Source organism: Myotis yumanensis, unplaced genomic scaffold, assembly GCF_028538775.1.
Source record: "Myotis yumanensis isolate MYYU_CA2020_CCGP unplaced genomic scaffold, mMyoYum1.0.hap1 SCAF_14, whole genome shotgun sequence".
NCBI lineage: Eukaryota > Metazoa > Chordata > Mammalia > Chiroptera > Vespertilionidae > Myotis > Myotis yumanensis.
This window is the reverse complement of record NW_027223765.1, coordinates 20,863,844-21,008,022: the sequence shown is the minus strand read 5'-3', so window position 1 is coordinate 21,008,022 and position 144,179 is coordinate 20,863,844. Positions and strand designations below refer to the sequence as shown.

The window sequence follows — 144,179 nt, the reverse complement described above, 5'->3', positions numbered from 1 at the left end:
ACCGGTCGTTCCACCGTTCAATTTGCATGTTAGCTTTATATTATATAGGATCTGTCTCCCTACCTGCATAGAATATTAACTCTAGGAGGGCAGAAATGAAGTTTGTTGTTGTTTTCCCATTTTACTTGTATCACCTACTAGAGCACCCTTCTCATAACTAATAATTAATTGGAGGATAAGAATGAATGATTGATGAATAATTGTGAACTGAAGAAAGAGTCCTTTTGGAGGACTTTCACTTTATTGCTAGCAACTGTAGAGATACTGATGAAGCTAAGTTGGAACCCTTGAAACTTGGTTTTTAACTCTTGATCACTTTTATCAAGTGTACTAATGAAAAATTACGTCCATTTAAATCTCACATGCTATTTGTGCTTATAACAAAATTTCATCAGGATAGCGTGAAAGACTGGATGATACATTAAACCATTTTATGAGTTACGATTATTTGTTGGCAAGTGACTAAAACCCAGTGGCTAGCTTAAGCAAAGTAAAGTGGGCTACCAAAATGAAAATGAAACAAAACAAAAATCAAACAAACAAAAATTCCTATTGGGATTTTGATTGGAGTGCATTGAATTCATAGACCAGTTTGAGGAAAGCCAACATACTGACTATATTGAAACTCTTATCTACAAAAATGTGTTATCTCTATTTAGAGATCTTTATATTTCAATAATTTTTTTATATTTATTTTTCTTTGTAATGGTATTGCACATCTTTTGTTAGATTTACTTCTACTTTTGTTTTTACACATATATGCACACATACACACAAGTACGCATTAGCATTTAAGTAATATTATTTAAAAATTATATATCCTAGCCCAGCTGTTGTGGCTCAATGACTGAGCATCGGCTCATGAACCAGGTCATGGTTTGATTCCCAGTTAGGGCACATGCCCCGATTACGGTCTCCAATAGGGGGCGTGCAGGGGGCAGCCGATAGATGTTTCTATCCCTCTCCCTTCCTCTCTCTAAAATAAAAATATTTTTTTTAAATTATATATCCTAGTGATCATTTGCTGTTTACATGAAAATTAAATGAAACAATGTAGATGGATTCCGACTACACACTCATAACATACACAGCCAAGGTTCCAGCCAACAGCCAGCACCAACATCCAGACATGTGAGTGAAGAAGCGATCTATAGAAATGGATTCTCCCGCTCTCAGCCATTTTTTTCCCAGCAGAAGGCCCAGACATCACAAAGCAAAAAAATCCATCCCTACTATGCCCTTACTGAATTGCCAACCCAAAGAATTTGGGAGCATAATAAAGTGGTTATTATATTTCAAACCACTGTATTTGGAATGGTTGACTACACAGCAATAGTAAGTGAAACGGAGGTTTAACCAAATCTTTCTGTGAGCTCCACTAATTGGGGTGTAGAGCCTTACTTCTAAATCCCACTGCAAAGTGAATCAGGTCATAGCAAGATTACGGAGAACGCTGGGATTGAAATCCCAGCCAAGGTTCAGAGGACTCGTTTGTTCTCAGATTGATGCATAATTCAGAATCAGGGCTTCCCACTGGGGTTAGGTCTTCTTTGAGGGTCTATATGTTTCTAATCAAGGTCATAACACCGTTCCATCTACTCTGAAGTACAAGATCAAGGGAGCCCACAGAAAAGACAGCCATGCCCACTGCACCTCTGAAGAACTGACACAAACTTCGGACTGACTGAGCCTGCTTGTACTTTAGCTTTATTTTGTGTTTTCTGAAAATGTGCTTTTCTCAGCTGTTTTTGTAAATGTTTTTAGCCAGGACAACTTGAAAAAGAAATGCACAGGGGGCGGAGGGGAGAGGCTGTTCAAAACACCCGTTGTGCTGAATAATTAATTGCTCCCCCAAATACAATGTAGCTGATACAAGCTAAACTGAACTCAAACCCTCTATGGTCTTCCATGGTCTCATGTTGACTGCTCCTTTCTGGCCCCGAAAGCAGCATTTCTCCAACTTTCTTCTCTGACGGCAACAGGGAGAAAAGCATCCACAAGCCTCCCCGTTACATTTTCCTCTGTCAAATGAGACTACCCACCCACTCACCCCCCCCCTGACCCCCCCCCCCCCCCCATCCGCCAGGAAATTCAGAAGATTTTCTTTAGAGTGTTGTTTCTTACTTCCAACATGAGTCAGTCACTCAACTATAAAAGCCCAGATCCTCATAAAAAATGATTGTGCGCTAAAAAAGGCATGATTTGATTGTAAAAACCTGAAGTTGCTGAGAGGAGTATGGAAGGGAGCCAAACATATCCTTTGAGGGCAAATGTCTTTTTCATCATTTCTTGAAATTGCTTGTTTTCGCTTTGGAAGGAAGATGCAAGTGTTTCAGCTTCACAGTTTGAGGAACTTTACCCTGGAGGCAAAGATTCTAGCTGTCAGAATCCCAGGATAGTAGCACTAATCAAAAGACCTCTCCTTGGGCATCCCCGTGCCAGGGAAGAGCACCAGTGCCTTATGCAGCCTGCTAACAACCACATCTGCCTCCTTCTGGAATAAGAGGCCATCCTAGGTTTTCCAGAGGTCTGCTTATTTCTGAAAATCAAACCCGGGTCACTTCTTTTAATGGGAATGTTCCAGCAGCTTACAGCTTTGCTTTCAATGGCTTTCAACCTCACGGATGGATATTCTCCGGTGAGGTAATTATGACAGAAGGGACCATCGCACTGGGAAACTCAGACCCTATAAAGATGATTCCATGGGATAGCTAGTCTCTGGCGATCTCTGACCCTGTTGGCACACACTGCTCCTGCATTCTTATACCATCGTCCAGGGAATCTGTGCTGGATTCCAAGTGTGTTACCAAGTAGCATTTTGGTACATCTCAGCCCTCTTCATCCCTCAAGGAGTCTTGAACCACCATGTAAAAAATCTGCTTACCATTGTGGAGAGAAGGATGAGATGCTGAGGGGAGAGAAAAGTCACATATAGGAGCACTGAGGTGTAAATATTTACTGTTAATCAGCACCGTGGCTCATCAAATTATTGAACTTTCCTGAATCTCAATTTCTGAATTTGTACAAAATGAAGATAATATGTATTTCACACTGTTGTGAAAAATCAAATAAAATCATTATCTCTTGTTTTAGATGTATTGAGGACTTACTATGTGTCAGCCACTGAGGATACAATAAATAAATTATGAATGTTGCCTTATACAAGATCCCACATTCTAAAAGGGACATGTAAAATTCTTGCACTTAATTCTGGAGTATGCTTTGAAAAATAATAATAATAAGGCCTAGAGTTTTAAGGGGCGCTCAGGGGCTATAAAGACTATAAGTCATAACTCTTATCTTTATGAAGGTTTTTATCTAGTTTAAAATAAAGGACTAACACAAAAATAAATTAAGAATACTGACTATAGCCAAAACCAGTTTGGCTCAGTGGATAGAGCGTCAGCCTGCGGACTGAAGGGTCCCAGGTTCGATTCTGGTCAAGGGCACATGCCAGGGTTGTGGGCTCAGTTCAAGCAGGGGGCAGGCAGGAGGCAGCCGATCAATGATTCTCTCTCATCATTGATGTTTCAATCTCTCTCTCCCTCTCCCTTCCTCTCTGAAATCAATAAAAATATATTTTTTGAAAAAGAGAATACTGACTACATATTATGCTCTAAACTCTACAAATGCTGTCCAATAAATACGAAAACGAGAAAATGCAGTGTGGTGTTGTCTTCCAATACATTATGATGAGTCAAGCTTCAATAAGACTAGTAGGTTTTGCAGAGGCGGTAATAAGAGAAGTTGATATTCCTGGAAAGAAAACAACTTAAGCAAAGTAATGACGAGAGCAGTGTTGTTGATTGAACTTCCTGCCGTGGTGCAAATACTGTGTATCTGTGCTATCCAATGCCCCTGGCCACATGTGGCTATGATACATTGGACATGGGGCCAGTGTGACTGAGGAACTGACTCTTTAGATGTATTTAATTTTAACCAATTTAACTAGCCGCTTGTGGCTATCATATTATACTAGAGGCCTGATGCATGAGAATTGTGCATGGGTAGGGTCCCTAGGCCTGGCCAGTGATCAGGGCCGACTGGAGCCTTCCAGCTGCTGGCTGGGGCCTTCCTTCATTCCGAGCCACACCCTGGTGGTCAGCACATGACATAGCCAGTAATCAAACTCCCAGTCTCCCGGTCAAACTCCCGAGGGGATAATTTGCATGTTAGGCCTTTATATATATAGATGGCATATGCCCAAAGGACTTGGGAAAGACCAACCATGATTTTTTTTAATTACTTTGTGATGTCATCCAGCCTCACTGACATATTAAGATTAATTGCTTGTCACTACTTCACCCCAACTGTCCACTCCAAAGTGTAAAACAGACTGTCTGCCCTGGCTGGTGTGGCTCAGCTGGTTGAGCATCATCCCATGCAGAAAAGGTCACGGGTTCAATTCCTGGTCAGGACACATACCCAGGTTGCGGGTCCAATCACTGGTCAAGATGTGTGCAGGAGGCAACTGATAGATGTGTCTCTCTCACATCATTGTTTCTCTCTCTCCCTCTCCCTTCCTCTCTCTCTAAAATAAATAAAAACATATAAGAAAAAAAAAAAAAGACTGTCAATACAGAGTATGTCCCTACAACATAATTCCAGGACAACCTCATGAGCTGCCAAAGTTTTACTCTATTTGCACACCTGCACCTTGTGTTGATCTGAACCAATGGATTCTCCCTTCAAAGGATTGTTGTCTCCCATAAAACACAGAGAATAATTTTTTAATTCAGCAATTAAGAAAATGGCAGAGGTGCATGTACCAGAAAACTTTTCGTATGTATCAGTTTCCTTGTTTACAGGTAATAAAGAAAAGGGATAGGGGCAAAAACACTTGAAGCACAACTGGCTGGAACTAGAGACTAAACAAAAGATTTAAAGCTCAGAGTAACATTTAGACCACTAGCAAAGCAAAGTGGAAAAATGAGGCAATTATCCTGGTGGTCAAGACAGAATGAAACCTTTCACCTGGAAACAGCCAGATAATTCCAAACGAGAGGGTTTGTTTTTTTTTTGTTTGTTTGTTTTTTTGGATGGTGGTTTTCTGATGAGTTGAGCTGATAACTGCCAGGGTTTTATTTTCTCAATGTACCCTTCAGCATAGCTACAGATAAGACAAGTGCAGAAGGGCCAAGTAGGAGCTGGAGTCTGTCTGCCTGTGATGAATAGGATGGAACCCACCTCCCCTGAGGAACTAAATCAAGGCCAAATAGGAAAGCCAGAAAAGAATTGAGTACACATGAATCCAGAAGCCCTGAGGAACATAAGATGAGATTGTTGTTTGGTTGATGCTTCACACGCAGCTGTCAGCACAGGGTTTAAGAAGGCAGGGGCTGGGAGGTGGGAAGATGTAATTCCAGGAGCTAGAGCCACAGCTCCAATCCACATTACTGCTTATGCTTATGTGAGTAGGCACTTGCAGGCTGTTCTGTCATGACATGTTCTATTTCTCTCACAGTAGGCCTAAGAGAAAGTCTCATTAGAGTAAGGAAAACATGCAAATGGATGCCCTGAAATATCCCCCAAAGTGTACTCATTAGACTAGCTGGTGAGGGAGGGAGAAATAATCCAAAGAAAAAGAAATAAACTTCAGAATCAGTTTGGATGTGTTGGCTTGGATTCTAAATGCCTCTCTGCCCAGACCACGCAGATCCAGAAAATCGGAGTAAGTGCTCTCGTATATCATACGAGGGACAGCTCTCGAGTGATGAATTAGCCCCAGCACGGGACAGGCAGCTGAGAGACGGGCTTTGTCCTGCAGCAGGTTAAAAGGCTGATCTCGTAGAACAAGGCTCTGTAAGTGCACATTAGCCACAAAAGAAGCCCCCTTGCTGTTCAGCACATTGTGCCAGCCCAGTCATTTCCAGAAATAGACGTCTCAATCCCCTTTATATTTTCCAGAGCCAAACCTGAACTTTCAAGTGGCTCGACTCTGCTTTTATTTTTTACTCTTCTTTTCATAGATGATTGAATTTCCTGGTGTTGCTTTCAGATCAGATGTTATTTTGGGCACAACTCAAAGAAAGCCATCCAAATACATTGAGAAGCAGTGGGTGGCAGAAAAGTTCAGCTACGTTCCTGATTAAGCAAAGAGACACATCAGGGGGTGCAGGAGGCGGGGGTGTGGGGGGGGTTGCATTAAAGGCTCCAAGGTCATTGAAAAGTACAAGTATTTGACTACATAGGATGATACTGGCTGATGCTCAAAGTCTACTAGGTTTTAAGAGGGATCTGCAGAGTTCAAAATACCAGAGCTATTGTTCACATTTGCTAGCATGACAATGTATTTAATCATGTCATCTTAAAATTAAAAATTTTAACAATCAAAACTGTACAAAGTCACAGTGGGGAAATATCACTTGATACAATAAAAGAATTGTTGTGGTTAAAATCTGAGTTAATTCTCCCAATAATATGGTAGCTCTCTAGTCCTAGTTCAGAATCCTCCTTCAATACCTCCTCTCCCTCCCTCTTCCTGACCTCCTCCTTCCCATCCTCTCACCTGCCAAGAGATGTTGGTTGAGCCTGAGACCTTGAGCGAAAACCATTTGCCTAATTGTCTCATTTCCTTTTCATAATCACACTGTGAGGGAAAATTGGGGTTCAGGCTGATAAATAACTTGCCCAAGAATAAACTGATCATAATTGGATCTGATTACAAAATGTACACTCAAAAGCTTTCTGTTTAACCACAAGGAGAGCAGAGACTTTATTTCAAATTCACTTTTTGAAAATTTTGACATAATGGTCTGAGGAGGAAAGTGCTGGAACTTTCAGTGACTTACCCACTCAAAGATACCCAAGTCATTATTTTTCTCCTTATTGGTCCCAAGGTGTATTGGAGAAACAATATAATTTTAATTTACTTCTCAGGGACTAAATAACAAAACATATTGGCATCTTAAACCCGATAAAATAGGGTTAAAAACATTTTTTTGTCATTCTTTCCTTCTTTGGAAGTCTAATTCCTCAGTAACCACCCGGGACAGCACCCACACCTGCTTCAGCATCAATTCTCAGTTGGGCTCCTCCCCTTCAAGCTCCTAAGTTAAATCTTAGGCAAAGAAAATGTGTTCGTGCTTGGAAAAAAATAACAGTAGCAACAAGAGGGGAAAAAAACACACCAGTCCACCTACAAAATCAAATGAGATGAATGAGAACAAGCTTCATATACTGAGAGACCTCAGAGTTAAAAAAAAAAAAAAGATTATCACCTACTTTATACATCCCATTAAAAACATCCCAAGGTCTCCATGAAGATGTTTTAAAAAACAAATGGAAAAGTACTTAGGCCTAAAATATGTATCTCCTTTGTTCTCATGCCCTGTCTTAGGTTCCAGAAAATCTTGTAGAGATAAGAAACTTAAGCCCCACTCTTCTCTTTGACATTTCCTGGGGGGCAGGGGGCGGGGGGAGGGGGGTAGACTCGATATTAAAGAAGACAATTCTCTTGTTCTAAGCCATCCTTAAAAAGATGAAATAAGACATCAAATGCTATTACCAGAAAAATGGAGAGAACTTTTGGGATGATCTTTATCATTTTCCCTGATCTCTTATTTTTAAATGATTGCCTTACTTACATTTTTAAAGGTTATCTTTTTAAGAAAGGGAAGTTAAAGGCTTTGTGTAAAATATAAAAAGAAGTCTGATATGTTCCTATAATTTCAGAGATAGCTGGGAAAGAAGTTTTTAAGACTTTTTGGGGTCTACTAGTATATAGTTTTCAGGTTCCTTTGCCTTTAGAAATTCATAGCTCAGGCACTAATAGAATGTAGTAGAAATCCCCCTGGAGCAGAAGGCAGACTATCTCGATCCCAAACCCCAGTAAGTCCATCCAGCAGGGAGATGACCTTGGACAGATCATTTAACTTCTCCAGTTCTTGATTTGCTTATTAGAAAAAGGGAAAGATACACTCTAAAGACCTTACAGTCCTAATTGTGCTCAAAATCCAACGCAATATGCCATATTGAAACTGTAATGAATGCTGCTGCTGGAGGTAATTAGGTATCTTTTGTGATTGCAAGATGGTAAATGGATGCCTGTTTCTCTCAAAGGATATTATTCCCCCATCTGCCAATTCCCTTGAGCCAAGATAATAATCATTAGTCCTTTCCTGAATTTGTTCTTGTCTCTTTTATTGCACATATAGTTTGAAAATGATGTACACTCTCCTATCCCTTGCTGATAACAAAGCACATATTCTTCTCTGTCTTCTCGCCATGTCTATAGTCAAATAGTCTTCACCCTTATCCTGCTGGAAAACATTGCAAGAACCTCAAAAAAACCCTCAAAACTCAGAGTGGTCATGTGGAATTTCATAAATGCTAGGATAGCAAATAACTGGGGAAGGTCGTTTCTATATGAGCTGGCCAAAGAAGGCCTCTCTGAGGAACAGAGATTTGAGCTGAGATGTGTTAGATAAAAAAAATCAGGCATGAGAAAAGCAAGGAAACAGCTACCCAAAAGGAAGGAACAGTATATACAAAGGTCATGAGGTGGGAAAGAGATTGCCATATTCCAGGAACTCAGAGAAGGCCTGTGTAGTCAACTGGAGAGAAAAGTACAGGAAACGAACTTGGAGAGTCAGAAAGGCCTGTTCGCACACTACATAACAGGCTGTGCTAAGGTATACTGCTATGTGCAGCAGGAGCCACTGCACAGCGGTATGACATTCTCTGATCTAAGTCTTTGGGGAAAAAAGTACTCCAGCTGCTGTATAGGAAATAGATGTTGGGAGTGTGGGGCAGCAGGAACAAAAGTGGGAAGAACGCCCTGGCTGGTTTGGCTCAGATGATAGAGCATCGGCCTGAGGACTGCAAGGTCCCAGGTTCAATTCTGGTCAAGGGCACATACCTCAGTTGCAGGCTCCCTGCTCCAGAGCCACGTGTGGGAGGCAACCAATCGATGTGTCTCTCTCACATCGATGTTCCTCTCTCTCTCTCTCTCTCTCTCTCTCTTTCTCTCTCTCTCTCTCTCTCTCTCTCTCTCTCTCCCCCTCCCACACTCTCTAAAAACCAATGGAAAAATACCCTCAGTTGAGGATTAAGTAATAATAATAATAATAATAATAATAATAATTTAAAAAAGAAAAAAATAGTTTTTTTTTAAAAAAGTGGGAAGAACTATGGGAAGAGTCCTACCATAGTTCAGGAAGAGTTGCCTGGGCCATTGTGGTGGCACTAGAGATGGGAAAAGTGGATGATGTTTTGAGATATATTGTGATATATCTTGAGTTATATTTGAGAAGTCGAAACAACAGAACTTGTTCATGAATGTGATGGCAGGGGTGTGGCTGAGAGGACTGATGTCTCCAGTTCTGGTCCAAGTGACAAAAGATGAAGAAATGTAATGAGAAAGGAAATACCATGAAAAAATTGCTTATTTATTTATTATATTTGATTCTTTCCATTAGATTGTAAGCACCATGGGGGCAGGGATTTTTTTCCATTTTTTGCACTGTAATTTTTAATATATCTAGGATGGTGCATGATATATGGTAGGAACTCAGTAAATGTTGAATAAATGTATGATTAGAATATGAAAGAGAATAATGGAATACTACTATCAATGATGGCTGTCTTTGGGAGTGGGTTTATGGGGGTGTTACATAAAGCCTTTGAATCACCACTTTTAAATGTATGCCTTCTTGTAATGTATTGTATAATAAATATGCATTACTTTTGTATATATATGTATGTGTGTGTGTGTGTGTGTGTGTGTGTGTGTGTATATATATATATATATATAGAGAGAGAGAGAGAGAGAGAGAGAGAGAGAGAGAGAGAGACTGTATGGAAGTATACCAAAAAGTAGCTTTCTTTAAATGATAGACTTTTTAGTATTTTTTAAATTTGTAGGTTTTACACACAAAAGAGAATAAAAGGGGAAGAAAATATATTTCATTTTGGTGGTGGTGGTGGTGGTTTGAATCAGAATATAGAGGAGAATACACAAAAAATAAACAATCCCCTTCATACTTATACATCAAAAAAATAGAAAATTAAACAGTAAGGGACTTAATGCATATTTTGTCTGTTAGAGATAATGTGAGCGTTTACACTGAAGAGGCTTAAGTAATTTAGACAGAAAGGAAAACATAAGATATTAGATTTCTTTGGGATTCAAAATTTTGTGCTCTATTCTTACTTTGACACTTTGGTACATAAAGCCTTTGAATCACCAAATGTCTTCAAAAGGTTTGAAATAAGTCCTTGGAAATTCAAGGTTTGATCCCAAATGCCCTACCTAGCAAATGGTGATCAAAAAGAATTCCCCTGACAAAAAAAAAACAAAACAGGAAACCATATGAGGAGGAGTATCACAACTTGAAGCAAGAAACCTTTTAATCAAGTAATCAAGGTGTCTAATAAATAGAGCTTCTGGTTAAAATTTCATGAAGAACGTAGTTTTCTATTAGGATCATTTCAAATCTGATGAATCTATCTGTGTGTTTTGCATATCAATTTAGGTTAAAGAAATAATGTTTGGATGTTGGTTGTAGCCAATAATTTGGCAGTTGTTCTAACAAGTGAATGCACTGCAAAGTGGGGAAACTTTAAGCTCTTTCAGTTAGATGTATTTCTTGCTGCCTCAAGAATAATCGTGTTAGACCTCTTAGGTATACCAGAAATATTTTTGTTCAGGTTGCTAAGAAAAACTTTAGGAGGCATATGGAAGTTACCCTCTGGGTGATATAGTTATTATTGTCCATCTGAAGAATAAAACAAAACACGTCCTGTGGGTACTGGGATGTAGTTTGGTAGGGGTGGATGTTCAAGAAAGAGGATTTCATTTGCAGATAACCAGTGAGCACTTACAACATGAACTCTTTTCTTTTTTCTTTCATTTTATTTATTTATTTATTTAATATTTTTATTGATTTCAGAGAGGAAGGAAGAGGGGGAGAGAGACAGACACATGATGAGAATCATTGACTGGAACTAGAACAGAAAAAATTACCAAAAAATGTGCCATGAAGCAGAGAAAATTTGTGCCTAAATAGTTTTAATGGATTATGAAAAACATAATAAAGTCAAGAATTCTATATATTAAGATTACTGCCAAAACCGGTTTGGCTCAGTGGATAGAGCGTCGGCCTGTGGACTGAAAGGTCCCGGGTTCGATTCCGGTCAAGGGCATGTACCTGGGTTGCAGGCACATCCCCAGTAGGAGATGTGCAGGAGGCAGCTGATCGATGTTTCTCTCTCATCGGTGTTTCTAGCTCTCTATCTCTCTCCCTTCCTCTCTGTAAAAAATCAATAAAATCTACACTAATAAAAGAGAAACATGGTAATTAGCGTACGACCGCTACCCTTTTCATTGGCTAATCAGTTAGTATATGCAAATTAACTGTCAGCCAAGATGGCGGCCGGCAGCCAGGCACTGAAGCGAGCATGAGGCTTGCTTGCTGCAGACTCCAACGTTCCCCTGCCTCACTTGCCAGCCTCTCAGCTGCAACTCTAAGAAACTATGTACTATGTTGCAAATAAGTAGCTAAACAAAACCCCAGAAAACAGCCGGACTGAAAGCCAGGCGGACCGAAACATTGTATCCATGTTTTCAGCAAGAGGCCTCAAAGCTAAAGCTGGCCCAGAATAAAAAAAAAAAAGAAAAGAAAAAAAGGAGCGGTTGGAAGCTTTAGTCACTCGCCAGCAGGAAAACAGCCCTCAGCCCCTCACCCAGACTGGCCAGGCACCCCAGTGGGGACACCCACCCTGATCCAGGACACCCTTCAGGGCAAACCAGCCGGTCCCCACCCATGCACCAGGCCTCTATCCTATATAGTAAAAGGGTAATATGCCTCCCAGCACCGGGATCAGCGGAGCAGCAAGGCTCCCGGCACCGGGATCAGCGTGACAGGGGGCAGCGCCCAAACCCCCTGATTGCCCTGCAGCTCTGTGTGTGACAGGGGGCAGGGCCACAACCTCCCTATCTGCCCTGCTTTGTTCGTGACAGGGGAAGGGACCCCAACCCCCTGATCGCCCTGCTCTGTGCCTGATGGGGGGAGCTCCCCAATCCCCTGATTGCCCTGAGGCTCTGTGTTTGACAGGGGGGACCTCCCCAACCCCCTGATCGGCCCTGCTCTGTGTGTGAAAGGGTGCGGCACCCCAATACCCCCCCCCCCCACGGGCCCTGCTCTGTGTGTGACAGGGTAGAGCCATAAACTCTCCATCGGCCCTGCCCCGAGTGTGACAGTGGTGGCGCCCCAACCCCCTGATCAGCCCTGCTCTGTGGGTGATAGAGGGTGGTGCCCCAACCCCCCTCCACAGGCCTTGCTCTGTATGTGACAGGGTAGAGCCATAACCTGCCCATTGGCCCTGCCCTGAGTGTGACAGGGTGCAGCGCCCCAACTCCCCTATCGGCCCTACTCTGTGAGTGACAGGGGGGAGCTCCTCAACCCCCTGATCGGCCCTGCTCTGTGCATGACAGGGGGTTGCTCCCCAACCCCAATTGACCCTGCTCTGTGTGTGACAGGGTACGGAGCCCCAACCCCCCTGATGGGCCCTGCTCTGTGAGTGACAGGGGGCAGCGCCCCAACCCCCTGATTAGCCCTGCTCTGTGAGTGACAGGGGGCAGCGCCCCAACCCCCTGATCGGCCCTGCTCTGTGTGTGACAGGGGGTGGCACCGCAACCTCCCCATCGACTCTGCCTTGAGTGTGACAGGGGGCGGTGCCCCAACCCTTCAATTGGCCCTACCCTGAGCGTGACTGAGGGTGGCATCGCAACCTCCCGATCCGTCCTGCTCTGTGCATGACGGGGTGGTGCCCCAACTCCCCAATCGGCCCTGCTCTGAGCCTGACCAGGGGCTGCACTTAGGGACTGACCCGGGAGCAGGCCTAAGCCAGCAGGTCGTTATCTCCCAAGGGGTCCCAGACTGCGACAGGGCACAGGCCGGGCTGGGGGACCCCCTCCCCCCGCCCCCCGAGTGCACAAATTTTTGTGCACCGGGCCTCTAGTATATTATAAAAAAAAGATCACAAAGTAGAGAAGAAAGAATTTAGGGTAAAGAGGATGAGGAGAGGGAATACAAGCTAGCCCATGAAGAAAAAGAATATAAGATTCTGAAGAGGCCGAAACCGATTTGGCTCAGTGGATAGAGCGTCGGCTTGCGGACTGAAGGGTCCCAGGTTCGATTCTAGTCAAGGGCATGTACCTGGGTTGCAGGCACATCCCCAGTGGGAGATGTGCAGGAGGCAGCTAATCGATGTTTCTAGCTCTCTATCTCTCTCCCTTCCTCTCTGCAAACAATCAATAAAATATATTTTAAAAAAAAGATTCTGAAGAGAAACCAACAAATAGTTATCATGACTAATACAGTCAGCGAATGACCCTTGGTGTCTGATGCACAAACCTTGGCTTCGTTCTTATCTGCATACAGGTCCCATGTATTATTTTCCTGGAGGTGTATCTCCTGCAAGCAGTCCTCATAAAAGAGTTGGTATCTTAGACAGTTAAGCAAATGAATTACTTACACCAAAACAGCATTTGTTTTTGTTTTTTTAAGATTTGGATTCTTGACCCAGATATTTTCCATTTTCGAGCTCAGAGTTCAAGCTCATGCCCTTCCGCAATGAACAGCTGTTGACTATTTGCACTTGACACTTTGTCTTATGAATCCTATTTTGATTTACTCTTTTCATCATTTGTTCATCTTGGTTGTCAGAGAGTCGTAAATGTTCTCTATTTTCTCTGAATACCTTTTCTTCTACTGTTTTTCAAATTTTCGGCCATTTTTATATTTCTTTAGATGCTTGAATATTGATTATGTAATTAAATTCCAGAAACAAAAATTATTTAAGAAAACTAATGCTCAGCCCAACCGGCATGCTAAGTGGCTGGGTGTCGACCTATGAACCAGGAGGTCATGGTCCAATTCCCAGTCAGGGCACATGTCCAGGTTGCGGGCTCAATCTCCAGTGTGGGGCATGCAGGAGGCAACCGATCAATGATTCTCTCTCATCATTGATGTTTCTATCTCTCTCTCCCACTCTCTTCCTAAAATCAATTTTTAAAAATACATATTTTTTAAAAAACTAATGCTTAGAACAAATTACATTTAATAATTATATGTGGTATTTTAATTTTAGAATTGCTGACACATGTTTGACGTTATTTATTGTAGGACTTCAGAAGTTAATCCAAAGTATTCTAAACTCCTTTCCTGTCATACAACATTATTGGAAATGTTCTAATAATTTTTTTAAAATTAAAGTATAGCCCGGCTGGCATAGCTCAGTGGTTGAGCATTGGTCTATGAACCAGTAGATCACGGTTCAATTCCAGGTTGGGGCACATGCCCGGGTTGCGAGCTTGGTTCCTTTGTGTGGGGCGTGCAGGAGGCAGCCAATCAGTGATTCTCTCTCATCACTGATGTTTCTATCTCTCCCTCTCCTTTCCTCTCTGAAATCAATAAAAATATATTTTTAAAAAATTAAAGTATAGTTGACATACAATATTATATCATTTGTAAGTTATGTTTGCCATAACAGGTTGGTTTTAAGCATCAACTTGGTGATAACTCATTGATTTTATTTAATAAATTTGAGTGAGTTCAACTACTTAAAACCCTAATAACTTATGTTAACACTATATACAGCTAGTTTTTTCTTTAATGTTCCCTTTCCTTCCATGAGTTTCATAAGAGCAATGACCATGACTTCTTCATTATTATGTCCCCAAAATGCACAGCCCAATGTCTGGCACAAGAAGATGCTTATTAAATATTTGCTGACTCACCAGAAATAAGTTCATAGATTTAAGATGTGTCTCCCAAGAGTTAATCTACTTAATTTTAATAGCCCCCAAACTTTTCAACTTTCAAAAGAGCTTTCATTATTCCAAGTCCACATCAATCCAATATTTTGAGAGGCTTATTCCATCAGATTACAATAAATAATGTATCTTATTTTTAAACAAATGTCTATAAACCCCAATCAGTACTTCCACTGGCTTCAAATAACCAATGTTTTCTCATTAAATGTTACAATGCTACCCAAAATTAAGGAACCATTATGTTATAATAAGCCTTGATTGCCTAATCACCAAAGAATTTCCTTTAGACTTTTTAAAAATATTGGAAATACTTCAGGACTGCCCAGCAAACTCCTTTTCTTGGCTCAATGTGAATTAATCCTTATGCTTACATGTCTGCTACATTCTTCAAGATTATTGTCAATCCTATTCATATGAAAAAATTATCTCCACATTTTACAAAATGTGGACAATGAGATAACTTCTACACTACCTTCTTCCTCACCCCAAGGCCTCATAGTGATAATGCTACCCAAAAGACAAAAAAATATTACTGTACCATGGTGCTAGTTATAAGGAGAAGGTGACTGTTTTTAAAATTAGGCCTTTCTCAATGTGAAAACAATTCCATAACTTCAATTTCTTATGAAACATTAAACTTCATTAACTGTGTTATGTACCTACTGTCACTGAATGATATTTTTCCTTGTGACATATTTGGCAGAAGGACTCCAGGGGATTCAACTTTTCATAAATCTGAACTCTTCTCAGCCTGGAAGTTAGTTTATTCACAGACTGATCAAATAAATTGTTTTTACTAAGAAACCAGCTTGAAAGATAGACAGGGAAAGAAATAAAGCTCTTTCTCTGCTTGAGAAAAAAACTTTTAAAAATGTGTTAAGGCTATTATTTACCAAGATGATTCTACACTTGAATAGGCAAGAGGCATTTATTTCTGATGCTTTCTGTATTGTGTCTAACATTTAAGAGCTTACTTGTTAAGTGCAATGTCTCCCTCAATAGATTCTCTTTTTTTTAATGAACTTTTTAAAATATATTTTAATGATTTTTTTTTTTTTTTTTTACAGAGAGGAAGGGAGAGGGATAGAGAGTTAGAAACATCGCTGAGAGAGAAACATCAATCAGCTGCCTCCTGCACACCCCCTACTGGGGATGTGCCTGCAACCAAGGTACATGCCCTTGACCAGAATCGAACCTGGGACCCTTCAGTCCAAAAGCCAAAGCTCTATCCACCAAGCCAAACCAGTTAGGGCAGATTCTTCACTTCCATCATTTGTGCGCTTCCTGGAGCCTCCCCATCACCAGAGTTTCAACTAACTATTCTGTGAGAACTGATTTCTCACCCAGAATTCCCGAAGTGATAGGAGTTTCCCTAGACTGACAGTACAGTGGGGACCTAACTCTTAAAGTAATCACATGAGCACCAACTCTGATGTAGGTTTTTCTTTCAAGTGTCGATGAGTTTTGTGTGGTATTCAGTTGAGTATGATTATAATTTAGGCTATAATCTTTTAGAAAGCTATGGGGATATTGGCGCAATAAATATACATTCCATCTCTGACATTCTAACCCTTCTGCTGCCCAAATAGTAGTGCAGGAACCAGCAGCGTGGACATCACTTAGGAGCTTGTTAGAAATGCAGAATTTCAGACCCCATCCCAGTCCTATTGAATCAGCAGCTGCGTTTCAACAAGATTCCAAGTGATTCCTGTTCACATTAAATTTTGAGGAGCATTGTTTTAACTGATATATTCCATCAGTGCCAACACTCAGAGTCATTTAATAAATCTGCCAACCACCACCACCAGCAACCTTTTATACAAACATGTGTCCTGTTAGTAAATAATTATGCACATTCTGAAAACCTCTTTTTTGCATACTGATCTATCTACACTAATAAAAGAGAAACATGGTAATTAGCGTACGACGGCTACCCTTCCCATTGGCTAATCAGCATATCCTTATGCAAATTAACTGTCAGCCAAGATGGCAGCCGGCAGCCAAGCACTGAAGCCAACAAGGAGGCTTGCTTGCTCCAGTGACTGCGGACTCCAACGTTCCCCGCACTTGCCGGCCTCTCAGCTGCAACTCTAAGCAACTGTGTTACAAATATAGAAGCTAAACAAAATCCCAGAAACCAGCTTTCAGTCAGCCGGCCTTCAGCCAGCCTGACCGCAACATTGTATCAATGTTTTCAGCAGCAAGGACTCAGAGCTAAAGCTGGCCCAGAATAAAAAAGAAAAAGAAAAAAGAAAAAAAGGAGCGGTTGGGAGCTTTTAGTCACCCGCCAGCCAGAAAACAGCTCTCAGCCCCTCACCCAGACTGGCCAGGCACCCCAGTGGGGACCCCCACCCTGATCCAGGACACCCTTTCAGGGTAACCCAGCTGGCCCCCACCCATGCACCAGGCCTCTATTCTATATAGTAAAAGGGTAATATGCCTCCCGGCACCGGGATCAGCATGACAGGGGGCAGCGCCCAAACCCCCTGATCGCCCTGCGGCTCTGTGTGTGACAGGAGGCGGGGTCACAACCTCCCTATCCGCCTTACTCTGTTCGTGACAGGGGAAGGCTCCCCAACCCCCTGATCAGTCTTGCTCTGTGCCTGATAGGGGGGAGCTCCCCAATCCCCTGATCGCCCTGCGGCTCTGTGTGTGACAGAGGGCGGGGCCACAACCCCTTGATCAGCCCTGCTCTGTTCGTGATGGGGAAGGTGCCCCAACCCCCTGATCAGCCCTGCTCTGTGCCTGATAGGGGGGAGCTCCCCCATTCCCTGATCTCCCTGCGGCTCTGTGTGTGACAGGGTGTGGCGCCCCAAACCCCCCTGCCCCCCACACACCCTGCTGTGTGTGTGACAGGGTGCAGCACCCCAACCCCCTGATCGGCCCTGCTCTGTGGGTGATAGAGGGCGGCACCCCGCCCCCCACGGGCCCTGCTCTGTGTGTGATGGGGGAGAGCCATAACCTCCCCATTGGCCCTGCCCCGAGTGTGACAGGGTGTAGCGCCCCAACCTCCTGATCTGCCCTGCTCTGTGTGTGACAGGGGGCGGTGCCCCAACTCACCTATCGGCCCTGCTCTGTGCGTGACGGGGGGAGCTCACCAACCCCCTGATCGACCCTGCTCTGTGTGTGACAGGGTACGGAGCCCCAACCCCCCTGATGGGCCCTGCTCTGTGAGAGTCAGGGTGCAGTGCCCCAACCCCCTGATCCGCCCTGCTCTGTGCGTGACAGGGAGTGGTGCCGCAACCTCCCCTTGACCCTGCCTTGAGTGTGACAGGGGGCGGTGCCCCAATCCCCCAATCGGCCCTATCCTGAGCGTGACTGAGGGTGGCATCGCAACCTCCCGATACGCCCTGCTCTGTGCATGACACGGGGCGGCACCACAACTCCCCAATAGGCCCTGCTCTGAGCCTGACCAGGGCTGCACCTAGGGATTGGGCATGCCCTCTGCCACCAGGGAGCAGGCCTAAGCCAGCAGGTCGTTATCTCCCGAGGGGTCCCAGACTGTGAGAGGGCACAGGCCGGGCTGGGGGACCCCCCCCCCAGTGCACAAATCTTTGTGCACCGGGCCTCTAGTAATATTTATAAGAAACTTATCCTTGAGTAGAGAGAATTCATATTGTAAGATACCTCTGAAATTGATTTTTTTATAAGCAAACTAGAGGCCTGGTGCACAAAAATTTGTGCACTCGGGGGGCGGGGGGAGGGAGGTCCCCCAGCCCGGCCTGTGCCCTCTCGCAGTCTGGGACCCCTCAGAAGATAACGACCTGCTGGCTTAGGCCTCCTCCCGGGTGGCAGAGGGCAGGCCCAATCCCTAAGTGCAGCCCCTGGTCAGGCTCAGAGCAGGGCCGATTGGGGAGTTGGGGCGCCGCCCCCTGTCATGCACAGAGCAGGGCGGATCAGGAGGTTGCGATGCCACCCTCAGTCACGCTCAGGGTAGGGCCAATTGGGGGGTTGGGGCACCGCCCCCTGTCACACTCAAGGCAGGGTCGATGGGGAGGTTGTGGCACCACCCCCTGTCACTCACAGAGGAGGGCCAATCAGGGGGTTGGGGCGCTGCCCACTGTCACTCACAGAGCAAGGCCCATCAGGGGGGTTGGGGCTCCGTACCCTGTCACGCACAGAGCAGGGTCGATCAGGGGGTTGGGGAGCTCCCCCCTGTCATGCACAGAGCAGGGCCGATAGGGGAGTTGGGGCACCGCCCCCTGTCACACACACAGCAGGGCGGATCAGGGGGTTGGGGCACTGCACCCTGTCACACTCAGGGCAGGGCCAAGGGGGAGGTTATGGCTCTACCCTGTCACACACAGAGCAGGGCCGATCAGGGGGTTGGTGTGCTGCACCCTATAAAACACAGAGCCGCAGGGCAATCAGGGGGTTTGGGCGCTGCCCCCTGTCACACTGATCCCGGTGCCGGGAGCCTCGCTGCTCTGCTGATCCTGGTGCCGGGAGGCATATTACCCTTTTACTATATAGAATAGAGGCCTGGTGCATGGGTAGGGGCCAGCTGGTTTGCCCTGAAGGGTGTCCTGGATCAGGGTGGGGGTCCCCACTGGGGTGCCTGGCCAGTCTGGGTGAGGGGCTGAGGGCTGTTTTCTGGGTGGCGAGTGACTGAAGCTTCCAACCGCTCCTTGTTTTGTTTTGTTTTTTTCTTTTTTATTCTGGGCCAGCTTTAGCTCTGAAGCCTTGCTGCTGAAAACATCAATACAATGTTTCGGTCCGGCTGGGTTTCAGTCCGGCTGGTTTCTGGGGTTTTGTTTAGCTTCTTATTTGCAACATAGTATATAGTTGCTTAGACTTGCAGCTGAGAGGCCGGCAAGTGAGGCGGGTAACATTGGAGTCTGCAGCAAGCAAGCCTCATGCTTGCTTCAGTGCCTGGCTGCCGGCCGCCATCTTGGCTGACAGTTAATTTGCATATACTAACTGATTAGCCAATGAAAAGGGTAGCGGTCGTACACTAATTACCATGTTTCTCTTTTATTAGTGTAGATGTTTCTGTGTAAGCATATTAATTTATCTGGAGTTCATTTTTCTTATCAGCAAAATGGGGATAGAAACAGATAATCTAATGGGTTATTGAAGGATTAAGTGAGATCATATAAATGAAGCAACCTGGGTCTCAAGGCTTCTCTTTTCTTGATAAATTGGTCACTTTCTCTGCCACTGAAGATGACTCTGTATGCAGCCAGGAAAGATGGCAGCAGATTCACAACTCCAGCTGTTGATAGTTCCTGATATACTCAGCCAAAAATTATCAAAAAGGACACTGATTGGTCTTGAACTGGACGCTGAGTGAGCATTCTCAAATCCTGGATGACATTCCTAACCACAAAGTGAGACTAGGGAAGGGGTAGAAGAATGGAGTCCTACAATCCAAATTGTGATGGAAAGATGGGATGGGGTTGCTTTGCAGAAGAATAACCAACAACTTATAACCAATAACCTAGCCACTTCCAAGATTCATTGCATTTGAATGGTGTACGACGAAAGGAAGAAAGATGAATTCAGAAGCAAGACGGAGTAAAGCAGATGAAGAGATGGGGATGCATTATTAGTCAGAAGGATCAGAAGATGCAATGGTACCTAGAGTAAAATCAGCATAAAAAAAAGAGATGTCACTGAGTGTCAGTTTGATGGAGCAATGAGAGGTTTCTAAGCAGACTAACCTAAGTATTAAGGGTTTGGCTTTCTGTGCTGCATGTAGAATGGAGCAGCGATTCTCAGTTGCACATTATAATCACTTGGGGAAATCATTTAAGTCCCCTAATACCCAGACCACACCCCAAACCAATTAAATCAGAATTTCTGGGGATGAGACTCAAGTACCAATAGTTTGTGTGTGTTTTCAGGTGAACCAACATACAACCAGGTTAAGAAACACTGACCCCTGGATGGGAGAGAGTGGGGCAGGGAATCCAGTTAGGAGATTGCTGCATTAGTCCACATGAGAGAACATCAAAGCTCTGTTGATAGCAGTGGAAATGAACAGCTTTCTGCAATATTATAGAGAGAAATCTACAGGAATTGCTAACGACTAGTGTAGAATAGAGATTGCGTGGGGGAGAAAGAAGAGTCAAGGGTAGTTCCTACATAGTATCTGTGTGTATGGCAGATATTCCCTGATAAAGATATGGAGAAAAACGGGTTGAGTGGGATGAAAAATTAAGAGTTCAGGACTCGCCCAGCTGGTGTGGCTTAGTGGTTGAGTGTCAACAATTCCCGGTCAGGGTATATGCCTGGGTTGCAGGCTCAATCCCCAGTGGGGGGCATGCAGGAGTCAGCCGATCAATGATTCTCTCTCATCATTAATGTTTCTATCTCTCTCTTCTTCTCCCTTCCTCTATGAAATCAATAAAAATATTTTTAAAGGAGTTCAGGACTTGTTATATTTGAGATACAAGTGAATCATCCAAGTGGAAATGCCAAGCACATAGTTGAATCTGGGTAAAAGAATTGGACAGGAGACATAAAGCTGGAGATCATCAGAATGTAGATGATATTTTGAGCCATGTGAATAGATGAAATACCTCCGTGAAATGTAGGAGAGAAAAGAAGGAAAGTATTACATGCCAACCTAAGAAAAGACACCAATAGCTGACATTGATGTTAATGGTCGCAGATGATATAAATCTGTATGTTTTTAGTCTTCTAGGTGATTCTGGTCATGAACTAAGCTGGAAACCACAGTTTTACTAGTGTAGCATTTTTTTCTAATAAATTCTCTGGCAAAGGCACTTCTCCTATGCTTCAAATAATCCCAAAAAGGCTAGGCAAAGGCATATGCTCCTCAAAATATTCAGTGAAAATAATTACTGGGAGAATTCATGAAAAAAATCAGTAAGACAATAGAGAGACACAATAATGGGGGGTGGAGGGAGAGAATATGGTATGTACCATAACTAGGCTTCTTAAAGAAGGAGAGATGACTAATTGGATAGACAGCAACATCCTGAAAATCGTGGTTTCTTGTAACAGTCATTTGAGACCAGATCATTAAACAAACACTCTCAAGAAGTATATGTATTTTTTACCCCCAGAAGCTTGTAGCAAACGTCTAAGATCCTGTTAGTGTCAGAAGGAATCACTGAGGGGCAGAGGGAAGCTCTAAAATGGATTGGTAATTATAGTAAACAAGCATAACTATTATTTATAAATAGAGGCCCGGTGCACAAAAATTTGTGCACTCAGGGGGGTCCCTCAGCCCAGCCTCTCGCAGCCTGGGATCCCTCGGGGGATGTCTACCTGCTGGTTTAGGCCCGCTCCTTGGGGGATTGGGCCTAAGTGGGCAGTCAGACATACCTCTGGCAGCCCGGAGCCCTCAGGGGATGTCCACTTGCCAGTGGGGAGCAGGCCTAAGCTGGAGTCAGACATCCTTAGCACTGCTGAGGAGGCAGGAGAGGCTCCCGCCACCGCTGCTGTGCTGGCAGCTGGCAGCCTGGCTTGTGGCTGAGCAGAGCTCCCCCTGTGGGAGCACACTGACCACCAGGGGGCAGCTCCTGCATTGAGAGTCTGCCCCATGGTGGTCAGTGTGTGTCATAGTGACCAGTCATTCCCAGTCAATCTGCTGTTAGGGTCAATTTGCATATTAACCTATTATTATATAGGATTATGTGCCACTCAAGAGTTCTTTTTTCCTTCAAGTTCTAGAGGTCTGGCCCATTCTGAGGTAGAGAAATTGTAAATACTAGGGAAGTAAGACAGATTTAAAGGTTATCTGTCAGAGGCGGGGTTGGGGGCACATATACATAAATTTTCATAGCTACATGAAAGGACACTAAAAAGCACAGTGAATGTCAACTTAAGAAATACTAGTAGGTGCTTAAAGTCAGAATGAATATAAATTTATTTAAATGTTAAATTTCAGGGCAATATCTGTAACTTCTAATGGATAATAAAGTAGCCTAAAAAGTAGTTTCATTTCAAATAATCTGCTCAAGTTAAGGGATATTCATAGAAAAATTTGGCAGCCAGAAAGAAAATAAGAACGTCCGGATAGTATATCAGTTCCACAGGCAGCATATTTCTATTTAACCAAATGAGGAGGCAACTCCAGCCAAAGATTTCGGGTCTCTCTGTGTCCTCTCCCTTGATAATCTCATCCTGCACAGCACTTGTGTTGATGTAGATGACGTACATATTCAGACTTCTTTCCCAATCTCTAATTTCACATTTTCAGTGACTCGCTGGGTATTTTTACCTCAACAATCTCAAACTCACTCTGTTCAAAACTGATCGCATCCTCTTCCTTTGAAAACCTGCACTTCCTCTTGGGGTACCTTTTTTCTGTTTATGTCACCACATCCTTCTTGTCACTTTAAAACTGCAAACCTCAGATCCATCTTTGTCTCCTCTTCTTTGCCTCTAGCAAATATGTCAATCTGAGTATTTTTAGTTTCTCAGTTGCCAAGCCTACACTTACCTCTACAGAGTCTGATGTTTGTCCCTTCTTCCCAATTCCCTCTATTTCCACATCAAGTTCTTGTTATGTCTTGCCAAGACTACTGATGTTAGCCCTGATCAGGTAGCTGAGTTTGTTGGTGCGTCACGCCTTATACCAAAAGATGGTGGGCTAATTCTCTGTCGGGGTACACACCTAAGTTGCTAGTTGAATCCCCAGTCAGGGCACATACAGGAAACAACAGACTGATTTTCTCTCTCTTCTATTCTCTCTCTCTTTCTCTTTTTCTCTCTTTCTTCCTCACTCTCTAGAAATCAATAAAAACAGAAGAGAAACCAAGATGGCGGCATAGGTAAACACCTGAAATTGCTGCCTCACACAACCACTTCAAAAATACAACTAAAAGACAAACGGACATCATCCAGAACCACAGGAAGGCTGGCTAAGTGGGAATTCTACAACTAGAAGGAAAGAGAAAAGCACACTGAGACTCAGAGGAGGTGTGGAAGTAAAGTGCAGAGGTACGGAGACGCGCACGGAAAGAGCTGGAAACTGAGGACACGGTTGTCTTTTTCAATCGGGAGGGAGTCACAAGCTCACGACTGCTCTGAACTCCAGTTCAGGGCGAGTCTCTGGGGACCCAGACTCATATGGGGAGAAACTGGACTGTCTGGCATCGGGCGGAACTCAAGGGCGGCTTTCTCTCAGAGGTGCTTGCAGCGATTACGAGGACACTGAGACCTGGGACCTCTTAGGGCAAGGCTGAGGATCAGCCATAGCTGTTTACTCTGCCCTGTTGATTCCCTGAGACCCCGCCCCAGCCAATCAGTGCGCAGATGCTTTTGCATATGAATGGCCTGGCCCTTTGCAATCTAAAATTACCTAACAAACTGCAGCTGAGTCAGAGAGACCCAGAACATCCAAAAGATGGCCCAAGGCCCCACAGAAGCTTGCATTGCTTCACAGCTGGGCCTCATCTGGGCACCTCCAAACCCCAAACAAAGAAGAGGAAGCTACAGATCTCTCCATAGCTCCTGCTGGGTAGCCTGCAGCAGAGGCTAAATTAGCACCTCCTTAGAGATCCAAGAGCCAGTGTACCCAGTAGTCAGAGTGGGACCATCCAGATTACAACTCCTCAGATCCATAAGGGACACACTCAGGGGGCAGACTCAGAGAGCACCAAAGCCCCACTGAAGCAAGTCTTGCCCCATAAGGCTGTCTCCAGCACAGAAGTTCTGCCACCATAGACACAGTTGAATCTCACAGCCAGTTGGCCTGGAGGTCAATTCCCCCCAGTGATACCAACAACAATCAAGGCTTAACTACAACAAGACTGTACACAAAGCCCACAAAGGGGTGCACCAAGAGTGTCCACATCAGGTAATTGGGGAGGCTGAGCCACTGGGCCCTATAGGACACCTAGCACAGAAAGCCACTCTATCAACACAGGGAAGCAGCCAAAATACAGAGACAAAGAAACAGGTCACAAATGACAGAAATGGAGGAAAGCAAAGTACTGGATATAGAGTTCAAAACCACGGTTATAAGGTTTTTCAAGAATTTTCTAGAAACCGTGAATAAATTTAGTGAGACCCTCGATAAATCTAGTGAGACCCTCGAGGATATGAAAAAGGACCAACTAGAAATTAAGCATACACTGACTGAAATAAAGAATATTATACAGAGATCCAACAGCAGATTAGAGGATCACAAGAATCAAGTCAAAGATTTGAAATACGAAGAAGCAAAAAACACCCAACCGGAAAAACAAAAAGAAAAAAGAATCCAAAAATGTCAAGATAGTGTAAGGAGCCTCTGGGACAACTTCAAGCATACCAACATCCGAATTATGGGGGTGCCAGAAGAAGAGAGAGAGCAAGATATTAAAAACCTATTTGAAGAAATAATGACAGAAAACTTCCCCTACCTGGTGAAAGAAATAGATTTCCATGTCCAGGAAGCGCAGAGAACCCCAAACAAAAGGAATCCAAAGAGGACCACACCAAGACACATCATAATTAAAATGCCAAGGGCAAAAGACAAAGAGAGAATCTTAAAAGCAGCAAGAGAAAAACAGTTAGTTACCTACAAGGGAGTACCCATACGATTGTCAGCTGATTTCTCAACAGAAACTATGCAGGCCAGAAAGGAGTGGCAAGAAATATTCAAAGTGATGAACAGCAAGAACCTACAATCAAGATTACTTTACCCAGCAAAGCTATCATTCAGAATTGAAGGTCAGATAAAGAGCTTCATAGATAAGAAAAAGCTAAAGGAGTTCATCACCACCAAACCAGTATTAATATGAAATGCTGAAAGGTATTCTTTAAGAAGAGGACGAAGAAGAAAAAGGTAAAGATAAAAATTATGAACAACAAATACATATCTATCAACAAGTGAATCTAAAAATCAAGTGAATAAAAAATCTGATGAACAGAATAAACTGGTGAATATAATAGAATTAGGGGCATAGAAAGGGAGTGGACTGACAATTCTCGGGTGGAAAGGGGTGTGGGAGGTACGGGAAGAGACTGGACAAAAATCGTACACCTGTGGATGAGGACGGGGGGCAGGGGTAAGGACAGAGGGTGGGGTGGGAACCGGGTGGAGGGGAGCTATGGGGGGGGGGAAGAAGAGGAACAACTGTAATAATCTGAACAATAAAGATTTAATTTTTAAAAAATTTTACAATAAAAACATATGTTTAAAAATAAAAATAAAGTTTGGCTCAGTGGATAGAGCATTGGCTTGTGGATCAAAAGGTCCCAGGTTTGATTCTGGTCAAGGGCATGTACATTGGTTGTAGACTCCTCCCCAGGCCAGGGCCCTAGTCGGGGCTCATGCAGGAGGCAACCAATCGATGTGTTTCTCTCCCATCGATGTTTCACTCTGCTTTTCCCTCTCTCTTCTATTCTTCCCAAAAATCAATGGAAAAATATCCTCAGGTGAGGATTAACAACAACAAAAATTAATAATAATAATAAAGTAAAAATAAAACCATGGCTAAGAGAACAAAGAGCAGCTTTCAGAAGACTTTGATAAATATTCTCAAATCACTCTTAATCAGGATTCCAGCCAGATTTCTGACACCGCTGTAGATTTCAATAACCCCAGCTACTCACTAGGCCATCTTTCCATGTAACAAAAGATCACTGACATACCATTTTAACTGAAGTTCTGAGTGTGATGTTTTGATTAAAAACTAAATTGCTAAGCATTGTACAATACAAATCAGGCTGCTGAAAGCATCTGAAAGAACAGCCTCTTATCTCTTCTTTCACTGATATAGGCAAGAGGATTAAAGTTGAAAGACCATCCAGAGATCTGATGTCTGAAAGAATGCATGGATCAAGTACTTCGTGAAGTGACTATAATCCACCTGAGATCCAGTTTAAGAGTATTAGAAAGCAAAGTCATTAGTACCTAGAGAAGGCTCTTAGTCTCAGCTAAATCTCCAGAGAACTATTGTTCTCCCATAGTAATGAAGTGGAAAAAATTGCATTACCAGAATTCCTTTTTCATAGACAATACTAGCTTTGTTTGCAAACAATGCCTCAACAAGCCTGCCTAGGGAAGACACTAAGGCCTGCAGGGAAATTGCTAGTGTATGTGGCCATGACCTGGAGCGAATTCTTGGTCATTCCAGATGGTGGGGGGAAGGGAGAATGAAGAAGGAAGAGGAGAAAAGGGCTATGGCAAACAAGATGGCATATGTACAATATAGTATATTATGTGATCCCTTCTTATGTGCCTCCCCCAAAAAAACTAAGTAAAGGTCTTCAAATATACATAAAGATTTGATCAGAACACTCCCCCCCCCCCCCCCCCCCCCCCCCCCCGCAGTGGGCACAATGAAAGAATGGGCCTATGCCTACAGTGTATCCTGGAACAATCTAAAAACAGCCCATATGAGCAAAGGAGCAGAGAGAAACTCGAGTCCCAGAGTCAGCAAATAGTTTCTGTAAAAAGTCATACAGTAAATATCTTAGGCCTTATGATGCAAACAGTCCCAACTATTCAACTCTGCCATGATAGCATAAAAGCAACAACGGACAATGTTAAAAACTGTTCCAATAAAATTTAACTTATAGACACTGAAATTAACATTTCACCTAATTTTTCATGTGTCAAAATATTATTTTTCTCTTCATTTTTTGGACCACTGTTTAAAAATGTAAAACCCATTCTTAATATGTGGACCATATAGAAACGTACAAGTTGTCCCCCAAGCTGTAGGTTTGCCATGTCCTGGCCTTGGATATCCTACATAATAAAAGCCTCATATGCAAGTCGACTGAACGGCAGAACGACTGGTGGAACGACTGGTTGCTATGATGCGCACTGACCACCAGGAGGCAGACGCTCAATGCAGGAGCTGCCCCCAGCCCGCAGGCCCCAGGCCAGCCAAGGCAGGTGCTAGCAGGAGCCCTTTGGTCACCCCGCTGGTCCCCCCACTGAGGGAGGTGACTGGTGGCAGGGGCAGGACCGGCAAGCGGGCAGTATCAAGCCAAGGTGGGTGCCATTGGGGGGATCCCCAATCACCCTGCCAGTTGCCCCGCAGAGGGAGGTGACCGGTGGAGGGGGGTGGGGCTGATGAGCAGGCAGCGCCACTCTGGCCAAGGCAAGTGCCAGCAGAGGGGGTCCCTGATCGCCCTGCTGGTCACCCCACAGATTAGCCCTGATCACCAGCCAGGACTAAGGACCCTACCTGTGCACAAATTTCGTGCACCAGGCCTCTAGTAAGTATAAGAAGGCAATTAAATTATAGGAAGACTTTCAGACCAGCCCAGGGAGAGGAAATCATGCTAGTCTCTAAAGGTAGAGCTGTACCTGCTGCCATGCAGGTAACTTCTGGCAAAGCTCCAGGTAGCTCTGTAATACAGACATAGTGAACTCTAAGTGTCTTCTTAGTTACCTTAGTTGACCCTCCCTTCTGGTCTCCTCACTCCTCTTTCTACTCAGTCCAGATGTGTAGGACACTCTTGTGTACTGTTTAAGCAAAATCAGTGGAAGACTTTTTTAGGAGTAGGGGACAAGGAGAAAAGTTTCACAGGGAATAGAATGAATCATGCAATCAGGTAACACAAGTTTAGTTTTGAGTAACTCAGGATTCAGTTCAATCTCAGGCATAGACTTTCAAAGACGTGAATCCTATCTAATAAAGAGGGAATGTGCATATTGACTGTCATGCCCTCACAAGATGGCAGTGCCCACACAGGGGCAGGGCCAGCTGCTCAGCACACCTGCGCGGGGAGAGGCCGGGCCCACCCCCAGGCGGGGCCAGCCACTCTGCGTGCTTGCCTCTGGAGTCCCCTCAGCTCCGCTGGGGGCCTCTAATGCTTGTAACTACCACAATGATCAAAAGAAAGTATTTCCATCTCCCCAAAAAGTTTTCTTGTGCCCATTTGAGGTCAAGCCTCCTGAACCCCCAAATCCAGATAACCATTTATCTGTTTTCCGCCACAGTAGATGAGATTTCCCTTTTTAGAATTTCATATAAATGGAATCACACAGTATGTACTTGTTAGAAATAAAATGTTTTCTAATAAGCTGTTACAACTCATCCATGCGGCTGCATGTATCAGTAGGTCATTTCTTTTCATAGAATAGTAGTCCATAAATAGAAATATCATGGTTTCTTTTTTAAAATATATTTTATTGACTTCAAGAGGAAGAGAGAGGGAGAGAGAAACATCAATGATGAGAGAGAATCATTGATCAGCTGCATCCTGCACGCCCCCTACTGGAGATTGAACCTGAAACCTAGGCATGTGCCCTGACTGGGAATCAAACTGTGACCTCCTGGTTCATGCATCGATACTCACCAGCCAAGCTACCACAGTTTCTGTATGCATCCATCTGTTGATCAACTTTTGTTTTCCAGTTGGGACTAATATATATTAAACCAGTATGAACATTTGTGTACAAATTTTTGTTTAGACACATATTTTCTTTTCTCGTCAGTAAATACCTAGAAGTGGAATTGCTAGGTCATAGGTTAAACATTATAAGAAACTACTTAAATGTTTTCAAAGGAAGGTTATACCATTTTACACTCCCAATAGCAATGTAGGTGCTCCACATCTTCTCCAACACTTCATATTGATAGTCTTAATTTTAGCCATTCTAGCAGGCATGCAAACCCAATCTTATTGTGACTTTATTTGTATTTATGTGCTAATTAATGATGTTTAGAATCTTTCATATGTGTATTAACATATTAATATCTTCTTTGTATGGTGTCTATTCAAATATTTTATCCATTTTTAATGGACTGTTTAGCTTCTTATTATCAAGTTGTAGAATTTATTACATATTCTGGATGGATGCCCTCTGTGAGGTATCTGTATTCTTTTCTCCCAGCCTGTGGTTTGCATTTCCATTGTTGTCAGCTCAGAACATTAGATCACGTTAAACTAAAATGAACTAATGCAATTATCTGGTGGCCCATGGGGCTCTACAAAGTTTCTAGAATCTTCAGTTAACTAGTGTCAACTGAGGTATTCTATCTATGAAGCAGTAAAACTGAGATAATCTTAATTAAAGTCCTAAATGCATTCCCAACACCCCAAACCACATCATGTCACAATAGTGAGATTAATTAGGAAACAAAGTTGCCTCAGTAGTTGGTGTGGAAGGGCCGGTAGGGAGTGGGGAATGAAATGAGGAGGGGCCAAAAATAATAAAATGTCCTATTCAGTTTGAATTGCCAGGTTAGCTTAGTAGTTAACCTTCCTATTTTTCTATCCACAAGCTAATATTTTCAATAAAGATAAGTTAGCCAACATAAATACCACTTTAGATACATCAGAGTCCAAAAGGACTCTATTACATCAACCCATTTTAAAAGATTTAACACAACACTTGAAGAACTTAAAATGACCATTCATGAATGTTTGATAGCAGCCGATATCAAAAGGTTAACCCTCAATGAGCAACACTTGATAAATTCCAATTAATTACACACACCCCAGACTGAATGGCTCAGAACGTCATTATGTCTGCCATTATATTAACAATTAGCAAAGCAAAACTCCTGTGTTTGTGTTCTGGAATCCACTACCAACTGACCAGACACATGGGCAACAAGCAAGTAATGTATCTCTGATTCATTTGTTTAAAAAGGGATGGGAATTATGTTGTGTCAGTGACCCTAAATTAGAAAAATTCTAGGGCTAACTGAACAAATTATTTTCACAATTAAAATGCATAAAAGTTCAAATAAATAAATAAATAAATGCATAAAAGTTCAGTTTTCTGAAAGCATCTTAGCCACATTAAGTCATTTATTAATAACCAATACCAAAGATTTTCTGGAACCCACCCCAAACATTTATTGTCCTGTCAATTCCAGTCTTATCATTAGTAGTGGAAATTCGTAATCACCTAGCAAAATCCGTTCTCCTGTTCTACAGTAAGAGTTTAAGCAACAATTAACACTCTATTTCCTGACCACCCTTGAAGCTAAGTAGAACGACGTACCTGTGATCACCAACTTAACATGAGGAGAAGTAAAGTGTGCAATTCACATGTCGCCTACTTATGAGAAAAGATGACTAGCCCTAGACATCCACTTCCCACTCTGGTATGCCTGAGATTCAGCTTGACCATGCAGATGAAGACAATGCCGCAGAGTGTAGAAGAACCCACGAGATGAAAAAAACCTGGGTCCCTGAATGACTGTGTGGAGCTGAGCTGTTGTCACCTGGATGGCTTAATTTGAAACTCCTGTGTGAGACTTAACTAAACCACATTCTTCTTTACCACCATAGTTTTGATTTGCTGTGTTATAGCAGCTTTGCCTGTGTTATCCACTGCTTGTAGCCTTCTGAAAAAGCTGTCAAACCCTGAGTCTTCCTGATAAAGCAATTTTTAACCTTCCTAAGGAAATTATATCAACCATCCATCAGAAATTACTGTGCTATTCCGGAGATATAATTACTGGCAAATCTATCTAAAGAAGATTGGAGAAGTTAGCCTTTTATATCACTGTGCTTTAAATAATAAGAAAACCATATTTAAAGGCAAAACAACTTAAAAGAAGTTAGAGAAGACAGCCATTTATGTCACTATTAGTCATTTTTATTTCCTGTTATGCGGCAAAAAATGGTATGTTGTATAAAGGGAAAATTAATTTTATAAATTATCAAAGCCCATTCTCTACTCAAAATCAAAGTGAAAACTGATTCATTCTATTCCTGCTGCTATATAGTCCGTGCATTAAAAAAAGAATATACCATTGGCATTATTTCATTGGGCAGGTTCCCCAAGCACATTCTCCTCTTTCCATGGCCCCATGAACTAAGGCTTTAATTATAAGACTAGAGGCCCAGTGCACGAAATTCGTGCACGGGTAAGGTCCCTAGGCCTGGCTGGTGATCAGGGCTAATCTAGGCCTTCAGGCTGCCTGCCACCGGCTGGGGCCTTCCTTCATTCTGTGCCGCCCCCTGGTGGTCAGCGCATGTCATAGCAAGCGATCAAACTCCCGGTCTCCTGATCGAACTCCCAAGGGGACAGTTGCATATTAGCCTTTTATATATGTAGATGGCTCTCCAGTTGAATATTGGCCTTAGCAATTACTGTCTCTTCATTCATTTTACCTCTAGGGATACAAAGATGGATATGGTTCTGTCACTACCCTCAAGGAACTCACAGCCCAGAGTGAGAGAGATCTAAAAAGATGATGACACAATAAATGAGCTATGCAGTGGGAAGGGGAAGCAAGCTCGTCAAGAGAGGCCAAAAGGGTATTTCATCTATTGATGAAGGTCAGGGTCCTGTTCTGTCTTTGGGTCCTGGTCTATTTTTTTCCAGCCCTGTCCCACAGTGTCCACTCCATACATACTGATCAAAAGAAAATGAGTTTAATTTAGACCTGTGCTGCATCTAAAGAAATGCTGTGACCTTAAATGAGTTGCTCCTTTAAATCACAGTTTCCTCATCAGTAAAATGGGGAAACTAATATGTATTACATAGGATTGTTTTGAGAATTAAAGAAAACATATACAACACCTGCACACAGTAATGACTTAATGTATTAAGATTCCTTTCCCTCCCTTTCCCCTTCCCACAGTGCACCAGTTCTTGAAGCTAGGAATGTTCCCACTTTCACTAATTTCTAGATACCCTGTCATGTATTTCTATTTTCGGCCTATAACTTCTTGTGGATAATATGTTCTGATAGCTTATTACCTTCTATAAGGAACAGCATTTCTACATACAATCACACATCATTTAACAATGAGGACACATTCTGAGAATTGAGTGTTTAGGTGATTCCATTGTGCAAACATGAGAGTACACTTACATAAACCTACATGATGGAGCCTACTATACACGCAGGCTGTAAGGTCTAGCCTATTGGTCCTAGGCTACAAACCCGTGCAGCATGTTACTGTACTGAAAATAACTAGGCAACTATAACACAGTGGTAAGTATTTGTGTATCTAAACATATCTATACATAGAAAAGGTACGGTAAAAAAAAAAAAAAACAGCATAAAAGATAATGTTGTGCATGCACATGCACACGCATGCATAGACGTTGGGGGAGCAGGAGAAGAGCTGTGGATGGAGGTACCCTCAGGGGAAGAATAGACCTCAGGGAGAGAACGGGAGAAAGGGAAGGAGAAGGGAGGAGAGAGGGCGGGCAGAGATCAAAAGAGACCCTGAGAGATAAAGCTTGACAAAGAGAAATAGTAAAAGGGGGTGGAGGGCTGGTAAAAATAGAGATAAACAGAAGGTAGAGAGGTGAGTTTGTGCACACATTTGCGTGCGTGCTTGTGCACACCTGCTCAAGGGCGGGAGTGGGTGGGCTCCTGGGTCCCCTCCTTCCCACTCCTCCCCCTCGCTCCCTCTCTTGCCTGCGGGCTGGCGCTGAAAGAGCCGGTAAACAGCTGAGCTTCCTTGTCTGTTTTAAACCACACAGAGTTAACAGTAAATTCAACATCTCGGTTCGGTCCAGCCTTTTCTTTCAACATTGCAAACAAACGTTTTGCTTATGACCCATGATGATCTTATGACACTGAGCCACGCATCACTTAACAACAGGAACACGTTCTGAGAAATGGGTGGGCCGGTGATTTCACACTGTGCGAGCATCACCGCGTGCACTTACACAACCCTAGGGGGCAGGGCCTACCACACACCTGGGCGGCACGGTGTAGCCATCGCTCCTGGGCTACAAACCTGCACACAGCATGCCACCGAGCTGAAAATACGGTGGGCAGCTGCAACACAATGGGAAGTATGTGTGTACCTAAACATATCCAGACATAGTAAAGGTACAGTAAAAAATACAGTAAAAAACTGAAAATGGTACATCCATATAAGGCACTTACCATGAAATGGAGCTCACGGGACTGGAAGCTGCTCTGGGTGAGCCAGGGAGTGAGCGGGAGGGTACGTGAAGGCCTAAATAGGGCCTGGCCTCGCCGTAAAGCATTGCGTTAGGACTTTACGACAGTTATGAGCTATGACGTCACTCGGCAATAGGAACCTTTCTGCGCCATTACCACCTTAGGGAACCACTGTGCTACCCGCCCAGCTGGCGGTCATTGCCAGAAATGTCTTTATGTGACGCGTGATGTACTCGGCTTCAGCTTGTCCTGTTCTTCTGCCACGACTACATCTGAGATGGACTCGCGAGCTCCTGCCTCTCCTTCAGATTTCTCAAAGCCAGACAGGTCTCAGCACCACGGGTCTGATTTTTTTTTTTTTTTTTTTTTATCAACCACATTTTGGATGCAGTGGGAATTTTTGGCATTGCTGCTTCATTCCTGTTCGAGATGTGCAAGAACAATTAATTGTCTCTGTGCCAGCTTCTGGTTACATGAGTGCCCCCTGCTCTTATTCCCAATTATTTTCTCCTAGAGTTACACACCTAGTAATGCTGAGATTGAAAGGGGATCTTGCCCGGCAGGTGTGGCTCAGTGGTTGAGTGTCAACCCAAGAGGTCTCGGTTCGGTCAGGGCACATGCCCAATTGAGGGCTCTGTCCCCAGTGTGGGGCATGCAAATTTGGGTGTCAAACTGTGGGAGATTATCTGCAAAGATGACCAAGTCAATTTCTGTGGTCCCATGCCACACCGCCTGCCCAGCAGGGGAGTTTAATGCCCCTCCCTTAAATCTGGGTGGTCCTGTGACTGGCTTTGACTAACAGACTACAGCAAAAGTGACCCCATGCCAGTTCCAGGACTGGACCTTAAGAAGCCTGGCAGCTTCTCTTGTGCTTTCTTGCTACTCTGAGTCACCACGTAAAGAACTTCAAGCTCTCCTGATGGAAAACAGGACCACATGGAAACAAAGGCCTGATGGGGATGACTGGAAGCAATCCTGCTGACAGGCAGCACCAAGGCTCCCAACACGTGAGAGAGGCCATCTTGGCCTCCCTGGCTCTCCCAGGTGAATGTAGTTGCCAGGGTGAGCTCAGCCAACAGGTGGAGCAGATAAGCCATTTCTGCTGAGTCCTAGAGCAGTAGTTCTCAACCTTGGCTGCACATTAGAATCACCTGGGAATCTTTTTAAAATCCTGATTTCTGGGCCTCATCCTCCGGAAATTCTATTTCTTTGTTACTAATGTTGTGGCCCCACCCCATAACAAAGAAACAGAATTTCTGGAGGATGAGGCCCAGAAATCAGGATTTTAAAAAGATTCCCAGGTGATTCTAATGTGCAGCCAAGGTTGAGAACCACTGTCCTAGAGGGATTTCCTGACCCACAGAATTGTAAGCAATAAATGGGCATTGTTTTAAGGCACTGAAAGGTTTGAGATGCAACAATAGATAACTGGTAAACCATATCTTTCCCCACCTGGTTAACCCATCTCGTTATCTCCATTACTCAGCCACCCTTCAGATCTCATCTCTCTGATGTCCCAGTAGGAAAGGTTATCTGGAGCCAAAATGGTCCAGCAGGCTCGTCTCCTCCTCCTGCCAACATTTTCCAAGCCAGACTTGTCCAACTCAGCTTTGCTTGGCCTCAGATAAAACTCTAGGATGTTCCCCATTTGTGCTTTTTTTGTCACACCTCTGCCTTGTAATTCCAGGGCCACTATCATATCCAGTTGGGATCTTCCTTCAGAAACCCTGAAATTACAATATGCTTATGGCTATGTTTGAGCATAAGAGAAATCTGTAAATGTGTTTCTATGTATCTGTATCCAAGTACTTGTTTTCATTTATATTCCCTAGGTCTCAACAGAGTCAACATTACATTTAGTGCTATCTATGGTTGTATCGTACAACATACATAGATGTCTAATCTCTTTATGTAACTTTCCCAGTGCCAGCTAATCATGTACCAATTTCTGACAAGAAGTTCCTTTTTAATTTTCTACAAAAGATTCTTTAATCCAGTTTGATTCATTTAGTAATCACAATATGAATATGCTACATTGGCCTGAAGAGCCCATTCGGTGTTTTCAAGAGATCTGAACTGTTTCCAATGGCAACCAGGGAATCAGCTTGACATCTCAGACTGTAAGAACCTGAGAGCCCATCCATATGATGAGCCCAGCAGAGGACTGGGAGGCTTATGACATTTTAATCATTGATAATTTGGGTTGTGCTGATGAGAAGATTTTTTAATACAAGGAATTTGGAGAGGGTGCCCAGGAGAGTTGCCAAGGTAATTAAAACAGCCTTGTAAATTGGCTTGAAGAACACCCCAGGCCATCAAAATCACCATCCGCCTATCTGACCCCCCTCCCCAGGCCACCTCCACCTATTCATCAGATGTTCTCAACCTTAATTGAAATTGACAACACAATGAGGACAAATATGCGCCACGTCTCATGCAGCACATACTACTTCATAAACCCCTAAAGAATGTGACACCAAATAACGAGGTAGATCATTTGTACCCTGCCGACTTTCTAAAAGTGTTTGAGGTGGCTCACATTAAAAATGCAGTGAGAATAATGCACAACATGAACACAAGGTAATAGCCAAGCTTAGTCATTTAAAAGTGTATAGAGGAGGTGGTGAAGGACTAGAAATTAAACCCCCAAAATGCTAAATGAGGAAACCTAGGCTATCTGGATAGAAATCTAGCTTTGAGTACCCAGCATTGGGGAAAGGTGTGAAGAGGAGAAAAAAAGCATACTCAGTGAGCTGTAGTGAGGAGATGGGAGGAAAAGAAGGTGGAGGCAGAGTACCAACATAGCCTGGGTTCCAGTCTCCATAAAGTGCACTGCTCCAGGAGTGGTAAGGAGGAAATTAAGTCACCAGCGCCATAATATGTGTGTGTGTGTCTGTCTGTCTTCACCAATTATCTACAGCTTAAAATAAAGAGACCCTTCAGAGAACCCAGTATGAGGTCCAAGTTCAAAGCTCCCAAGTCTCCCACAGATATCTGACCTGTGCCAAGTTTTCAATATTCCAGCAAATGAAGAAGAATGGTCTTAAAGAGTTTCCTAAATATTTTTCCAGCTCATACCACTTTATGCAGTTCTGTGATTAGAATTATCATTGTCATTTCAAGCGCAAGAATATAATTCAAGTGCACAGAGTATCACAGTTTTCTGAACAATACCTGCCAAGTCCTCCTCAGGTGCTCAAACATGAGGATATGAACTGAGCAGATCAGAAGATGAAAGCAGAAGGGAGCTGTGGGGATATCAAAACCCAAACTGGGGCCATGATGTCCATGTTCTTGGTACTTGAAGACTTTCTATTTTCTGCAGAATAGAACCTCCCAGAGCTTCCCTCAAACCTGAGTCCCTTGAGAGCAGAGCCCTCTCCTTGGTCAAACACCACACTTCCCACATTCTTCCAAAAAGGAAAGGAAGCGCCCAGTTCTTTCTCCCAGCTTCCCCCATTCCATTATAAAACTAAACGTATTCAGATATTTTACGGACTCCTTCAGATGCCATATAAAAAGGCAATGCCTGTGGGTATAAAATCATTTTTTAATACATTAACACATTCTCTCAAGGTTAACATTTTACTGAAATTTTTAATTTCCCAAAGCATAGGATGGACAGGATGAAGTTAGTTAATACTAAGAAGGATTTATTCACTGGTTTTTGCCTCTTGGGATCAAGATGACCACTATTTTATGTCAAATAAAGAAAAGTAAATGGATTTCTTAAGACAGAGTTGGTGACTCAGAAATCATCTAGGATAATAATAATTACTTGTTTAGGACTTACTACATAAGGTATATGCTATTATTATGCTTTTTAATAAATGAGGAAATCAGAGCTTGCAATAGTTAATGTTTGCTCCCAAGGTCATAAATCTACAAAGTGATGGATGTAAAATTTAAATCCAGGTAGTCAGATGCTGCCAAAGAAGAAATAGACTTCTAAGCAGAAAATAATGACTGGTTTCTTGCTGCAATGAAAATATATTTCCTTTAAACCTTGAAATAATTCATCTGTCCATAAATACAAATGATTGTGATACATCTTGGGAGGATATAGCCTTAAAACATAGCTCCTAGCTCCACTTATATGCTAGAAAATGTTCTGTCGTGCAAGCCCTTGCACAACACTCCCTTAAGCATCAAGCCCTGAGGACAATGAGGTTCTGGCCCACCTCAAATAATCTTAGGAACAAAGCCTCAGGTCTGTTGACCAAACACACCCCTGAGCTATACCTCTTGAAATTGTATCTGATCTGTTAGGTGATGGTTCATATAAGTGCTGACTGACACTTGCAGAAGTGACCACAAGATCCTGTAACTGCACCATTAGCCATCTCTATTAATTATGAAATAAAGACATACAAAGCGTTCACATACAGCCCTGGTTAGTTTGGTCACTGGATAGAGCGTCATCCTGGGGACTGAAGGCTCCTGGGTTCGATTCTGGTCAAGGGCACATGCCCAGGTTTCGGGCTCGATCCCTAGTAGGAGGCATGCAGGAGGCAGCCGATCCGTGATTCTCTCTCATCATTGATGTCTCTCTCTGTCCTTCTCCCTTCCTCTCTGAAATCAATAAAAAAAAAATGTTTTTAAAAAGAGTTAACATACAGACTAAACTCTCAAACTCATGTTAGTCATTAGCTTCATCCTTGTTTACTACAATTCCTAAATTATAAAATATATTGCTTTTGGTTTCCCCTGTCTTTCTCTCCACCAAGATGGAGTGGTACAAGCAAATAGTGACTACAACACTTTTGGTTTCTCTCCAACATGTAGAGAGCTTGGAAGTGAAGCCACCCATCTTTACAACATAAAAAAGCTGAGCAATCTGAAAAGCAGCTGCTTTTCCTGGGCCCATCAGAGAACTGTGGTTGCAGGGAAAACTGCTGCTCCAAAACCTGGGGAGGCAGGCAAAGCTAGCAAGTCATAGACAAGATCTGCTTCCCTGGAGCAGAAGCTGCTGGCATTATAAATGAGTAGGAACACCTAGCCATCTGTATATAGAAAAGGCTAGGTGACTGGCCATACATACGTCCGACCATCCGACCAACCAACTGGTACATATGACGCACACTGGGAATTTAAAAATAAACGTTGCCCTAACTGGTTTGGCTCAGTGGATAGAGCATCGGCCTGCGGACTGAAGGGTCCCGGGTTCGATTCCGGTCAAGGGCATATACCTTGGTTGTGGGTTCATCCCCAGTAGGGGGTGTGCAGGAGGCAGCTGATTGAGGTTTCTCTCTCTTTGATGTTTCCAATTCTCTATCCCTCTTCCTTCCACTCTGTAAAAAAAAAATCAATTAAATATATTTAAAAATAAATAAAATGAAATAAAATAAAAATAAACGTTGACTTCTACATGCGCGATAAAGCTCTCGCTGGCACCAATCGCACGTGTGTTTTAATTTTATAATATATCATATATACTATTTTGACATGTAATTTTTTGCAGTAACATAATTACCGCAGGAATCTTTTTTCTAATTAATTTCCTTTCAATGTGCACAAATCCATGCACGGGGCCACTAGTATTCACAGAAATCTTCACAAAAGCCCATTTACTTCATTTCCTCTATTATGCAGCACAACATGACCAGCTTTCAACAAAAACTTGCAGTGCGTGCCAAGGTAGGAGAAAACACACTCCAAAAACACAAAGGAAGCATCAGAACTAGATTCAGATACAACGTAGCTGTTGGGAAATCAGACAGGTAATTTAAAATATCTATGATTGATATGTTAGAGACACTAAAGGGAAAAGTAGACAACATGCAAGAACAGGTAATATATGCAGAGAGATAAAAACTCAACAGCAACAAATAAAAGGAAATGAGAGAAATCCAAAGCACCGTAAAAAGCACCGTAACAAAGAGGAGGCCCGCCTTTGATAGGCTCATCAATAGACTTGACATGGCAGAGGGGACAACATCAGTGCGCTTCAAGACAGGCCAACAGAAACTTCCCAAACTAAAAGGAAAAGGAAAAGGAAAAGGACAAAACACCCAAGAGCTGAGGGGCAATTTCCACCTCAAAAAGCCAAACATGCACCCAGCTGGCATGGCTCAGAGGTTGGGCATAGACCTATGAACCAGGAGATCACTGTTTTATTCCTGGTCAGGGCACATTCCCGAGTTGTGGGCTCAATCCCCAGGGTGGGGTGTACAGGAGGCAGCTGATCAATGGTTCTCTCTCATCATTGATGTTTCTATCCCTCTCTCCCTCTCCCTTCCTCTCTGAAATCAATTTAAAAAGAAAAAACAAAACAGCCAAACATGCATAATATGAATCCCAGGAAGAAAAGGAAAGGAGGGAGAAAGAGGGAGGGAGGGAGGAAAGTCATCAATATAAACTCATGTTTAGTTTAATGTAGATACAGATGCTTACACATGGAAATATTTGTAAATATGTGTAGATACACGTTAATATACACATGTATATTTGCTTGCTCCATCAGCTGAGAGGACAGAGAAGCAAAGACACCCCAGTAGCAACTAGCACACTAACCACTGTGCTGTACATCTGAAACTAATATAATATTGAATGTCAATTGTAATTAAAAAATAAAATTTTAACTGACAAATCTCAATTGATGGACATTCTACCAAAGACCTGACCAGCACTCCTCGAAACTGTCAAAATCATCAGAGTCGAGTCAAGTCTGAGAAGCGGTAGCAGCCAAGAGTAGCCTGAGGAAACATGACAATTAAATGGAATGTGATATCTTGGATAGGCTCCTGGGACAGAAAACGGATATTAGGTTAAAACTAAGGAAATTCTAATAAAGTATGGACTTCAGTTCATAATAGTGTATGTGTATTGGTTCATTAATTGTAACCAATGCACCTTACTAATGCAAGAAGGTAATAACAGAGGAGACAAGGTGTGTGGGGACTATGCTCCTAATTTTTCTGTAAACCTAAAACTGTTCTAAAAAGTTTACTTTTATAAATAAAGTGAATGTTACCAAAAGAGAACATGTGCAGTGAGCAGAAGTACAAATAGTAAAAGCCCTGGCTGGTTTGGCTCAGTGGATAGAGCGTGGGCCTGCGGACTGAAGGGTCCTGAGTTCAATTCCAGTTGAGAGCACATGCCCCGGTTGAGGGCTCGATCCTCAGTAGGGGGCATGCAGGAGGCAGCCAATCAATGATTCAATGATTCTCTTTCATCATTGATGTTTCTTATCTTCCTCTCCTTCTCCCTTCCTCTCTGAAATCAATAAAGATATATTTAAAGAAAAAGAGAAGAATTAGAGTTGGTCTTCAACATCAACTTTACATTTCTTTTTTTTAAAAGTCGTATAGGCAACAGGAGGATGGAGATCTGTGGAAAGTATAGTTGCACAATTGCCAGAAACCTTAAAACTTTGTTGCTCCAAGTGTGAACCACAATCAGCAGTATCCTCTTGAAGCTTTAAAAATGCAGAATTCCAGGCCCCACCCTGACTTGCTGAATACAAATCTGCATTTTAACAAGAGGTACTGGTGCTTGATATGCACATTAAAATTTAAAAGGCACTAGCTTAATGGCTATCAAATATAAATTGCTTAGTCATCCTATCTCCCCAAAGCACCCCACAGCAGAATTCTTCTACCTATAAATCTCAAGAATTCAACTTTTCTAATAGGTATATTTATTACAAAAGTTGATGAACTTACCAAGGATTTTAATTGTGGAAATATCTCTAACAGGACAAAGTACAGGCTGGAGCCCTGCCCAAAGATATTCTTAGTTTTTAATCTAAATTCTGTGCTAGTTAACCACCCCTCTAAAAGCTTAGAGAGTTGGGATGGGGAGTGCCTTTTTATTTTTTTAAATATAGTTTTATTGATTTCAGAGAGGAAAGTATGTAGAGGGGGAGAGAGATAGAAACACCAATGATGAGAGAGAATCATTGATTCGAGCCCACAACCTAGGCATGTGCCCTGACTGGGAATCAAACTGTGACCTCGGAGTTCACAGGTCAGCGCTCAACCATGCCAGCCAGGCTGGGGAGTGCCTTTTAAAAACACATGTGTGTATCAGTTCAAGGTACTGATATAAATGAGTTCACTCCAACAGAGAGAGAAAAAGGCTCTTCCTCTGCCCAGGTAACGGTGTGTTCACCTCTATCTACAGAGGAAAATCAGGCAGAGTAATTACAGGTGGAATAAGGACTATAAGCTCCAGATTCCTCTCAGGAAACATTTCTGAGTCTAAATGCACTTTTTAATTAGCTTTTCCAATAGCGTCATGCTAATTGGCTAATTTGGAAATGATATGAGACTCCATGTGCTCTAAAGAAAATCTGTTTGTTGATACATTTATTTGCACCTGAGACTGTCTTATTGCTGGCAGGACAGATATTATTAAAATAGAATCACCTGCTTGTTTTAACCAGATTTTTTAAAAAAATGAACACATATGAATTGGCTTATCCCTAGGGTTTCAGGAGGAAGTATTAACATTTTGAGTGATGAGAAATTGCCACTTGGATGGGAAATAAATGAGCTTTAAATAGGTCCCATTATTTTTTTACAAGGTTATTATTATAAATGTTTCATAATAGAAGAAATGCCCTTCATGTCTATCCTCATTGTTGGTTTATAATTGGGGTGCTAACCTCTAACTAGCCCAGCTCTTCACACCAAGCCTCAGTGAGTTTTCATAAGTGATTTTTCCATAAAATAAAATTAACTTTTATTGGACTACAAATTTCCAATAAGTTTCTCGGTTTGTTAGCTATACTGTGAAGAAAATGTATGAAGTTTATTAGCTTGGGTTAGGAAATAGTGGCTTTTTAAAGTTTTTATGTGATTAATATATTTCACTATTAATAAGACTGTCCTGAACATTATAGAAACATGATTTAGGTGAGAGCATGGTGACGTATTGGGATATTTATATCTCACCTAAATATTTCATATTTGCTTTTCTTGTTCCATGGAGATGATACTTTGTAATCCAAGCAAAACTCCCCTCTAGGTTACTACTTAAAGTGTTCCTTTCCAGCCTATTTAGTGCCACTAAATAATAAAAGAAATACTGCATGGATCACCCTGGATTTCAGAAAGTGCAGTGATAAATTGTCTCCTCCCAGTAACTTAACTTGAGCAGGCTGCAGCTATTCTGCATTGTGGGCTAAGCCTCACTGCTAGGTTTGGAAATGCTGGGGTGCCCCCTACCGTTGTAAATTAGGAGGCTGTTCCACTCAGAAAACAGGATTCTTCCCCAAATGTCACTCACTTAAGCAAAGTTCAGGTAAGCAATGGTTAGTCACAAGGATGGATGGATGGATGGATGGATGGATGGAAGGAATCATGGATGTGTTTGCTATAAAGGACATTAGTATGATAGAGGATTATTGGAGAAATTTGAAAAAATGTCTGTAGATTGAATAATAATGCCTTAGCAATAGTAATTTTCTGATTTTGAAAACTGCACTATGGTTGGTAACAGAATATCCTTGTTTACAGGAAATACACAGCGGAGTGTTTACAAGTAAAGTATGCATGTGTGGATTGGTGGGTTGGTGGGTGGGTAGATGGATGGATGAATGGATGGAGTTAAAGAAAACAGAGCTGGCCCTAGCCAGCCTGGCTCAGTGGATAGAGCTTCGGCCTGCAAACTGAAGAGTCCTGGGTTCGATTCCGGTCAGAGGCACATGCCTGGGTTTTGGGCAACATCCCCAGTAGGAGGCGTGCAAGAGGTAGCCAATCAATGATTCTCTCTAGTTATTGATGTTTCGCTCTCTCTCTCCCTTCCCCTTCTTCTCTGAAATCAATAAATAGTTTTTAAAACTTAAAAAAAAAGACACCTAAAGAAAAGATTAACAAAATGTGGAAGGCAACATTTTGTGAACCTGACATCACAAACCAGAGTTTGAATTTCAGGTAACCAACTAAAAAGAATAGACTTCTTAGGCATAGTAAACATTACAAACTTCTAATATCATTCTGAACTACACTTTTGGTGACTTTCCAAGCTCTTGCTTGTCAAGTTCTTTGGCGCTTTATAAAAACAATAAATTTTTAAAACCCAAATCTAATTTATTAGCAATGCATACAGGCATATGAGTCCTAACACAGTGATTACTGAATTATCATATAATAGCTAAAACCAGAACATTCTGAACATTTCAGGTGAACATAGATTTAACAATTTCCTTTATTTAAATGGATGAACTCCCAAAATATCACATGGTTGTTTTACATTTAGCCCGTTCTGCATGTTGTAGCTCATCTAGAACATTTCTAATGGTCTCAATACAGACTTCTCCTCTGTGATGTTTTTTTGATGCAAGATTCCATACATTTTCAAATTCTTCATCAGAAAGCTTGACACCAATCTTACATAATATATCTGCAATCTAGAAGAAAACATTACAAGTCAAACCAAGATTTATATAAATTTGTATTTTTATAATATGTTTGTAACATATAAGACTATGAATATTTATCCAAAAAAAGGTATGTGGGGAGACAGAGGGTAATTTGTGAGTTGAGTGTGTGTGTGTGTGTGTGTGTGTGTGTGTATCTATATATATAAAAGTCTAAGCGACCAAATGACTGCTCAACCGGTCGCTATGACACACACTGACCACCAGGGTGCAGACACTCAATGCAGGAGCTGCCCCTTGGTAGTCAGTGCACTCCCACAGCAGGAGCACCACTCAGCTGACCGACGGGTGCCAGATGTCAGGCTCACAGCTGGCGAGCACAGCTACGGCAGCATGAGCCTCTCCCGCCTCCATGGCAGTGCTACCAAGCAGCAGCAGCAGGCGCAGCAGGGACCGGGATGAGGGGTCCCCGATTGCAAGAGGACACAGGCCAGGCTGAGGGACCCCCCACCGGTGCACAAATCCATGCACGGGCCTCTAGTTACATATAATAAGCACACTTTGCTTATTAATCATCTCTCTGAAGTGGTAATTATTAAAAGAGATGAAGGGAGAGGAAAAATATGCTGTTCATGTCCCAGAGAAAGTATAAGAAAGGAAAGATAAGAACTGGTAGTGAAAAGAAATGTTAGAATGAGGAGAGGTAATAAAAGACTTGAGGGGGAAAAAACATTTACTCTAAAGCATACAGAAAAAAAAAAAAAAAAGCAAAGAGGGAAATGAAAGAAAGGTTAGACAGGGAATAGGAAAGCCAAAGAAACAGAATAGCTGCAGAATACATCTATTAAACAGAATCTGAACAAGAATTAAAAGATCCCCTGGAAATGATGTGCCCTTGTGGGAAATTAACAGTATAATCAAATACACTTGAAACTCAGAACCACAGCTCTGTGGGCAGCTGCAGCCATACAGCAAAAACACCTTAAGGTCCCAAAGCACAGCTGCTGTTCTTCCGCACCCAGTGGCAAGTAAAGAATGTCCCTGCAGAGTGACTCATGACGTGGGCATCTCAGATCTCCTCTCCGGCCCCTTTGCCAGTCCTCCGGAGGCATTCCCCCTCGTTCAGCATCCCATCATGGTGTACTGATCAATCAATAGAATACTTTTACAGAAACCTACATCTAGTCCCAAGTTAAGCCCAACCAGGCCTTTGGTTCTTACTTTTTATCTAGTATTGTGAGATAAAGGATGACTTCCTAGCTAAAAGAATTTTAGGCTACATAAAACAAGCAGGAGATTTTTGTGAGCTTTTTTTTGGGAGGGGGGGAGGCGGGGGGCCTGTGGGGGGAGGTTGTGGAACCCTGACCTTCTATTTCACAGGCCCTTTGGAGTGACTGAAGGAAGTGAAAACATAGCCCAGGAATGTCTCTTCTCTAACTCACTGAGGAGGATCCTGGCCTCCTGCTCTGGAACCAGCCAGCAGGCATGGTCCTCTGAGCTTCTCCCTTCCTGTCTCCCCCACCTCAGCAGAACGAATGGTTGCGATGCATCTGGTCTTTAGTATTTAGTGAGTGCTCAAGCCACCAGCCCTTCCTGTGAAGTCCCAGAAGGTATCGTCTGTCTATTCTATCACTTATGCCTCCAGATATGCAGGGCCTGAGGAAGCAGTTACTCACTAGTTCACAAGTACGGCTCTAACCAAGCTGGTCGGACCAAGCTCTGCTATTAATCCTTGGTCCTCTGAAGCCCGAGGCTACCTGGCTGCTCCTGCTTTATAACCCATCCAGGAAGAAAATCACCTGGGAAACGAGGACCATGTTTTCTGAGAGAGAGGAACACACACACACACACACACACACACACACACACACAAGATACATGGGCTGACACACAGTACAAGACAGAGTACTTTAAATCAGTGCTATTGCAGATAATTTGACACAACAGCAGTACCTAGAAGGGTGGCAGAGTGGCCTTCACATGCCTACTATTTGGTTCTGGAGACCCAAGAACTTACACAGGGGAGAGATTGACCCTTTGGCTTTTTTTCAACTAAGAATGCTGTGAAATGTTTTAGAAAACATTTTTCTTTTATAGTAGGTCGTAGTGAATATACGATGTGAAAGTAATGCTTACTATCATAGGGTAAATTCTGCTTCAAGAATCGTACCAAAATGTCACAACCAAATTGAACATTACCTTCAAGGACCCTTTATTTGGGGATCCTAATGAATTCTGGTGACTATTATATAAGGTCAGGTTGTATAAAGTCTGATATTAAGTAGTTGTTGTTAAATACACATTCCTATGTTAGTGTATTTATGTAAAGTTGACATTTCTTTCCACCCTTTTGAACTAGTAAGCTGTACCTCTTTTTTGGATCTGGTTTGGAAGAAGTCTCTTTCAAACACTCCTTTCTGGCTAAAGATGGAAGGATATAGCAATGAATAGGCATTTCCCTCTTCACCATAATTCGTTCTATCGCTGATGCGGCGAATTCGGGGGACAGGGATATCAGATCGAATGGTTGGAACACCATAGATGGGATAACCTAGGACATCATTGAGGGAAGAAAACACATATTTTGAAACGGAGCTGCGTACTACACTAGCCACCAGCCACATGTGGCTATTTTGAGCACTTGAAATGTGGCTAGTCTGACTTGAGATGTGGAAGAAATATAAAATACACACTGAATATCAAAGATCTTGTACCAAAAATGTGAGATATTTAATCACTTTATATTGATTACTTGTTGAAATGATATTTTAGAAATATTATATACATTTATATATGTATACTATTAAAATTAATATTACTTGTTTTCTTAATGTTGCTATAAAAAATTTATAAGTACATATGACTCCAGTTATATTTCTATTAGACAGCACTATTCTGAAGAGTAGCAAGACCTCATTATACCAGAATGTATAGCAAGTCTATAAAATTCAGTTACCAAAAAAAAACATGTATATCATTAATCATGTCCTTACTATCCTGAAGTAATCTTGATCAACATAAATTAATCTTTCTAAATAGCCAATAAACATCATATACTATATGGAGATATAGGGTGTTATGGGTTAAACTGTATCTTCCTCAGATTTATATGTTAAAGTTCTAGCCCCTAGTACTTAGAATGCGGCCTTATTTGGAAATAGGGTCATTGTAGATATAATTAATTAAGTTAAGATGAGATTGTACTGGAATAGGCTCCTTATCTATTGTGACTGGGGTCCTTAGAGAAAAGGGGACATTTGGCAACTCGCACAGGAGAATGCCATGGGAAGGTGACGGCCGAGATCGGGGTGATGCAGCAGAAACCAAGTAGCGCCAGAGATTGCCAACAAGCCACCCAAAGCTGGGGGAGAGGCCTGGAACAGATTCTTCCTCAGAGCTCTCAGAAGGAACCACCCCTGCCGACACCGTGAACTCGGACTTCCAATCTCCAGAACTGTGAGATGGTAAATTTATGTTGCTTACGACACCCAGTAGGTGGTCCTTGTTACGGCAGGACTAGCAAACTTACAGATGGAAAATGAAGATAGTGAGAAACCTTTTGTAAGAGCTCTTCAAATAGTTGAAGGCAAACCTGTGTGTAGCTAAGAGTCACCTAAAGCTCAGTGACATCTGATTACTACACTGTGTACCATTCAGTGTTCTGATCTGTGACGGTTTCAATTTCATTAACATCCAGAGAATCCTTTTACTTGGATCACCACTAACAATAGATCAGCCTAAACTTACCAAGACCCCCTGGGTGCTTGGATATAGAATGAAACAAAAGATCCTAGGCTTTGAGAAACTTACAGCCTCATGGAAATCAAGGCTGGGGATGATGCAAGGGCAGATGAAGAACACATCACTTCCATGTTTGCTGATCATTTTAGATCTCAACAAACGCCTTGACATACTCACACATGGTAGGGACAGCTCCTACAACCGCACTGATATCAGAAGAAGTGGTCTTATAGTGACTGGAAACCTTATCCCTTGGCCTCAGAAGTGTCCGGAGAGTCTTTTCTGAGTTCTCATTTAAGACAATGTCTTCAGGCTGTATCAGGAGGGTTGGTTCTGATTCTTCAGTATTAGCCTCAGCAGGGTTTGCACAATCTGGTTTTTTACCTATAAGCAAAGAGGGAAAGGGGGAAAATGTACAGGAAGAAGTTACTACTTGGTTCTTACAACTCCACAACAAAAGCATTTTTCCCAGTTAGTTTCTTCTTGCTGGTGGAAAACTGAGACCGGGCTGGTGTAAACCCTCCCCAGATACCAGCACCCCACTGTGGAAGAGCAAGTTCAGGCCAAAGTCATATCCCAGGAAACGGAAACCTGGTCTAATGTTTCTTTTCACCATTCCACTCCCTTGACTCTAGAACAGTGGTTCTCAACCTGTGGGTCACGACCCTTTGGGGGTCGAACGACCCTTTCACAGGGGTCGCCTAAGACCATCGGAAAACACATACATAATTACATATTGTTTTTGTGATTAATCACTATGCTTTAATTATGTTCAATTTGTAACAATGAAATTGGGGGTCACCACAACATAAGGAACTGTATTAAAGGGTCGAGGCATTAGGAAGGTTGAGAACCACTGCTCTAGAATAAAGCTCTTAAGTATGAAAGAATAAAAAAACATAGAACCTATTATTTTTATTTCTTCTCTTTAAAAATTAGAGCTTGCTTTCATATTTAACTTGAACTACAGGATTACCACAGTTGTTCCTAGCAAAAGACACACTTAGAGCCCTGGCCGGTTTGGCTCAATGAATAGAACATTGGCCTTTGGACTGAAGGGTACCAGGTTCGATTCCGGTCAAGGGCACATGCCAGGGTTGCGGGCTTGCTCCCCAGTTGGGGGGCACACAGGAGGCAGCCAATCCATGATTCTCTGTCATCGTTGATGTTTCTATCTTTCTCTCCCTCTCCCTTCCTTTCTGAAATCAATTGTTTTTAAAGAAAGACACGTTTAGAGTTGTAAATTCCATACATACCTGATCATGGAAGGGAAGGCCTGTGTATTGAAACATTTGGAGAAATTATAACTCACTGTGAGCTCAGGAGCTGATTAGTAGTATATAAATAACTCCCTTCAAATCCGTGTATAAAAGAAAACCCTGAGGTAGAACTGAAATTATAAGATTCTGACCTATTTTGCAGATTTGCTTTGCTGAGTCAATTCTGAAACTTAGGAGTACATTCCTGACATTCTTTCCAACAGAGCTGGTAACTGACACTCGCACTAGAGGGCGCTGTGGCCTTTCACTCTCTACAAGAACTCTTAGTTCTGAAAAAGCTCAAGCCAGGTTTGCAAAGGCAAATGGTGCCCCAGCATGAGAGCGGGGTGGGAACTGTGGCGAACCAGAAAATACATGTCTCTGTAAAGTCTGCACCCCCCATTTAGCACCTGCCAGTTGTTGCAATGAAAGCATTCAGGCCCATTGCAGATCCTCTAAACCCCTCCCCAGCCCCCCACTCCTCCCCAAACACACCAAAAAGCAGAAATTTGTTCCAAGTGTGAAAACCTATTCCTCAGAAAACTGTTTGAAGGCCACTATCTTAAAGTACTTACCCCATCACCACCACCTTTCCTGCAGAAGTCAACAGTAGGGTAGATTTGATATAAGACAATTTCTGAGGCCTTTCTGACCCATTGGACACTATCTTAAAAGATAAAAATCTCAAGAATTCCATAGAAAATGGCTGACAAAGTCTGGCCCCAAATCCTGACATGAAAACTGTCTGGTTTGAAAATAGGCTTCTGCTTCTCCCCACCCCCACCCCCAACTCATGAGTTGTGCCAAGAAGAACAATTTGACTCCTCTTATGTGAAAAATAAGGCAAATTCATTGAACTGATGTGGTAGAACTCTTTCTTTTTCTTCAACGAAATAATAGGTGTTGCATACCCTACTTTTGAAGACAATGCTCATACTTCTGAGAGCTTCATTAGGTAGGGAAGATGCGCCTGCTTCCCTAGGGGGTAGACTAGAAAGTCCATCCCAGAAACTGGTAAGGCCTCATGTCATCAGTACAGCCCAAAATTTGGTTTTGGTCTTGCAGAAAGGCATGACCAAGGAATAAAAATAAAAGCAGTAGGCCTTAGCTGGTTTGTTCAGTGGTTAGAGTTGGCTCTTGGACTGAAGGGTCTGGGGTTCGATTTTGGTCAAGGGCATGTACCTCGGTTGCAGGCTCGATCCCTGGACCCAGTCAGGGTGCATACAGGAGGCAACCAATCGATGTGTATCTCTCTCTCTGTCTCTCCTCCTCTCTCCCTCCCTTCCACTCTCTAAAACAGTGGTTCTCAACCTTCTGGCCCTTTAAATACAGTTCCTCATGTTGTGATCCAACCATAAAATTATTTTCGTTGCTACTTCATAACTGTAATGTTGCTACTGTTATGAATCATAATGTAAATATCTGATATGCAGGATGGTCTTAGGCGACTCCTGTGAAAGGGTCGTTTGACCGCCAAAGGGTCGCGACCCACAGGTTGAGAACCGCTGCTCTAAAAATTAATGCAAAAATATCCTCAGGTGAGGATTAACAAAAAAATAGAAGCAGAAGTATCTCACTTTTTAGAAGAGAGAAAATAAAAATGTAAACAACCATTTAAAATAGTTATCTTTCTCTAATAATCAAGATTTGAAAATTAAAGCAAATGATGCATCATTATATACCAACTAAATTACAAGAATGTTTGAAATAACACTCAGTGGTAACACAGTTGGAGTAAAATTGTCTCACAGCGTTGGCTGGTAAAGTTGCAAATTGGTAAAATCATTTAGAAAAGTGAAACGAAAATACGTAAAGAGAGTTACTTCTGGGGTAATAATAGCATTCATGAGAAATGAGATATAATTAGAAACAGAAAGCTCTTTGAGAGATAATCGTTGTAGTGTGACCCACATTACTTTAACACTGTCTGGAAACAACCAAAATGTCGGAGTAAGGAAATGGTTTAGTAATTCATAACACAACAGCATGAAGGAACTGAAAATGAAGTTTACAGAAACCATAAAAGTATCTCTTCATTCCACAGTAATTTGAAAGTTAAATTTTAAAAAATAACAAAATAAAAATGGTACATTCGCTGTGATTTCAGCTATATTTAAATATATGCATACACACATACAAATATGTATATATGTATATCTATATATAATTAGTGATGCAGGTATATAATACGTAAGCATGAAAATATTTGCATGAAAGTGAAGATTATGGTTTTATTTTTTGTTGTTACTGTTTATGAAAACTAACCGGTTAAATTTTCCTTTGTCAAATTCTACTTTACTATTCATTTTCCCTGGGGGAGGAGAGCTAATCCTATATCATAAAAGCCTGATAGGCAACTTGTCCCCTTGACAGGGAGTTCGACCAAGGGACCAGCCAGCCAACCACAGGAAGGCAGCAGCTGGGGGAAGAGAGGCCCCAGTTGGCAGCCGGCAGTTGTTCCGGACCCCACCTGTGCACAAATTTCATGCACTAGGCCTCTAGTTACTCTATAAAAATGATTTGTGAACAGCTTTCTGAGGAACTGTATATCATGTTTTGGGCTTCTGAATAAATTCTTTTGCTTTTAATTTTTTTTATCTTAAATGAGTAATAAAATTCAAAAGATACAAAAACATAAGATTAAAAGCTGAGTCTCACTGCTATCCTATCCCTCAGCTACCCAGTTCCCCCTCCCTGGAAATAGCAAATGTTATCAAATTCTTTCCTACCCTTCTATGGATAGTCTATGCATAAACAAGCAAATAAATATGTATATATGTGCATATTTTTAAATACATAATATTAAAGTTGAGATGAGCTCCTAGAAAAATGAAAATATAAAAGTCCATTTAAGAGTTTGGCAAAGCTTCAAAAATTACCTTTAATGACAACCCTCTCTTCATACTCTTTCAGAGGCATTTTATCTTTCCAGTTAAGGTAATTTGCAAATTCCAGGTAGTTAATCAGCCCATCATTATCCACATCACAGTAGTCAAATAGCTGGTCCAGGAGCTTCTCATCCAAGTGCAAGTTGGCTTGCTCACAAGCTTCCAGAAGCTCATCTTTATCTATCACCCCATCTCCCTTCTGTTAGACATAAAGCAAAAAAAGGTGCAGTGAGCGTTGTCTTCAAAAGTAGGGTATGCAACACCTATTATTTTGTTTAAGAAAAAAGAAAGAGTTCTACCACATCAATTCAATGAATATGTCTTATTTGTCACATAAGAGGAGTCCAACATTAAGCAAGATTGATCTTCGTGGTGCCAACCTGCTATGTGCACAGTAATTTCAACCCTGGTTAGAGCAAGGTGTGGCTCAGAATCTTTGTTAATGCTATTTAATAATTTTTTCATTTAAATCATGCTGTTTACACTGAGAAGATGTGACCATGACTCATGCCTGACATTTCATCTGAAGCATGCTGTGACAGCTCTCTACAAGGTTCCTTGCTTTCAAAGTGTTCTGGTGTCCCAACTGGGCAGTGAGTGATCCTCCACTTCACGACCTGGTAATGAGAAAGAATTGGGGAAGCAGCTGCCAGCCAAGTACAGGGAGGTGGATTCTAAGACAGTTAGTTGCCTGCTTGTTGTTAACACTCCTATGGACAAGAGGGGCCTGCTACCAATTTGGTGATGAGCCCTCATTGTGACAATTAGCACTAGAATTCATCCTGGTCTGGTGGGAGGGGAAGTCTGCACCCCCTTTCAGAGAACAGTTCAATACAGGAGCACCTACACTGAGTGTTACAGGAGGGAAATATATGACGACCCTGGGCAGAAACTGGCTGATTCACTCAGGAGGTGTGGGGGCAGAGCCCATAATGCTCATGAAGGAAGAATGACAAGAGTTGGGATGTCTTCCTCCTCAGCCCCTCCTGAAGTCTCTTAAGCCAACCTTGAATCCATTCAAAGATGACAGTAAAAGATCTGAGTATGTTCCCCGTGGGTCCTGGCTGCTATAAGGGAGCTTTGGCCCTCTCAGAGAGATTTCACTGAGATAAAAGAAGGAGGAGACGGAGGAGGAGGAGCAAGAGGAGGAGCAAGAGGAGGAGGAGGGAGAGAAGGGCAAGGAGAAGAAAAGAAAGGAGGAAATATAAACACACACACACAAAACAGAGAGAGTTCTCTGAGACAGACAAGGGAAACCATAACTGACTCATTGACTAGTATTCAGCACTTATGTCCAGGATTGGATTTACAATGATGAAGATGATCCCTGGAGACCAAGACACTGACCCTATAGTTCTAGATAAATTCCTGTCTTCACATCCGTAGGCCTGGAAAATGTCCCTAACCCTTATATTGAAACAGAAGGAGAATTTAAAACATACCATTGTGTGTGTGTGTGTGTGTGTATGTGTGTGTGTGTTTCTATTGAAACACATTATCATGACAAGGGAGCTACAAATGCCCTGGATTAAAGTAGACTCCTTTATGAAATCATCTGCTACAAACCCAAGTCAACCAAAAAAGCAAACCCCATAGCCCTGGCTAAAAAGCAACGTGGGCTGTGGCTGCTGAATCAAGAGGATCTTCAAAACGGAAATAGATGGTGTCAATAATGACAACTTTGCTGCCCAGTATAGGGCTTTGTGTGGACTGAAAACATTGGTGGTTTTTTTCATCTGTGTGGCCTGACAACGTTGGCGGTGTGTTTCTTTGAGCTGCCGGCCACCACCACACCACTCAAAACTGAAAGTATATGTTTCTTACTCCCTGGTGCAGACACCCTCTCTCCCTCCACGCCCTTAATCTCTCGCTCCCCAGACCCCACCTCAGCAGTTCTAAGAAGAAAGATGACTAGACATGGGGCTAAGGTCACCCTGTCCGCACGGGGGATCAAAGGCCACATGCAGCTGTCCGAGTACGCTGTGGAAATTCAGGGGGGCAGAGACTCCAACTTTCGTGGCTTCTTTGAATATAGGTGCCAAAGTCATCATCCTACTCAGTCTGTGGGGGAGGAGCCATCTGGATGCAGCTAGAGGGCCTGGGCAGAGTTTGTTTGATGTGGAGAGGGAAAGCTAGCAATAGCGTATTTCTGTGGCTTCCACTGCTACACGTGTAAGTGATATTGATACTTTAAGTGCCTGTACTGGGAATGTTCTTAAGACCCAGAGGCACTCATGATCAAGAAGAGCCACATGGCCATAAGCGGTTTGGCTCAGTGGATAGAGGGTCGGCCTGCGGACTGAAAGGTCCCAGGTTCGATCCTGGTCAAGGGCATGTACCTTGGTTGCGGGCACATCTCCAGTGGGGGGTGTGCAGGAGGCAGCTGATCGATGTTTCTCTCTCATTGATGTTTCCAACTCTCTATCTCTCCCCCTTCCTCTCTGTAAAAAATCAATAAAATATATTTTTTAAAAAAAGAAGAGCCACATGTAGAGAACTGCTAATACCTTTGGGGCCCCACAACCCTAATGGCCCCTTTGAGCTACAAGTCTCCATGACTAATGAGTTTGTCACTTAGAGCCTCTGGAAAAAGAGAAGCAACCTCCACTTGGAGGTGCCCCTTGAGATTTCAGACTCGTTGCCCCCCTAACCAGGCAGACAGCTTTTGAAAAGCAGCTAATAGCCAGTTCCTGAGCTCTTGTTGAAACTAAACACTTGACCCACGGAGGCCTTGTAACTTTCCAGACCGATAAGCATTTTGAAGTGAGCCAACTTGGACTCAATGATTAACAAGATAGAAAGGACTTAACAAGCCTCATTTGTGAAATGGTAATGGTATGTTCAAGAAGGCAGCCGGCTTGACCCCAGTTACATCTCAGTTTTACATGAAAAGGGCAGCAATCCTTAGGGGGAAAACTTGATGTCTCTTTGCTACCTGAAGCAAAAGCCACTGGCTCAACAGGACCATTCAGTTCACAGAGGCTCCCCATGTGCCTGGGCCTCATTCACTAATCTGAAAGCCAGTGGTCTTCACTGGGCTGCTGTGGCTTTGAACCTCAATGACAGCTCCGAAGGACCCGAAAGTAGGCATATAGTCACTCTACCCAGTGAACAGAAATCAAGGCCATTCTTACGGCTCTGGCCAGTCCTCCCCTTGACGAGGCTGCTTTAGTTTTACTGACTCTTGGATTGTTGCCAATGGCCTGCCTGCTTGGTTTGCCATTAGGAAAGCTATAGACTAGAAGATTAAAGACACTTCTTTTTGAGTCTGAAAACTATGGAAATGGATCATGGCTACTGAATGAGCCCTCTGGGTAATTCATATAGATGACCATGATAAGGGTCCCGTCTCTAATGAGACTAACTGGAATCAAGCTTCTGATTGAGCCTGATCCATTCAGATTGCCACCATGGCTGTCCGGACCCATCGTTGCACCAGACATGGCAACACACCCACAGACAAGGCACAAAGTAAAGCACTCTATGTTTCTGATGCAGAGGCTACCACCCTGTGACAAACTGTGACTCCTGCCACAAGCTGACCCATCAGTCTCATGATGCGGGGGGGACACATTGCACACAAGACATTGCTCCATGCTCCTGGCAGGCTGACTTTCGTCCCCTCTCAGAGTTATGAATGGTGCCTCACCACTGTTGACACATTTTCAAGTTATGGAACGGCTATGCCTAATCAACCAGCTCCCGTTGCAACAGAATGGCCCATGAAATTTATCTGAGTCATGTGTTTTGCTTTCTGGACCATTTTCAGTCTGACAGTGCTGTGCCTTATAGCCCAAAAGCAACTCAACAATCAGCTGTTCAGCAAGGTATTCAATGAACCATTCCTGCTCTCAACCATCCACAGCCATCTGAGCTCTGGAATAGCCTCAAAAATAGACTACCTTCCTTATCAGCTCCTGCTCATACATCTTACAGTAAAGCAGTTTGTCTCTGAATGCAGCTGCCCCCCAAAAGGAATCCATCCCATCTCAGCTACTTCCTGGATAATAATTAGAATAAAAGGAGTGAGAATTATATTGGCCTAATTTTGAAAATGTGGGACTCTGTTGTGACCATTCTTGGACATGATGGATCTTCCACCCTCTAGATTTTAAGTTCCCTAAATGGAAAGTCTACACATTATCCAGAATAATGTTTGATGTATTGTGTGCTCAATAAATAACAGAATTAACCCTCTAAGCCAAGAAGATTCATTTAAGAAAGAATATCTTGTGAGTTTTGTTTTGGCATTAAATTAAAAATGGGCATTCAAAGCCCTAGCCAATTTTGCTCAATGGATAGAGCATCAGCCCACAGACTGAAGGATCATGGGTTTGATTCCAGCCAAGGGCATGTACTGGGGTTGCAGGCTCCATCCCCAGCCCAGTTGGGGGGTGGGGAGGAGGAGGCAACCAATCAATGTGTCTCTCTCACATTGATGTTTCCCTCTATCTCTTCCCCTTCCACTTCCTTAAAAAAAATTCAATGGAAAAATGTCCTTGGTGAGGATTAACAGAAAAAACACACACACACACACTATAATTAATTAATTAATCAATTAATTAATTAATTTTAAAAATGGGTGTTCAACGATAGAAAATTCAAATAATCAAAAATTATCCTACAGCTGTAGTAGGAAGACCCACATCTTATTACTCTCTCAGAAAAAAAGCTCCTCAAGGACACTGAGCACTACATTACACATATTAAAAATTTACCATTTAAAAGGTGTATCAGCATTAAATAATTCTCAGTAATTTCCTCTTTGCTTAATTTAATTGTATCATAAGGAGTATGCCTGGTGGTTCACTAAGATAATCAACATCTATTAAGATGATCGTCTTGCCTATAATTACATTTAAAATGAAGAAGTTTTTAAAAGCAGAGCACTACCTATGGGTAGGTTTTCTTATTCATATCACTGCTACATAAATTTCCCCAGATACCATCTTTGTAAAATAACCTGGATTTGAGTTAAGCTTAAAATGTATTTATTTTAGCTTATATATTTTAATTCTGAAGAATCATTTTTAAATTACCTGTAAATAGCAATTGGTCTCTACTGAAAAACCAGAGAAACCGTTGAATACTTCTCTTTTCTTTAAACACAACTATGTGAGAAGTGTAATTGGTGACTGGTTGGTGTGTGTCCCTACATAATTAGTACACACCTAAATGAGAATATTAACCCACTTTTTATGCATTAGGACAACACAGGCCCTAATCTAAAAACAAATAAAATGAATGGACTTAAAATTAATTAGCCTATGAGTGATTAAGATTCTTTTAAGATAAAAAATTATGAAGTGTAACTTTCTCAAAGCTATACTCAACAGAGGAAGAGAAATAGGAATATTATATTTTTCCTTTTGAGAGAAACTAAAATTATTCTGTTCTCTTTTCTTCTCATATCAAGATGATACATCACATTATCACAGACTTATTTATAAACTTTTATTTGTTTATATTAGAATCATTCTAAAATGGTTGCTAGGCTGCCTAGAAAAATAAATACAATTAATAAAAATAAGTACAAAATAAAAATAGAACCAAAATAAAAGTGAGGAAATCAAAGCAAAGAGAATATAAGGATGGAAAAAATTAAGATGAAACTTGAATAAAAAGATCATACAACATGTACGCTATAAGATCATATTCACAAACTAGATGAGTTTCATTGAATTGGCTCTGAGCTTCCCGGTGGCCTAGTCAAAAAGGTCTGGACAATTAATGCAAAATTCGTGTTGTTCATAAGGTAAAGACAAACCAAATACTTAGATGAAGCACAGTTATTACCTGTGGAAAGACAGGGTTTCCTTATAAAGAGAGTGCACATGAAAAAAATAAAGAGTCTCGTGGACATAATAACAAAAATGTGCCATGGCCTCATAAGCAGTTTATATAATAGTGTTCCTTAGTATAACCTAAAGGCAAGCAGCTTGGTAAAGCAATCCTCTGATGACCTATAATGATGTCAGGTAATCCCAAAGCTCTAGATTGATCTACTTTATCAAAGGATAAAATTTAGAGTAACTTGAAAATTGAACGGCCTTGCCATCTCAAAAGTGAAACCACACCCTGCTCCCCCAGGGGAGAGACATTCTAAGTGTGACATGGACCTAGACCAGTGGTTCTCAACCTTGGCTGCACACTAGAATCACCTGGGAATCTTTTTAAAATCCTGATTTCTGGGCCTATGAAATCAGGATTTTAAAAAGATTCCCAGGTGATTCTAATGTGCAGCCAAGGTTGAGAACCACTGACCTAGACTGACAGTACTGTGTGTACATATTCAGATTTAGATGTAGATTGTCTCTACCTCAGGAGTCTTCCCCAGGGTTCCACGGTGCTTCCCTCCCACTGCTCCCAGCACTCTCTAGTTAAATAATCTACATCAATGGCTCTCAAACGTGAATGTGCATCAGAATCACTTGGAGGGCTTGTTAAAGCACCGTTGCTAGGCCCCACCACTGAGTTCCTAATTCAGTAGGTCTGGGATGGGTGTTGCAATGTGCATTTTAAACACATTCCCAAGTGACAGCGATGGTGGTCAAGAACCACACTTTGACAACCACTGCAAAGGTCAGAACATTTTTTTCTGTCAAGGACCAAAAAGTATATATTGTATGTTTTGTAGGCCATGCAGTCTCTGATGCACTACTGTGCATTTGTAGTGCAAAAGCAGCCACAGACAATACTCAAAACACATGGGCATGGAAGCCTATTTACTAAAACAGGAGGTGGACTGGATTTGACCCACAGGCCATAGTTCCCTGGCCCCTGGTCTGCACCCATCTGCAGGGATCTGGAAGCCTATGCACAAACCAAAAAGCTCTGCTCTGCTACTGGCCTTGTCATAGTGCCTGAAGGCTGTCAGCAAAGAGTCAAACCTTTCGCAGTTAACGTTCTTCAAGTGATGACGAACTGCTGCAACCATGGCTCGCTCCCTATCCTTGCCTCGAAGATATTCACTCGGGAGTCTATTATAGATGAGATCATCAGAGCCTATTGAGGAGGGGGAGAAAAGTCTTTTTATCTGATTATAAAGTTTGTCAATGGTATTCTCATGCTAAAGAGAGTGATCAAACAACTTCTATGAATGAAAAATCTACCTAACCCCAACACTATGATACAGCATGACAAAATCTTGTATATAAAAAAGTACATGAAGTAATGGACAAAAACTAATATTTCTGTTTTATGTGACTTCTCTGTGCAATGAAAACAAAATTGAAGAAATAAATTTTGTGGGGGCATCATTAGCCCTGATCAGCTGTCAAGTCATTTCCTATGACAGTGGAGGCCTGACTGCCTCTTAGCAGATATTCGGCTGCAATGCTGAGGACTGAAAAGCTGGGGCTGATTTCATGTGGGGGGCCACTCTATATGCCTCAGAGATGGCCGAACCTCTGGGAGTCCCTGTAAAAACTGTTCTCAAGCCTGGCCGGCGTGGCTCAGTGGTTGAGCATCAACCCATGAACCGGGAGGTCACAGTTCAATTACCGGCCAGGGCACATGCCTGGGTTTTGGGCTCGATCCCCAGTAGGGGGCATGCAGGAGGCAGCTGATCGATAATTCTCTCATCATTGATGTTTCTATCTCTCTCTCTCTCTCTCTCTCTCTCCCTTCCTCTCTCTGAAATCAATAAAAACATTTTATTTTGCCCCGACTGGTTTGGCTCAGTGGATAAAGCATCAGCCTGCGAACTCAAGGGTCCCAGGTTCGATTCCGGTCAAGGGCATGTACCTTGGTTGCGGGCACATCCCCAGTGTGGGGTGTGCAGGAGGCAGCTGATCGATGTTTCTCTCTCATTGATGTTTCTAGCTCTCTATCCCTCTCCCTCCCTCTCTGTAAAAGATCAATAAAAATATTTTTTTAAAAAAACATTTTCTTTTTAAAAACTGGACTCAAATTCCCTACTCCCCCCTAATATGGGTTTCTAGTCCACCTTCAGTCTGCAGATCAAGTTCCCATTTCCCAGTCCTGCTTCTCCCTATACCACTACCAACACCGCTACCCCATCCACAGTTTCATTAACTGAGAGTAGCAAGGGCCAATACAATATTTGATTCAGTAAAAGGCTGCCTCACTTCACTTTGGCTTGTTTAATACAGGCCATATTTATTTTCTAAATAAAATTGTGAGCCCTAATTGACTGAAGATATTAGTTACAACGGCTTTAATTTGTGCCTATTTCAAACATGACACAAAAAAACTTTTTTTCTTTCTTGTGTTACAAACTTTCCTTATTAATATTCATATGATATTTTAAGTCTCTAAAATTAGAAGCTTTGAGAGGAGCTGGTGAACTTAACTGCATAACGTTGTGTGTGTGTTGGGGGGGGCGAGTTGGGGGGGTGTAGTTTGTTTTGTAAAGAGAAAGTCTGTATATTTACCATAGTTGTCAGGACGGAGACAAGCTCCAAATGTGTAGTCCGGATGAACATTCATTGTTTCTGCAATGCTATCCAAGAAAACAAACCCTTTAGTTAAAATACCCACCACATGGCATCCCTGGAATTTAAAATATGTTTGCCATATGTTTTTAATAGCCTATATTTTCTCCTATAACCAAACTATGACGTTATCAAACAGACGGTCTCCAGAGACAGAGAAGAGAGAGGAAAATGTAACACAATAAGTTAAGAAATAAAGCTTCACACCAAGTTCTCCCGCTCTCTTCTCCAAATGCCTCTCCATCGCGGAGAACTCAGCACTTTCCTGCAACCACAGGCCCTGAGGAAGCTGACTGATAAACACACAAGGGTGGCTTTCTTATTTAATAGATAGAAACAAATAGAACACAAGCCAACATTTGCCACAAGAGTACTTTTAAAATTCAATCTACAGACACTCGCGATTTGAAGTTAATCATTAACTTACGGATCAAAGACTCTTCCAAGTTTATGTTGAAACTTTTCTTTGAAATCATCAATTCTCTTGGATACAACCTTAGCTCCTCTTTTCCTACAAAATTAGAAAATTGTCAGTTATCTCCATCACCTAAAGTATTCTTGGCTGCCAAATATAAAAATGGTAAGGAAAATCATAGTATACTTCAGGCCATCAGGAAAATAAATCCAATTTCAAAATAAATCATATGCTAAAAAGAAAGCTCTATGCTCATTCTTCTATCATTCTACTAGTGGCCTGGTGCACAAATTTGTGCACATTGAAAGGAAATTAATTAGAAGAAATATTTTAATATTGCTATTCACCCTTTTTCTATAATAGAAGTGTCAACCAAATTCGATCGACAATGACAGATCAAAACACATGCGTGCAGTTGGCTCCAGCAAGAGCTTTATATGGATTGCACATGTGCGAGTCAACTTAGCCTTTTATAGTATAGAATAAACTTGCTTAATTAGACCTGCTTTCTGATTTAGCTAAACTTTTTCCAGCCCAGTGAAGCACCCCAACTTCTCTTTCAGGTAATTGTCAGCAACACAGCAGTAAATATCAACACGAATCAGATTATTATTGTAGATCACGCAGGAAGAACAAAGGGTAAAATATTTAACTGCAGCAGTGTTTGACTATATTCTGCACAGTGAGAAAACCTGAAGTCATTTTCAAGGTCCACCACTTCTTACTTCTTTTCAAGTTTCTAAGCTTTCTAAATCTCCATTTTCCAGCTAATGAAAAGAAAACAGGATTCCACTGAGTCTCCTATCTACCTACTCCAGGACTTCTGTGAGGATCAAATGAGATGAGCATGAGAAAATGCTTCAAAGACATTTGGTTAAAGTGTGAAATGTTTCCACTTGGGCTGAAGAAATTTCAAAGAGGCTAGTCACTAGAAAGAAGAAGCCAGGTGTTGCTACGTGACATCATTACCTGGACAGTCGGACACTTAGCATGTTAGCCTTTTATATATATAGATTATAAAGGTAAGTTAATAATACAACCTGAAATTTTTTTAAAAATATATTTCTTTATTGATTTCAGAGAGGAAGGGAGAAGGGTAGAGAGATAGAAACATCAGTGATGAGAGAGAATCATCAATCGGCTGCCTCCCGAACACCCCCCACTGGGGATCGAGCCTGCAACCCAGGCATGCGCCCCTGGCCGGAATCGAACCTGGGACCCTTCAGGCTGACACTCTATCCACTAAGCCAAGCCGGCTAGGGCACAATCTGAAATTTTAATGAAAGAATAAGAAAGCAGACTTCAATTTGTTTTCAATGAACAAAACCAAGGTATCTAACTTTTAAAATTGCTAAAAGAAAATTAAGCATTAAATAAATAAATAATATAAACAGTTAACTCACACCTAGTAAGTAAAATATAGAGAAATTATAATACTATCTAGTAATGAAAGAACGTAAAAACAACAAAATGCTACTTTTAATATAGTACACTAGCATATATATATTTATATATAGCCTATCTAATAAAAGAGAAACATGGTAATTAACCATAACTTCACTACCCTTCCCATTGGCTAATCAGGGCGATATGCAAATTAACTGCCAACCAAGATGGCGGTCGGCAGCCAGGCAGCTGAAGTGAACAGGAGATTTGCTTACTCCAGTGACGGAGGAAGCCAAGATTCCCCGCCTGCCTTGCCGGCCTCTGAGCTTGCTCTCTAAGAAACGTTGCAAATATAGAAGCTAAACAAAACTCCAGAAACCTGCTTTCAGCTGTCAGAGCTGGAGCGAGTAGAACCGAAACAGTGTTACAATTATAGAACCCAAACAAACCCAGATCCCTGCTTTCAGCAGCCGAGGCCTCAAGCTGGAGCTGGCCTCAGAGCTAAAGCCGGCTCTCAGCTCCAGTGACAACTATAGAAGGTAAATAAATCCCAGAATAAAAAAAAAAAGAAAAAAGGAGAGGTTGGGAGCTTCAGTCGCCCACCAGCCTGAAAACGGCCCTCAGCCCCTCACCCAGACTGGCCAGGCACCCCAGTAGGGACCCCCACCCTGAAGGGGGTGTGACCAGTTGCAAACAGCCATCATCCCCTCATCCAGGCTGGCCAGGCACCCAAGTGGGTCCCCCATCCTGATCCGGGACACCCTTCAGGGCAAACCAGCCGGCCCCCACCCATACACCAGGCCTCTATCCTATATAGTAAAAGGGTAATATGCCTCCCAGCACCGGGATCAGCAGAGCCTCGAGGCCTCACTGCCCCGGTGTCAAGCGGAGCCGCGAGACCTCCCAGCCTGGGATCAGCGGAGCCGCGAGGCCTCCTAGCCCCTGGAGCAGCGTGACAGGGGGCAGTGCCCAAACCCCCTGATCGCCCTGCGGCTCTGTGTGTGACAGGGGGCGGGGCCACAACCTCCCTATCTGCCCTGCTCTGTTAGTGACAGGGGAAGGTGCCCCAACCCCCTGATCGGCACTGCTCTGTGCCTGATAGGGGGGAGCTCCCCAACCCCCTGATTGGCCCTGCTCTGTGTGTGACAGGGTAAGGCACCCCAAACCCCCCATGGGCCCTGCTCTGTGTGTGACGGGGTAGAGCTGCAACCTCCCCATCGGCCCTGCCCTGAGTGTGACAGCAGCGGCGCCCCAACCCCCTGATCCGCCCTGCTGTGTGTGACAGGGGGAGCTCCCCAACCCCCTGATTGGCCCTGCTCAGTGCGTGACACGGGGGAGCTCCCCAACCCCCTGATGGGCCCTGCTCTGTGCATGACAGGGTACGGAGCCCCAACCCCCCTAATGGGCCCTGCTCTGTGCGTGACAGGGTACGGAGCCCCACCTCCCTTGATGGGCCCTGCTCTGTGCATGACAGAAGGTGGCGCCGCAACCTCCCCATCGACCCTGCCTTGAGTGTGACAGGGGGCGGTGCCCCAACCCCCCAATCGGCCCTACAATGAGTGTGACTGGGGGTGGCATCACAACCTCCCGATCCGCCCTGCTCTGTGCATGACAGTGGGGCGGCGCCCCAACTCCCCAATCGGCCCTGCTCTGAGCCTGACCAGGGGCTGCACCTAGGGATTGGGCCTGTCCTCTGCCACCTGGGAGCGGGCCTAAGCCAGCAGGTTGTTATCTCCCGAGGGGTCCCAGACTCTGAGAGGGCACAAGTCGGGCTGAGGGACACCCCCCCGCCAAGCCAGTGCACAAATTTTTGTGCACCAGGCCTCTAGTATATATATATATATATAAGAGAGAGAGAGAGAGAGAGAGAGAGAGAGAGACACATAAAGAGAGACAGAGTGAGACAGAGATAGAGAAAGAAAATATTCAACATTGGCAAAATGAATGGTAAAACTCTTGCAGATTCCTATTGCAAATTGCTATAATCCTTTTGGAAATAATTTGGCAATATGATTCAAAAAGCATAAAAACGTTCATTCTCTTTTTTTAATCTACCTCTGGGAACCAATCATAAGAAGATAATCCACATAACAATTAAAAATGTAGAGAAGTTATATTTATAAAAATGTTTGTAGCCTCATTGACTATAATGCATAAAGAATCTAAATATTCAATCATCAAGGGTGATTATATTATGTCATATTAAAAAGAATATTGCATGCAATTTAAATGTTGGTTATTAAGAATACACAGCAATATAAAATTATTTGATGTTAAGTGAAAAAGAATAAAGAATGAGGTAGCACTCTGATCAAACTTATGCAAAAACTACACAGGAAGCCACACTAGAAAAAAAATACATTAAAAATAATAATGGCTGAATTAAAGTGACAAAAATATGGGTGATTTTATTTTGCCAATTTTCTGTAATATAATTTTGTTACTTCATCGTGATTAAATGAATAAGATTTCTTTTGAGAACTGTAAAATTATAACACTACTATTCATTAACATTAGAATTAATAAATCCTCTATTGTTTTGCTCAAGACTGAAAACAATGAATATAAAATTCTTAAATTTCATTTTCTTTTAAAACTATTTCCTGTGCTATAGAAATATCAAGCTGAATAAATTTCTGGAGAAGAGTGACACTCTGTGGAGAAACAAAAGATGAAATATAAAGTAATTCACTTCTTATTTCTTCATTTACTTTCCATTAGTTCAAAAAGAAGGGAAAACATATATAGGTAACAGTCAGAATAAATCAATGGAAGTTTAAAGGCCATAATTTGAAATAAATAAAGTTGCCAATCTAAAAACCAGCTCCAAAAGACATAATTAGGAACATGGAAGAATGATAAGGGTTAGTATATAAATCACAGAGTCTACTCTCTCCAGTCTAATAGTGCCTGGATTATGTTTCTGGGAGAATCAGAAAGTATCTGTGAGAAGCCATTTAAGTCAGAATATCAATAATTGTAACATTATTACACAACCTCACAGCATTCACTGATCAACTCAGAATAAAGTCCTTTGCATGCCAGTAAGATTTTTTCATACACACACACATATACATACACTTAATATTTGAAGATTCTAACTGATTCTTCAAACCAAAAGTCATAAACAAAAACAGATAGAGGTAGTTTTACAGAGGAAATATATCCCTTAAAAGTTAAAAGTAAACCAAATTTATGTTAAAATAGTACATATAGCCCAGCGGGCATGGCTCAGTGGTTGAGCGCCAACCTATGAACCAGAGGTCACGGTTTGATGCCTGGGTTGTGGGTTCAATTCCCCAGTAGGGTGTGCAGGAGGCAGCTGATCAATGATTCTCTCTCATCGTTGATGTTCTCTCTCTCTCTCTCTCTCTCTCTCTCTCTCTCTCTCTTTCTCTTCCTTCCACTCTGAAATCAATAAAAATATATATTTTTTAAAAATAGTACATATAAAATTCAGATGTCTTAAAATGTAAACAAACATGCTTAATTCCAAGTTTATATTAGAAATCACATTGAAAAGTAGTGAGTTCTTTTTAAAAATCCAATTAATTGAAGGAATAAATGCTCTATTATTTTAGCAATACTTTTCCAATTACGTTTCAAAATACAAAAATTATGATCAAATAAAACATTGTTCTATAAACAATGTTTCCTCTTGGATAGAGACAAGTTGGAGATAAATGTACCCTGCTTATTGCCTGCTTTTATAAATTCAGTTATTTTGTATTGAGATGTAATTAACATATAACATTGCCCTAGGTTTTTTAAAAATATATTTTTATTGATTTCAAAGAGGACAGGAGAGGGAGAGAGAGAGAGAGAAACATCAATGATGAGAGAGAATCATTGATTGGCTGCCTCCTGCATGCCCCACACTGGGGACCAAGACCGCAATCTGAGCATGTGCCCTTGACCAGAATCGAACCCGGAACCCTTCAGTCCGCAGGCCGACACTCTATCCACTGAGCCAAACCAGCTAGGGCTTGCCCTAGTTTTTGGAGTACTCAGTGTATTTACCTATGACTACCCCAAATCATTAATAAGTATGTCATTAATGACCCAAAGGCTCTGTTCTTAGGACACTCTTAAGAACTACACTGTTGTTAATGTGTTTATTTAATGTATTTTAAAAATTGATAGGTTTCTACTTCTAAGCTTTCATAACTGAATAAATCATATTTGTCATCTCCCTTTAATTATCAATTTTTGTTATACTTCCTTATAAGTATCTAAAGTCCTTAAATATTCCAATAATTTCTTCATGTTTTCCTTTATGTATGGTTTAACCACTTAAATGATGATAAATTAATGAATATTTGTCATATAAACTTTTCTCCTATACCCAAAAGAAAACTATTCCATAAGAATTTACTATAATATTGTAAGAATTTATTTAGTGTTTGTATTTTACCATTATTGTTTTGAATAATTCAGGTATCAGAAACTCATATAACTAAGAAGTGGAAAAGAAATGGAAATCATTATTTCAGATCTGTTATCATAGAATCAAGGGCAAATAAATCTGGTATAGACACACTGCCTGGGTTTCATTCCTAACCCTAGTACTTCTTAGCTACATGATCTTAGGCAAATGATATAATTTTTTGTACCTGTTTCTTCATCTGTAAAATGGGGAAAAATTATAATTATAGTACACCTACCCCATGGAGTTGTTGGTAGGATTAATTTAACAATATATGAAATACTTAGCACTTTGCCTCTGTAACTGGGAGGGGGTGTTACCACCGTGAACAGAGGGGCAACTGAGTGAGGCAGGTTGGGTCACAAGTTGTGGGAATGCAACTTTGTGTCCACACTGGAGCCTGGAAACTTGTAGGTTCAGTCTGTCCTTTAAAGAGGGCAGAAGGCAAAATGACTCCACTCCCACTGCTGATATATAGAAGTGCCAGCCCAGTATATTAGTTTCCTGTGGTTGCTATAAAAAAGTTAATACCACAATTTGTGGCTTAAAACAACAAATGTATCCTCTCAAGAGTTCAAAAGGCTTCAAAAATCTAAAATCAAGGTGTCAGTAAGACCACATTCCTTCCAAAGGTTCTAGGGGAGAATCTATTCATTGCTTCTTCTAACACCGGAGGCTGCTGGCATTCCTTGGCCTCCGCTGGCTTCAGGCCACATCACTCCAATCTCCTCCTCCATGTTCACTTCACCTTCTCCTCTGTGTGCCTCCTCTTCAGTCTCAAATCTCCCTCTGCCTTTCCTTATATAAGGACACTTGTCATTGGATTCAGGGCCCATCCACATAATCCAAAATGATCTCTTCATCTCAAGGGTCTTAATCTAATTACCTTTACAAAGACCCTTTTCCCACATAAGGTAACATTCAGAGGTTCTGGGAATTGTCTGGACATACCTTTTCAACCTACTAGACCAGTATTTCCTATCTTCTGATAATTTTTTTATTGTCTCTGCTTTTTATTTTATTTTTTAATTAAAAATTTATTATTGAAAATATTGCATATGTCCCCTTTCAATCTTCTGATATTTTAAGCATAGTAGAAAATATGGATTTTTATGAGTAATCTCCCACTATTTAAGTGTTAGCTTAGATATAAAGCTTAACACGGGTTATGAAAAACTAAAAATGCTTATTTTCATTTTCTAGGGAAGTAGTCATATAGAATGAAGGCATAAAAAGATCACAGTTTACAAGAATAAGTCAGATGCTCAGGTGCTCAAATAACTATTTTTTAAGATATATTTTTATTGATTTCAGAGAGGAAGGGTGAGGGAGGGAGATAGAAACATCAATGATGAGAGAGAATCATTGATCAGCTGCCTCCTGCTTGCTCCCCACTGGTGACCAAACCTGAAACCTGGGCATGTGCCCTAACCAGGAATCTAACTAACCATGACCTCCTGGTTCTTAGGTCAATATTCAACCACTGAACCACACCAGTTGAGCCCAAATAACTATTAAACAAAGATGAATGATAAAGGACTGGTCAATTATATGTGATATGGTTATCTTTGTAGAGATTTGGAAACCTATTATCTTTAAGAAACATCAATAGAGTTGATCCCATAGATGAAAAACATTCATACATGTCTTTATATTTGCTTGTAAAATCACCAACTAATTTTAGAGTGATATATACTTACACACACACACACACACACACACGCACACACACAAATTATCATGATTATCTATGGGGGATCTGGTCAATTTGGAAGATACATCACTATATCTTTTCTATTAATTTTATGTCTGAAACATATCATTGTATTATGTCTTCAAAAAATAAATCAGCCCTAGCTCAGTTGATTAGAGAGTTGTCCTGATACGACAAGGTTTCAGGTTCTATCCCCAGTCAGGGCATATACAAGAAGCAACCAATGAATGCATAAATAAGTGGAACAACAAATCAATGTCTCTCTCTCTCTCTCTCTCTCTCTCTCTCAAATCAATAAATAAGAAAAGTTAAATAAATAAAAATAAACTTTTCTTTAAGTCCATAGGTAATATATCTAACACTTGTCCCAGGATACAATATAATTAAACTTACATTTGTAATTCATGGAGCCAATATAAACTTTTTGCCATGGATCGTCCATCATTAAAATGTGGTGTTGGGACCCCGTACAGGTTAAACCTATGGAAAGTTGATGGGTTATACTTTCGGTTCTTTGCTTCTCCTGTGAAAAGAAAGGGGAGACTTCTGACTTCTGCAATACAAATAACCTTATCTTGAAGGAAGCACATTATGTTCTCATTGACATTGAAAATGAGAGTGGAACAAAGAATGAAACTGTAACAGTGCAGAGACCTGCACATACAGTATTTGGCAACAGATGACAGAAGCGTTCTCCCATGTGAAGTAGGAGACTGGTGGACAAGAGTTCCTTGTGTTAATATTTGGAAAGCAGGCAGGCACATGATGAAAAATGCAGACCCAATTAACATTACAGGAATCCTGAAGATTGGGGAGGTTGGGCAATGCTCTGGGGTCCCAGGAGTCCTTCCCATTATGCTAAGATCAGAGAGGTTGGTGTTCTGTACTCGCTTTCACTGAGATTTAGTGACATGAGAACACTGAAACCCTCACAGTTCACTAAAATCATTTATCTCATATTAGAAACATTCAAAGGGTGATTGAGAGCAGAGAACACAACAGGGAGGTCTTTATATTGAAGATCTAATACTGTGGTTTTTTCTTTTCAAGTCAAAATGTAGCATTAGTTTCTATTTCTAGATTAGAAAGTAAGACTGAAACTAGAGATCAGCTCAAAGGTTAAGATATAATGGAGAGAAGATATTCAGACTCACTAGTAACCCAAATAATGTAAAGAAAAACAATCATGTGAAATTATAATTGGTCTCTCAGTTAAGTAACAATAAAGAAGATTGGCCCTAACCAGATTGGCTCAGTGGACGGAGCATTGGCCCAGTTTGATTCCGGTCAAGGACATGTACCTTGGTTGCAGGCTCCTCTCTGGTGGTCCTGGTCGGGGCTCCTGCAGGAGGCAGCCAATCAATGTGTTTCTCTCACATCGATATTTCTCTCTGTTTCCCCCTCTCTCTTGATCTCTCTCTAAAAATCAATGGGCAAATATCCTTGGGTGAGTATTTAAAAAAAAGAAGAAAAAGATTGGCAAACTCACTATATAGGAAGATGTGGGGAAGTGAAAATTCTCATATTCTGTAGGTGTGAGGGCAAATTGGGGAAGCTATCAGGAGAACAGTTAGGCTTTAAGAGTGAAAATTTCAGATGCTCAGAAATATAGGAATGTATCCTAAGGAAAGAGATCATAGTCACAAAGATATATAAGCAATATTTTTAATATTGAAAAATATAATATTGAAATGCACATGAAAAGATAACCAAGATTTCATACAATGGGAGAGAAAGCAAATAGGAAAAAACATATATACAGCAGAGCAAAATACACACATATACTCATATATGAATGAGCAAATACAGCTATGAGAGTATCATCTGTGCAAGATTGGGAACTGTGGGAGATTTTCATTGTACTTTCTGTATTTCTCTATAGCTTGCAATTTATAAAAGAAATACCTATTACTTCAGTAATGATTTAAATTAAGTGTATTTAAAAGAAGTTGTAGATGTGTACCTATTGAATAGTGTCCTTGACATATTAAGTTAAAAAATATGTTTAAAGTATATAGCAGGTTCCCCAAAAGCATTAAGAATAAGATCACATTTAACTAAAGATAGCTCAATGAATAGTGTATTAGAAAGATGTTTAATATAAAAACTGTAGTCATCTCTGGTTGAATGGGATTTCAAGGTTACATTTACTTTTTCATCATTTTTTATATTTAAATTATGCACTATATTAATGTATTTTTATAATAAAAATATAAATAATTTCATTATGAAAAAATAAGAACAATATTGAAAAGATTGGATTTCATGACTTTTCAAGAGGCTAATGAAACATCTGTAAAAATCAGCAAATGAAGTTAAGTTCTTCAAAATATATTTTTTTAATCTTCACTCATTTACCTCCAATTGCTAAATGCATCTAGTAAGATATCTCATTGTAGGCTGTCTATATACATTCATTCAAACAGTTCTTTTTAAAACAACTATAAGGCATTAGATTAGATTGTGTGAGAGATGCTAGACTTTTTCCAAAAAGTAAATAAAATATCTTTGCAAGAAAGGAAGGGAGGGAAGGAGTAAAAAAGGAAGAGAGGACTAGAGGGAGGTAAGGAAGAAAGGGAGGGAGTCAGAAAGTAGAGGGGGTGGAGCTAGAGAGAGAAGTCGAGGTTGTGAGAAGGAACATGGTGACCAAACGGGTGGCAGGAGTGGCTGTCTGAACGGCAAGGTAGAGGCAATCTCAAGACTGGGATCCTGTTAGAGTGTAGGAACCAGCAGAGATTGGTCATGAAAGAAGAGAATGGCAGATTCCAGACAGTGGAAAATGAGCATAGGATACAAGTCCCAGCTATGAAGGAAGTTTAGAAGGAAGACCATAGACTGGGAGTAAGATGGAGGAGAAAAAGTAAGGAAATAAAGAAGGAGCAAGGGAGAGAGGTGACTTGAGCTGCAATCAAGGGAGAGTCTTGCTTCTAGCTAATGGAAGTTGAGTTCATGAATCATTCACAATTCAGCAGCTTTCTCAGAACATATAACCGAGTCTAATTCTCAACCCTCTATCATATCACGATTCTACTTAACATCAACACATTAACAATCAAGTTGTGTTTTATAGCACTATAAACACCGAATGCCTTTCAGCTGTGCTGTAGAATAATTCCAGTAATAGGGTTACTATTAATCAAAATGACTTAACACTAATACCTATTGAGCTTTTACCATTTTCCAGGCACTATGCTAAGTCTTTTGCAAGCACTCACTTAATCCTTACAATATTATTATCCCCATTTAAGAGACTAGAATAGATGTTAATAGGACAACTAAAATGCCCAAGGTCTAAAAGATGAGGTAGAATTTGAACCGGATATATCTTATTCAGAAGTTGTTCACTTAACCAATACCCAATCAATATTCCTCATATAAAGCTAAGCACTTAGAATAATCCTGACATTTAAAAAAGAACAGTATTTTAAAGCCTAAAACCACTAAAACAAAATAACACTATCTAGCATTTAATCTCTCTTACCTGTCTTTTCATTTTAATGATACATACATTACTACATTTTATATACAAAATGTTTAAGGGTATGTGGTCCCAGCTATGGGGGTTTATGACATTATTTTTTAAAATGTTATTATTTATTGATCACCCATGAGATGCCAGGCACTTAACTTTATGCACATTATCTCTTTTATTCCTCTTCACAAATCTGAGAGTCCCATATTGTCAAGCCTATTTTATACTGGAGGACACTTACCCACATAATAATCATTGTGAGAAACAACATATAGGTCATGCCCTTCCTCTCCTTCTTTAAATACTTGATGATAGGGTTTCGGTGGATTCACCACATCTCGAGCAGATATATCTAAAGAAAGAATTAATCACATCACTTTTAAGGTATTTTAAAAATCTATTTATACCCCTAGCTGGTTTTTTCTCAGTGGATAGAGTGTCGGCCTGGGAACTGAAGGGTCCCGGGTTTGATTTCGGTCAAGGGCACATGCTCAGGGTATGGGCTCAATCCCCAGTAGGGGATGTGCAAGAGGCAGCCAATCAATGATTCTCTCTCATCATTGATGTTTCTATCTCTCCCTCTCCCTTCCTCTCTGAAATCAATATATATATATAATCTATTTACATTTAAATTAAGTAGAACAAATGACAAACAAGGTAAGCTGAATGCATAAGCCACATGGCTACCCTAGCAGAACACAAAGCCAATAGAAATGAAGATTTATCAAGATAGATGGGACATAGTCCAGATGTTACTGTTCTAGGAACCCTCATTTGACCTGGCTCGCTCCCTAGAAGTCTGAAGAATATCAAAACTCTGTACCAGTTAACCATTTAGATTGTTCTGAGCCATATCCCAAGCCCAGTTAAATTCTCAATTCTGAGACTCTAGACAATTTTGATTTTAGTTTGCTCCAGACTTCTCATGATGATCTAAGCAAATTTGAATCACAAATCAGTTTCAAAAACCCTGATGCCCTGAGGGGGAGCTTTGGTACAAATTTTGGCAGCTGTAGACTGGAACATACACCCTAAGTCTGTTTAGATTTGAATATCCATCTTCAAAGTAGCCAAAAGTACCAGGGAAATCACTGGAATAAGAAAGAAATTCTTCTTACTGATCCCAAACCTAGAGCTATAACTTGTTTGTTTAGTAGCTGTTTTCTCAGGAGTGCTGGCCCACAATAGTGAATTATTTTGTTTTCATTATTTTACATAATGATTTTAAAATAATAATTCCACTTACAATTTTACTCTTTCAACTTAACATAGATTACTAATAATAATATATACTAATATATTATAATACCTAGAGGCCCGGTGCATGAAATTTGTGCACTGGGGGCGGGAACGCCTCCCTCTGCCTGACCTATGCCCTCTTGCAGTCTGGGACTCCTCGCTCCTTCCCACCCGCCTGCAGCGGAGGCGAGAGAGGCTCCTGCCACCACCGCTGCGCTTGTTAGCCATGAGCCCAGCTTCTGGCTGAGCGGCACTCCCCCTGTGGGAGCGCACTGACCACCAGGGGGCAGCTCCTGTGTTGAGTGTCTGCCCCCCTGGCGGTCAGTGCACGTCATAGTGACTGGTCGGTCCAGCAGTCATTCAGCCGTTTGGTCAATTTGCATATTAGGGTTTTATTATATAGGATTAATATATAGTTATAATAAATACATCTGTTATGTATTAACTAAATATATAATCACTAATATATTTGTCATACAATTAATATTAATATATAATTAATGATATAATAATTATAAAATATAAATCTATTTATAATTTCACTCTTCCCTTTCAACCTAACCACATGTTTTCTTTCTTTTGGGCTTTCTGCCAGAACTGAGGTCTGTAAACAAACAGTTAAGAATACCTAGCCAGGTTTGGCTCAGTGGATACAGCATCAGCCTGCAGACCAAAGGGTCCGGGGTTTGATTCTGGTCAAGGGCACGTACCTTGATTGCAGGCTCCTCCCCGGCCAGGGCCTGGGTCAGGGCGCATGCAGGAGACAACCAATAGATGTGCTTCTCTCACATTGATGTTTCTCTCTGTCTTTCCCTCTCTCTTCCACTCTCCCTAAAAATCACTGGGAAAATATGCTCGGATAAGGATTAACAACAACAACAAAAAAAGAACACCAGAAGGTGGTCATACTCAGAATAATACTGTAAAGCAGTACTTCTTTCTACTAGAAGAACCACTGTAGTTATTAACACACACATACACATTTTGGAACATGATATGTTTAAGTGAGGTACACCTAGACAGTACTTTCCTTATTAAATGAGCTAGTCCTAGACAGCACTTACGATATCATTACTGTAATGCTGTAATGCCATGCCTACATAAACACAATTTTTAATTCTATTAAAAAGAAAAAAAGATATTTTATCTGTTCTAAAATACATTTTCCATATTTCAAATTTTAACTTAAGATCCGATGCAATAAAATACAACTGCATATTTTGCATTCTAAGAAAGAGGCATAATTTATATCCAGGGTGGATGTTACTATGTTAAGGAAAATAATCTGATGGACTTTTTGGTGGAAAAAAGTCCTGGAGCAGAACCTTAATGGGTGCAGAAAGACAAAGAGAACGGAATTTCTCTGCAGGACAAAGATGGAATTTGAGGTCTCCTGTAAAAACTCTGGAGACAGGGTAGAAACCTGAAAAAGACAGAAGATAAATGTGAGAAGCGTGTAAAGAAAGATGCCTGACAACATGGCAGGAAGCTGGGGCTTCAGAATAATGGCCTGTGATCAATTCAATTATACATTGTCGTTGGTTGAAAGATGTGCTCCACTCCCTCTCAAAATGAGAAGACAAGTCTGCTCTATACACTGCCTATGCTTGTTAATATGTGGTAGACACTGGGGATCTGCATGTGCAGAAGGAGGTGTCAGCATTTACCAAATTTATTTGTTGCTTGACCTACTTTATGGAAGAGTTTCATAAAGAGTTAAGACGTATGAACACATCAGGGGTATTAGTGAAGAAGAAAAAAAACAGCCACAAATGGATGTCCAGGGAGAAGGAATTGCAACCTACACTGCTGGTCCCAATGCCAACTTTCCTGTCTTTTCTTTTTATAATTATTTATTGGGGAGAGAGAGAGAGAGAGAGAGAGAGAGAGAGAGAGAGAGAGAGAGAAATTGACTTGTTGTTCCACTAATTTATGCATTCATTGGTTGCTTCTTGCTTCTTGTATGTGCCCTGACTGGGGATCAAACCTGCAACCTTGGTCCTTGGCATATGGGGATGACACTCTAACCAACTGAGATACTCAGCCAGGGCTCTCTTTCCTGTCTTTATATCATATCTGCTATGCTCACCAAATCTCCATTTCAAAACCTGAATTTTTACTGCCTGGCACACATAAACTCTAAGGATTCTGGGTCTAAGAGTAGCTTTGTTGCTATGATCCCATCTCTCATTCTTTAGTCATCAGTGGCACCACCACCACCAACAAACGCCATACCAATGGGATATTTAATTCAATTTTCTGAGAATTTTTTTTGCCACCCCTCCTATCCCTTATTTTATTTACTACCTCTGATGACTGTTGTTCCAAATGTCGTATTGAGTACATCCAGGCCTTTAGGTAATCCTGGTGATTGATCGTGAGATTTTCCTAATGGTGCTCGTTGATTACTAAAATATATTGATTCCTTTTTATCTTTAATTTTCTGTTGAAATGTTGTAATAGGCTGTGGGTTTATCAATACATTTGCCTAAAGAAATCATACAAAGCACAGATGTAAGAACAAAAGAAGCAAAAATCTAAAAGCTGACACTCTAATCCATAGCTAGAGAGAAGAAAATATGATTGTAGAAAAATAACTCCTCATCACTGCTTTGCTCACCTTCAAAGGAACTGTAACCATTAGGACTATGAAGCCTAAACATGTCTAAACATGAACTTTCAAAGGGGTTAAAAGGTTTCAATGGGGTCAAAAGACTTATGAGAGGAGCTCCCAGGTTACTTGACTCCAATATTCCAGAAAAATGGAAATGCCAAACAAAAGAAACACATGAATTCAACAAATGTTTTTTTCTGAATCTAGGTAGTCCATTCAATGAATGGACATCTCCACTCACTCAATATATCTATTGGTAAGCACTTTGTAGTACCTCTAGGCAAGAATCATCCAGCCTTTGTCGTTCCCTACAAAGCCTGACAGCATTTCTTATTACTGTCAGAATATGGAGTGCAACTTGGCTTTTAATATCTGAGGGGAGGATATCAAGTTTGTAGCTTTAATCATTAATTTTTCCACCTTCTTTTGGCTGCTATTTCTTGGATTCCCCCCACCCCACCCCACCCCCCAAAAAACTATTAGAGAAAGTTCATTTAGAAAGTCACAGAGGTAGAAGTGAGCCATAGAAGAAATGGGCTCAGAAAATAAGAGGCAAAAGAAGGACCCTTGGAGCTTAGGAGAGAGAAAGGTAAAGGTAATGCACCTGGGGGGAAGAAGGAAAGGGGAAAGACACGAGAGTCACCAGTTTTGGGGGTTTATTTTTCCAGTGCTCAAGATGTAGGGTGGAAAGGAGAGTGGAATTGATGATTTCATTAATACCTCATTTGTGAATTTTCATCTTGGAAAGTCAGTAGTAATATACAGGGAAAAAAGAAAAAGAAGTTACCGATAGTGAAACTTTAGTTCTTATTCCATGTGTCAAATACTGTGCAATTTGAGGATCATTTGCTCTGCCATAAAATACGCTTTCAGCTCCAGCAGGTGGATATCTGAAGTTGAAAAATTTTTTTGCCTCAGGTGGAGTAATTGGCTACAAACAGTGAGACAAGAAAATAGAATTATTAAGTACAGTTTCTAAAATATTAGGACTGATCTGTATCAGAGATTTTCAACCAGTGTGCTACAAGTACTTTTAAAACATGCAATACCTGACTATTTAGTCAGGAGCACTGACCTCTTCTCCCTTAGATTGTCAAATAAAAGAATGACAACAGCCAACACAACAATAGCCATCTGGTATGACTGAATCAAACTTATACCTATTTTTTTTTCAGGTCGGCAAAAAATATATTTTTTTGGTGTGCCATAGAATTTTAGTTATTAGTTTATGTGTGCCATTGTTATCGAACCCAGAAAAGCTGTTATCGGACAGCCCCTTGAGTCAGAGGAAGACGGCTGTCTCCTCCTCAGTTTTTATCAATCTCGTAGGAAAGATTTCAAACAACTGACAGTGGACAGCAGTATTGTAGCATTGAATGTATTGAGGAAGCAAAGCAAGCAAATTTATTAAGAAAGCAAGGCAAGCAAATTTATAAAAAATATACTTGGCATAAAGCACAAGTGAGCACCCAGCTAATATGAGTGTCCTGCCTGGTGGAGGTTTAGAGTTTTATACTTCTCTGTCTACAGGTTTCAATGTTCCACTGCCGGATATCTTGGGCGCAGACTAGATTACTTTGCTGTGGCTTTCCCAGAATTTATGAGAACATCTGGCAATTTTATCTTGGAAAATCCCAAGACTGCTGACTTCCTTGTTCAGCGAGTGAGATAAAATTCTCTCTTCTCTCCTTCCCCGTTTTCCCCTCCTGCCTTAGCAGTTCCAAGGTGATTTAAGCTATGTATTCTCTTATTAGGAAGGAGAGGTATGAATCATTTGTTCTCAAGTGTCCTTGGTTGGGGAAGATAAGCTCTTGTTGCAAGCTGCCCCTGCAAGCTGCCCAAACTGCTTGGCCTTGTTTAATTTTCTTGTCTCAGTTTCTCTATTCCACTTGTCCTGGCTTACTGGCTGTCTCACCATGAGATGAAAAAGGCTGAAAACTGCTGATCTATACCAATCAATGAACGCCCTTCATTGCATGCGTATAGTAAGCACATGGGAACCTACAGCTCCAAATAATAAAATGTCCTGAGATTTGTTTTTTAATGGAAATAAACAATTTATTTTAAAAGTTACATTTAGAGAACAATCAGGAAGTATCCAGGTTAGAAAGCGTACCATAAATATTTCCTTTTAAAATAAATGGAATCCCCTCTGTAGCTTTTTATAAAGCTGGAAATCATAGAACTGGAATTTTCACGTCCTTGGATAAAATCTATAGAAGCCCTCAAAATACAATAGAGAGTCTAAATCTAAATCCAATACATTAAGTTTAAACAACTTGCACAAGGAATGTTGAAAGTTGTCTATCTTCTAAAGTTCACATTCAAGGTAAAAATATAAACACAAATGCATATTAAAAATGCTCACCCTTGGAAGTTTTTCAGTCAAGCAGGTTGCAACTCTGTATCCAATTGGAATAACTTTTCCTGCCTAAAAACAAACAAAAAAAAGCCTCATAGTTGATCATTGTGGAGGAAATGGAGGGTGAGAGATGGGAGGGTGGAAGGGCTTGGGGGTAACATTTCAAAGAATGAAATTTATTTCAAAATTACCTATGCTTCTAATGCTACAAAAGTTACTTTCAGCTACTTAACACAATTGAGGAAAAAAGTAAGAACAAATTGCAAATCTAAAGTAATCTTGATATATAACATAAACATTAAATTCTAAGTATCCTATCTAATAAAAGAGAGAAACATGGTAATTAGCCGTACCTCCGCTACCCTTCCCATTGGCTAATCAGGGCAATATGCAAATTAACTGCCAGCCAAGATGGCGGCCGGTAGCCAGGCAGCTTGAAGCTAACAGGAGGCTTGCTTGCTTCAGTGACGGAGGAAGCCAACGTTCCCCGCCTGCCACTGCAGGCCTCTGAGCTTGCAGTTTGAAATATTGTTACAAATATAGAAACTAAACAAAACCCCAGAAACCTGCTTTCAGCCAGCCAGGATCTCAGAGCTGTAGTTGAAACAGTGTTTCGATTATAGAACCCAAACAAACCAGATACCTGCTTTCAGCAGCCAAGGCCTCAGAGCTGGGGCCAAGCCTCAGAGCTAAAGTTGGCCCACAATAAAAAAAAAAAAGAAAAAAAGGACAGGTTGGGAGATTCAGTCACCCGCCAGCCTGAAAACGGCCCTCAGCCCCTCACCCAGACTGGCCAGGCACCCCAGTGGGGACCTCCACTCTGAAGGGGGTGTGACCAGATGCAAACAACCATCATCCCCTCATCCAGGCTGGCCAGGCACCCCAGCGGGGACCCCCACCCTGATCCAGGACATCCTTCAGGGCAAACCAGCCGGCCCCCAACTGTGCACCAGGCCTCCATCCTATATAGTAAAAGGGTAATATGCCTCCCGGCACCGGGATCAGCGTGACAGGGGCCAGCAACCAAACCCCCTGATCGCCCTGCGGCTCTGTGTGTGACAGGGGTCGGGGCCACAACCTCCCTATCCGCTCTGCTTTGTTTGTGACAGGGGAAGGCGCCCCAACCCCCTGATCGCCCTGCGGCTCTGTGTGTGACAGGGTGCAGCGCCCTAACCCCCTGATCGGCCCTGCTCTGTGTGTGACAGGGTGTGGCGCCCCAACCCTCCCCCCTCCCCACGGGCCCTGCTCTGTGTGTGACGGGGTAGAGCGATAACCTCCCCTATCGCCCCTACTCTGTGAGTGACGGGGGGAGCTCCTCAACCCCCTGATCGGCCCTGCTCTGTGGGTGATAGAGGGGAGCTCCCCAACCCCCTGATCCGCCCTGCTCTGTGCGTGACAGGGTATGGAGCCCCAACCCCCCTGATGGGCCCTGCTCTGTGAGTGACAGGGGGTGGCACCGCAACCTCCCCATCGACCCTGCCTTGAGTGTGACAGAGGGCGGTGCTCCAACCCCCCAATCGGCTCTACCCTGAGCATGACTAGGGGTGGCACCGCAACCTCCCAATCCGCCCTGCTCTGTGCATGACAGGGGTGGCGCCCCAACTCCCCAATCGGCCCTGCTCTGAGCCTGACCAGGGGCTGCACCTAGGGATTGGGCCTGCCCTCTGCCACCCGGGAGCAGGCCTAAGCCAGCAGGTCGTTATCTCCCGAGGATTCCCAGACTGCGAGAGGGCACAGGCCGGGCTGAGGGACCCCCTCTCCCCCCCGAGTGCACAAATTTTTGTGCACCGGGCCTCTAGTATATATATATATAAGCATACGTTTTTACAGTGCTAGCATTGTAATCTAATCACAGGAGCTCTGTGAAAAGCTAAGGGAATCAACTTTCAGAAATAATCTTGTCAGAGTTCATATCAGTACAATGGGGACATGGCTATATTCAAGCTAAACTCAGAATAAAATGTTAGGTAATTCCAAGTGTGTGGGTATGTTTGTGTGGGGGTATATTTCCACCAACACCCTAACTTTTGGTATATGCAAACACATCACCCACAGGCCCAGATCCTTCAGTGAATGTCCACTGTTCACTTGATTCAAATTTGAATTTTATCTTTCTTTCTTTGTCCAAGAAGATTACAACTGTTCATTCCCAGCAATTCACCTCTTATCTATTTCCCTTTTATCATTTCAAGGCAGCTGACAGTTATGTCTTCAATCTCAGTTGGGTGCTCTTTAGGTCTGGTGCAGAGGTCTTATCCTGGGAATTTTTCCTTTGCCTTTCTTCAGAGCTAGATTGCCCATTCCTCCCATCTACTCCTCCTTTTGGGTTTACTCCCCCTTTCCCTGAAGAAAATTCTTTAGTCATTATAATGCATAAAAAGCCAATTTATGATTCCTTACACCCTTGAAAATGTCTTTATTCTACTCTTACATTGGTTAATAGTATGACTTGGTATGGACTACAAGGTAGGAAATATGTAATTTTCTTTCTGAATTTTGAAGGCATCATGCCAATGTCCTTTAAAAGATGGTCTTGCCTGTCTGGTGTGGTTCAGTTAGTTAAGTGTTGTTCTATGCACCAGGCGCTTGCATAGAAGGACTTTCAATCCTTTGATTTTCAGACCCAAGCTTTACTATACCTTCTCTCAAAGGCTGAGCTTCTCAGAGACTGTTCCAGGCAAATTGGACCATTTCTGGTGGAAATTACCACCTGATTCCCCTCAAACTTCATTGTTTTCCTGCTCTTAAAAAATCAGTTGCCATACCTCCATCTTCCTATTTTCTAATATTTATTGAAATTTCTTAACTGTTGTCTCCTCTTCTGTTTTCTTTTTCCTTGTGGCTTATTACCTTTATTTTTTAAAATATGTTTGTATTGATTTCAGAGAGGAAGGAAGAGGGAGGAGAGATAAAAACATCAATGATGAGAGAGAATCATTGATCAGCTGCCTCCTGCAGTGATCCCCCTATTGGGGATTGAGCCTGCAACCCAGGCATGTGCCCTAACCAGGAATAAAACCATGACCTCCTGGTTGATGTTTAACCACTGAGCAACACCAGCCGGGCTGGTTATTATCTTTAAAAAAAACTACTAAAGGCCTCAGAAATCAGGAAATTCTGTAATGACCCCATTCAAATATCACCAGTTGCCCTAATACTGTCCTTTATAGCAAAAAGAGCAAATCCAAGATCATAATGGATTCTCTGAGAAGCAGACACCAAGATTAGACATGTAAGAGATTTTTTACGGAAAAGAACTGTGAAAGATAAAGGGGGAGGAGATGGCAGGAAGAGCTTTTAGACCATGACATCTGTGAAAGTATTAGGGGCAAAAATAGAATACTGGGGACTAGCTACAGTTATAATAAATATTAATCATACCCTGTTAGCTGAGATTGCCTTGTTCTGATTAAAGAGTGGACATTCTAACCTGGCTGCGAGTTGTATGCCCCCAGGACCTGGGAGTCAACCTTGGACCTGGCAGTCAACCTTGGAATGTTGTCCATTCTTGTTCAAGAACTGTCTATTAACACAACAAGATTAACAACCTTGTTGCCCAAACAATGGAGTCTCTCCCCAGCCCCCATAGCCTACTTCCCCATGTAATCTTCCTCCTACCCAATGTAAGCCAGTTGGCTTATGGGGGACTGCAGAGCAGATTTTTGTGGGTGGCCGGCTGCTTTCCCATACTGCTGGCATCATTGGAATAAACGCTCATATATGATTCAACCCTGTCACTGCTTAATTGGAGCAAGTAGTGACAGGCAGCCTGGACCCCTTGGTTGTCCGGTTACAAAAGTGTTGTAATGTACCCTGCGAATCACACAAGGACACTTCAAGAAGTCAAATTAAAGAGTCACATTTATTGCAAATCTGGGACTATGAGGGGGCATTTCGCTCTCCTAGATCTCATAGTGCCCGCCCCAGCCCCAACACCAGATTTATATAGGCAAAGATCACAAAGGTATTGATTACATCCCAAGGTTTGGAATGAGGAACCTGGTTTGCAAAAAAGCAGTTTACAGAAGCAGAAGCAGTTTACTTAAGCATGTTATCTAAATTATAGTTTTGGGTCTCCGGATCACTGAATTGACAGAAACACATTATCTAGAGCCCTTGGGTCTTGGGTCCACTGAGTCAACAGGGACACGTTATCTGGAGCCCTCTGACCTTGGGATAACTGTGCTGTCCTTCCCAGGTAAAGGAAAATGTGCTTTCTAAGACCAGTATGACCACAACCAATGGGATATTCACATTACAATCAATAGGGTATTCAATCGAATGGGATAATTTATATAATTCAGAAAATTTAAAAAAACTTCTATTATTTTAGCAAGAAAATAAGTACAGAAACCAAACAGCAGGGTTAGAATTCAACTACAGTTTCTACCTGAGATGATTGCTACCATACTTCAAAAGGAGTGAAGGAAGGAAGTATTAAGAAGAAAGAATGTTGGCACAAAGAATTTGGCACAACCAAATGCCCTGGGCACCAGGACAGATACCACAAATTCCTTCATTGTTATTGTTATCATGTTAATTGTTGGCTGTTAACTATTCTGTACCCACCTAGGTAAAAGAAGTATGTATCCATTATTTTACTCTTTATCCAATCCCAGAGGTTTCTCCCACCGCCCCCACCCCTCCACCACCAACCTCACTTTGCTTTCTCCTACCTCTCTAATCTATCATCAATGGATTTCATGCAACCCACCTACATCTCCTCCTTTGATTGCAATGTATAAAAATAGATGAAAAACCGCCATTCTCTGGAGCATTATCCCCATCCATTGAGATTCGGCTTCCTGGCAATTGTCGATAATTTGGCTCAAATAAACTCACAAAAATTCTTGATGTTTTTACCTTAACACTTTCAATAGAACGGTATTTAGAAATCAAGATCTGTGTTTTGGTGTGCTCATTATTACTAGATAAACATTGTTTTAGGTCCTCTGAGAAGATAGAATTAGGAAATGTATGTATATACACAGGCCCCCACACACTAGCATCTGTATCAATTTTATATTGTTTAGTTAAATGTGTGTAAATACACAGATATGGATTTTGACACGGACACACAGAGAGACAGATACAGAGACACAGGTATAGGTACAGGTGTAGCATCACTTTCCACCAATACCTCCAATTACTATCCAATACAGAAGAATTATTTCTATTCTTCTCATATTTGTAGGGTTTTTTTTTTCCTCTATGAGTGAGAAATCTGGTTCCTATTGTCCTCAATATATTTCCTTATCTGTTCAAGCCTCTGTATGTAACCAAATTCCCACTGCACTGACCAATTCCTTGCTTAGCCACTTCCTTGCTCAGTTCCTAACCATACCAGTGCCATCTCATGTGACCGCCTCCTCACCATTCCCCAATATTACAGCTTTCAGTGACCTATTTTACTTCTTACACAGTTGGTTTTCAAGATTTAAGTCAACTTAGGAAGGCTGATAAAAACCAGTCTTGGTTGCTAAAGAGCCAACAACACATAATCATGTCACCTTCTACTCTCTAAAATCAATGTGGGCTAATATTATGGTTCCATCTTCCCACTGGGCCTTGTCCAAGATCACTGTGTTTTACCCATAGATATTACTAATTCTGAATATCTCAGAGAAAAAGATGTGATAGTATCAATTTCTTTCTGCCCAGAAGGTCCTGAACCCATTATGCAACCACCCACTTCTCAGAATTCTGCAGAGATTGGATCTTGACAAATTCATACAAAATAAGAATTTTCAGTAACCGGGCTTACATAACTAGCAAGTTCTCACAAGATTTACAATTAGGTGACTCATTTGCTTCTACCCATTTCTCAAATATCTACCAGGTTCCCTTAGTATAGAACAGGAAAGAAAAATAAGGCATTCCTTTTACATGACTTTTACCATATTATAAAGTCATTTGTCTATTGGTCTTGAGTCTCTAAACTCTAAGTGTTGTAATATACCCCGCGAATAACACAAGGACGCCTCAAGAAGTTGAATTAAAGAGTCACATTTATTGGAAATCCGGGACTATGCGGGGGCATTTTGTTCTCCCAGATCTCATAGTGATAAGATGGCTACAATACCAGGTTTATACAGGCAAAAATCACAAAGGTATTGATTACATCCCAGGGATTGGAATGAGGAACCTGGTTCGCAAAAAAGCAGTTTACAGAAGCAGCAGCAGCATGTTCTCTAAGTTATAGTTTTGGGTCTCCGGATCACTGAATTGACAGAAACACATTATCTGGAGCCCTCGGGTCTGGAATGAGGAACCTGGTTTGATCTAAATTACAGTTTTTGGGTCTCCGGAACACTGAGTCAACAGGGACATGTTAACTGGAGCCCTCTGACCTTGGGATAATTGTGCTGTCCTTCCCAGGTAAAGGACAATGTGCTTTCTAAGACCAATATGACCACAACCCATGGGATATTCACATTACTATCAATAGGGTATTTAATCGAATGGGATAATTTATATAGTTCAGAAAAGCAAAATAACTTTTCTATTGTTAAACAAAGCAAATAAGTACAGAAGCCAAACAGCAGGGTTAAAGTTAAACTATAGTTTCTACCTGAGATGATTGCTACCATACTTCATAAGTTCCTTGAAAGCAGACACCATATCATTTTTCAGCTTTGTAGCCATAGTGCCTAACATACTGTCTCTTCATTGTAGGCACTATAATTGGTTAGCCTTTCTTTGAACCTTTCCTTCCTTCTTCCTATATCACAACCAAGTAGGGCTTAGCCCAGAAATATGAAGATTGTTTGCTGTTAGAAAATGAACCATTTCAATCTGGAAAAGGTGTAGTTCAACCAATGGCAAACATTTTAATAGCTCAAGGTCTATTTGTGATTTTTAAACATTCTTAGCAAGCTCAGAGTAGATATAGGTGTCCTTAACTTGACACATCAAAAATATTCAGCAAAAATAATACTCAATATTGAAGCATTAGAATTATTCCCATGAAAGTCAAGAGAGAAACCTTACTATCAATGTCATTTTATTGATCATAAGCAATGCAATGATATAGAAAATAGAAACGAGAGGCATATATACTAAAGAAGGAAAGATAAAAGCATCAATATGATTATTTACCTAAAAAATCCAAAAGAAGGTGCTAGCTGGGTAGCTCATTTGGTTTGAGTGTCATACTGATATGCCAAAGTTTTGAGTTCAAACCCTGGTCAGGCACATACAAGAATCAATCAATGCATGCATAAATAAGTGGAACAACACCACTCTCTCTCTCTCTCTCTCTCCCTTTCTCTCTCTCTCCCTCTCACTCTCTCATTGAAAAAGGAAAAGAAAAAATGAAAAGCAATACAGGTTGTTGACCAAAAAAGAGCATTCCATGTAAATTGAAAAAGAAACATGAATATTAGAATACAACATGGCCCTAACTGGTTTGGCTCAGTGGATACAACGCTGGCCTAAGGACTGAAGGTCCCAGGTTCGATTCTGGCCAATGGCACATGCCCAGGTGGGTTACAGGCTCGATCCCCAGTGTAGGGCATTCAGGAGGCAGCCGATCAATGATTCTCTCATCATTGATGTTTCTATCTCTCTCTCCCTCTCCCTTCCTCTCTGAAATCAATAAAAATATATTTTTTAAAAAAGAATACAACATGTATCTCAGCGAGAGGACTGAGAAATGCAGGCTAAGGAATGAAATAAAGGTCACAGGAGAAAACAAAAATCAAGAGGAACCACTGATGTGCACAGAAAACAAGGCTGACATCTAGAAAGGAAGGCAGAGAATCAGAGAAGATTGGACGAAGTAACAGCTAGAAAGAGTCCAATGGGACAAGAGATATCGGAATCCCAATGAAATATTGGCAGTTTGACTCCACAAACCCAAACACAAGTATCATCAGTTTATCGCCTCTATAAAGATATGGCTATACACACTTCCCTGGGAAAATACTAGGAAAAAAAAAGACTTACACTTGGAGAGCACGGCATTCGATCAAAAAATTTCCCAGAGTAGATGGGTCTGATGCGATCTGGAGGTTCTACTCCTGGTTCAAAGTTTTCAGCCTCTGTTTTCTCTTCAGGTTGTTGGGCAAACTGGCACTCAGAAGGTTCTATCACCAAGCCCATTAGGGGCTCTGTATTCTTCATGGCATCTGGCTCCTCTGGTTGGGGCAGCCCAATGTCCACCTCCACGGGAGACGTCATCTCTACACTGGGCTTCATCACCACACAGGTGGGCTCTTTTTCCAGTTCCTGGCTAGGTTCCACACCCAAAGCCTGCTGCTTCTCCACTGAGGCCCCAAAGCCTTCAGGGGCACCAGCCACAAGACCTCTCCTGCTTCCCAGAGCCTGTGGACTTTCACACACCATACCTGAGGGATGCTGTATTCTCCTTCCAGAACACTTTGCCAGAAGACACTCATTTTCTGGCAACACACCCAGGGAAGGTCTTGTTTCCTGTGAGGCCGAGACCCTGTTGATTCCTAAATTACTCCTCTCCAAGGGGGTCCTAGAAATATCCTGTCTTTTTAATCTAAGTTCAAGCCCCTTATTCAATGGAGATTTTGTTTCTGATGATGCCGTTCTCTCCTCATATTTATTACTAATCAAGGGGCTCTCCCTCCACTGGGAATCTTTTCTTAGTCCTCCCCTGAGCCCACACTCCGTGGGAGATATTGTTCCCCTGAACACCCTCCTCTCTCCTACATCATCCTTTCCTTTGTGGGTTAATCCGACTCCCATGCTCAGGGGAGACTTCCTCTCAGACACCCTGGTGCCTCCAACAGCACTCATCTCTAAGGGGAAACCTGTACCGGTCCCAAGGGAAGTTTCCAATTTCTTTGGGGGCTCTAACCCTTTGGAGGACCCTACTCTCACGAAAGAGCACATCTTCACTCCCCACTACTTTCTACCTACCACTTTACACCTATGGAGTTCACAGAGGAAAAGGAGCTCAAGTTCTGTTTACCGCGTTACCTGGGAAACCGGGGTGTGGCTAGGCGGGCAATTCTTTCCCTGGGATCCCAGTCCATCTGCCCATCTCTCTCCTCCTACTTCCTCTCTTATTCTCGTCCCCGGCACTTCTTTACTGGATTTGGGTGGCAAGAAAACGTAAAGGATGTGCTCTTGGACACTAGAGCAAATGCTCACCAACTTCTCTGGTTTCCCACGCAATGTAGTCCTTTCAGGATGGGATCAGCCATGGGCTTCCTCCTGGCCATTGGCCTATTCATTTTACTGGTAATCAGGGAATAAATAACATTCTTTCTGTGGGTGATCCCTAATTTTAGGTCCTACCTTATGCAAGTGCATGCACACTGCATTTAGTGTTTTTTTTTTTAGCGCTAAAGAACTACTTTATTATTAAATTATTACATTTAAGTTATATTTGACTGCTGGGGTGTAGAAATACCAAGTCTTTGAGGACACTAACACATTAGTAACTAGGCTTTGAATGACATTTAAAGTAAATATGTTATTAATGTTTAAGTAAATATATTAACGTTTGAGATGTGCTACACAATAATGCATATTGATTTTTAAAAAATATTGTGGCAAACTCAAACTTTGTTTTTGAGTTTCGGCTTTTTCTTTAAATTGGGTTTATACTCTGTCAGGTTTTATTTTTTTTAGTGTGACTGGCTGGAATGTAAAGAATAGATTGCAAAGGCAAGAGTGTGCATTAATTCCAGTTTATATAAATGCTAATCATAGCCAAGGTGTTGGGATTAGGTCACGTTTTGGGGATTAAAGAATTTTTGGTGATAGAAAGGACAATGGTTCATGGGAGAAAGAAGGAAGAATTGAAGATGATTCAAGTCCGGTGACCGGGAGGCTGTTAATACCAGTCACCAAACAGAAGCAGGTTTGTGGTGGTAAGGGTTTGATTTTGGACAGACTGTTGACATGCCAACATTGATGCGACATATCCAATTTCCTGATTCTTCCTGGGATTGTCCAAGAGGTATTACCATGACTAACATATTATACTAGCACAACCCCTTGGGGATAAAGTGCCACAGCTACCATTTACCTGTGACACATTACATTCTTCTAGTTAGTAATTGGGGAGTGATCTAAAAGACTGGCTCTTCAAGGATTCAAATCATCTTCATTGCATCATGTTGACGGAGCACCCACGGGATATCTTATCCCAAGTACACATCCTAGACAATCAATATTGATGCCCTCACAACAGAGCTATAAATGGTACACAGCAAACTAAAAAGTAGCCATTATCCTGAGTGAAAAATCAATTTAACAGTCTACCAAATTACAAAACAAAATTTTTTGTTTGTTTTACTTCGAATGCCTGGCCAAACACTGCCTACTATGTGAGATTTAACCAAAGCAGCCTGTCTTATGCAGGTCTGCAGTGAGGGTAATGAATGTTTTGGGTTGTCTTTCACTAGAATTTGTGCTTAAGAGCTCAGGTTCTGGGGCTGGCCTGCAGGTTAGATAATTTCATCACCAACTCCATGTTGATTTTGGACTAGTTACACAATCCCTGTGCCTCAAATTCTTTACCTGTAAAACAGGTATGCCTCATTCAGTAATTCCACAACCAAGACTGAGAAAGACTCCGGACTGCCAGGCACTGTGCTGGCCGGACATTGAGAGGACAACTTCAGGCGACTCCTATAAAGCATTTAGTACAGTAACCCAAGAAGGGAAACTCTGAATAAAAGTTGCTATTATTTTAGAATGTGCCCTCTGCTCCATAAAAACTGTAAACTCACAATAAAAGCAAGTGATTTTTAAAAATTTTTTAAAAATTGTCTTATTGATTTTTTACAGAGAGGAAGGGTAAAGGACAAAGAGTTAGAAACATCCATGAGAGAGAAACATCGATCAGCAGCCTCCTGCACACCTGCTACTGGGGATGTGCCTGAAACCAAGTTACATGCCCTTGACTGGAATCGAACCTGGGACCCTTCAGTCCGCAGGCAAACACTCTATCCACTGAGCCAAACCAGTTAGGGAACAAGTGATTATTTTAAGATTTCCCCACCTAAAGACAACTTTGGGGCCCAGCTGGTGTGGCTCAGATCTATGAACCAAGAGGTCATGGGTTCGATTCCCCCCAGGGCACATGCCCAGGTTGCAGGCTTGATCCCCAGTAGGGGGTGTGCAGGAGGCAGCAGATCAATGATTCTCTCTCATCATGATGTTCCTACCTCTCTCTCCCTCTCACTTCCTCCCTGAAATCAATATATATAGATATAGATATATAGATATAGATATATTTTAAGAAGACAACTTTGGGGTTAGGGAAGGTCGTAGCCTCTTTCCTAAAGTGCCACTTACTGCCTTCACCAACCAACCCATCCCCCGGGATATAATGGGGGTTCTCTCTTCTGTTAGACATGATCCGTAACCGGGGTGCCAGGGTTGGGGTGCTGCGGGGGAGGGTTAAGGGGGACTGTGAGTTAATATTCACAGAAGGAACTCGCCGCCCCACGTGGACTGGGAGCAACAAACACAAGTTGCCTCCGTACCTCCGCAAAGCAGGGCGGGCATGGAGTTTCCCCCGCCCCCGGCCGCAGGGAGCGAGACCGCCGCCCCGATAACAATGGCGCCAGCGAGGGCGGGGCCCCGCGCCCGCGGGGCGGGAGGCGGTGGAACTGCCGGACCCACGTGACACGCCCACCGCGCCCGGCGACCAGCGCCCGCCCGGAGGGTTTGGAGAGGAGCCGGGCAGCTGACGGAGCGGTGTCGGACTGGCGGCGACAGGAAGTGACGTAGGGGCTTCGTTCGCTACGTGCGGCGACGTGGCGACGTGGCGGCGAGGCCGGCGCCGGGCGGCGGAAGTGGCTTCTGCGCTGGGGCTGGAGTGTTTGTGTTTTGGTTCGCGAAGGAGCCCGCGGCCGCCCCGAGGGGAGGAGGCAGAGGAAGGGGGAGGAGAAGGCAGAATTAGTGGGAACTCGCGCGCCGGCGGTGGTGGCGGTGGCGGCGGAGGAGGAGGAGGAGGAGAAAAGAAAGAGGAAGGCGGAGCGGAGAGAGGCGGGGACCGAGGCCGACGGGGGCGGCACCACGGCGCCAGCCCCGCACCGTCCAGTCTGAGGGGAGCGGCGCGAGGAGGAGACGCATCGCCGCCAAAGCCACAGCCTTCGCTCGGGCTCCGCCAGGGACCTGCTGCCAGGAGCTTCCGCCCCGCGGCCCTGCGAGCTGCGGTCTCAGGTAACCGGGGCGGGCCGGGACCCCAGGCGATCTGCCGGCCCCAGCCTGTCGGGGCCCTGCCGGCACCGAACCCCCCGCCCCTCCCGCCTCTCGCGCGCCAGTACCCGGGACCAGAGAGCTGTCGAACTCGGCGTCTCATCCTGCCGGCCCCGCGGACTCCTCCTTCAAGAGGCTCTGGAGGATCAGGATTTGCGGTCTGGCGGAGGGAGCGACGGGTGTCACCCTCTTCCCTTCTCAAGATGGCGCCGCGAAGGCGTCCGGAGGCCGCGGCTTCGCCGGCCCCGGGCCCTGGCGGTCTCAGGGGAGAGGGGGCCGACGGCCAACACCAGGCCAGATTCCAGGGGAGAGGCCCGGAAGGGTGGCCCAGGGGCCTGGCGGGCCCCGCTGGCTCCGGCGGCCCGGAGTTGAGCACCGGTGATTCAGGTGTTCTCTGTGGAGGAACCGGGGCCTACCGCAGGTGTGAATTTGGGGAGCCCCGCCTACCCTTGGACTTCCGAAGACGGGCCTCGGAGGGAGGAGGTGGCCCATCAAGATAGGCTGTCTGGAGATGCTTGTCTGATCTGAGGAAGGTGGTGACCCGCGTCTGTGCACAACTCCAGACGACTAGGCCGCTGGACACGCTCCCTGGGCGGAGACCATTAGACCTGCTCTGCTGTCGGGGGGAAGCTGGTTACCCCCGATAGACTCGGACCTGTTAGGCCCTGAACGTCCTCATTCACGTTTGTGGTTTTTGTCTTGTTTAGTGCAGTCAGAGTGTGGAATCAGTTGCCGTTCACTTAAGAAGTAGGGAAAAAAACACCTGTACACCTCTGTGATCATTCAGGACAGCCCAGAAACTTTATTTTTCATGTAAACTAGCGGCAGTCAATAGGAGCTCATAGAGTTGCTGTAAGCAAAAGTCACGGAGTAGTGCTTGGTACAATAGAAGGCCCAGTAAATGGTAGCTGCTGTTATCAATACAATTTTGATTAGAGAAAACCAGTTAAAAAAATTTTCGAAAGATTAAAATGCGCTTTATGCAAATATCTTTGTTTTGCAAAACAAGTTTCAATAGTGAATGCAAATAAATGCACATAATTTTTCACAATGTTAAGGTGACTGCCTATAATTAAATTTAGTTATTTTCTGTTTGAAAGCCTACGGCAAATTATAATCAATAGAAGGCAAAGCTAAATTACAATTTTTTTATAATGGGAATCTGATGTTTTTTCTGAAATTTAGTAAGTATCGTGGGAATTCAGAGCATGTTTTCCTTAAATCGTTTAATTTGCTGTTTTGGAAGGTGGTTAGACAATTGGAAAACATTTCCATTGCTATTGTGTATAATATCTGATGGTATGTTGATGCATTTTTAGTCTACATGACATTCTATTGATACTTGGTCATTATCTCATCAAAGAGCTTCTACCAATTTTTAATTTCATGTGCCACTGTATTGGAGATGATTTTATATATAATCTCTCATTTAATTCTCACAGCAGCTATGTAAATTAGGTATTCTGGAAATAGAGAATTGGAAATCAAAGAGCTTGCTTTGGCAAAAATTGGTATGGTCAGCCAAATTAGATTCCCAAATCTGACATTTGGGGCGGGGAGGGTCCTATTGGAGCATTTTTTTATTTTGAAAGAATTTTTAAATACGCAGATAATAGGGAGAATAGTATAATGAGAACCCATCACCTAGTTTAAGTTCTCTTTTGCATGGCCAGTCTTACGTTGTTTACATCCCCATTATTTGGAAGCAGTTAGACCTATTTCTAATCTGTAAATATGTGTGTTACCCATAAAGGACTCTTCCAAGCTGCTGTTTAGATAAGACATTTATTGTCTCTAATGTAAGTTCTCTTGGATGTGTTTATTAATGAATTCATTGTCCAGACTCTCGACTCTTGTCTTGACTCAAGAGAGATTCTTTTGTAAATTCATTTCATGGGGAAGGCAAATTTCTTATGAGGTACCTAAGTGAAATGTAACAATGATTTGCCCTAACCGGTTTGGCTCAGTGGGTAGAGCGTCAGCCTGCAGACTGAAAGGTCCTGGATTCAATTCTGGTGCAGGTCGCTTACCCAGGTTGCTGGCTTGATCCCCAGTAGGGGGAATGCAGGAGGCAGTCAATCAATGATTCTCTCTCATCATTGATGTTTCTATCTCTTCCTCTCCCTCTCTGAAATTAATAAAAATATATATTTTTAAAATAATGATTATAGGGAGAGAATCATCAGATTTAATATCATTAGTAAGCACATGATCAGGTTTTGATTACAGATGGGAGAAAAAGAACTTTAAATTTGACTTGGAGGTAGATTGGAAAATCATTCTTTTTTTAATATATATATTTTATTGATTTTTTACAGAGAGGAAGGGAGAGGGATAGAGTGAGAAACATCGATCAGCTGCCCCTGAACACTCCCCACTGGGGATGTGCCCACAACCATGGCACATACCCTTGACTGGAATCAAACCTGGGACCTTTCAGTCCGCAGGCCGACGCTCTATCCACTGAGCCAAACCAGTCAGGGCTGGAAAATCATTCTTTAAATGTTTGCTAATTCCTTTCAGATTGAAAATTAGCATTACTAGTTAATAAGAGAAGACAGGAGTTGCCGTTCAGGCTAGTTTTTTCTAAATGTATTAAATAATAAATAATGACATATTTCATTGTTGGCGCCAACACTACAGAAAGTGTAAATAAGACATTAATAAGCTCACCACATAGGAAACCACTGTTAACACTTCAATGTATGTGTACTTGAGCACATGAGGAAACAGTTTTAAGTCTTTCAGCTGTTAGACATACAAACCTGGAAGCCAGAATCTTTTTTGTTCATGGGATTAACAAGTACAAATTGGTAGTTACAAAATAGTCATGCGGATGTAAAGTACAGCATAGTGAATATAGTCAAAAATCTATCTATATATATAAAAGGCTAAGCGACCAACCAGTAGGTATGACACACACTGACCACCAGGGGGCAGACACTCAACACAGGAGCTTCTGAGCTGCGGTGACTTGGCAGCGGCGGTTCAAGGGTGATGCATCTGGAACCAGAGAGGAGGGAGTCCGATTCCGGGGTGCATCACCCATGAACCACCCTCACAATCCAGGACCCTGTGGGGGATGTCAGAGAGCCAGTTTCTGCCCGATTCCTGCAGACCAGGCCAAAGGACCCCACCTGCTGGAGGGAACCCTCTGCAGACAACCTTCTAGTCACTCTGCGCCACCCCAGGTGCCTGGCACGGAAGGGCCACGGGAGTTTGACAACAGGGCGTGTCCGGCCCATCTCATCCAGTCCCACCCTGCTGGCCACCTTATAATTTTCTTTCAATGTGCACAAATCTGTGCACCAGGTCACTAGTATTGTAATAACTGTATGGTGCTAGGTGGGTACCAGACTTATAGGGAGATCACTTCCTAAGTTGTTAAATGTCTAATTACTATGCAGAATACCTGGAACTTACATAATATTGAATGTCTGTTATAATTGAAAATTAAAATTTTCGCCAGCTGGGTGTTGTTCCACTTATTTATGCATTCATTGGTTGACTCTTGTATGTTTCCTGACTAGGGATTGAACCCAAAACCTTCTCGTGTTGGGAGGATGTTCTAACCAGTTGAGCTACCAGGTCAGGGTTCCTCACTTTTAAAGATTATAATAGTCAAACTTTATTTTATTTTTAAAGCTCTGGGATTTAGCTGCATGATTTTAGGCTCAAATCTTAATGCCTTTATGTTATTTCATTGCAAATGATTTAAACTCAGTGGTACTCAATGTCCAGTAGAGGTTATAATTTTATAAAATAGATTTTTATTGATTTCCAGAGAGGAGGGGAGAGGGAAACATCATTGATGAGAGAGAATCATGAATTGGCTGCCTCCTGCATGCCCCCTACTGGGGATCGAGCTCGCAACCAGGGTATGTGCCCTTGACCGGGATTGAACCCAGGACCTTTCAGTGGCTCTATCCACTGAGCAAAACCAGCTAGGACAAGGATATAATTGTTATACAATAATATATTATAGGCAAAATTTACTAAAGTGATTAATATTATGTTTTGTTTTATTGATTTATGTATTTAACTCATTTGTTTCTTTATAGGTTTCTTTGCCTCCAGAAAGAAAAAATTGACACCTTGCATCCTGGAAGTTCATTTAAGAGACTGAAATTAGGGACTTCTTTCGAATTTGGACATGGCTAGTCGAGGAGCAACAAGACCCAACGGGCCAAATACTGGAAATAAAATATGCCAGTTCAAACTAGTACTTCTGGGCGAGTCTGCTGTTGGCAAATCAAGCCTAGTCCTTCGTTTTGTGAAAGGCCAATTTCATGAGTTTCAAGAGAGTACCATTGGGGGTAAGATGTTCTTTTTTCCCTTCATTTAATTGACTCACATTGGCAAAAATGATTTTGCAATTTCAGTTGTGTGATGATGAATTCCTAAATAGGTAACACAGTGAATAAAAGAGCTGTTCAGTATACCTCAAGCTGTAAAATTTACCTTGATTCTTGTTAAGATAATAGTTTTTACATTTTGATTTTTCTGGTTATCCTTAAGATCATAGTATGGGAGCTAAAATACAGATGTAGACAAGAGTAGAATTAATGTCCCAAGTAACGAGATTTTATGTGGTATCTACTTCTTGATAATTATAAGCTTCTTCAAATTAGTACAGATGTGTGCTGAGTTATTGGCTTTAGAATGGTAAAAGAATCTTAAACTTGTAATTCTAAATATTTGTAAATTACACTAATGTGTAAAAATAAATTAAATTTTATTAAACTCGTTTAAGAATGCCCCTAGGATGATGGAAGAGAAAAAGTGAGTTATAATGGAGAGGGACATGAAGAGGGGGAAGAAGTAGAAAAAGCATTGCATGCAATGGTTTTGGTAGGACCAAGATGAGAAGAAGGTAATATGTAGGACAAAGAGGAGACAACTAACCATTCAGTTTTGTGGTTAGAAGAAAGAACATTAAATAATTTAATCAAAGAAATCATAACTATATAGCGGTGGTGCAGAACAGCCTTTTGGGGGGGGCGGTCTTAACTTCATCTGTCAAAGGAAGCTTTGGATTAGATAATGTCAGAGGAACCACAAAAGCTTTAAGATTCACAATATTTTGCAAGGAGTATGCAATTAAACAATACTATATTTTTTCAGATACATATGAATTTATTCTAACCTTATACATTTAAAAAGCCAAAGTTTTGAAATATGTAAGGCATATACCCACTGTCATGTAGCTGCTTCTTAGATTCCATCTTTCAAGAAGCATAATTTTATTCTGTGCATTTAGTGTATATTCTCGAGTAAGTACACTTGAGAATTTTATTCATAGTCTCAGACCTTTCCAGTAAGATAAATTCCAGAACTCTACTACCTCCTGGATTTTCCCTGTATACAGAAATACACTAGATAAGTAGTATTCCCACTTTAATAGACTCAGCAGTATAGTATTTGTCAACCTCTTACATTTGTATAATCATATAATGTTATGTTGTTTTAGTGTTTTGTGTTTTTGTAATGGATGAACATCAGAAATGTAGTCCAGCCCTGGCTAGTGTGGCTCATTTGGTTGGGCGTCATCCTGTTCACTGAAAAGGTTGCCAGTTCAATTCCCAGTCGGGGCACATGCCCGGATCCCCAGTGGGGGACATGCAGAAGGCAGCTGACCTATGGTACTCATTCACATCGATGTTTCTCTCTCTCACCTTCTCCCTTACTCACTTTCTAAAAACACCAATAAAAACCTCTTAAAAAAAAGAAAAATGTAGTCCATATCATGGAGCTTTTACTTTGAATCACAAAAATGCTGGTATTTTTAGGATATTTAATGAGCAATATACTATGCATTCTTTGTTAATACAGTTAAATGGCTGACATAGTAGGAATAGTTTAAAGACTTGTAGGTCATGTCCACCTACCTTAAACTGGTGCAGAAAGTTAGTTATTGTAACTGGTTTCTTAGCAAGTGATTGTCAGTGGCAGCATTTCCCAAAGTGCACATGTATTCTAGGAGAAATACTTGGGCCCAATAGGTTTAGGACTTATTATATGCTAGCCCCCCATCCCTTTCACAGTACATATTATTAAAGTAATCAAAACACTGAAATACTGTAGCACAGAATTTAATTTACTGGAGCCTGGGAAGTCTGTGAGTAGACATTTTGTTTTTGTCTTGGATACTCTCTGATCATCATCAAAATGTATTTTTTCTTTTCTTTTCTTTTTTTTTTGTGCCCTCTCTGAGGCTTGTATTTTTTCTTAATGACATCTCAAGTATGTTTAAAAAAAATAATAACCCCATATCAAGGCATCATAAAGGTAGATGTTCTCTGATAATCCTCCTATATAATAAAGAGGTGATATGCAAATTAATCCTCATGCCCTCACAAGATGGCTGCCTAGGAGGTGGAGCTTTTGACACTGACTGGCATAGAAATCAGAACCAAATCTGGGTGAACTGCGAAGGCAGAACCTAAGGTGGGGGCTGAGGAGGGGTTTTAAGGACAACAGCTGTTTGGTGTAAGGTGTAAGATAGCGGTTCAACTTTTTAATGACTGGTTTGGCAGTATAGTGCATATGGCAGGCTTTCAGTCCAGGTATAGGAATTATGTATTTTTGTCTGTGAAGAGCATCTCCTTCGGCTGAAAAAGGCTTCCCCCCCCCCATTTGAGCAAGCCTATCCTATATAATTTATACTAATAAAAGGATAATATGCTAATTAGACCGGGTCGACCGGCCATCTTCCAGACGTCCAACTTCTTCCAGACAAAGCCATTGTGTTAGAGGCTGAGGCAGATGCAGTTAGGGGTGATCAGGCTGGCAGGGGAGGGCAGTTGAGGGGCAAGATCAGGCTGGCAGGGGAGGGCTGTTGGGGGTGAGATGAGGCAGGCAGGCAGAGGCAGTTAGGGGCGATCAGGCAGGCAGGCAGGTGAGTGGTTAGGAGCCAGCGTTCCCAGATTGTGAGAGGGATGTCCAACTGCTGGTTTTGGCCCCAATTGGAGAGGGTGCAGGCTGGGCTGAGGGAACCCCACCCTCAAGCCCCCCCACCTCTGCACGAATTTCGTGCACCAGGCCACTAGTTATATATATATATATAATTTCCCTTTCTAGTTAGTACCAATTATATTGTATACATTTTGTTAATGAATTTTCCAAAAGGTTTCATTTTTATTATTACTATTATTTCCTGCCTGTAAAGCTTTCTTAATATTTTCTGTTTATACAGATCAAATAAGGCTTTTAAAACCAACTTCAGCCTGGCCAGTGTGTTTCAGTGGTAGAGCATTGACCTATGAACCAGGAGATCATGGTTCGCTTCTTGGTGAGGGCACATGCCCAGGTTGCGGGCTCAATCCCCAGTGTGGGGAGTGCAGGGGCAGCTGATCACTGATTCTCTATCATAATTGATGTCTCTCCCTCCCCGTCCCCCTCCCCCTCCCCCTCTCCCTTTCCTCTCTGAAATCAATAAATAATTTTTTTTTTAAAGAAAGTGGTAGACTTTGTATCCACCTGGTTTGATTTTAAATTCTAGCTCTAGTACATACCAGTGATCTTAGGCAAGTCTTACCCAACTTTATTTTTCCCTCTATGAAATGGAAATAGTAGTACTTAACTTGAAAGATCTTTTTGCAAGGATTAAACAAAAGTATATATATATTTGTTGGCACAATGCCTAAGCTCAGAATAAAATGCTTATTAAATGTTAGCTATTACCACTACCATCACATAACTTTTTTTTTTTTCATCACATATATTTTTGCTGTCCTTTTTTTTTTTTAAATCCTCACAGGAGGATATGCCCATTGATTTTAGAGAAAGGAAGTGTGTGGGGGGGAGCGGGGAGAGAAACATTGATATAAGACAGAAAATCAATTGGCTGCCTTCTGTATGTGCCCTGACCAGGGATCTAACCCACAACCTAGGTATGTGCCCTGACCGGAAATCGAACCTGCAACCTTTCGGTATGTGGGACTACACTCCAGCCAACTGAGCCCCACCAGCCAGGCCTTTGCTGAGGCATTTTCATCACTAATGATATTTCGTTATATTGTCATGACATGCCATTATTTTGGAATTGTGACTCTTCTACTTGGTGCATAGCATTCAGTTTAGCATTTGACAGTGTTCAAGAATTTTATGCTCAGATTAGCATAATGTAAAGCTTCTCATTAAAAATTACAGGAACAAATAAGGTTTAAAAAACTATAAGCAATTATGTCCTAAAGTTGAGTTTTTCTAATAGTGATGTTTTTGCAGTTTCATTCAAGTATGTAACATGAGTATTTACAACTAAGTATGGTAAAATCTTAATAATTTTCTCCCCCTTAATTAGTTTTCACAAAAGTGGTTAGTCATGTATATTACTTTAAATGTATGCCACCCACATCAACTAAGTTATTTGTGGAAGTTTTCTCAGAGGGAGAAATTACACATTTAAATGGAATACTACATGTATGCAGATATTAAAGTTGCTTCCTAAACTGAGAAATAAAAGCCAGCCAGAAAATTTAAATCTGAAAAGCTCATGTTTTTCCTGAACTAGTAAACTTTCTACTACTGCCATTCTGAAAGACTTGTTTGTATAATTGTAATCTGGGCATTTATTTACTTGCCTTTATCTTTTTGCATCTGCACATTACTTTAGATTAAAAGCACTTTTGAGAAAGGACATAAGACCTAGAGACAGACTACCAGTATATGGTTTTTGGTTGGTGAGAAAAATGGTTTTTGAAATATTCATTGTTTTTTCTGATACAGCAAGAGTTAGAATTTGTGTAAATTAATCATTTGGCTTCCAGTGAAAGAATATTATCTTTATGCATAATACTAGAGGCCCAGTGCATGGGTTGGATCCAGCCAGCCCGCCCCATGGGGGCCAATTGGGGGAGGGGCTGGTCGGGGGCGGGGGGCCTTTTAGGGGGGCGGTCAGCTGGGGCCCTGATCAGCTGGTTGGCCTCTGCAGTGCGTGCCATAGCTACCAGTCCTGGTCACTTGGCTTTTATATATATATAGTTTATTTCCTTTTAGAAAGCACGTATTCAGTATTTGAGATAGATTTTATTAATCAAGAAAGTTGTAAAGATTTATACCCATTCAACCTAAAGTTATCTTTTAATAATCTTAACATCAATTATTTTCCAATATTCCAGACTAAAATGTTATTATATGTGGCTACTTAAACATTGCTATGAATTAGGAGACACATTGTCTTATATTTTTTGTTTGCTCTTTTAGGGTACAGTAAGCTTGGTTCTTAATCCTGGCACCCTTTTATAAACACTTATATAAGCCCTGCATACAGATTTTTAAACTGAGCAGATTGAGCTAAATAAGAATTCTTCTAGAGCCAACTTGTAAAGTGTGTACTCTCGTCCATATCTGTATCTATAATAATAAAAGCATAATATGCTAATTAGACCAGACAGCCAAACAACCTTCTGGACGAAAAAAGGGCTACAAGGGCTGAGGCAAGCCACCACAGCTGTGAGGGCCGAGCCCCTTGCACAAATTTCGTGCATGAGGCCTCTAGTTATACAAAAACTTTCTTTTAAAGTGTGTACTCTCCGACACCTTCAACAATACAATCAATACAAGTTAACCTTTTTTCCCTCTTAAAATTTATTTCACATATTGGGATCATAAACAGTTTTTACTGTATCTCACTTAATTCATTGATGCCCTCTGGTGGTGCTGAAGTGTTTAAAGCTGTTTAGTAAAATGATTTTGCCAATTCTACCTATAATGAACTACCTCCATTTTTATGTTGTTGTTCAATGAACTCTTTTGATTCACTAATTTGCTGTTTTTATTCTCCTATGTACTGTGGATTGAGTGGGCTTAGTAGGTGGTTTTCTGATCTCTCATGGATTCCAGTCAGTCTGGGGCTAAAATCATGTCAACCTATCTGGCAGCTAATGCTGGCAGTTTGTTGGGACCTCAGCTGGAGCTGACAGCCAGAATACTTACAGGTGGTCTCACCCACCTGACTTGGGTTTCCTCACAGTATGACGGCTGGGTTCAAGAATGAGTGTCCCAAAAGTACCAGGTGGAAGCTGGATAACCTTTTATGGCCTCGCCCCAAAAGTCACATAAATAGTATCAGGCATGTTCTAGTCACAAGCTTAAACAGATTCAAGAGAGGAATTTTCAGTGTTGTGTTACGAGAATAGTGTACTGTGGGAAATCTTATTGCAACCATGTTGGAAAATATAGTCTGCCAAGTTTCTCTCCATGTCATTTTATGAAAAGCATCCTCATTTTTCTTGCTGTAACAGTATGCAATTGCATGGATATACTTAATCAGTTCTCTAGTTTTGGATTTGCACATTGTTTTGTATTTTTGGCTCTAAACAGTGCTGCAGTGAATAACTTAATTCATAGTCATTTCTCACATATTTCAAGTATCTGTAGTATAAACTTCTAGAAGTTGATTACTCTGTCAAAGGTTTATATACATTTGTAATTCTGATAAAATTTTCCAAACTGCCATCCCCATCAGCAATGCATAGGATGCCTATAACCCTATTTTATTAACTGAAAGTATCATCATACTTGTCAGTCTTTTCTATTCTTATATGCATTGATCTCTGCACTTTTTATGTATAAATTTTCCATATTATGAGTGAGGTCAAGTATACTTTCATATTTTTATAACCTATTGTATTTCCTTTCTCTTTGAACTATTTATGACTTTATGATATTTTATATAGATTCACTTATAATAGTAATACTATAGTATTCTATTTCATTTGTTAATGGTAATTATTTTTCAATAACTCTGGATGGTAGTCATATTTTAAAAACTTACACTCTACCTTATTTTTTAACCATGCCCTTATTGTTGGGCAGTTAATGTTTATATTTTTGTTTGCTCTTTTAGGTAATCATGTAATAGTGGATATATTCATGGAATTTTTCCCCCTCTGGACTTATTTCTGTAAGATCTATTTCTAGATGTGGTTACTGAACCAGAAATAATTTTATTTAAAAATTGTGGGATCAAAAGGATTTCAGTCTTTTCATCTCTTTTTTCTCCTGTAGAGGTACTCTTACTTGGGGGGCATTGCTTGGCATAGATAATTTTGTTCTGGGACTGCAGTTTCCTGTAACTGTTATTACTCTAGGGTTAGGGTCTTCCCCTGTCTCTTCTCCCTTCTTTAATTTGCTCCTTTTCATTCTTGGGTTGTAAAATTTTCAGATCCATATTAGAATTATTAAGCTCACTTTGTGGATGGGTTTATTGCTAAACATTAGAGTCATTTTCAAGGCCAGTAATGTTTTAAAGGTCTGGGAGATGCCCTTGAAGTCTGGGAAGCATTAAGTGCTAGGTTCTTGAGTCAGAAAGAAAAAGGGTATCACCAAAGAGAAGGGGGAAAGAAGCTTCCTTTGCAAAATAGCGTGGGCACTATCCGTGCACATTATTTTTGGTTTTCTATAGTTTGAAAATGATAGGCTTAAATGTAGATATTTCAGCATTTATCTTCCTTGCCGTTCTCTGAGTTTCCTGCATCTATAATTTTTCCTTGGATATTTTGTTCTGGGGTTTTTTGTTGTAGTTGTTGTTTTCCGACTTTGCGCTCTTTATACTTTCAGTTTTAGAGGTTTCAATTAATATGTCCTCAAGGCCTTATTTCAAAATGGGTCCTTTTCCCTCACCCTGCCAAGAGTACAAGAGGATTTTTCTCTGATATTTACTGTGAGAACCTGGTCAAGTTCCTGTAGGTAAAATTCAAAAACGTGTGGTGGCCCCTACTAAAACTGGGTTTCCCTGGAGTTTTTAACTCAGACTTGTTTGCACCTTACCTCCAGCAATTTGCCAATTACAGTTCATGTTTTCCTATCTGAGCACTGGTTTCCTTAGGTTTCTGCTCTGAGGTGTGATTTTCTATATTTGCCTATCTCTCCGGTTTTGAGAGTAGCAGATTGTTTGTGACCTCACTTGTCTTTCAGATCTAAGAAGAGTTGTTGATTGTCAGTTTGTTCTGCTGCTTTTCAGGGTGAAATGGTGACTTCTAAGGTCCTTACACCTGGAACTAGAAACCAGAGTCATGTTTTCCTTGCATATTATAGAAATTTAATAATATTCAAGTTACTTAATAAAGTATTTGTTGTCTGTAGATAAAATGTCTTTCATAGACATAATCGTTAAAGCTAACTTAATTTTATTAACTTTTTCTGTCTTCATATTTGGGAGGAGCTGATACTAGTTAATAACTTGTAAATAACCTCTCCCCTTTCTCACATGTTTTTACCTATTCTCTTTGTAATGTGTACCTTCATTCTGCTTCCCTGTTCTGTATTTGTTACATCCTTGTTAGATAAATCCAATCTGGTGAGTAAAGACTTACGGATTGTGCCTTTGGTGAAGTAAAGAGGCCTTTAGTGCCTCTTAGCCTTGAAGGTTCAAATACTGGCATTATCAGCTCATTCTAGGGTGATAAGGCTTGGGGCACTAATTTAATACTAACCAAACGCAAACTCCTAAGACTGATTTTGTTTTCCAGTTGATGTTGAGAGTATATTTATTAAAGCTATGTCCTGGTAAGTGAATTCCCTTAGGAGAGTTGGATGTCCTTTTAGAATAACTGTCAAGCTGCGATAGTAATCAATCAATCAGTCAATCCCTCTCTCTCTCTCTCTTTCTCTCTCGGGTTTCTCAGTTTTGTTGGGAGTGTCGTCCAGTACACCAGAAGGTTGTGGGTTCCATTTCTGGTCAGGCCACATACCTACATTGTGGGTTGGCTCCCTGGTCAGGTGCATGTGGTAGGCAACCCAATTTTTCTCTCAAATCTGATGTTTCTGTCTCTTTCTCTCTCCCACTGCCTCCCTACATCCCTAGCATCCTCTCTCTCTAAAATCAAAGTCAATAAAATTAATCCTTGGGTGAGAATTTTATTTATTTATTTATGTATGAATGTATGTATGTATGTATTTATTTTTGTGTGTGTGCGCACGCGCACGCAAATTGGTGTGATTTTTAAAATATTTTTAATCTTTATTGTTGGAAGTATTACATATGTCCCCCCTTTTTCCCCATCAACCCCCTCTAGCCTACCCCCACACAAGACCCTTACCACCCCACTGTCTGGGTCCATGGGTTATGCATATATGCATACAAAGTCTTTGGTTGATTACCTCCCACCCACCCACCCTCCCCCACTTTCCCTCCAAAATTCCGCACTCTGTTCCATGCTTCCATGTCTCTGGATCTGAGGATATTTTTTTTTTTAAGCACATAAATTAGTTTTAACAGTGTTGGAAAAATGATTCTTAATCTTCACCTGGTTTTGCTTGACTTCATGCAGACTCTCTCCTATGTATCATTAATAGTTCCTAACATTGCAGTTCATTTGGCAACAATTACCTTTAGATGTTGCTGAATGATGCATAATATGAAATTTACATTTTTAACAATTTTTAAGTTTACAGTTCTGTGATATTACATACATTCACATTGCACAACCATCACTACTGTCCATCTTCAGAACTTTTTCATCTTCCCCAGCTAAAACTGTACCCAAAGAATAACTCCTCATTTTTTCCCTATCCCTTCTCATGGCAAATACCATACTATTTTTGTCCATGAATTTAGCTCTAGGAATCTGATGTGAGAGAAATTATACAGTATTTGTCCAGTATACTGTATAATTTCTCTCACATCAGATTCCTAGAGCTAAATTTTTAATAGGCTGGCCTATTTCACTTAGCATGTCATCAGAGTTCATCCATATTGTAACATGTCAGAATTTCCTACCTCTATAAGGCAAAATAATATATTATCGTATGTATATACCATATTTGGCTTACCTATTCATCCTTTGTCGGACTGTTGTGTTTCTTCTACCTTTGGCTATTATGAATGATGCTGCTATGAACATTAATGCACAAATATCTGTTCAAGTTCCTGTTTTCACATCTTTTTGGTATATACCCAGCAGTGGAATTGCTGGGTCTTATGCTTAATATTTTTTTAAGAATCTATACCACTTTTCACAGCAGTTGCACCATTTAACATTCCCATCATCAATGCACTAGGGTTTAATTTCTTCATGTCCTTGCCAATTCTTGTTTTCTGTTTTGATAATAATTGTCCTGATGGGTGTGAAGTGGCATTGATTTTCATTTTTCTAGTGATTAGTGTTGTTTGGCATCTTTCCATATGCTTCTTTGCCATTTGTGTTTCTTCTTTAGAGAAATTCTACTAAAGTGCTTTGGCCATTTTTTAATTGGGTGGTTTGGGTTTTTTGGGTTGCTGAGTTGGAGGAGTTCTTTTTATATTATATCAATCCCTTATGAGATGATCACTGATTTTTTAAATTATTTTTTTATATATATTTTATTGATTTTTTACAGAGAGGAAGGGAGATAGAGAGTTAGAAACATCGATGAGAGAGAAACATCGATCAGCCGCCTCCTGCACATCTTCTACTGGGGATGTGCCCGCAACCCAGGTACATGCCCTTGACCGGAATCGAACCTGGGACCCTTCAGTCCGCAGGCTGACGCTCCATCCACTGAGCCAAACCAGTTTTGACTTAAATTATTTTTTTGATTGTTGATTTTTTAAAATACATTTTTTTATTGATTTTAGAGAACGGAGAAGAAGAGAGATCAAGACATCAATGATGAGAGAAAAATCATTGATCAGCTGCCTCCTGCACCCCTCACACTGGGGATCGAACCGTGACCCTGCTGGTTCATAGGTCGATGCTTAACCCCTGAGCCACGCCTGCTGGGCAAGAGGATCATTGATTTTTAAGAATGAATCCAATATTATAAATGTTTATAGATCATCTCATAAGATGGGTTTACTTTTGGGGATATTGCCATCTTTTTATATATATCTTTATCTTGTTGCCAGGCTTTTGCAATATTTTCTATTTTTGTTTAGTCACATGTGTATGCTTTCTGTCCTAATCTATTTGTATCCCCTTCTCTTCCTCATATGAATTCAGTGTAACTCTTCCCTGAAAATGTGGCTGGTCTTTGCTACCATAATCTACTGGGTACTTCCCCCATATACACATACAATTTTAATGTGCAATAAAAGTGGCCTTAGTTTTTATTTTGCCTATTGTCAGCTCTAGACCATTTATCTATTTTCTATTTACAGTTTTTAAAAATATTTTTATTGATTTCAGAAAGGAAGGGAGAGGGAGAGATAGAAACATTAATGTCGAAAGAGAATTACTGATCCGCTGCCTCCTGCACGGTCCTAATGGGACTGAGCCCGCATCCCAAACATGTGCCCTGACTGAGAATCAAATCATGACCTCCTGGTTCATAGGTCCGTGCTCAACCACTGAGCCACACCAGCCAGAGCCTCCGCATTTTATCATCTGAAGTCAGTGCTCACCTGCATTAGAAAATTCATTACATTACATTGTTACTGTTGATACTTATTTTCCCAGAAAACCAATTTCTAATTTTACTGATAACTTTAATACCTGATTTTTTAAATTATTTTACTAGAGGCCCAGTGCACAAAAATTTGTGCACTTGAGGGGCTCCCTCAGCCTGGCCTATGCCCTCTTGCAGTCTGGGACCCCTCAGAGGATGTCCACCTGCTTGCTTAGGCCAGCTCCCTGGGGGATCGGGCCTAAGCTGGCAGTCAGACATCTCTCTGGCAGCCTGGCAGTCCTCAGGAGATGTCCACTTACCAGCGGGGAGCAGGCCTAAGCTGCAGTCAGACATCCTTAATGCTGCTGAGGAGGCAGAAAAGGCTCCCACCACCACCACTGTACTGGCAGCCGTCAGCCTGGCTTGTGGCTGAGCAGAGCTCCCCCTGTGGGAGCTCACTGACCACCAGGGGCAGCTCCTGCATTGAGTGTCTGCCCCCTGGTGGTCAGTGTGTGTCATAGTGACCAGTCATTCCCAGTTGTTCTGCTGTTAAGGTCAATTTGCATATTGCCCTTTTATTATATAGGACTAGAGGCCCGGTGCACAAAAATTTGTGCACTCGGTGGGGGGGGGGGGGTCCCCCAGCCCGGCCTGTGCTCTCTCACAGTCTGGGACCCCTCGGGAGATAACGACCTGCTGGCTTAGGCCTGCTCCCGGGTGGCAGAGGGCAGGCCCAATCCCCAGGTGCAGCCCCTGGTCAGGCTCAGAGCAGGGCCGATTGGGGAGTTGGGGCGCCGCCCCGTCATGCACAGAGCAGGGCGGATCGGGAGGTTGCAATGCCACCCTCAGTCACGCTCAGGGTAGACTGATTGGGGGGTTGGGGCACCGCCCCCTGTTACACTCAAGGCAGGGTCAATGGGGAGGTTGCGGCGCCACCCCCGTCACGCACAGAGCAGGGCCAATCAGGGGGTTGGGGCGCTGCCCCCTGTCACTCACAGAGCAGGGCCAATCAGGGGGTTGGGGCGCCGCCCCCTGTCACCCACAGAGCAGGGCCCATCAGGGGGTTGAGGAGCTCCCCGCTGTCACTCACAGAGTAGGGCTGATAGGGGAGCTGGGACACCGCCCCCTGTCACACACAGAGCAGGGTGGATCAGGGGGTTGGGGCGCTGCACCCTGTCACACTCAGGGCAGGGCCAATGGGGAGGTTATGGCTCTACCCTGTCACACACACAGCAAGGCCCGTGGAGGGGGATTGGGGCGCCACCCTCTATCACCCACAGAGGAGGGCCGATCAGGGGGTTGGGGCGCCACCACTGTCACACTCAGGGCAGGGCCGATGGAGAGGTTATGGTTCTACCCTGTCACACACACAGCAGGGCCCGTGGGGGCGGAGGGTTGGTGCGCTGCACCCTGTCACACACAGAGCCGCAGGGCAATCGGGGGATTGGGGAGCTCCCCCCCTATCAGGCACAGAACAGGGCTGATCAGGAGGTTTGGGCGCTGCCCCCTGTCACGCTGATCCCGGTGCCGGGAGCCTCGCTGCTCCGCTGATCCCGGTGCCGGGAGCCTTGCTGCTCCGCTGATCCCGGTGCTGGGAGCCTCGCTGCTCCGCTGATCCCGGTGCCGGGAGGCATATTACCCTTTTACTATATAGGATAGAGGCCTGGTGCATGGGTGGGGGCCGGCTGGTGTGCCCTGAAGGGTGTCCTGGATCAGGGTGGGGGTCCCCACTGGGGTGTCTGGCCAGGCTGGCTGAGGGGCTGAGGGCTGTTTTCCCGCTGGCAGTTGACTAAAAGCTCCCAACCGCTCCTTGTTTTCTTTTTTTTTTTTTTATTCTGGGCCAGCTTTAGCTCTGAGGCCTCGCTGCTGAAAACACGGATACAATGTTGCGGTCCAGGGCTGACTGAAAGCCAGTTTTGTTTAGCTTCTTATTTGCAACATAGTAATAGTTGCTTAGAGTTGCAGTTGAGAGTCCGGTGGGGAACGTTGGAGTCTGCAGTTCCTGGAGGGAGCAAGCCTTCCTGCTCGCTTCAGTGCATGGCTGCCGACCGCCATCTTGGCTGACACTTAATTTGCATAAGGATACGCTGATTAGCCAATGGGAAGGGTAGCGGTCGTACGCCAATTACCATGTTTCTCTTTTATTAGTGTAGATAGAGGCCTGGTGCATGGGTGGGGGCCGGCTGGTTTGCCCTGAAGGGTGTCCTGGATCAGGGTGGGGGTCCTGCTGGGGTGCCTGGCCAGCCTGGGTGAAGGGCTGATGGCTGTTTGCAGGCTGGTCAAGCCCCCCCCATTGGGGACCCTCATCCCATTGAGGTTTGGCCAGCCTGGGTGAGGGGCTGATGGTTGTTTTCAGGATAGCCACACCCCTTTAGAGTGGGGGGGGGGGGTCCCCACTGGGGTGCCTGACCATTCTGGGTGAGGGGCTGAGGGCTGTTTTCACTCTGGCCAAGCCCCCGGGCGACGGAAGCTCCCAGCCTCTCCTTTTTTTTTATTTATTTATTCTGGCATTTATCTGCTTTCTATAATTGAAACTTTGTAGCCTTGAGAGGAGCTCAGAGCTGGCCATGACAGGTGGGAGGGAAGCCTCCTGCTCGTTCCAGCTCTGTGGCCACGGGCAGCTGAAAGCAGGTATCTGGGGTTTATTTACCTTCTATAATTGAAACTTTGTTGCTTTAAGTGGAGCTCAGAGCCGCCTTGGCAAGCGGGAAGCTTGGCTTCCTCCATCACTGGAGCAAGCAAACCTCCTGCTTGCTCCAGCTCCGTGGCTGCTGGCCGCCATCTTCGTTGGGTTAATTTGCATATAGTCACTCTGATTGGCTGATGGGCGTGGCTTAAGGCATAGTGAAGGTATGGTCAATTTGCATGTTTGTCTTTTATTAGTGTAGCTTTTTAATTTTTGTTGTGTGTGTTTTTGTTGTTTGTTTTTAGATGGGGGGGAGGTGGACATCGATTGGCTGCCTCCTGCATGCCCCCCAGGCATGTGCCCTGACCAGAAATTAAACCAGCAACTTTTATTGCACAGGACAAACATCCACCAACCTGAGCCACTCCGGCCAGGGTGGTACCTGGTTCTTGATACTGCTCAGTCAATTCCTGCTATTTTTCTTGATTGGATATTCATCATGAAATTTGATCCAGATCCATTGAACTCTTATTGAATTATTTGGATCTCAAAACCTTTGCTTTCTCTACACATCACTTCCAATGTCTAACTTGGATTTGATGATCACAAGTTCCTGATCTTCTGAGATCCTTTCCCCCTGTAAAACAAGATCCTTCCCCTCATTATAGCAATTTATATTTTTAATTTTTAGCTTTATAGGTTCTCAAATCCACCACTTCTGATAGTTTTATATAGGGGGAATATTCAGTCATGATTCCACTATGGGGACACTGCTATTAGTTTAGTTTTTTCTGTTTGCTTTTCTATTAGTGTTTTTATGTAGATACACCTTATCCTTACAAGGAACTTATATATTTTACTTTATGGCGATTAAATTGGTCACTTTATAACCATATTTTTATGTAATTGCTACTTAACACTTACCAAGCCACTGGTGTCTTTTCACTTACACATTTAGGTAGTTTACAACTTTTTTAACATAAAGGTTTGTTCTACCTACTCTCCTGCCCCTGCCCACCATACCATATTTTGGAAATTCCATGATATAGTAGGTTAACAAGTACCAGCATTTCATGGCTTTGCCTGGTTAAAAAAAAAAATTTATTTCCAAAACATTTGTACAGCATCACTAGCAGTGGGTGTTTTTGCCATCCCCCTCTCCCCCGTTTTTTTTTAAGTTAGGAGATAAATTTAATATTTTTGCTCTAAAGATGATTTTGACATTGACTTTTCTCTATGTACCTTTTGTGAAATATTTTTTTTCACATTTATCCTTGATGCTTTTGTAATTTTTTGTAAGATTTATATGAGATTCCCACATATTAAAAATTAATCTGTTAACATTGTAGAAAATTTCTTAAAGATATTCTATGATACATAACTTTGCAAACCTAGTCTCAAATTTTTATTTGAGACTGATAGGCATGGTTTTGTTTTGTTTTTGTCAATTCGAATAAAGTAATTCTATCAAATTTGATAAATAAATAATTTGTTAAGGGTTGGGGTGGTATTGGTTCCTCAGTCTGTTCTGTTTAATTCATGTAGAATCATTTTAGTTGTTAGCTTATACTTTATTTTTGAGTTGTTGGCCTTTGGATATGCTATTGATATGGATAGTCTTTCCCCTGCCCACTGTTTTTCAGTGTCTACTCCTTGATTACTATTTATTTGTTAAGGTCTTAGATTATAGGCCTTTGGTATTAGCAGATTTAACATTTACAGTTTCAGGTATTCGCAGCTGATTAGGTCTATGATGCAGTAATTTGTAGTTTTCCTGAGACTGAATTGTTGTTTGCTGCCAGGCTTGCAAATAGAAACTGATCATGTAGCTCAAAAAGGGAACCTATTAGACAGGCCAGCACCCACATCTCAACGCAGCTTTGTTTTTCTCTACTTGTCGTCGCGTACACAGTAACTCTCGAAGTGATAAAAGCTGTTTCTTTGTGAAATGTGGGCCCGAAAAGAAAACCAACTGCTAGTGCTGGTGATGGAAGTGAAGAGAAAATGAAGAGGTCTAAGAAAGTGATGGTTCTTAGCCAGAAAATAGACGTTTTGGATATATTAAAGTGGTTTTGCAAATTCAGGTAAGTTTGTGGTTAGTTAATGTTGCTAACAGTATTGATGTAGTTATATTTTGAGTGCCAGAATTTATTTTTATAACTTTGTAATCGACAAGTAATATATTTTTACAAGCACTAAGGTTTGAAAACATCAACTATATTTAACTGAATTTTACGGGAAGTTAAATGCTGTAGTTAGTAGTATTTGAAAACTTGAGAAATTTAGGTAATCATGATGGTCTTACAATACGTAATGTTTATAATACTGAGTTATCCTATTCCCATAATATTTGTTCTTGTGGCACTACAACACTTTCATTATTTTAATGTGTTTTAGATGTATCCTAAAACTCTTTCCCTTGGCCTGTAATAATTGGTCTTTTTCTCCTCTCCCAAAATTATGCTTTCATCATACCATGAGCAACAATATGGTATTAACAAGTTAAAAAGATTTTGATGATATTATGCTTGAGATTGTTAGTTATATAGTAACATGAATAGAGGCTTTTTGAAATGCCTGTTTTTTCTCATTTGGGAACTGTCTATTCAAATGTTATCTAAAGTAGACCAAAAATAATTCCAAAAACTTATGAACATCTTTTAGCAAACATTTTGAATATTTATATGAACTGGGATTTATATTAGATGTTGTATGTGGAGAAGAATAACTAAGAGTAATTTCTCAAGGAACTTCCAGTCTAGGAAAAGAAAAAGATAATATCTTTTTAAACAGATTATAAAAAATTATGAAATATGTTATTGCACAGTCTGGGAGCACAGAAGGAGGAGCTACTTGATGGTGTGGGATGAAGAGTGGTTTCTAAGAGGAATCTAGGGAATTGCTTGTTCTTGTTCTTGTTCTGTGTTAATATGATTGGGATCCATCAGCATAATACTAAAAACCTGGTTATTGGCAGTGCATGGTAAGGTCTGTTCTAGTCAATTTAAAGAACTCGTTATCCATTTTACATTAGCTGTGCCTTTGGATTTTCATGGCAGTCCTGTCTTCCAAATAATTGTCTCTTTCCAGTAATTTACTACTTTTATATGGATATCCCAGATGATAAATAATTGTGATGGTGGACTTCCTTGTTTGGTTTCTAGATTTAGAGAGACTGCCTAAGAGCTTTGCTGATTTCAGACTTAAGGATGGAGTGGACACTTGATAAATTTTAAGGGAAAAATCCTGTATGTATATTAGGAATGCATGTTGCCTCTAATTTTTAAATAAAACACCGTTTTTCTTTTGTAGCCTGGTGTAATAGCTTTGTGTTTCTGAAAGAGCTCTATTTGGTCATGGGGTGTGTGTGTGTGTGTGTGTGTGTGTGTGTGTGTTTTAATGTATTTGTTGGCATTTCTTTGCCTGTATTTTCTTTTCGGACATGCATTAATAAAAAAGATCAGTAGCCTTTTGCGATATATGTAAACGGTTTGAGAATCAGATTATATATGCTTTAAGGCAACTTTAACTAATAGTTATTTCCCTGAGTCTAGAGTTGACTTACAAAAGTGTAAGTGCATGTTTTTACTGCCAGTGTACTTTGTGGTCATAAAAAAAGAGAAAACAAAGTCTGAATTGCAAATTATAACTAAATTTTTCTTAGTTTCATCAAACTTTACTTGAGAAAAGGCTTATATTTTGTGATCCATTCCTTTGTTTTTCCCTTTTATTGAAAAAGGGATACTGTTAGAGGCTAAATTTTAAGTGCTTAAAAATATTTATTGATTCTATAGAAGAGCCATTCATGAAAGTTTAAAAAGTGCTTTCTCGGTATCCTTTACTATAAATACAGGATTATAGAAAATGGGTGTTACTGCTAGTGTTGTAAAAGAGGCTTGATTAATAAGTATATTTTAAATATGGCTACATTTGTGAGAATTCACAGAAATATTCATTAGAATGTAGCTCAAAATACATTTCCAATTGTAATGTCTGCAAAATTAATATTATAGGTGCTGATACTGAAGCCAGGAACCAATTGACCTAATAAAAATTAGCAAGGCCCCTAACCAGTTTGGCTCAGTGGATAGAGCGTCGGCCTGTGGACTGAAAGGTCCTAGGTTTGATTCTGGTCAAGGGCATGTACCTTGGTTGCGGGCACATCCCCAGTAGGAGGTGTGCAGGAGGCAGCTGATCGATGTTTCTCTCTCATCGATGTTTCTAAGTCTCTATCCCTCTCCCTTCCTCTCTGTAAAAAATCAATAAAATATATTTTTTAAAAATAGCAAGAAAAATAAATGTTATATCGAATATGATATATAATATCTAATTACAATTGGCTCAGTCAGCATATTCATATTAACTAGTGAATCTCTTACAAAGGATTGACACCATCAGATAAATTGGTATAGTTTACAAAAATTGATTATAATTTTCTTTTTTTTTTTTTTTTTTTTTTTTTTTTTTTTTTTTTTTTTTTTTTTTAAAATATATTTTATTGATTTTTTACAGAGAGGAAGGGAGAGAGATAGAGAGTTAGAAACATCGATGAGAGAGAAACATAGACCAGCTGCCTCCTGCACATCTCCCACTGGGGATGTGCCCGCAACCCAGGTACATGCCCTTGACCGGAATCGAACCCGGGACCTTTCAGTCCGCAGGCCGACGCTCTATCCACTGAGCCAAACCGGTTCCGGCTGATTATAATTTTCTTGCAAGATAGACCAGTTTTAGGAAATTTTAATAACTTTCTTCCATGCTGTTTGGGGAGGAGTTGAAGATCACACCTTGAGCTGAAAGTAAAAGTGAGGAGCAGCCAAGTCTGGAGAGGCTCAGTGGTTAACCATCAACCTGTATACCAGGAGGTCATGGTTTGATTCCCACTCAGGGCACATGCTTGGGTTGTGGGCTCAGTCCCAGTTAGGACCATGCAGGAGGCAGTGGATCAGTAATTCTCTCTCATCATTGATGTTTTCATCTCTCCCTCTCCCATCCTTTCTGAAATCAATAAAAATACATATTTTTAAAAAGTGAGGAACATAATAAGATGAATCCTAGAACTGCAGGAATTTAACTACCAAAGTTAATGAACAAAAGGAACTATAGGTATGGTTTTTGGCCAGCATGCTGCTAAAAATGGGTGTGTGTAGATCTTGTTCATAAATATCTTTAGTGCAGTTAGCTGTGGTTAGACATTTACTCTCACATTATTTTAAAGTTACTCTACTTGATTATAACCTACCTTTTATAAATCATTTTTTTTTTCGTAAGTGTCCATTGTGGTGCCTTTACTGATGGCTATTCATAGAGCCAAGAGAAGTATACTTGTAGTAGATATTTTACTTTATACTGTTCTCATGAAGCAATTCAGAAAACAAGTGGTACTTTGTAGATTTGACAGCAATCTCAATTTCAAAAACAAAAATATCATTATAAAATGATACTTTATTGTTAAAATTAAAATCTGAGGGAAAAGATGAAAAGGTACAAATCCAAGAAAATGTTCATGGCAAGTAATGAAAGAGCTAGGAGTTAATATTGAAACTATGGTTAGCAAATTAAGTGTAGCTTGAGCTAATGATTATAAAAATCAAGATGTCAATGTTTTAAAGGAATAATATAACAAAAATATTAATTTAGTGTAATGAATTGGGTAAATCCCTAGAGCAGAGGTCGGCAAACCACAGCTCGAGAGCCACACGCGGCTCTTTGGCCCCTTGAGTGTGGCTCTTCCACAAAATACCACGTGCGGGCACGCACGTACAGTGCGATTGAAACTTTGTGGCCCATGTGCGGAAGTCGGTTTTCGGCCTGGGCGAGTCTATTTTGAAGAAGTGGGGGGTGTCGGTCTGTCGGGAGATGAGAGATGAGGCGCAGGCAAGCCGCCGGATACTCAGCGCGGGGGAGGTACATTGTTTTGAGGTATGTTCGCTGAGGTTGACCCCTTCCAACTCTCCTATCCACACTCTGAAACAAGTATACAAGACGAGTGTGGATGGGAGAGTTGGAAGGGGTCGACCTCAGCGAACGTACCTCAGATTGAGGACTTTTTTTTAGCAAAGGCCAGCTTAGGAGTACCCTAATTAAGTTAATAACAATGTACCTACCTATATAGTTTAAGTTTAAAAAATTTGGCTCTCAAAAAAAATTTCAATCGTTGTACTGTTGGTATTTGGCTCTGTTGACTAATGAGTTTGCCGACCACTGCCCTAGAGTATACCATTAATAACCAGGAGAATGGAGCCAGGGGGCTATAGTTTGGCAATATATATGATAGTTACAGGTATGCTGATTTCCCCCCTCCCATTTTCAAGAATATTAATAAATGTACTTCTTGAATTGTTTTTTAGTTTGTTTGTTTTTATTAAATTTATTGAGGTGACAGTGGTCAACATGTTTTACAGTTTTAAAGTTACAGTTTGTAAGACACTAAGAAATGTATTAAGCTTATTTATTACAGTAAACTTAATGTAGAAGAGACTTTCAAGCTGATTTTATAAAGTTCTTATATGTAAGCACATATATTCAGCTATGAAGCACAGATCTTACAAGTATTTAAAGCCACTGTTAACTGGGTACGCAATAATATATCAGGTTTTTAGGTGTTTTCTGTATTATGAAAATTTTAGGGGGAAAATGATAAACTTACTGCAGACATTTTCTTCTTTCAGCTGCTTTTCTAACGCAAACTGTGTGTCTTGATGACACAACAGTAAAGTTTGAAATATGGGATACAGCTGGTCAAGAGCGATACCATAGCCTAGCACCAATGTACTACAGAGGAGCACAAGCAGCCATAGTTGTGTATGACATCACAAATGAGGTAAGTAGAAATGCATAATATCATGGAACTAGTTTGAATGTCCGTTTCTGATATTTAGAATTTTGATTAGAAATAAGATCTTTTTAAATCTTTTTTTTATAGCCAAGCATGACATTTCTCCATAAAGCTTTTGAATTAGAAAAGTTGATTTAAAAAAAAAAAAAGATGAAAGTATCTTAAATAATTCAGAGGGCCTAAGAATTTCTTTCCCAGTGTCACTTTGAACAGTCTTTAAAGCCTTGTCTCACAAAGACTCTCCCTGGCCATTTTTTGATCCTGTGCCTGAAAGTAGCTGGGGTTTTTTTGTTTGTTTCCCAGGAGTCCTTTGCCAGAGCCAAAAATTGGGTTAAAGAACTTCAGAGGCAAGCCAGTCCTAACATTGTAATAGCTTTATCAGGAAACAAGGCTGACCTTGCAAATAAAAGAGCTGTTGATTTCCAGGTATGTTGAATTTAACTTATATTTGAAGACACATATTTATTGTAAATTCTTCTGTATCCATACTTGAATTATAGTTATAATTTTAAAACCATGTAAATAAAATGTATTGAACACATGTGATATACTGTATGTAATAAAATGCTCCTCATGATAAACCTGAATCTTTTAATGTCTTTACATAATTGTAATATATATAGATAGATTCAGATTTTGTTGACCTAAACAATTACAAAGTAATTTTTTGCAAATAGTGCAGAAATAAGCAAAAGCCGATTGCACCCTACCCTTCCTAACCTTTTCCTGTTTATTTAATAATATATATATCAACACACATATACATACCCAGATATACCCACACACTTGCGGTACACATAACCTACACTCATGTGGTTGTTCTTAAAGGGGCCTTTAAAAAAAGGCTCAAAAAATCCAGTTTGTATGTTATCAAATAGAGCTATTTAGGAATGGTCCCTGCTGTAAAATAAAGTACAATCTTTTAAAATAAAGCAAATGTCTTTAAGTAGATATTTTAAAACTTCTGCTCTCTTGTTTGTCAGCTTCTCTACTAGAGAAGTTTGGTTGTGGCCATTATATATACAGCATCAGTGAAGGGAATTTTTCTTTTTTCGGGGATGGCTAGATATGGAGAAAGGGAATCATTAGGTGTGAAGCTGAGCATACAGAGTTCATTTGGTTCTGGTGACAACCATGTCAGGTATGGTATCATATATTACTCCCCAGCATAGAGTGGTAGAGCATGTAAATTATAGTCAAAAGTGGTTCTATCACATTATAGTTCAAAGGAACCTTATTACCTCATTTTTTTTCTTGGTCAAATGGGAAAGATAATTGGTTGCTCTTTACAACAGCTGTGAGAATCAAAGGCAATAGTACATGTAAACTGTAAAGCATGACAAAAATGTAGAATAACAATTTTCAAAGGAATGGTTCATAATATATTCAAATTTAAAATGTTACTTACAAAACTCATTTAGAATTAAATATCAGAGTGCCTTTTAGTGGTTGAAGGCATTATTATATATTTGGTTTCCCTTTGATTTTATTGCAAATGATGAGCATAAGTAAAATTTGCCATTGAAGGTACTCTTTCCCCCTCCCCACATGAGAGTGTGTACTTGTTCTTCAATAAAGTTCCACCTTTGCTGTTAAAAAAAAAATTGCCATTGAGATCAAAGAAAATTTTATATTTAGAATAGGATAAAATTTTCCCGCTCTAGAAAGCAGATTTAAAGGACTTTATTTTTATTTATTTACTTAATTGTCACCTGAGGACACACATTGATTTTAGAGAGGAGGCGGGGTGGGGAGAGAGAGAGAGAAACATCGATCAGTTGCCTTCCTGTAGGTGCACCAACAGGGATCAAACTTGAAGCCTATGTATGTTCCCTGACCAGAATCGAACCCAAAGAATTTTAGTGTTTCCAACTGAGCCACACTGGCCAGGGCTGGATAGCAGATTTAATGTTGAGACCAGATTAATCAGGCTGGGATAGTGCAAGTTAAGGCAAAAAGAAAATTACACAATGTCATTATCTTTGTTTTACTTTTACCTAGTAATTATTGGTTGTAGGTAATTAAGTTGGAGTAGTAATAAGGAAGCCTCTTATTTGTTCTATAAACAGGAAGCACAGTCCTATGCAGATGACAACAGTTTATTATTCATGGAGACATCAGCTAAAACATCAATGAATGTAAATGAAATATTCATGGCAATAGGTAAGATGAACTTTTTTCAAAATACAAATATAGGCAAAACAAATTATACTGGAACATTTTTAGTTTGACTCTATTTTAAAAATATTTTTATTTTTAAAATTTTCTATGTGGCTTTTTTTTTTATTGGTTTTTAGAGAGCGGGGAAGGGAGAGAAAAAAAAAATCAAAACATCAATGTGAGAGTATAACATCTGTCAGCTGCCTCCTGCATGCTCCCTGCCAGGGATCGAGACTGCAACCTGGGCATGTGCCCTGGCCAGGAATTAAACTGGCATTCTTTTTGGTACCCGAGGTGACCAATGCCCAACCAAACTGAGCCAGGGCTAGTTTGACTCCTCTTTTTAAAAAATTCTTCGATTTTCCTTCTTTTTTTTTTTAATTGATTCTACAACTATTTTAGATCCTTTTGACCAAACATTCATTACTTAGTAATATTGTCAAATTTGAGAGATTATTATCTATTAGGTTGTAATGCTTTAAGCATAGTTTCTCCTGAAACTATGGAAGCCTGGACTTTGCGGTAATAGATTTTCTAAAGATTTCACTGAGGATAAAGTTTGTGTTTTTCTATTAGGTTATACTTTTTAAATAAAAAGTAATAAACTTAGAGCCATATTTTTTAATGCAGATATTGTAATAAAATTTCAAAGCATGAGACACAGAGAGAAAGAGGAAAAACAAAACACCATCTATGCTTTATGTGACCTCAATGATCATTCCATCCTATGCAGCACTCTTACCTTTCCTTTAAAGTACTTTAAACTGATGATGATTGCTATTCTACCATTGTTGGAGTAATGAAGTTGGAATAGTAATAAGGAAGTTTCTTTCTGTCTATAACAAAAATAAAAGTATTTCTATTGACTTTAACCTACTTCCATTAGTTTTAAGGTGCAGATTCTATGGGAAGGGTCTACTTAGGTGGCTCTCACAATTTTCTGCCTCCACTCTATTCATGTGCTAGCACTCTTCTTGTCCCATAACATCTTTTATTAAATAGCAATGATCATTAACTGAGTGTCCGCATTCCTATCCCCAAATAAGAAATACTCTTTTATATTGAAGTCATACCAATTAACCATTTAAGAGCTTAAAAAAAAAACTCAGTAAAAGTTGCAAGTACTGTCATAATAACTGGAACTAAGGGAAAGAGTTTAGAAAAAACTGTTTGCTGTGTAAAATATTTTCCTGAGAAACTCAGGCTCATATTTAGTAGGGATATGCTAGCCAGCACAGTTGTGAAGGATTGTGGACAATACGCTCTTTTTATAAATGGGATGGGTGACACCCTGAACCACATCTGGAAAGTTAAAAGAAAACAAAATAATAAGTCCTTTAAATCAGGCTGAACTTTAAAGTTTTCTGATGGTATTAAGACTACCGGGGCGGGGGGGGGGGGGGGGGGGGGGCGGGGGGGAGACTACCAGAGGAGTCTTAATTTAATTTATTTAATTTTTATTTTTTATTTAGAAGTACTGGTAAGGTCATTTTTCCAGTCAGAAAGTAGCCTACATACTAGAACTTTCGATTACTGTTCTGAAATTAGAATGTTTCTTTCCTTGAAAGAAATGGAAAGGCCATTTCTTTTACCAGATTATAGCTTAAATCACACAGTACACTCATATTTTTACTTTGGTGACTTCCCAAAGGGAGTACACTTATTTCGTGGAAGAGTTTAAAATAAATTTATCACCTGCTTTTAATTTTATAAGGTCCTGAGTGGCTTCTTTTCTTGTTCATTTTCATTAACTTGATCTAGAATTTTTCTTTTCTCACAATCCTAATCAATTTAGAGACAGATTGGTAAGCTGGTTATCTATGTACAAAACAGATAGTACCGGTTTCACTTTGGTGACATTCAGTAAGATACAGGATAGGAGACAGCTTCTTTTGAAATCCCCAAAATGTGTTTTGGTTTATCATCACAGTAAAAATTAACCATTCTGGTTTATTTCCTTCAGCCTCCTGATTTCACTCATACCTAATTACAGGAAGCCCTGCTAAAGTGAAAATGGTCCCTCAGTCAGAAACCTGACTTGACATAATTATAGTAAAGTTTATAATGGTAGCCTACTCTTTGTCCTATGAAGCTTTGTGAATACAGCTGCCTGAAAATGTATCGTTTTATTATCATTTACCCTACCATCTATACAGCAGTTCCTAGAGAAGTACCCTAAGGTGATGATGGCTTTTCTTCCCAAACCTTGATGTTCCTGGTTTCCCGATCCATTGCCCAGCCCAGCATCTAGAATTCTAGAGATTATTAATGCTGATGTGGAATATTACAACAAATAAAGGATAGAAGATCCAAGACACAATTAGGCGTTCAGATTTTGAAGTAGAGCATGTTTAACTTTTGTGTAAGCTTAGCCAAAGCTAAGGGTAAGTTAGAGTCTTACCATAGTAGTCCATCCCCAAGGTTGGTAGAGACCAGTGTGTCTAACTACCCTTACAATCTGTACTCTTAGAGACGTTTTATTATTTCATGAACCCAGCATATAAGGATCTTCAGATTCCAAGCAGCTGACATCTAATCAGCAGGTGCAGTGCTACAGAGAACAGCATTGTACCGAGTATAGCAGAGCTAAAGCCATAACTGCTGGTTCAGGGGCTTTGTTCAAATGAGGCAAGCCATGCTCATCTGTCTCAAAATTGGGAAATGGTTTTTGAGAGAGCTGCACTTGCATTAAGTAGAATTACTTGTGAATCACATTAGTATTCTTACTCAGTTACAAGAAAGAAAAATGGTAGATATTTGAAGGGTAAAATCTGTGCAAGGTAGGAAGAAAATAGGAGATGTGATCTGTTATAATTTGGTAATAATTAGATTGCACAGCAGAGGACAAGTTCTGGGGTGATGGTAATGCTATTTGTTTATATCCTAACTTATTCCAAAATGTGCTTGTAGCAGTCCAGAGAACATTGATAGAAGCTGAACTTTATAAACATTACTAGAGGCCCAGTACACAGATTTGTGCACTGGTGGGGTCCCTCAGTGGGGACTGCAGGGACAGGCCGAAATCGGAAGTCTAACATCCCCTGAGGGATGTAGTAGTGTGCAAAGCAGCAGGTGGCTGGGGAGGGGCCAGCGCCGCACGGCTCCCACTCATCCCGGCCCTGTTGCACCTACCATCACTGCAGCTTGCCCACCATGATCCTGAGCGCATCGTTTGGCACCGGTCCCATCGGTCAGCTGAGCAGTGCTCCCGCTGTGGGAGCACACTGATCACCAGGGGGCAGCTCCTGTGTTGTGTGTCTGCCCCCTGGTGGTCAGTGTGTGTCATACCAACTGATCACTTAGGTTTAGGCCCAGTGCACAAAAATTTGTGCCCTGGTTGGGAAGGAGGGTGTCCCTCAGCCCAACTTGTGCCCTCTCACAGTCTGGGACCCCTCGGGAGAAAACCACCTCCTGGCTTAGGCCCGCTCCCCAGTGGCAGATGGCAGGCCCAATCCTGCGGTGCCTGCCCCGCCTCCCTGGGTCGCACACAGCAGGCCCGATCCCGCGGTTGGGGCAGGCTTGGGGCAGGCGGTGGATGGTGAGGCCCTGCCCCGATAGCCTGCAGTATGCAAATTTAATGGCCATCTTTGTTGGGTTAATTTGCATACTCTTCTGATTGGCTGGTGGTGTAGCAAAAGTACAGTCAATTAGCATCTTTGTCTTTTATTAGTGTAGATTGGCTGTCCATTTTAACAGATTTTCTTTAAATAATAGAGGTGTTAATGATTTTGAAATAAAATACACCTTTTCTGGTATTGGTAGGTAAAATCTACATAAAGATTTCATATAGCTTTAGTGTTAAGTTTTTTTTGTGTTTTTTTTTATTTAGAGAATACTTTATTAGTTTCTGTAATCAAACCCATGTAGATTAAGATTTTACATATTTAATACAATGCGTTACCCCTGTACAAATGGAAAAAATTATGTTGAATGTTTCTGGACCAATGTGGCTGCTAATTTCTGTACAATGCCAACCCAACACAGTACAACTGGGATAGTTTTTCCAAAGTTGACAGCACAGCTGAAGTTTCCAATAATTCAAATTACACACACACACTAGAGGCCCGGTGCACAAAAATTTGTGCACTGGGGGGGGGGGGGGGGGTCCCTCAGCCCAGCCTGTGCCCTCTCACAGTCTGGGATCCCTCATGAGATGTCCATGTGCTGGCTTGGGCCTGCTCCCTGGGGGGGATTGGGCCTAAACTGGCAGTCAGACATCCCTCTGGCAACCCGGGAGCTCTCAGGGGATGTCCACTTGCCAGTGGGGAGCAGGCCTAGCTGCAGTCGGACATCCTTAGCGCTGCTGAGGAGGCAGGAGAGGCTCCCACCACCACCACTGTACTGACAGCCATCAGCCTGGCTTGTGGCTGAGCAGAGCTCCCCCTATTTTACATCACAGAGGTATGATACAGTACTGCCCTACATCTATAATATTAGAGATACAATTAAAAAGGCATTGTTTGAGACTTGATTCCGTTTTCCCAGCAGAGGCCCCAAGGGTGGGACGACAGCTCTGGGAAGAAGTGTTAAGTTTTAATTGTGTGTCAGCAACTGGTCCCCATTTTATCCTTCCATCAACTCACTAAACTCCATCAGGACCGAGTGACTAATGTTTTGATACTTAGTGGATACTCAATAAACATTTGAAAAGAATGAACATATGGTTATGTGACACTTTGGGGTAATCTAATTAGAAAGGAAGATTATCAGTAAGCAGATTAATATTCTAGTATGAATATTCTAATTGTGTTTTATTTTAATACTTTATTTCTCAGCTAAAAAGTTGCCAAAGAATGAACCACAGAATCCAGGAGCAAATTCTGCCAGGGGAAGAGGAGTAGACCTTACTGAACCCACACAGCCAACCAGGAGTCAGTGTTGTAGTAACTAAGCCTCCAGTTTGAACTAGCTGGAATAGTCTTCTGCTTCCTAAATGTAATAACCGTGGAATTGGAGCATTTAACCAGCTCAGTATGACTTCCAAAAAGAAGAGACTTATGATAGAGTCAAGTTTCTAATACAGAATTATTTTAAGTGTTTTGAACTTAATTTTTAATGACATGCATGTGACCCTCTAACTAATGTTTCAGCAGTTGAAGGGGGAAATGAGAGCTGTGTATACTTGTTTCCTTGGCAGGGTAGGGGGAATCATTTCTCATCACCAGGGATATAGGCAAATGACTATCTGAACCCACAGTTAACCAGCCAGTTCTAAGAAAGATTTCGAACTTAATTTGAGCCTTTCAGAAACACTCTTTTTTTTTTTTTTTTTAAGAAGGTTCTAAAGATATTTATGCTTAGCTATAGTATTTAGGGCAGCCAGTAATTTCTCTTAGTATCCGTATTTAAAGTGTACATTCCACATTTAAACAAATTAGCCACAAGAAAACAGTCCCACATATGGGGGGGCGGGGGGGTGGAATGAACAGTAGTGGCATCTAAATTGTAGCCAGTCCTGTTATTTTTTTAAATGGGGTAAAAAAAAAAAAAGCGCCAATTGTAACCTCATCTTGTTTTAGTAATATGAAAACTGATAAAATGCATCTTAATGGGTAGTGTTCCCTTCAAAGGTGAGCTCTTCAACAAAAGTGAAACAAACCAGGTGTCTGTGATTTCTGTTTAATCACTGCAGGCCATTTTATCGGTTTTGTTTAGGGGCATGGAGGTCCAGGGCTTTGTTCCCTTTGGGCATAATATAGTCAATGCACTAACAATTATGTACATTCAGACTTGATTATTTTAAATTCGATCTTCAGCTGTACTGTAAATAGGGTACTGCACTGTAGTCTCCATATGTTTCTCTTCTGTAATATTTAAGAGTTGCTTAAAAGCATACAAAATGTACAGTTACTAAAACAGCTAATTTTTTCCTTCTTGCCCCCTTTCAAAGGAAGGGGCTTCAGAACCGTAATAACCAATGTACCAGTAATTTGTAGCATAAGTATTGCGATATGTTAGTAATAATCTTGCAGCCTTATTTTCCAAAGTTTGTTTCTTTTGATCAATTCAGTATATTGCACTAATTGTTTTAGGTATTTTCATTATATGAAATCTACCATGTGTCAGAGATGATTTTAATCTATTTAAGTGTTGAACTGCTAGCAGAACTTGTACATTTACAGTAATTCAAAATTAGTAAGGAAAACAGTTCACCAGTGTTTAGTTTTATATTGAGGTGCTCAGGTTGGAATAAAGTGGTATAAAAAGCAAGTACTGGTTTTTCTCTTTTTTTTCAATGGAGCAGTGAACATATATAAATGGTATTATGTAACTCAAAAATCTGCTTTTATGTTTTCTTTACTACATTCTTAAAAATGATTTGTGTAATATTGATGTATTATCCTAATATCTGGTTCATTGAAGAGTTGAAGAGTCTTCATATTTTTGTATTCTGGATAATCAGAACTTTATCTTTCATTTCGGAAACTGACATTCACTTCCATTGAGAAGTATTACCATAACTGTAATGTTGTCTCTGGAGCCAGCCACTAAAGCAGCATGTACAAGTCCATGGCTGATATACTCAGCTGCCGCTTCATAGAAATCCTTGGTGCATATTGTTTCTTTTCCACTTGAATCTTTTGGCACACTGTCTACATGGGTTGACCTGTCAGTTGCTTTCTCACTGCAGGTATCACAATTAGTCATTTCTGGTAGAAATGTTTGTGTATTTTTAGGACCACGAGTGAAATATTTAGAATATTTTGCATCAGACAAATTTTCTTTTGAATTTGTACTTGACACACATTCTTCAGATTTACGCTGAAACAATGTGTGGGTATCACTTTTTGATTCAGTAGCGTTTGATTCATTGATTGGGAGTAACAGGGGCTTTTTGGATGATGATTTTTTTCGGATGTTTAAAGAGCGTGTATCTTCATACATTTGAAACATTGTTATTGCCAATGCAGTGACTTCCTTTTTATCCAGAACTTCCCAGAGTCCATTAGTAGCTAAGATAAGGAATTGACATAAGTCATCTATAGGGACAGACATAGTTTGAGGTACCGGGATAATGAATTTTTTCAGTTTGGGATTTCCATGAAATCCAAGTCCTCTTGTGGTTTTTACTTGCCCTTCTAGGAGTCCATATGGTTCATTTGAACTAACTACCCCTCCATTCTGAAGTACTCTTCTTTTTTCCTTTTTGCTTCTCAGAGTGTGTTCTTTGGTTAGGCGAAAGCCTTTCCCATTTCTGCATAAGACTGCTTGTACATTACCTAAAAGATTATTAGAGAAAGTTGATCCTAGAGACTTAATAACCAACTGTATCAAAGTATGCTGTTAACTTTAGTAATTCTGTGTTTCGATGCATAAACAAAGTAAGCCATTTTAAAGTATTTTTAAATGTAAAAATTGGTATCTCTGGATGATTTACAGTCATTCAAACTGAGAGGCCAGTTTATTCCTACTTTTAAAGCAATTTAGTGTTAAAATACTGCATTTAGTATTTAAAAAACTAAAATTACAGACTCTGAAAAATCAAATGTTTTATGAAACCACTTCCAAATGTTACTTACTTTGTAGAGCCAAAAGTTGAACTTTTTTATAACCAATATATATTCCATAGAGCAGACATTTCTAAATGTTTAAATAAATGCCTTTTGTTTAAAAACAAATTTTGATTTTTTTTAAAAGTGGAATTTGCTGATTTTATAACTAGTAATGTTAAAAACTAAAATACAGGTAGGTATGGGTGATGAAAAAAATTAGAATATGACTGTTAATGTCAGTCTTGTTAGGTTCCTGATGTGTGTGGCTAAAAAGAAATTAAATCACAGCCTTATGAAGAAAAAAAATATGTGTTATTAATATATTAAATGGATAATAGCCAACATGAAATTAAACCCTTTGATTGTAAACTGAAATCCTAAAAGTTGATTATAGTTTGTTCATCATTCAGATGAACCTGTTATGTGTGCACCATTGAAATCTTAAGAAAATAAACAGTGCACTAAACAGATAGAGGGATGGTTGTATTACCAATACTTTTTTTGATTTATTAAAAGGTTTGTTAGGAAAATTGATTTTCCCCATGTTTTTAGGGACACAATTGTATATTCAGGCATAGGCAGTTTTTCTTTATGGAATTTATAAGAGTTTTTAAACTACTCTGAGATGGGGTTAATGATGTTTTGAGAATGAATTCCTGGAATAATGAAAATCTACAATAGGATATTCTGATTTCATACATGGAGCTGAAATCAGAACTTTGTTGCTGCAGGGGTTCAAGTGTAATTCTTTTTTTTTTTTAATTTTTTTTTTTTAATTCTCACCTGAGAATATGTTTTTAGCTGATTTTAGAGGGAAGGGAGAGAGAGAGAAACTGATCGGTTGCCTCCAGTACCCACCTTGACCAGGAATCAAACCTGTGACCTTTTGGTGTACGGGACAGCTCTCCAATCAGCTGGGCCACACTGGCCAGGAATCCCTCGGGTTTTTTTAAGTAAATGAATTTACCTTTCAGGAGGCAGAGGTCCACAATCTAGTATGATTGGACAGAGTATAAGTTAGTGAAGAATTGGTATCTGGCATAGACTGAGCTTATTGCCTCGTTTACATAATGGGAATTGTTAAAACATCTTGAGTTAATGGGACCAAAAGATGAAGATGTATATGGAAAATGTTTTAGAAACCTAAGAACTGTATAAATGATACTCCTAATAGCAGGACCTCTTATATTTTGTAGTAGGGTTGTTGTTTTTTAAAATATATTTTTTTGATTTTTCACAGAGAGGAAGGGAGAGGAATAGAGAGTTAGAAACATCGATCAGCTGCCTCCTGCACACCCCCCACTGGGGATGTGCCTGCAACCAAGGTACATGCCCTTGACCGGAATCGAACCTGGGACCCTTCAGTCTGCAGGCCGACGCTCTATCCACTGAGCCAAACCGGTTACGGCTGTAGTAGGGTTTATTAATATTTTATATTAACATGTCTTTGCTGCTGATTATTATACTTAGGTGTGCAGGGTTAATTGTTCTATTTCCTGGACATTGGGTTGCATATGCTGTCAGCTGCAAATGGGGTTGTTGAAAGCAGTTGACTGTTAGAGCTAAAAGAATAGAATAATGAACAAAAAGCCCCAAGGAAGATGGAAAATGAGGAAGATTTTAAAATAGCACTGTATGTCCATGTATCTGCAAAACTGAAGGGAGAAGCAAATCATGACAGTATAAAAGGGGGGGACAGATTGGCTTTCAAGAAAAGGCCCTGTAACATTGTTTGAAGGATATGAGAATTAGCAGTGAATATAATGAAGACTTACACAAAAATTTTAATCTGATTATAAATGAATTCAAAGTCTTAGACATAAAGATAATTTTCTTAGTAGCTGGAAAGATTGTGCCATTCAAAAAATGTTATCGGAACAAAAATTGAACAGGATTACTGGGAGAGCATCATGTTTAGGGGGATTAATCATATAGGGATTAAGAAGAACTGCTTTGAGATGTTACTTAAGCCTTTTTAAGATACCTTGTATAATCAGGCAAGGTATTCCATAGATAGAGGGCTGTGATGTAACTGCCTCCTGCAATTGCTGGGTTATCTTTGACTTGTGAAAAGGAAAAGTATTTCTGTAAACTCAGAGTGACCTTGGAATTCCAAAAGGAATTTTTTTATATATATTTTATTGATTTTTTACAGAGAGGAAGGGAGAGAGAGAGTTAGAAACATCGATGAGAGAGAAACATCAATCAGCTGCCTCCTGCACATCTCCCACTGGGGATGTGCCTGCAACCCAGGTACATGCCCTTGACCGGAATCGAACCTGGGACCCTTCAGTCTGCAGGCCGACGCTCTATCCACTGAGCCAAACCGGTTTCGGCCCAAAAGGAATTCTATATCTGAATGGTCAAAATCAAGATTTTTTTCAGATAAAGCCAAGCTACTTATTGTTGAAGATAACAGGAAAGTTTTAAGGAAGAACTGGAGAAAAGAGGAAGAAAACTTAGGTAGTGGTAAGAAAAGGAAACATACCTAGGATGTAGGAGTGCCCTGGGATAAAAAGATGGCTTGTTTAGAAGAAACAGTATGGGGAAGTGGAAAGACTTGGGAGCCTGACACACTTAAACTTGAGTCCCACTTTGTGTGATATTCATTAAGTCACTTTATTTAGCTAACAGTTTTCCACCTGCAGTTTTTTGTCAATGCTATTGTGAGGATTTAAGAAGGTACGTATATATAGATATTTCAGAGAGGAAAGGAGAGGGAGAGAGAAACAACGATGAGAAAGAATCTGATTGGCTCCCTTCTGCACGCCCCCTACTGGGGAAGGAGCCTGCAACCCAGACATTTGCCCTTGATGGGAATCGACCCTGGGGCCCTTCAGTCTGAAGGCTGACACTCTATCCACTAAGCCATACCAGCTAGGGTAAGAAGGTACTTTTAATAAGTAGACACTTGATAAAGGTTTTTCCTTTGCCTGCTTTCCTCTTCAGAGAACACAAAGCCTATCAAAAAAAAAAAAATTGAGATGAAGCTACATATCAGAACCATTTATTTTAAAATTGCAAGAAAGTCTCTTATGAAATAGAATTATAGGCTTAAGGGAATAGGGAGCAATAACTGGGGAAATGAAGAAACAGTTATTGGGAAAAGAAAAAGCAATTGAAAAATAGCATAAGCTAAGGAAATTGAAACACATGAAGTGTACCTAAAATGGAAGCATAACAGAAGTGCATGTAAATGATGTTAGGGAAACAATCTATGTCTAGTTTTTGTTAAGGACTCTTAATTTTGGCCAAAGAGGCTGAATTTATATGGGAGGACATCATGATGTGGAGCTACTTTTCCCTGGGTATTCGAAAGGTCCCCTGCTTCATTATGTAAAATGTGTGTGCATGAAACTCATGTTCACCATTGTAAAGCTGGAGACAGATAATATTTTACACATCAGTCAACTATCTGTCAAGTATTTGTTGGATGTGTTCTCAGAATCAGGTTTGTATGTATGTGACCCACCACCAAGTTGGTCCTAAATCCAAAGAACAGTGTCCTTATAAGATACCAGAAGAGTAAAAAGCCATGGGAAAATGGAAGCAAAGGTTGGAGTTTTGCAGCCTTGGACCAAGCAGTGCCTCTAGCCCAGAGGTGGGCAAACTTTTTTTACTCGAGGGCTACAATGGGTTCTTAAACTGGACCGGAGGGCCGGAACAAAAGCATGGATGGAGTGTTTGTGTGAACTAATATAAATTCAAAGTAAACATCATTACATAAAAGGGTACGGTCTTTTTTTTTTTTTTTTTTTAGTTTTATTCATTTCAAACAGGCCGGATCCAGCCCGCGGGCCGTAGTTTGCCCACGGCTGCTCTAGCCACTCGAAGCTGAAAGAGGCAAGCATTTTCCCTTAGAGCAGTGGTTCTCAACCTTCCTAATGCCTCGACCCTTTAATATAGTTCCTCATATTGTTGTGACCCCCAATTTCATTGTTACAAATTGAACATAATTAAAGTATAGTGATTAATCACAAAAAGAATATGTAATTATGTATGTGTTTTCCGATGATCTTAGGTGACCCCTGTGAAAGGGTCGTTCAACCCGCAAAGGGGTCGCGACCCACAGGTTGAGAACCACTGCCTTAGAGGCTTCAGAGGAAGTGTGGCTTGTCAACACCTTAATTTTAGGTTTCTGGACTCCAGAACTTGTGATAGGAAACAAGATCACGGGGCATGCAAATAAGCAGAAAAAAACTACCCACAATTTTAAAAAAAATAACTGACACAGATGTTGGGATTAGTAGACAAGAACATTAAGTTATAACAATACCATATGTTTAAAAAGTTAAGTACAACCCTAACCGGTTTGACTCAGTGGATAGAGCGTCAGCCTGCAGACTGAAAGGTCCCAGATTCGATTCCGGTCAAGGGCATGTACCTTGGTTGCAGGCACATCCCCAGTAGGGGGTGTGCAAGAGGCAGCTGATAGATGTTTCTTTCATCAATGTTTCTAACTCTCTATCCCTCTCCTCCCTTCCTCTCTGTAAAAAATCAATAAAATATATTTAAAAAATAAAAAGTTGAGTACAGACATGGAAGGTAATTTTTTAAATGCAACTTGTAAAGATGAAAAATAAAATGTTAGCCCTGGCCAGTGTGGCTCAGTTGGTTGGAGTGTCATTCTGTACCCTGAAAGGTGGTGGGTTCAATTCCTAGTCAGGGCACGTACCCAAATTGTGGGTTCAATTTCCAGTTTGAGAGAGGCAGCCAATTGATGTTTCTCTCATATTGATATTTCTCTTCCTCTTTAAAATCAATAAAAACATATTGGGTGAAGATTTTTTTTAAATATATTTTATTGATTTTTTACAGAGAGGAGGGGAGAGCGTTAGAGAGTTAGAAACATCGATGAGAGATGAGAGAGAAACATCGATCAGCTGCCTCCTGCACATCTCCTACTGGGGATGTGCCCACAACCAAGGTACGTGCCCTTGACCAGAATCGAACCTGGGACCCTTCAGTCCACAGGCCGACGCTCTATCCACTGAGCCAAACCAGTTTTGGCTTGGGTGAAGATTAAATAAATAAAAATACAATGTTAAAAATGAAAAATACACCCTAGTCATTTTGGCTCAGTGGATAGAGCGTTGGCCTAAGGACCAAAGGTCTGCTTAAGGCAACACTTCTCAACCTTGGCTGCACATTAGAATCACCAGGGAATCTTTTTTAAATCCTGATTTCTGGGCCTCATCCTCCAGAAATTCTTTGTTATGGGGTGGGGCCACAACATTAGCAACAAAGAAACAGAATTTCCGGAGGATGAGGCCCAGAAATCAGGATTTTAAAAAGATTCCCAGGTGATTCTAATGTGCAGCCAAGGTTGAGAACCATTGGCTTAAGGGCACATACCTCAGTTGCAGGCTCCTGAGCCGGGCCCTGGTCAGAGCATGTGCAGGAGGCAACCAATCGATGTGTTACATCGATATTTCTCTCAGTCTTTATCTCTCTTTTTCACTCTAAAAATCAATGGAAAAACATCCCTAGCTACGTTGGCTCAGTAGATAGAGCGTCAGCATGCAGACTGAAGGGTCCTGGGGTTCAATTCCAGTCAAGAGTACATGCCCGGGTTGCGGGCTCAATTCCCTGGTGTGGGGGTGTGTGCAGAAGGCAGCTGATCAGTGATTCTCATCATTGGTATCTCTCCCTCTCCCTTCCTCTCGGAAATCACTAAAAATATATATTAAAAAATACAATGGATATGATTAATGGCAAATTAGATGTTGCAGAAGAAGAAAATGGTGATTTTGAAAACTAATAAAATCTAAAGAACATTATGGAGATTTTGGACAATTTCAATTGGCCTAAAGTACATACTTGAAGTTCCTTAAGGAGAGGAGAAAACTAAGGAGAAAAAATTTGAGGTACATTACAATTTTGCTTAAAACCAATGATAAAACCTTTAAACCATCAGGCAGGGAAGGGAAAGATATATAGACAGGAATGGTGATAATAGAAGATTTCTCATAAATAATGCAAGCCATAAAGACCCAGCAATTCCACTCCTGGGAATATATCCAAAGAACCTGAAACAATTCAAAAGAATATATGCACCCCTATGTTCACTGCAGCGTTATTTACAATAGCCAAGATTTTGAAACAGACCAAGTGCCCATCAGTAGATGAGTGGATAAAAAAGCTGTGGTACATTTACAGAATGAAATACTATTCAGCCATAAAGAAGAAGGAAAGCTTACCTTTTATGGGTGAGGGACCTGGAGAGTATTATGCTAAGTGAAATAACCCAGTCAGATAAAGACAGCTACCATGTGATTTCACTTATATGTGGGATATAATGAACATAATAAACCAGCAACATATAGCTATCAGAGAGGAGGTGGGTTGGGAGTCTGGGTGAAAAAGGTGAAGGAGTTAAGAAAAAAGAAAGAAGACTCAGACACAGAAAAAATAAAATACCTTCACAGCAAAAAAAAAAAGGGGGGGGGGGGGGGATGTAAGCCAGAAGACAGTGAAAAGAAAAATAAGCCCTAGTCGTAACACTGAAAAGAAAAAAACCTGTCAATCTAGAATTCTATGCCAAATAAATACATCTTTGAAAAACAAAAATGTAAATAGAGTCTTAGAATTTATCACCAGAAGACATTACAAAAACTATTAAAAGTTTTTCAAGCAGGCCCAGCCGGCATGGATCAGTGATTGAGTGTCAACCTATGAACCAGGAGGTCATGGTTTGATTCCCAGTCAGGGCACATACCCAGGTTGTGGGCTTGATCCCCAGTGTGGGGCATGGAGATGACCCTTCAATGATTCTCTCTCATCACTGATGTTTCAGTTTCTCCCTCTCCCTTCTCTGAAATCAATAAAAATATAAATTTTTTTTAAAGTTTTTCAAGCAGAAGGAATCTAAAACACAGAGCATCCCCCAAAAAATGTATACACACTTTAACAGCTGATTCTATTTCATTTTGAAAATGAAATGTATTTTAATAAACACTGTCTTTATAATTATTCAAAGTGTGTATACATTCTTGGGGACACCTGGTATATCAATTTGTCTTACTGAAATCTATTTTAAAAATAATTGAATGCTTAAACAAAAAAAGATGTTGCATATAATATACATTGATAAAATGACAATACTCAAATTGTGCAGAATCAACACAATCTCAAAATATCAGGTAGATATTTTTGGGAAATTGATAAGCTGATCTTGAAATACTTCATAAACCTATGAGGAATAAAGTAAATTTTAAAAGCATCAAGAAAAATTATAAAAGGAATTATAAATGAGAAGTGATAAGAATAAAAAAATCAGGAATATCAGTTGGGAAGTATCTTTTTTCACACGTACAAAATCAGTTATTTAATGGCTTCATCATTGCCCTCACGTTTCATTATAAAGTGAGGTGTTTTTATTTTAATTCCAGAGTTGTGATGACACTGGTATTTTACTCATTTCAAACAAGGAAAATGAATTCCCTTGCTACAATTGTAGATCTTGTTTTATAAAATAAAAAATATGTTCTTAATAAATTTATGTGAACATTTATTTTTTTATAGTCCATTTAAATTATCTTCTTTCCAGACACTTTGATGCAGAATAAATTTTTTATCAATTATCTTCTTTTAGGAACACTTCTGTAGTATAAGTTATGACCTCCCTTTCACAAGTTGAATGTTTTTCCTATGTTTTTGTTTCTGTTAAAATCAGGGATGCCTAAGTAAAACAGTGTAACACAATTATATATAAGCCTCAAAATTAGCCATATAGTAAACTAGACATTTAATGATCTTATCTACTTGACTATCTCTTAATTTTTCCTTTAATTTTGCAAGAACCCTGATATCTAATGATATTTTCTAATAAAGGTCCCAAGTCCAGGAATATGGGACAGTTCTCACTTAGATCTGAAATCTAAAAACTCTCTGCCCAATGAAGGAGGCCTACTCCGAAGCACTTTGGAATCTCAGGGTAGAGCCTGAGAAATGACAATGACTTCGAGGAAATTGGCACTGCACTTGGTTCTTGGTGTTGCTTAATCTGGAGTTCTCCTCATTTGGGGCTCAGAACCAGAACTAGATCAGAAACAGGCTGACTTCCAGGACCTTGACATTGTAATGGTCTTTGTGATTATCTGGCCCTAGTTCAGAGCCATCTCTGTCACTGAGGTCCAGCCTCCTCAGCCTCTGGAAGCAATTTCCATTCTATTACCTCTGAGACCTTAAACAAATGATCTCACTTCGCCAAGCTTCCATTTTCTCATCTGGACAAGTGGGTTAACAAAACTTAGACATAGGGGGTGGGGGAAAGAACAGATACTTAAGGGTACAAATTTGGAATGAGTGGTAAATAAGTCCTAGAGATCTAATGCACAGCATAGGGAATGAAGAAAACAGTATTGCATTATAGTCATCAGACTTGTTGAGAGACTAGACCTTAATTATTCCAACCACTAAAAAGAAATAGTTATGCAATGTGATACAGGTGTTAATTATTGCTACAATGGCAACCATATTACAATATATAAGTATACCACATTCACATAATATATACCTTAAACTTGCACCAATGTTATACATCAAATATATATTTTAATATATTTTTTATTGATTTCACAGAGGAAGGGAGAGGGAAGAGAAACATCAATGATGAGAGAGCATCATTGATTGGCTGCCTCCTGCATGCCCTCCATTGGGGATCGAGCCTGCAATCCCGGCATGTGCCCTTGACTGAAATCAAACCCAGGACCCTTCAGTCCACAAGCCAACGCTCTATCCACTGAACCAAACCAGCCAGGGCAAATATATTTTTTTAAATGCTGTGCATTTAGATGTGTTTTTTGTTTGTTTGTTTGTTTGTTAAATATAGGGATAGAGAGAAACGTCAATGATGAGAATCATTGATTGGTTGCCTCCTGCACGCCCCCTGCTGGGGATGGAGCCCGAAACCTGGGCATGTGCCCTTGACAGGAATCAAACCTGGACCCTTCAGTCCACACGCAGGCCGATGCTCTATCCACTGAGCCAAACCACAGGGTCATCAAATATATTTTTAAATAAAAAAACCCAGCAGTTAGATATCAGGGTTTTGTAAGGCTAAATGAGAAATTCTTTAGTATTTAACAAGCAGATTCTATCAATAATAATTATATCCATGAATGGGGTGGTGGAATCCTGAACATCTCATGAAACTGCATTGTAACTCAGATTCACTTCACTAAAATGGTTTTACTCCTGTGCTTTTCCTTTCGGCAAGCTCCTAAACTGGAACTTTAGCACCAAATGTCAAAAGAATGGCTTCCTGAAAAAAAAGTAAAATAATACAGTAAATATTTGAGAAAACATGCCATAAAATTGAGGCATGCACTATTGTTTTCTCTGAGACGAAATGGATGCTACTTGGCCAGTGAGCACAGGAGTGGCCTATTGCCAATGTATTAGTTATCAGAACAAATGACCAATATACCAACTGAACAATTATACTAACAATAGTCAAAGTATTTTCCATTCTTCTGAAAAAGGAGTGTGAGAAACGTTTTTTGTTTCACTCAGAACTTAACAAATGTAATGTATTTGCTTTGCCTTTATTAACTGCTGTATTGCTGCCCACTTAGAAAGTTTAACGTTTTGGTGACATTGTTTCATATATGTGCCTCCTTGGAAAAGAATTACAATTGCACAACCGGTGTGGCTCAGTGGTTGAGCATTGACCTATGAACCAGGAAGTCATGATTCGATTCCCAATCAGGGCACATGCCTAGGTTGCAGGCTTGATCCCCAGTGTGAGACATGCAGAAAGCAGCCAATCAACAATTCCCTCTCATCACTGATACGTCTATTTCTCCCTCTCCCTTCCTCTGTGAAATCAATATTAATATATTTAAAAAATAAACAGAAAAGAATTATAATGATTTGTGTGCCTGTCATCTGCATTTAAACTGGTTATTGGTCATTTCTTACTTGGTCAATGCAATATTAGGCATTAATAAGTCACTAAATAATTCTGGAAGCATAAGAGGTCTTGCTGCCAGGCCAGGAATTAAAAAAAAAAAAAAAGGTTAAGGTATAACCTGGCACTTCAGTGTACCTACCAGTGTATGCAATATGTAGTTCTCCAGAAATTATTTGTGGCAAGTTCTGAGAAGGTAACTTCTCTGGCAAACCATCATGGTCAGTGGGTCTCTGATTCTTCTTGTCATGGGAACTTGTGATTTTGCCTTCCAATATACAGGCAACTGCAGAACAGCCACTCCATCGAACCCTGGATACTTCTTGCCTTCCAAGACGTAAAAGCCTATCCATTCTCCAAAATGCTTTGGCAAAGGCTTTGTGTATGCTCTCATGCTCACACCACGATTCTGTTGTTTGTTTGCTCACAGAGAAGAGGCTTTCTAGAGCGATGTACTCTTCCCTAAACACTGTGTGGAAGGAATTGATTAATTTTTGCTCTTCGGGGGTCATTTGATAGGATGGATCAAATCCGGAAAGCTGATGGAGAAGTAAAACTGGGAGTTCCTTGGATGTGAAGTCTGCTGCTGATGGACCATGATGCCCATCAAACAAACCGAAGAAACACACATTCGGTTTACTGCCAAAATGATTCACGACAGTAAATCTATCATTCATGTGCACTTTCCACGTAGAATTCTTGTCATTGCAAACGGCTGCTCCTTTAATTAATAGATGGCGGATTTTTTGTGAATAGATGGAACTGTTGGGAATGTTGTCCATAATCTTATAGTACGCTGGTATTTGTTTCTTCCAAAGCAGTTCTAAAGCATTATTCATGCTGTCTAGGCCTTTTTCAGAATATGTAGAAGATGACAGTAGTTTGGTAATGGTAAACTTTCTCTTACTAGAAATCGCTGAGTGTGTTGGTTTAATTCCCCTCTTCCATTCAAGACCCAGTGCGGCCAGAGCTTCATGTTGCCTTTTGTGTAGGAAAAATCCAGTTAGGTCAATTTCCTTCTTGCATATGGAACAGGGGATTGTGATCACTTGATCACGGAGCTGCTGCTCTTGCTGGTCTGCAGCATAACATGATGGTCTTTCCTCCTTCCTTCTAAAATGCTTTCTTCTCCATAACACTAGGAATTCCTCTTCTGAATCATATTTTTTCATATTCCATTTCATCACTCTCCAAAATATTCTGCAAGCAGGAGGAAAGATATTTATGTGCCAGGAATGATGCAGACCCTTATCTTTGCAATTTACTTTGGTTCCTCATGATTTTATCTAGACCTAGAATTGAATATTGATGCATCTTTCTGTGATTTCCAAAAAAAACAAAAACAACCAAACCACACACATAGGAAATATTGAATAAATTGGTGATTGACCTGTGTGCGACTGAATAAAATTAGGCAAAATCTCCACAAAGTCAGCTTGACATCTAAGAACAAATACTCAGAGAAATCAGCACAATATTTAATCCCAGGCATCTGGAGGTACGTACTTAAGACTTAGGAATTTGATTTCAAAATATGAGCATACTTACTTTCATACTCTATTTTGTTTTGCTTAAAAAACACTTTTGTCCTAATTAAAGGGTTTGCAAAAAAATGAATGGGAGATGCCAAAACCAGACTGATGGTAAGAACAGAATGTTTTAGGACCACAATGGGAAAGAGGTACGGGCTGAGGAAAGGAAAGAAAGCTGTGGAGCTGGAGGATAAATTTCTGGAGAGCTGACACCTTCCTATCAGAAGCCTCTAGAACAGTATTCAGCACATGGGGACATTTTTATCCATTTTATGCACTTTTCCTAGGGCATGGAATCTTTGCAAGGGCCTATGGAAATGTTAGAGACCTGAAAAAAAAATGCTTTGGTTATAAAATATTTTAAAATCTGAAACATCAAAGATAGTAGCTTTAAATGCTTATGAAATGTGGCATTTTGAAAATTAGATAACTTCAACTCAATTCATACATAGATTATATTTGATATGAGTACATTTAATGTATTAGATATGATGAAGGGTAGGGCCTACAAAAATAATGCCTGGAGCCCATAGGGACTTAAAGCATTCTAGGCATCATAACAGGTATTTAAGAATGTTGATGGCTGAGATAAGAAATGAGCCCATTTAGCTCTGGCTGGTGTGGCTCAGTTGGTTGAGGATCCTCCCATGCAGTGAAAGGTCACTGGTTTGATTCACAGTCAGAGCACATGTCTGGGTTGCTGGTTGATTCCCCAATAGGGAACATGCAGCAGGAGGTAGCCAATCCATGTTTCTCACATCAATCTCTCTCTCTCTCTCTCTCTCTCTCTCTCCCGATCTTGCTCTTGCTCTCTCTCAAATCAATAAAAATATATTTTAAAAATGATATGCTAAAAAAAGAAATGAGCCCTAACCTGTTTGGCTCAGTGGATAGAGCGTCGGCCTGCAGACTCAAGGGTCCCAGGTTTGATTCCGGTCAAGGGCATGTACCTTGGTTGCGGGCACATCCCCAATAGGGGGTGTGCAGGAGGCAGCTGATCAATGTTTCTCTCTCATTGATGTTTCTAACTCTCTATCCCTCTCCCTTACTCTCTGTAAAAAATCAATAAAATATATTTTTTAAAAAAGAAATGAGCCCTTTTAGTAATAATGACAAAATGATTTTTATATAATAATAAAAGTGCCCTAGCCAATTTGGCTCAGTGGATAGAGTGTTGGCCTGTGGATTGAAGGGTCCTGGGTTTGATTCCAGTCAAGGGCACATGCCCAGGTTGTGGGCTCAATCCCCAGTAGGGGGTGTGCAGGAGGCAGCTGATCACTAATTGTCTCTCATCATCAATGTTTCTTTCCTTCTCCCTTCTTCTCTGAAATCAATAGAAATATATATACATAATTGATTTTTTTTTTTTTACAGAGAGGAAGGGAGAGGGATAGAGAGTTAGAAACATCAATGAGAGAGAAACATCGATCAGCAGCCTCCTGCACACCTCCTACTGGGGATGTGCCCTCAACCAAGGTACATGCCCTTGACCGGAATCGAACGTGGGGCCTTTCAATCCGCAGGCTGATGCTCTATCCACTGATCCAAACCAGTTAGGGCTAGGAATATATTTTAAACATTTAATAAAAGCAATGCATGAAAGGGCGAGTGCTATCCCCTCCATCTTGCCCCAGGGCAAGGGCTACGCCCTCCATCTTGCCCCGAATCCTCCATTTTGGGCAGCAGCCATGTGCTCAGCAAGGACCTTCTTCCTGGAAGCCCAAACCTCTGCTAGCCACACCTAGGATTTCTTTAAACTAACCAATGATAATCAAGGGAAGTGCGCGCCATAGATATGACCACATCCTGTGTAACAAGACACCGTCTTGCACCTGGCCAATCAGCAGGGCCCACAGTCCTTTCTCCTCCCCTTACTCCAACCCCCCTATAAAACCCCTCTCCCCACAGAGCTCTCTCTCTCTCTGCCGCTTGCCGCTGCATCGGCGAGTATGGGGGGAGCTCAAGCTAGCTTGAATAAAGACTCTTATGCTTTTTCATTGGACACAGCTGGCTCCCTGGTGTGGTTTCTTGGGGATCCTGAAATCTGGGCATACCATGCATAATCATTTTTTAAGTTCAATGCAGAAGGATACAAAGTAGAAATATCAGTATATTAGTGAGCCTCCCTGGCTCTGCCTAATCAATGAAAAATTTTTATGTAAAATTTTGAAATTACATAAAAATTGAGAGAAGAATAAAATAAGCTCCCATATACCCATCACCAGTTTTAACCATTATCAATGTTTTTCACTTATTTTATCTGAGTTCTCCACTTTATTTTATTTTATTCTATTTCTTTAATTTTCTGGAGAAATTTAAAGCCAATCCCCAAATTATATTCAAATGCTTCAGTCTCATCTACAAATTTGATCAGCATCCATTCACTTCTTTAATCACTACCAGCTACTGTGCATGGTACAGAAGATGCACAGATGGCTTGTGTCCCGCCTTTGAAGCTACAGGGGCAAGATTTGAAGTGCTGTCCAGATGATCATACAAAGGATTAAACAGGTCAGGTGGACCTTAGGACTGTCCCATGACAGCACCTACCAGTGGCCTAACCCTAGATCTAGCCAGGAATGGCATTAGGAGACATAAGAAGCTGACCTAGAAAAACTCACAATTGAGAGAAATCAGGAAGATGTCCAAAATAAATCCCAGGGAAATACCAGTTCATAGCAGCAGGAAGAAGACCTAGCAAAGGAATGGAAAGGTAAGTAGAGAAGCAGGGAAAGAAAATGGAAGCTGGCAAGCTTTTAAGCTCTTCTGACCAAAATGTATATTAAATATTTTAATTGCCATTATTTGGTGATATGCAAGTAAACGATACCATTATTTTCCTGATTCTTGATGAACTGCTGGAGCAATATATAAGGCATCCTAATATTATTTTTTTTAATATATTTTATTGGTTTTTTACAGAGAGGAAGGGAGAGGGATAGAGAGTTAGAAATATCAATGAGAGAGAAACATCAATCAGCTGCCTCCTGCACACTCCCTACTGGGGATGTGCTCACAACCAAGGTACATGCCCTTGACCAGAATCGAACCTGGGACCCTTGAGTCCGCAGGCTGACGCTCTATCCACTGAGCCAAACCAGCTAGGGCCTAATACTATTTTTTAAAATGTATTTTTATTGATTTTAGAGAGGAAGGAAGAGGGAGAGAGAGAGAGAGAAACATCGATGATGAGAGAGAATCATTGATTGGCTGCTTCCTGCACACCCCCCACGAGGGATTGAACCTGCAACCTGGGCATGTACCCTGACCAGGAATTGAACCGTGACCACCTGGTTCATAGGCTGACACTCAACCACTGAGCCATGCCAGCCAGGCCCTAATATTATTTTTTTTTACCTCAACTCAAACTTTTATATCAGAACTTGATTTTTCAGCATATAAAGGATAGCCATTATACGTTTATCTCTCACATGGAGTCATTCTTAGAATATAATGTGTCATTTATATGTTCATTCATTCATGCAACAATTTCTTGAGTGTCTGCAATATTCCAGGCACTGTTTTCTTTTCTGAGGGTACAGGGGTGAACAAAATAGGCATGGACTGAGAAGATGCTCATATTCTGAGAGACAGAAAATAAATAAAGGATACATGTAAACATATATCAGATAGAGGTAAGTACTGTTTTGAAAAATATAGGTTCAGAGTACAGAGAGGAATGGAAGCCCTGTTTTGCATAAGGTAATCAAAGGAAGATATCCCTGTTTCATGTACACAGTCTCACAGGGAGCCTAGGTTTATTTGATTACTAAGAAAGTGAAGGTAGCCCTAACCGGTTTGGCTCAGTGGATAGAGCGTCAGCCTGCAGACTCAAGGGTCCCAGGTTCGATTCTGGTCAAGGGCATATACCTTTGGTTGCGGGCACATCCCCAGTAGAGAGTGTGCAGGAGGCAGCTGATTGATGTTTCTCTCTCATTGATGTTTCTATCTCTCTATCCCTCTCCCTTCCTCTCTGTAAAAAAAATCAATAAAATATATTTTTAAAAAAAGAAAGTGAAGGTAAAAGAATATTGCAAATATAATTGTTCATTGATTACATTTGTTACTCAGTAAAAATGAAGTTTACCTGAAAGGACTCATTTTCACTTCCTTCGTTACCATTGTTACTTTTCCGTGCCCTGTCTTTGTCCCCTTTCCCTAGCTTCTATTCCTCCAACTTGGGTGGTGATGCAGTGGTGATAATGGAAAGGTGATGGCAATGGTGTGGGCTCCACTGAATTGATGTGTGGAATGTTTACTACATCACCTAGAACCTCAGTCAGAACTCACTTTATGAGTTAAGCAGTTGGGTCACAAAGTGTATTAACAAACTACTCTTCGAATTTCTGAAAGAAGGATTATTCATTATGTCTGCATAATGAGATAAAAACGAAATAAGCAGAGTGACTATCAAGTAAATTTTCGTGTTGTTTTTTTCTTCTTCTAAGTTGTGGTACTTTCAAAATAGTGATTCCAGGAGGCCCTTCTCCTCCTCTGCCTCCTCCTCCTTTTTTCTTTTATTGATTTCAGAGAGGAAGAGAGAGATAGAAACATCAATGATGAGAGAAAATCATTGACTGGCGGCCTCCTGCATGTCCCCCGCTGGGATCCAGCCTGCAACCCAAGCATGTGCCCTGACCAGGAATTGAACTGTGTCCTTGTGGCCTGGAGAGGCTCTTCTTAATATACAAATTGCCTTCCCACTGACATATCTCTCAGGGTGTCTCAGGCCATCTCTCCCACCTTCCCTATAAGACTGCCCAATCCATCTTGCTGTTCCAAGTCCCTACCTGAAAGTTATAGACATTTTTCTTTTTTCTTTGATATATTTCTTTATTGATATCAGAGAGGAAGGGAGAAAGACAGAGAGATAGAAACATCAATGATGAGAAAGGATCATTGATTGCTGCCTCCTGCATGCCCCCTACTGGGGATCGAGCCTGCAACCCAGGCATGATCCCTTGGTCGTAATTGAACCTGGGACCCTTCAGTCCGCAGGCTAATGCTCTATCTACTGAGCCAAGCCGGCTAGGGCTGGACTTCTTGTTTCTTGAGCCTGCCTTCACTCCTGGCCAATACCTTCAGTCTGTAGGTTCTTAATCTGGAGCTGCCTTCCACTCTCTCACTCCAGGTTCGATTAGAACTGGAGTCCTAAATCAGCTTTCTGGCACATTGGAGACATTTAGACAACCTCAAGTGCTTACTGGAATCTCCATGGGGGTGTATCACAGTCAATTCAAAGTCAACATGTCCAAAGTGGAATTTACTACCTTTCCTCCAGAATCTTCCCCCACCATTAGCTTGGGCAGGCTGGAAACCAAAATTCCCAGAAACCCTTCCCTATGTGGTTCCAGGTTAGAGTTGGCCAAGAAAGGAATTTGGGAGCACTACATCTGAATGCCATCATGATTCAATGAGATGACCCACAGAGGCAGAGGTTCCAGCTTGTTCTTGCTCCCTCCACTCTGCATTCAGCTCTTCCTCCAGACTGCAGGTCCTGCAGACCAACAGCTGCCCCAGATCCATCAGCAGAGGCCTGCCTTGGGACCCACCAAGGCAAATGCTTCCTTTAGACTTCTCCATCAGCCTCACCTTTGTGGTCCTACATCCTTGGATGTGGTCTGGACATCCTTGGCTTCTCAGACTGACTGGTTGGGGACTTCACTGGTCCTCCAACTCCCCTCCCCAGATGTCCAATTGCCCAGCTCCTCCTACAAACGATATAAGGTCTAATTGCAATGTTGAATTCTTTATTTCATAATTCCTAAGTTCCAGCTTTCCTAATTGAACCCCAACTGAAACAGGTGCCACCATTCCCACCACCCTGTCCTCTCTCTCGGGATATATGCTAATCATAAGGCCCGTCAGGTCTCTCTCTTCGTTATCCCTCTAATCATCCACTTTTCTCCTTCCCCGGTGCTGTCACCATTTCATGGTACCAAATTCCTTTGCCTGACTTACTGCACTAGCCTCCTAGCTACTCCACCCACTTCCAGTCTGCTCTCCTCTCAGTGCATTCATTCCCCTTGGAGCAGCAGACGTGATGCAACTGCCTCAGGCTTCTTACTGGCTCACCCTTGTTCTTGAGATGAACTCCTTATGCATTTGGCAGATCTCTGCCTCCTTGGCTTCTGCTAACCTCTCAGCATTGCCCCCTCACCCCATGCCAATATTGTGTAGAGTCATTAAACAAATCTTCACCAGTTTGGTAGGAAATGCTTTTACTCTGAATGTCTTTAGTATTCCTTTGCTTTTTAATTCCCACCATGGATGCATGTACTGCATATTCATTTCCCGCAGCTGCATCATCCCCATGCCACTGTGAGAGTGGGAAGGAGTGAGGCCCCTTCTTCAAGCAAGTACTGAGTCTCCTGTGGGCTCCAGCTCCCTGGGTGGGGCATCTTGCAGGGTGGCTTGGTGCTCATATCTCACCTCTACATGCAGCCTTCAGGCTGCGTGGCGATTAGGGTAGTAGGAAAACCCCCATACAGAAGTTAACCAATGACTTAATGTCAACTTCTTTCCAGAGAAAAATAGAGAAAACACATTCCATATGAAACTCTTCCCAAAGGAGGTGGGTGGCTATATCTCTATCTGGGTTCTTAGTAACCTGTTGCCTTCCAAGGTGTATTTATTGTCAGTTAATTTTGATTATTTTATTAATTGAATACTTTATTGATGATATTTTGTTGACTTAAAACATATTGCACTTTTATTTATATACTAGAGGCCTGGTGCACAAAATTTGTGCACTTGGCGGGGGAGTGGGGGGGGTCCCTAATCCTGGCCTGTGCCTTCTTGCAGTCTGGGAGCCCTCAAGGGATGTCCAGCAGTCGGACATCCTTAGCTGTGGAGGTGGGAGAGGATCCCACACCACTGCTGCATTCACCAGCTGTGAACCCAGCTTCTGGCTGAGAGGCGCTCCCCCTGTAGGAGCACACTGACCACCATGGGGGAGCTCCTGCATTGAGGGGGATCGAACTGAAACCAGCTCCCGGACATCCCCCGAGGGCTCCTGGATTGTGAGAGGGCACAGACCAGGCTGAGAAACCCCACTGGTGTACGATCAGGGCTGGGACACAGGAGGTTGGCCAGCTGGGGAAGGACCACAGGAAGGCTCCAGGGCATGTCCAGCTCATCTTGCTCAGTCCCGATCGACCGGACCCCAGCAGCAAGCTAGCCTACTGGTCAGAGCGTCTGCCCCCTGGTGGTCAGTGCATGTCATAGCCAGCGGTTGAGTGGCCTTAGCATATCATTAGCGTATTACTCTTTGATTGGTTGAACAGCGGACCAGACGACTGGACACTTAGCAGATTAGGCTTTTATTATATAGGATTTGATACCCAGTTAATGCATTCTCCTTTTATAATATTTAAACAATAAAGATGTAGAGGAAAAGCAGAGGTCTCCTTTTCCTCAATGTGACCACTGCCAAAATATCGGGTGTGTATTGTTCGAGACTGGTTTCTATTTTCATATATAGATGAAAACATAGACACAGTCTATTTTCAGATTTAGGTTTAATTTGCATGCAGTCAACTGCACAAATTCTAAATGTATAGCATGATGAAGTTTTATATGAGAATACACTTGTAGCCCTGGTGGTGTGGCTCAGTTGGATGGGCGTTGTCCTGTGTACCAAAAGGTCATCCGTTTGATTCCCAGTCAGGGCACATGCCCACGTTGCTGGTTTGGTCACCAGTTGGGGTGTGTACTGGAGGCAACCAATCGATGTTTTTTTTCTCTCTCTCTCCTTCTCCCTTACTCTATTTAAAAATTAACAAAAATTTATATAATAAAATAACAAGAATACATCTGTAGACTCCATCACATCTTGTGTTTTGTATTTTTTTAAATTAGCTTGGCCAACATAATCATAATACTCTGTAAATGTTATCTGTCACTGGTATGGGGAGGGGATTTTTTAGGTTAGTACATATCAACCTGCCCTATTCTTTTTAACTCCTCTGTTATATTCCTTAGTAAATATAAAGGTGTAACATAGATTATTTTAGCCACTTACATATAATGATGGAAATTATTTTTATTATAATAACATTACAATGAGCACGAACACATGTGTACAAACTCCTTTGTACATGTGCTAGTAAAGTCTGCATCCAAATGGAGGAAGCAAGGGCTTAGGGGCAGGCAGGCTGGACTACAATCCCAGCTTGCTGCTGGCTTGTTGCTGCTTTTAGATTATGCAGCCCAGTTTGGGCCACAATTGTGTCAGCTGTGAAATACAGATAATAACAGTAACTTTGCCCTAACTGGTTTTGCTCAGTG

At 41.2% G+C, this 144,179-nt stretch overlaps 3 protein-coding genes across 4 annotated transcripts; 1 reads left to right on the top strand and 2 right to left on the bottom strand.

Annotated features, from left to right (window-relative positions):
* Positions 1 to 43,559: 43,559 nt before the first annotated feature.
* Positions 43,560 to 87,241, bottom strand: EFHB (EF-hand domain family member B). 2 transcript variants are annotated; one of them, XM_070433336.1, is made up of 13 exons: positions 85,775 to 87,241; positions 77,834 to 77,896; positions 76,253 to 76,396; positions 75,159 to 75,339; positions 71,854 to 71,964; positions 68,534 to 68,663; positions 60,627 to 60,710; positions 60,140 to 60,207; positions 58,594 to 58,748; positions 51,735 to 51,942; positions 47,774 to 47,980; positions 46,225 to 46,406; positions 43,560 to 43,885 (listed from the first exon to the last, which is right to left on the bottom strand). In XM_070433336.1, exons 1-13 carry the CDS (start codon positions 86,690 to 86,692, stop codon positions 43,712 to 43,714), a joined length of 2,625 nt encoding a protein of 874 aa, XP_070289437.1. In that variant the 5' UTR covers positions 86,693 to 87,241; the 3' UTR covers positions 43,560 to 43,711. The 2 variants fall into 2 exon arrangements, with proteins under 2 accessions (XP_070289437.1, XP_070289438.1); XM_070433337.1 differs by lacking the exon at positions 46,225 to 46,406 and having other exon boundaries at positions 43,775 to 43,885; positions 85,775 to 87,240.
* Positions 87,242 to 89,615: 2,374 nt separating this feature from the next.
* Positions 89,616 to 123,158, top strand: RAB5A (RAB5A, member RAS oncogene family). Its single transcript, XM_070433338.1, has 6 exons — positions 89,616 to 89,983; positions 94,081 to 94,335; positions 114,626 to 114,777; positions 115,096 to 115,218; positions 116,862 to 116,955; positions 121,728 to 123,158. Exons 2-6 carry the CDS (start codon positions 94,173 to 94,175, stop codon positions 121,841 to 121,843), a joined length of 648 nt encoding a protein of 215 aa, XP_070289439.1. The 5' UTR covers positions 89,616 to 89,983; positions 94,081 to 94,172; the 3' UTR covers positions 121,844 to 123,158.
* A 208-nt stretch (positions 123,159 to 123,366) lies between these two features.
* Positions 123,367 to 140,012, bottom strand: PP2D1 (protein phosphatase 2C like domain containing 1). The gene is made up of 3 exons (XM_070391463.1): positions 139,978 to 140,012; positions 134,501 to 135,558; positions 123,367 to 124,172 (listed from the first exon to the last, which is right to left on the bottom strand). Exons 1-3 carry the CDS (start codon positions 140,010 to 140,012, stop codon positions 123,367 to 123,369), a joined length of 1,899 nt encoding a protein of 632 aa, XP_070247564.1.
* Between the last annotated feature and the right edge of the window lie 4,167 nt (positions 140,013 to 144,179).

Coding starts and splice junctions, on each gene's coding strand:
- EFHB (XM_070433336.1), bottom strand. CDS start 86,692: ATGTGCTCTTTCGTGAGAGTAGGGTCCTCCAAAGGGTTAGAGCCCCCA. Junction 68,664..71,853: donor TCACAATGATTATTATGTGG/GTAAGTGTCCTC, acceptor TTCTTTTCACAG/GAGAAGCAAAGAACCGAAAG. Junction 47,981..51,734: donor AGAGAGGGTTGTCATTAAAG/GTAATTTTTGAA, acceptor CTTTGCTTATAG/GTAAAAAACCAGATTGTGCA.
- RAB5A (XM_070433338.1), top strand. CDS start 94,173: ATGGCTAGTCGAGGAGCAACAAGACCCAACGGGCCAAATACTGGAAAT. Junction 94,336..114,625: donor TCAAGAGAGTACCATTGGGG/GTAAGATGTTCT, acceptor TTCTTCTTTCAG/CTGCTTTTCTAACGCAAACT. Junction 115,219..116,861: donor AAAGAGCTGTTGATTTCCAG/GTATGTTGAATT, acceptor TTCTATAAACAG/GAAGCACAGTCCTATGCAGA.
- PP2D1 (XM_070391463.1), bottom strand. CDS start 140,012: ATGGTAACGAAGGAAGTGAAAATGAGTCCTTTCAG. Junction 135,559..139,977: donor GTGAAAATGAGTCCTTTCAG/GTAAACTTCATT, acceptor TCCTGCTTGCAG/AATATTTTGGAGAGTGATGA. Junction 124,173..134,500: donor ACTACATATTGCATACACTG/GTAGGTACACTG, acceptor ATAATCTTTTAG/GTAATGTACAAGCAGTCTTA.